A 122421-nucleotide genomic window follows, 5' to 3' on the forward strand; every position below is an offset into this window, starting at 1 on the left:
GGATTTATTAAATATATTTAATATTTACCTAGATCAATAAATGTTTTAAAATAATGGTGTACAGTACATAACTTGGTCATGCTACATAATGCATTGATACTAAAAATATTTTATTACCTTTCTGGACGTGGACAGTATACCGTACATACATTTTCAATGGAGGGACAGAAAGCTCTCGGACTTAATCTAAAATATCTTAAACAAATTTCCAAAAAATAAAATAGTAAAAATCAACGTATTATACTGATCAAGCCTCAGTTTAAATAATATACTTATTAAGATTAACTTAGATCTATGAATGTTTTAAAATAATCTTAGATCTATGAATGTTTTAAAATAATGTTGTTCATTATTAGGTTACCATCATGACTGAAATGATGATAATACGCTGAACCTTATTACAAAGTGTTACCAGTGTTTCTTTTTTCCCCTCTTTTTTTCAGAAGTCAGGCTGGTTGGAGGTTCTCGCTGCTCTGGGAGATTAGAGATACTTCATGATCAGACGTGGATGTCAGTGTGTGACGCTGTGTTTGACCAGCAGGATGCAGAGGTTGTGTGTAGAGAGCTGGACTGTGGGGCTCCTGTACAGGGTGCTGGGAGCAGCTGCTTTTGACAAAGGAGACACTCAGATGTGGACACAAGAGATTCAGTGCAGAGGAAATGAATCTCAGATTCACCACTGTCCAACATCAACATCACATAAAAACAAATGTTCACATGATGGTGATTTTGGACTGCTGTGTGCAGGTTGGAATGAATTTCCTTTAAGGAAAATACTTTTTTTTTTAAATGTACTTCTCTGTGTTTCTTCGTATTTCTTTGTGTCATTCTCTTTATTCTCAATATGCAGACCATGTGAAAGTAAGGTTGGTTGGTGGTAACAGTCGCTGTGCTGGTAGAGTGGAGGTTCATCACAGACGTCAGTGGGGAACAGTTTGTGTGTGGGTCAGTTCTGGGATATGGCTGATGCTGCAGTGGTGTGTAGAGAGCTTGGCTGTGGAGAACCTGTAGATACTCTAAATGATGCTCAGTTTGGACAAGGAGCAGGACCAATCTGGTTGAGTGCTGTCAAGTGTACTGGATCAGAATTGACACTGAAGAACTGTGTGTCATCAGGACGGGGAAGACAAAAGCTGTTATTCTAGTGGAAATGCTGGAGTCCATCTGTTCAGGGTAAACTTATTCAAACCTTTCCTCAGCTAACTACCTTAAATCAACCTCTCATATTTTTTTATTAACTGTTTTATTTCCAAATTTTAAATGTGGTTTTCTTTTTAACATTAAAGGGGTCATATGATGCTGCTAAAAAGAACATTATTTTGTGTATTTGGTGTAATGCAATGTGTTTATGCGGTTTAAGGTTAAAAAAAACTGTACATTATTGTTTCTCTTCTATGCCCCGCCTTTCTGAAACGCGTTGATTTTTAGAAGGCTCATCGCTCTGAAAAGAGAGGTGTGTTGAGATTGGCCTGCTATCCAGTGCGTTGTGATTGGCCGCATGACTTAAGCATGTGACGGAAATGTTATGCCCCTCAACATATTGGGATGCCTTGTCCAGCCGGAGAGATGAGACATAAGCATTAAAATCCATTATAAACATGATATAAACATGATTTCTAGTCATGTCTTCTTTTGGAAGGCCAAACAAAGTAGTTCCCTTTCGATTCGGTCACTCTACATTGCTATGGGAATTACCCTTTTCTCCAAACAGTACTGAAGCCTTATTGAATCACGCCAGTGAAACTGGCCAATGGCGTTCAAGCGCGCGAAATATGAGCGGCCCCCCACTCTATATAAAACCGCGCTTGTACGTCATCCATTCAGAATTTTTTTTCTTCAGCCAACCTTCTACGAGAAGTAAGAAGCCTATCAACAAGACTACTCACCGTGATCTACACGCTGCAGTGGACATGCCTTCTCTTCCCCTGCTGTGTTCTGGTGAGCATCACGCCCACGCAAAAGCGGCGCTTGGGGGGTCGGACTGCCCCCACCACTGTGGAGATATGAGCCTCCAGACTCTCAAGCTCCATGTGCCCATCATCCAAGGGGATGAACTCGCCCAACAAGACCTGCTGCACTCTTCCTCTGCAGCCTCTTGGAGCCAAGGAGGAAAGTGACGTGAGCTTCTGATGCAGATTTTTTCAAGGTCAGGTGACGAACCCATGCCGGCTCAGTGCCCACACGCTCCTCACCCCACTGCTGCAGGTCCCCTTCAAAGGAGCTTAATAGACTGCTGTTCTCCGCCCCTCCCCCATCGCTCAAGATGTGGTGTCCTTCGGTGCCATGCAGGGTGCTGAAGAAGAGGATGATGCCATTTCGGTGGCAGCATCTGTGAGAGAGGAGTGGTCTAACAGTCCGCTGGATTACACTGAGCCCCACGGCAGCGTCGCGGGGGACCTCCATTATAGTGATGTCGAGCTCCTTAGCGTCCTGTCCAAGGCAATTGATGAGCTCGGTTTGGAGTGGGCGCCTCCTACTGAACCAGCCAGAAGCCATTAGAAGATAATGAAGGGAGACGTGAAAAACGGACATCGCATTGTTTTCATATGGATTACTTTATCACAGAATATTTGTTTTCAGCAGCACTTGTTTAGTTTAAAAGTAGACATGTCAGGCTTTCTATAGATATCTCTCTCATGTCTCTGTGTTGAGTATTCACTGAGTTACAGTTCATTTTAGTGACGCGATTGTAAATGAAGATCAGCGCAGACAAAGGCTGCAGACAGCACTCCTTGTTTGTTATCTTTATTTTATAAGTGCACAAAGTTTTGTTGTTATTATGTCTGTATACAAAAAGAAGTAGACCCTTTACTGATTCGATTGATGTATTGCTCTTATCTGTACGATCAAAACTGAAAGTGTACTTTAAGTTCTTTTCGGGGTTATCAGGAGAAAATACCCCAAAACGCGTATACGCATTAATCAACTCCAGAGGGTTAAACTCCCCCCATTGCCGCTCATCTCTGTCCTTCAGCCGCAGTGAACTGGAGAGTGAACAACGCGCCTCTCCCCTCTGAACCTTGCCGCGGCGCGCCACTGCAAACTTCACTCACCGGCAAGGCTTTCTCCACGGCGGGCCAAGCAGCTTAAAGCACTGCACATGATGGCGATACTCCAGGTGTATCAGGTCAAGCTGCTCAAGTCTCTGGATGAGAACGGGCCGGACCCTGAAGTGTTCAGAGGACTCGGGGAAAAAAACAACAACAAAAAACGGCCCTTCTGGATGCTCCCGTGAATCCCTCAGGTCTCTTCGGAGCAGCGGTAGAGACGTTCATGGAGCGCTTCGTTGAAGCGCAGAAACAGTCGAAGACTATTAGTCACTTCCTGCCAAAACGCGCCGGTGCAAACCTTCCTGCACGTTCCAGCTCATCCTCAGAGCAGCGCGAACATAAGCCGGCGGTGAGACCAAGACAGCCTTGGCCGACATGCGGTCAGGTCCAGAGACCCCGCCCTAACAGAGACAGCAGGCCACAGGCACAAGAATCAAAGCCGGGATCCTGATGCTGTCTCTCGGAGGAGGAAATCTGCACCCAGCGCTGAAGACGAGTCACTGAAAAAGTCTGCTCGTTCACCACGCCCCTGCCTGTTGCAGGCGGCGAGAGCAATTGTTATGTTTGTGTTTGACTGTTCCACTATGCAGTGCAATAAAGTCGAAAGTATACAAAACTCACCTCAATATCAGAGCAATTCTCCTCCTCTCACTCCCCTCTCCCCCATCACTTACTCTCACAGTCGTGTGGTATTAAACTCCCCGCCCCCCAAACGGTGAGTTATCCCTCATGGTGTGCAGCTCGCTTCGCCCGCTGTCACAGTTCACAGAAGCATGGCAGGCACTGCCAGGGGTATCAAGAGCGGGTTATGAAATCAATAAAGAACGGCTAAACACTTCAGTTCTTCCGCAGGCCACCCCGTTTCAATGGTGTGTTAATGACCACTGTACGGGAGTGAAAAGCCTCAGTTCCGCTAGAGGAAATATACAACCTCCTTGCAAAACGCGCTGTAAAGACAGTGCCCCTAGCAGACTGCGAGAGCAGCTTCTACAGTCGCTATTTTCTGGTACCAAAGAAAGACACTGGACTCTGAACTGAAGACTGCTGAACCACGCGCTTTCAAAGTGCTCGTTCAAAATGATTACGCTTAGACAAATCATTTTACGCATCAGACCGAGAGATTGGTTTATCTCTGTGGATTTAAAGTATGCTTATTTTCACATTCAGGTAGCCCCTCGCCACGGACATTTCCTGAGATTTGCATTCGAGGGGATAACGTACCAATTCACGGCCCTACCCTGAGCGCGCTGCTCAGCAACAAGCTCAGACACCTCGCTCATCTTCAGCGCTTTTAGGGCTGACTGAATATGCAAAAGAGTATGCTGGTACCAAGCCAGGACGTCTCCCTTTTAGGAGTGGAGCTGAATTCAATCAATATGCAAGCGTGTCTGTCGGAGGAGCGCTCACAAAAATTGATCAGCTCTCTTGCAGTCTTAAAGTGAGGGCACTCTCCCCTGCGGACATGCTTTCAGAGGACGCTCGGCCAGATGGCTGCCGCCTCGACAGTGTGCAAACTAGGGCTCCTACATATGCGAGCGCTTCAGCTCTGGCTAAAGTGCTGGGTGCCACAGAGTGCATGGCGCACGGCGCACGGGCACCTTGTGTATCAAAGTGACACGCGAGTGCTGGGTTGCGCTGACCCCTTTCCGCAATATGACTCTGTATCGCCAGGGAGTTCTTATTGGCCAAGTGATCAGGAGAAAGACTGTTACAACAGATGCATGGCGCACGGGCTGGGAAGCCATATGCAACGGCAGACCAGCCTTCGGGATGTGGTCAGAAACAGAGAAGTTGTGGCACATAAACTGTCTGGAGCTCCGTGCTGTACACCTAGCGATCAAGTGCTTTTTCCCGGACATTCTCCACCATCACATTCTCATCAGGACGGACAGCATGACAGTGGTAGCATCTATAAATCACCAAGGGGACTTGAGCTCGGTGCCACTGCTGCAGCTGGCAAGAGACCTTCTTCTGTGGGCAGATTGACACCTCGCCATCCGGGCAGTGCATGCCCCCAGACGCCTGAATCATGGCGCGGATTTACTGTTGAGGGGCGGGGTAATCCATGGAGAGTGGAGATTACACCCAAGTCAATATGATTTGGAGTGTATTCGGCAGGGCAGAGGTGGATCTCTTGGCATCAGCGGAAAACACTAACCGCCCACTGTTTTATTCACTGACACACTGTCCACTGGGAGTGGATGCACTAGCTCACAGCTGGCCGAAAGTAAGCAAGTATGCTTTTCCTCCAGGGAAACTTCTGCCTCTCGTGCTTTGCAAAATAAGAGAGGAAAGTAAATCTGTTCTGTTAGTGGCACCGAAATGGCCCAGTCAGCCGTGGTACCCAGAACTGGTGGAGATGCTGGGAGTCCCCCCTCGTCTATCCCACTGAAGAGAGACCTCCTCTCTCAAGCACAGTTAACCATATTGCATCCAAATCCGGAGTCATGGAGCCTTCTTCATGTCTGGCCGCTCGACGGAGCTTGCTTGTAACGGATGCACTTCCTCAGTGCATGTTGAACACTATGTCTGAGGGTAGGTCTCCTTCCACTAGATGTCTTTATGCACATTAATGGAGAGTTTTCACAAATTGGTGCGGGTTGCGGGGTGAAGGCCCATTCAACTACCCAATACCAATAATTCTTGCCTTCCTTCAAAAAGAAAAGAAGGGCCCGTTCGAGCCTATACAATCAGTGAGCTTGCATGCTCTGTCTTTCATGACAGCAATCCTGCTTGCGCTGTCCTCTGTTAAGCTAGCTGGGGACCTGCAGGCACTGTCAATTGACAACTCGTGTATTGAGTTCGGGACAGGTGATTGCAGACTCAACATAAAGCCTAGGAAAGGTTTATGTGCCTAAAGTGCTTTCGACTCCATTTAAAGCACAGGTCATAACACTATCTGCTTTCCGCCCAGAAACACTGGCCAGGCCGGAGGCCGCTCAATACACTCTTGCTTTGCCCTGTAAGTGCAGTGCGCATTTATAACCGAGCGCTCTATATAGTTCAGGCTCTTGGAGCAGCTAGTTATATGTATGCTTTGGAGGGCACACAAAAGGCCTGCCTGTGTCCAAGCAAAGGCTGTCACACTGGATCGTCAACGCAATTGCTTTGGCTTTTGGCTCTAACTGTGCGTTCACACCGCCGGCGTCGAGAGCGTCAAAAATCACTCTGGCCGCTCTGCTCACAATGCTGCAGAAAGATTTGTGAGCGCTCTGACGCTCTGACGTAGATCAAATGCTTATCTTGTATTTAAAGCGGCCGCAAAGCAAACAAGCTTGTTGATCTTGTGCAGACTAACCACAATGAGAGTAACGTTATAAGTTAACCTCATTAAATATTGTTGTGGACGAAGTATTAAGGTCCTTTACCTAATAATGTATAAAGCACTCTAAAAATACTCTTATGCAAGTAAAAGTCCTGCATTGAAAATGTTACTTAAGTAAATATAATCAAGTATAAACATTACTTAATGTAGATTATTTTTGTAGATTAGATTATTATTCTTATATCGTTGCTGCACATCAGCAACTCACCAGAAACATGAACAATCTCAGACACCTTGGTCCACGTATCATTTTTAATTATTTTTTTTATGTCCCTGTACGCAAACAGGGACACATAATAGATTACTGCAAACCTGCCACAGCAATAATCAACCTTTTGTTTTTGAGAACTAATGTGGTCGGAGCTGCGTTCTCTGGAATCCTTTCAAGTGGTGGACTTCTCTACGTTCTGATTGGTTGCTGCCCAACCGCGTCATAGCTCATTACCATAAAGTTGCCCTGATTTCAACTCTCCTCGATGCTCTCAACGGCCAAGTCGCACTGCGCCGCTCCTCGCCGCCGGCTCACATTGAAAATGAATAACTTCCGGCCACTTTGACGCTCTCAACGCTGGCGGTGTGAACAGTAAGGGCGTGAAATGTCCTATAGGGGTTCGGGCCCACTTAACCCGCAGACTCGCATCCTTGTGGGCCTGGGCAAATGGCATTTCTATTCAGTACATTTGCATGGCGGCAGGCTGGTCATCACCTACTCAGCCTCAGTTATGATCTGAGCTGCTTGCCTCAGTGGTTTCTACTAGGTTGTATACACCCCTGTATTGACGTACCACAAATTCAATGCTGTCCCTATCAGCTGATCACATTGTTATGATATTATTCATGACGTCTTTAAGGACATGATCACCATCATACTCTACTTATTTGAGCACCGGTACGGCCATTGCATCATAACACATAACTTCATTGAAATTAAACAAACTTCAACTAATCTATGTGATGGCGCCAGAGACGCCGCCATTTCACATTTGTTTCACTGGCGTTAACTCCGCCCCTGGTGTGACGAGGCATCATCTAGTTGCTGCGCCCCCCTTGACTTTACATGGTTTCGACTAGGTCCTGTAGACTTGAGCTATGTTTAATGTGGGCGGCAATATCATTGCCGTGTCACCTAGCTCAGGATCTTAGAATGCCAAGTGCTTCAGTCAAGATTCTGAATGGATGACGTACAAGCGCTGCTTTATATAGAGTGGGGGGCCCCTCATATTTTGCGCGCTTGAACGCCATTGGCCAGTTTCACTGGCGTGATTCAATAAGGCTTCAGTAGTATTTGGAGAAAAGGGTAATTCCCATAGCAATGTCTCATTCCCTCATCTCAGGGAACCGAGGTTACGTTAGTAACCGAGAGCGCTTTCCTTTTTTTTAATGAAACAGCGTCACACACCGTGGCTTTGAGTGAGTGAAGGCCGGAGGCCTAGAGTGAGCCGCGGCTGGCTTGAGTGAGCAGAGGCGAGCGCTTGTGAACGACGCGGCAGGAGGATTCTATGAAGGAGCGTACCTTGTGCTCACGGCAACCACATGTGACGACCCCGGGCTGGACTCCGCTTCATCCACGGTGAAAGCCGATTCGTCGATCCACAGTGCAAAGTTGATGTATTTCCTCAGTGACCAGCACGGATCAGCTCCAGGCATGACGAAGCAGATATCGTCCTCTTTTGGAAGGCCAAAGAAAGTAGTTACGCTTTCACAGTGAAACACACAGTGTCTATGCTACATGGCGGCGGCGGCAACAACAATACTACAATGAGAATAAAAGGTACGCCTTCTTTCTTTGCGTGAACGCCGTTATGCAAATCTTTCCACATAGTTAGGTAGAGATGTGTGGGCGTGTTAGAATGAGCCGTTTTAGGGGGGCGGGGACGAGGCTTAACTTTTATAAAAAATATCTCTTTGGATTTGAGACTTTGGTGTTTGCAACTTTACATATCTTCTTTATGCACCAAGAGCTTGTAACACTCCAAAGAGAAAGGACAATTTGAAATCGCATCATATGACCCCTTTAAAGAATAATGCTAATAGCATAAATTATGATAAAAATTAACATAAGAAAAATAATGTACAGATTTGGGCTGTCAGTTTAGCACTTTAACTTAAATAATTAGTTATGGAAAAAATAACTCGATTAAAATATTTTAACGCAGTTAACGCACTGGCCCCGCTCCCATACCTGTACCTCATCTTATATTTCATATAGTTGACTGTTGACAAATATGATGCAGGGCAACAACTTCATAAATGCAGTTATGCCCCTTAATTCAAGATATTGTGGCAAAAAAATGCCCCTGAATGAGTTTTTGTCTCATATTTATGTCATATGATAAGCGATATCACACGGGCAGTGAAAGCTATATCACACAAGTGCTGATTTTAATCTATCATGAGTTTAAATGTGATTTTATATGACAGTTCAGTAAATAAGAAGTTAATATTGTTTTATATTTAATTTTAAATACAATATTGTCTGCTTTTGATCAAATTTGCAGAGAAAATATTACCTTTAAAGCCATAGCAGAATTGTTGCGTGTCTCCGAGCAACAGAGCATGATTTGTTTCTGAATGAATCTGCATTTTGAACAAAACGTGTTTATTTGAAAGAATGAATAACTAATAAAGACATTTACTACCTGCTGGTAGTTTTTAGTTTTCTTATTTAGAGTATAATTTTTTTTTTAAAAACATTCAAGGTATCCACCTTTTTCCTCAATGCGGAAGTAAGCCTATGGGTGAGACTTCAGTTTCATTAGCTGCTATAGGTAAATAACGAGGAAAATAACAACATGTAATAAATGGTAAAACTGTTTGCAGTACAAACCAGTGTGTTCTTAATTAAGAGAACAGATTAAAATAATATGATAGGACACATCAATTGTCATTATCAAGCAGCAAAACGTTTTGTACAGCTAAAAATAGCTGGACGCAAATGAGGAAGCTAGACCCATAGAATTTACTAATGGTGGCGCCCATTTTTACTTCAGGAAAAAGGTGGATAGTTCACCTAAAAATTTTGTTTCAAACCTGTATGACTTTCTTCTTTTGCACAAAATAAAAGAAGGTATTTTGAAGACTGTTGGTAATTAAGCTGTTTTGATTACCAATGACTTTCATTGTATGAAAAAAAATGCTGAGATGTTTCTCCAATTATCTTCTTTTATGTTCCATAGTTAGGCCGTTGTAGCCTAAACGTTTGTGTAATAAATTTTATGTTGAATCAAATAAAAGATTTACTTCCAAATTCACAATTAACAAAATAAACTCTATAAATTACTTTCTCATTTAACACAATAATGGCTTTAAATTATCTTTTGTGGGTAATTTCACAGCCAAATTTAATTTGCAATTAATTAGATTAATTAATCAACATATCATGTAATTAGATTAGATTAAAAATTTTAATCGACTGACAGCCCTGGTTGGTAAAATGAGTAATGCTCATTTTGGACAAAGATCAGGTTCAAATCAGGAACCAGCCAAAATGGGGTATGTCACATGTACTGGATTAGAGTCCACACTGAAGAACTGTGGGTCAGAAGGATGGAGTAAATCTGTCTGCCATGCAGATGCTGGAGTCATTTGTTCAGGTGAATAAGACTGATCTTCAAAACATTTTGGAGAAAGTTCACTAGTCTTAAAACTGTGGGTACAATTCAAATTAAAACTTTAAATTTGTTGGGAATGTAAATATTTAACTTAAGTGAACTAAAGTTAACTAAACATAATTTTAAGTCAAGCATGAACATGTACTTTTGAAAGATCACATTATAACTTATTCTGATGTTGAATTTTAAGTTGTGATAACTAATCACAGCAATCTTTTTTTAAATATATATATATATATATAGTCCATGTGCTTTAAGTGCAAAAAGGTGTTTTAATTATTAACTATTTATAAACTAATTTAAACAGGGACATTTAGCGCTGAAATAGCACTTCATCTTGAGTTATAAATCGGGTCATTTCATTTTTTCCCCCACACAAACAGACCTCCTTTCTATTTAAATAAGTCTTACGTAAATTAAGATGTAAATAAAGGTTTATATGAAAAAGGGATATTTGTGGTGTCTGGATCCCGGTAATTGGAGCGATGCTGTACCAGCAGATCAGGTTCCGGTGGTCCACTGCATCCTCCACTCAGAACTGGCCCGACTGTGCTGTGCAAACTGAATTCAGCACAGATTTGTGTGCATGTTTGTGCGGGCATGTAAATGCCACTTTGGGAGGGAGCAATTGTTCAGTGAATTTTTCTTATTTTGGTGACTAAATGTAATGGAATGATCAGTGTTGGGGAGTAACTAGTTACATGTAACGTGTTACGTAATTTAATTACAAAATAAATGTAATCAGTTACAGTTACCAAGAAAAAATGTGTAATTAAATTAGTAACTTGTGTTAACGATTACAAAAGAGGTTACATTTGAATATTTACACGCGTCCACATTCAGATTTAATTGATTTCTTTCCCAAATTGCACTGACTGCTCTAAAATAAGAGACATACGGCCGCGATGCAGAAATCACGGAGTGGTTTGTAGAACCCAGTCATTAAAACGCGGCATGTCAAGAAATATGCCACATTTGGGATGAATTAATCAAAAGTAAATATAATAAATATATAAAAAAAAAAAAAAAGAACAGCGGCGTGCACAGACCTTCAGAGGGGCAGGGGCTAAGCAACGTTGCTAGGGCACAATCGCAGTCTGTAAATATATTATTGTAGTTTTGTCTTTGTTCTAACTTAAGCAGTAGCAGCCCATTGCTAAATAGTCATCACTTAAAATACTGTATACTAGCCTAAAAGGACATCATTATCTATTGTAAAGTTACACTAGTAATTTAGCAGACAAATAATCAAATAACGATAAATATATATTTTATAATAGGTTTAGAGGGGAGCTAGGGCAGACAACAACACAACCCTTACGAAAAGAAACAATGATTTTACTGTAAATCCAAAGACAATGGACCATGGTAACCATAGATTAACCATGGTTTTTATTACACTAACCATAGTTTAACTATGGAATGTGTAGTAAAAATAAACAGAAATGGTAATCCATTTGCAAAAAAAAAACGACAACAAAAAAAAAACATGATTACTGTACTTTTACTATAATAAAATCATAGTTACTTTTTGTAAGTGAAAAATATAACTCATGTTCAGTATTATGATTTTTCTATACATTTATTGTAATGATGTAGTTATTATTGTGTTGATTTTGACATGTAGGCAATTTAGAAAGTATAGTTTTGTTAAATCTTGAGTATTAAAGTCATGTGAGAGACAGAGATATCAGGGCAAAATAAAGAGACTGAAAATTAAAACGGAAGTGAAGGTGCAGTTCAGGAAAGAACTTTTAATTATTTTGAATGTCCCCAGCCTAAGGATTTTTTGTGATGTTCATATAAAAAATAGGGTTGTCCATGTTTTAGAATTTGTTTGGGTGTATGGGATGGCCTGGATGAGTGTGAGATTTCCCAGCCTGAAATATTTTCCCAGTCCGCACCTCGTGAAAATGAACGGCACAGACACACGTTTTCATTTAAGCGTGCGTGCGTATCACTTGTGGTGTTTTTAGCCTCTGCCACCTCAATATATATAAGTACCTGAACACATAAACATAATCTCTAGAACTGCTCTAAGTCACTTCATGAGCATTTTACAATTTATTTTGAGAAAATTATCATCATATCATATACAAACAGACATCAATATTCCAAAAAGACACCAAACGTTTCAGGAGTTTAGTACAAAGAATTATTTTTTTTCTAAATAAACTATATATATTCCCAAAAATTTTTTTTTTTTTTAATTAACTGGATTTTTTCCCCAAAGCATTGTTAGATGCAGTGTTTCCTGTAGTTATACGAAGATTTGGTTTCAAAAACAGTATCAGTAAACTATTTCTTATGATTAAATCTGCAATGAACTTCAGATCAATCTCAAAGTAAAAGGCGGTACTAAAGTCTGATTTTGTGGTGGATGTGTTCAATTATTATCATCTTAATTCAAGTGATGAAGGATTTTGAAAGTCTGACATCAATCAGTGTTGAGCGCTACAGTAAGGTTAACCCTGCATGGTGTAAATGTTTAAAAATGATTAACAGTTGAAAACATTCATTAGAAATTTAGAAAAGTAATCCAAAAGTAATCAGTTACATTACTTTAATAAAGTAAAGAAAGTAAAAAGTTACACTACTATTTCATTTTAAATAGGTTAACTTGCAATCTGTAACCTATTATATTTTCAAAGTAACCTTCCCAACACTGGGAATGATGGAATGGAATGTTTTGGACTGAAAATCTAACCTGATGTGATGTGCATGATGTGTCTTTTTTTCTACAAATTGGTTAGTATTGAATAAACTCTTAAACTTGCCATTCTGCATAAATCTGTTTTGTGTGGTTTAAACAGATCATAAACATTCCAGGCTTATTAATGGATCTCACCTGTGCTCTGGGAGATTAGAGGTGATTCATGGCAACACATGGCACACAGTGTGTGACGCTGTCTTTGACCAGCAGGATGCAGAGGTTGTGTGTAGAGAGCTGGACTGTGGGGCTCCTGTACAGGTGCTGGGAGCAGCTGCTTTTGGAAAAGGAGACGCTCAGATGTGGACACAAGAGATTCAGTGCAGAGGAAATGAGTCTCAAATATATTTCTGCCCACATCAGTCTTCAAGCAAAAACAACTGTTCACATGACAGTGATGTCGGAGTGTTATGTTCTGGTTGAGTATAAATATTTTCTATATATTTGCAGTATATATATGAGCAATATCACACTCGTAGATGTGAGATATGGCTGCATATTAGCACGGCTGTGATTTGGCTGTAGGTAATCACAGCCTGCCAATATACAGATAAATCTCACGTCTACCAGTGTGATATTGCCTTTGTTCAACAGTTCGATGGCACGATTGTGTAAATACATTAGGAACAACAACGATTGTCTTTAAAAATCCTCTTTTGTGCAGAACTACTTCTTTCTGCCACGGATTCAAATCTCAGTTTGACAATTTAACAGCTGAGCCTAAGCCTTTGTTATTCAAAAACACCACTTTAGAACTAGTAAAGGCTGATTTATACTTCTGTGTCGGACCTACGCCGTAGCCCGACGTGCACCTCTCCAAAAGCGTGTCAATTCTACGCGGGCCGCAAACGTTGTGATTGGTCTGCTAAAGCTTCTTCCTCTGTATGTAGTTGAGTTTGGTGTTTGTTTATAATCTGCACTTTAATATATTTTAATGTTACACCTTCTTATATAAAATAAAACAAAGCAAAGAACAAGTGTCTTATCATTTAGGCTATTAAACAACATAGCATTATACATCAGTAGTTGTCCGCGACAAACAATGTTGATCTGCCGTGGTACAAGTCCTTGTGGAGGTTGAAAGAATGCCATATCTTCTCCTGGTCAATTGTTGTCTCCTTTTTGTAGTTTTAAATAATGATTTAATGATTTGATATTTATTTGCCGCTGTCATGGTTATAATGCTTCCCCGACAAGCCACTTCTTCTTCGGCTTTTGTCATGGTACTGCGCGTTACAACAGCAACATGCCCGTGGTCACTGCAGACTAGCGGTTTGCATGTGTACTGCACGTCGACGCGTACAACGACGCAGAAGTACAAATAAAAAACTGACGCATAGCCTACGGCGTAGGTCTGATGCAGAAGTATAAATCAGCCTTAACGAAGGAACTTTGAATTGCCTCATTAAAAGCTTATTGTATTACTGTATTAAAAGCTATTAAAATATTATGTGGAGTGGAGTATTATGAGAGAGATGGACTGAGCAAGGTGGCAGGCAGGCAATAGGTCCAAACACAGATATCAGTCCAATCAGGCAGCCAAATCAGAAGGCATAATCCAGACAATCAAAGACAAACAGGCAGAATCATACACGTGGTCAGCAAAAAGGAAAACAAGGAAACCGCTCAGTAAGGCAGTGTAACTGGCAATACTTCGCAAAGCATGGATGTAGCTTCTCTGGCTAAATAGGTAGAAGCAGCAGAGGGAGTAGATCTCAGTCAGTATTCAGGGGATGGCTCCTTCTGCTGGCGTGGCGTTACAATATATTATATATGTGTCTATATATTTGTATAAAATACTTAAATGGATGTTCGCACAGAGGTTACTGATCGCGCTGTGCACACAGAAAAATTCAGTAACAGAGAAAATTGTCACTGCTGCCCTGTGACTTTTATTTGATACTGCTTCAATACTGAATTATATTTCTCAGTAAAAAGGGGGTATAATTGCTGTTTTTGTAGTAACTTAACTCACAGCTTTATTGTTTGAGAGACAGAGATGCACAGACTGTAAACGGTTACCAAAATGAATCGTGGTTTTACTATCGTAAAAGTTTAGTAATGTTTTTTGGCATATTGACTTCCATTTGTATAACCACAGTTTTACTACAAATAACATGGTTAATGTAACAAAACTATAGCTAATTTATGGTTACCATGGTTTAACTATAGTTTGGTTTTTGGTTTTATTTGTAGTAAAATGTCTCTGTTTAATCAACGGAACCATGGTTTCTGAAAGGAGGGAATGAGAACGAGAAAGGGGCTGCTTACATTGTGTGAGTGAGTGAGTGACTGGAAGTTCTTGAGCTCTGCACACGGCTGACAATTGCTCTGAGGGGGCTGCTGCTATCGTCTGAATGAGTAAGCGACTTTGACTTCTCTGTGCTCTGCACACAGCTTGCCTCTGCTTTGATTCAAGTCGGGGCTGCTGATGGGGAAATTTTTTGGTGCCCCATACATGACCGGCCATTGTCCTGAGGCAAAGGGCTGTTGATATTGTTTGGATGAACTTCTCTGTGCCCTGCACATGGCAGTCCACTGTTCTGAGGTAGGGTGCTACTTGAATCGTGCAAATGAGGGTCTGTAAACCCCTGTAAACCTCCTCTCATAGACAGCTCTGTCCCCGACAAGGCTATTTTCCTGCCAAGCTTGCTACTCAAGGCCTTCACTTACTGAAGGGTAGACAAACACTGACAGCACTGCATCTGCATGCGGGCCACCCAGGTAAAGAGGAAGTGAATATTCATTCTGAAGGAGACATGGGAGGTTTAGGTGAACAAGGAGGATGCAAGAATGGATATGTCACAGGCCCATCACCTAAACTTTCTATCCAAAACCTTCCATTTCCATATCTTCCATTTCCACACCTCAACTGTGGCGGTGAAGAAGTGAGTGGACAGCTCATCCATAAAATATTACAGATCTTATACTCACTGGAACGCTGAAGGGTATGGCAATCCAGGTATCGTCCTCTGAAGAGCGCACATTCAAGGGCAAGAAATAAGAGGCTTCTTAAAGACAGCAAAGCTGCTTAAAGGAAAAAGATTCTGAGATAAATGGTGCTTGGGGCAAAGCTACAGTATGTACTGCTTGAATGCCTGAACACCATTGGCTATTGCAGGTGAAATACCTGGATTTGATAAGCCTTTGGCATTTCAGAGAAAAGTGGCTATCACCCGCAATGTCAAGAGAACGAATTGAAAGAGAGCCATATTTAATTTTCGTAAGGGATTTTATGCATGCAACTCCCTCTCTCTCTCTCTCTCTCTCTCTCTCTCTCTCTCTCTCAAAACAGCCATATTTGAAAAAAAAGAAAAGAAAAAAGTTTGAGTAATTTGTGTCACTGGATATAGCTGTCGGTTATTTCTATAGTAAAACAGTTGACTATGATTTGCAACTTCCATCTTACCTTACTATCTTTCAATGTTAAACTGACACTTCATGCTGGAATTCGCAATCTGTAAACAGTAAACCTCGCCTACTTAGATTTGAGTTGTGTTGTTGGCTTACTACTTCCACCACTGGTGATTTGTCGAGATGAATGGTAATTCATGGTGCCCCTTCCTGGGTAGTGTGATTTTATATAAGCTGTGTTCAAACTGAGGCTGCATCCTCCGAAGGATTACATCCTTCGAAGGCCGCGAAGTTTGGACTGAGTATTTTTTTAAATGGGATGATCTGTGAAGGACTGTTCTTGTCACCTAGCAACTGTGACATCTGATTTTTCATGAATTTGGAATGTGTGCAAAGGATTGTGGTTGACTGAAAGGTTGTGAAGTATACAGGTCCTTCTCAAAAAATTAGCATATTGTGAAAAAGTTCATTATTTTCCATAATGTAATGATAAAAATTAAACTTTCATATATTTAGATTCATTGCAAACCAACTGAAATATTTCAGGTCTTTTATTCTTTTAATACTGATGATTTTGGCATACAGCTCATGAAAACCCAAAATTCCTATCTCAAAAAATTAGCATATTTCATCCGACCAATAAAGAAAAGTGTTTTAATACAAAAAAAGTCAACCTTCAAATAATTATGTTCAGTTATGCACTCAATACTTGGTCGGGAATCCTTTTGCAGAAATGACTGCTTCAATGCGGCGTGGCATGGAGGCAATCACCCTGTGGCACTGCTGAGGTGTTATGGAGGCCCAGGATGCTTCGATAGCGGCCTTAAGCTCATCCAAAGATTCAAAACTTAAAACAAACAACTTAAACTTCAAAACAAACCACACAAAAACTCAAAATGGGATTATTATCCTGCCATGATTCAAAACTGAAAATAAAGTTCTGAAAGGTTGAAACTAAGTGTTCGAAAACTCAAAATCTTACAAAAAAAAGTTTTGCAAGATCGAAAAATAAGATTTGCAAGCTTGCATAATATAAAATAAAATAAAAATATCTCTGCAAACATTATGTTGTTTTTGAAATTTCCTTCTTCAGAACTGCAACATTTTTTTACGATGTTGCGCAAAGAATTTTTCAGAGTTTCAAATTTGTCAGTGTTCTCCCACTGTATTAGTTTGTTTTCCAGGTTTGAAACCTTGTAAATGGTGATCTGAAAAAAGGAGTGCGAATGTGTGAAAAAAAGTTTTGAAACTCTGAAAACAGAGTTTTGCAGGCTTGCAAAGTGGTAAAAAAAAAAAAAAATCTCTGCAAACATAATTTTGTTTTTGAGTTTTCCTTCTTCAGAAGTGCAACACACTTTTTACGGTGTTGTGCAATCATTTTTTCAGAGTTTCGAATTTGTCACTGTTCTCCCAGTGTACAGTTTGTTTTCCAGATTTGAAACCTTGTAAATAGTGATCTGAAAACTGGTGTGAAAATAGGTGAAAAAAAGTTTTGAAACTCTGAAAACTGAGGTTCGAAAGGGCAAAACTTATTACATTACATTATATTTGCACTCCTATTGCAGACTATTTTTTCAGAGCCGAGTTTACAACACCCACTTTGCGGAGATACGCCCACACAGTTGCGAGCTTGCGACTCACGTGATTTGTGGCAGCGTTGTCACGCAGCTCCGCTCTGAAACTCTGAAACTCAGACTGAGCGAAAACGAAGCTTCGCAACCTCGCAACTAAAAAAAAAGCCTGGTGGGAGGGCCTTCTGCTCTTGGCCAATGCTTTGCTGTCTGCTGACGTAAAGTCCAATCACAAGTCGTATTTACTGGAAAGGTGGGATTGACCGACTGCTCCGCCAATGACGAAAGCGCACAGGATGCGCAAACAGAGGATGCACGGATCTCTGGCCACAAGGCCCGTGTCCATGGCTGGTATAGCGTGCGGTCCGGGCCAAAAATAAGGCTACCAACTTGTCGCGGGAATTCACTATACAATTGCCAGTAGCCACTGAGTTTACCACTGATATGCCGGCAGTGCATCAATATACACACTCACCTCACGACTCACGACTCACTTTCTGTTTTGACCCAGTGTTGCCAAACTTAGCACCTTTGCAGACCCCTTTAGCAAGTTTTTTTCTCCATCAAAAAAGCACATAGCGACAAATCTTTAGGGTTTGCCAAAACCTGCTTTCCAATCATTCACACACACTTGCCGTTATTGCTGCGCGAGGTCTTTGCTTTCTCTCTCTGTGGGTCTGCTGTGTTCAGACGCACAAAGACGCATATGATGTTGCTTCTCTAATTTTACATGCAAGTGTAGCCGAAATCACAGCACAGTTGTTGTTTTTATCTTACTGTATGTGTATTTGATTTCATCAGACGACGGCTCGATTATCTGGATTTTTGTGCAGATTAATGTTTTGGAAGGGAGAGCTGGTCACTATTTCATATTCATTCTGTTGTCTGACAACAGAAACAGTAAAATATATAAATGAAAACAGTTTTTTTTTTTTTTATAGAATTTAGCTGCATCCAAATACAGTATGTGGGCAGAGAGAGGCAAAAAAAATGTAATAATAAATGTGCATTTTCAGAAGAAGTGAGCTGAAAGTGAGTCGTTCGCTGCGTGAGGTGAGTGTGATGCACAGCCGGCCTAACAGTGGTAAACTCAGTGGCTACTGGCAATTGTATAGTGAATTCCCGCGACAAGTTGGTATTTTTGGACCGTACCGTACGCTATACCAGCCATGGACGCGGTTCTTGCAGCTCTAGACGGGACCGCCTTGTGGCCAGAGATCCGTGCATCCTCTGTTTGCGCATCCTGTGCGCTTTCGTCATTGGCGGAGCAGTCGGTCAATCCCACCTTTCCAGTAAATACGACTTGTGATTGGACTTTACGTCAGCAGACAGCAAAGCATTGGCCAAGAGCAGAAGGCCCTCCCACCAGGCTTTTTTTTTTAGTTGCGAGGTTACGAAGCTTCGTTTTCGCTCAGTCTGAGTTTCAGAGTTTCAGAGCGAAGCTGCGTGACAACGCTGCCACAAATCACGTGAGTCGCAAGCTCGCAACTGTGTGGGCGTATCTCCGCAAAGTCGGTGTTGTAAACTCGGCTCTGAAAAAATAGTCTGCAATAGGAGTGCAAATGTAATGTAATGTAATGTAATAAGTTTCGCCCTTTCGAACCTCAGTTTTCAGAGTTTCAAAACTTTTTTTCACCTATTCGCACACCAGTTTTCAGATCACTATTTACAAGGTTTCAAATCTGGAAAACAAACGGTTACACTGGGAGAACAGTGACAAATTCGAAACTCTGAAAAAATGATTGCACAACACCGTAAAAAGAGTGTTGCACTTCTGAAGAAGGAAAAACTCTCAAAAACAAAATTATGTTTGCAGAGATTATATATTTTTTTTTACCACTTTGCAAGCCTGCAAAACTCTGTTTTCAGAGTTTCAAACCTTTTTTTCACACATTCGCACACCAGTTTTCAGATCACCATTTACAAGGTTTCAAACCTGGAAAACAAACTAATACAGCGGGAGAACACTGACAAATTTGAAACTCTGAAAAATTCTTTGCGCAACATCGTAAAAAAAATGTTGCAGTTCTGAAGAAGGAAATCTCCAAAAACAACATAATGTTTGCAGAGATATTTTTATTTTTTTTACATTTTGCAAGCTTGCAAATCTTATTTTCGATCTTGCAAAACTTTTTTTTTTGTGTAAGATTTTGAGTTTCGAACAATCTATGGGGTTCAGGTCAGGAGAGTTGGCAGGCCAATTGAGCACAGTAATACCATGGTCAGTAAATCTATGGGGTTCAGGTCAGGAGAGTTGGCAGGCCAATTGAGCACAGTAATACCATGGTCAGTAAACCATTTACCAGTGGTTTTGGCACTGTGAGCAGGTGCCAGGTCGTGCTGAAAAACGAAATCTTCATCTCCATAAAGCTTTTCAGCAGATGGAAGCATGAAGTGCTCCAAAATCTCCTGATAGCTAGCTGCATTGAACCTGCCCTTGATAAAACACAGTGGACCAACACCAGCAGCTGACATGGCACCCCAGACCATGACTGACTGTGGGTACTTGACACTGGACTTCAGGCATTTTGGCATTTCCTTCTCCCCAGTCTTCCTCCAGACTCTGGCACCTTGATTTCCGAATGACATGCAAAAATTTGCTTTCATCCGAAAAAAGTACTTTGGACCACTGAGCAACAGTCCAGTGCTGCTTCTCTGTAGCCCAGGTCAGGCGCTTCTGCCACTGTTTCTGGTTCAAAAGCACACGCCTGTGCACGGTGGCTCTGGATGTTTCTACTCCAGACTCAGTCCACTGCTTCCGCGGTCCCCCACAGGTCTGGAATCGGTCCTTCTCCACAATCTTCCTCAGGGTCCGGACACCTCTTCTCGTTGTGCAGCGTTTTTTGCCACACTTTTTCCCACAGACTTCCCACTGACTTCCCACTGAGGTGCCTTGATACAGCACTCTGGGAACAGCCTATTCATTCAGAAATTTCTTTCTGTGTCTTACCCTCTTGCTTGAGGGTGTCAATGATGGCCTTCTGGACAGCAGTCAGGTCGGCAGTCTTACCCATGATTGCGGTTTTGAGTAATGAACCAGGCTGGGAGTTTTTAAAAAGCCTCAGGAATCTTTTGCAGGTGTTTAGAGTTAATTAGTTGATTCAGATGATTAGGTTAATAGCTCGTTTAGAGAACCTTTTCATGATATGCTAATTTTTTGAGATAGGAATTTTGGGTTTTCATGAGCTCCATGCCAAAATCATCAGTATTAAAACAATAAAAGAGCTGAAATATTTCAGTTGGTGTGCAATGAATCTAAAATATATGAAAGTTTAATTTTTATCATTACATTATGGAAAATAATGACTTTTTCACAATTCCTTTAAATTAAGCTGAACAAAGGACACATCCCATGCATCCTTTAAATTAAGCTGAACAAAGGACATGAAACGAAGGCTGCCTTCCATGGGTCCTTTGGATTGAGATGTCCTTAAACTACATTTGATGGTACAGCAGCTGAGATTTTAGACCGGTGTGAAATCATGCTTCACTCCCAAAACTATAGAACATACAACAAAATAATGTTTATGTACAGTGTTGGAAAGTAAAATGACAAATATTGCAGTTTATGTAATCAGATCTTTTTAAACTTACAAGTATGCTTTACTATTTTTATTCACTATTATGCCTGAGTTTTTTTTAAATTGAGTAGAATTATATTTGTTTAATTTAAGAAATTGAAATTCTCTCTCTTCATGTCGTCATTCAAATGTTAAGTGAAACGTGTAAAAGCACACTAGGCAGAACATGTAGTTTATTCTGTAGTACTACTTTATACTATTAAAAATTTAAAATGACTTTGGATTAATTCTGTTTAAGTAACATGTCAGTTGTTTGTCCAGGTTACACTGATCTCAGGCTGGTAAACGGTTCAGACTCTTGTTCTGGAAGAGTGGAGCTTCAGTTCCTCAAAGAGTGGGGCACAGTGTGTGATGCATGCTGGGATATGAGAGCTGCCAGTGTCCTCTGTAGACAGTTGAATTGTGGGATTGCTGTGTCTGTTGTGGGATCAGACTGGTTTGGAGAGGGAAGGAATGAAACCCGGGCTGATGTGTTTGATTGTGACGGGAATGAAAAAAAACTCTCAGAATGTTCCATCTCTTCATGGAGTCGAGCTGAATGTTCTCACAGACGAGATGTTGGAGTCATCTGCTCTGGTGAATTCTTTCATTTATTTCTGAATTTACATTAATATTACAATTTTATGATAATAAAGCGTATTCTCAAACTTGTAATATTTTAGTAATTAGTTTGATGTTTCACTCAGATTCCTCTCTGGCTCTTCATGATGGTCTGGTGCGGTTGTCTGGAGAGAGACAGTGTGAGGGGGAGCTGGAAGTTTTCATCCATCAGGTCTGGAGGAGAGTTCTGCTGGACTCCTGGAGTTTCACTGAATCATCTGTGGTCTGCAGACAGCTGGGCTGTGGCTCTGTGCTGAACTTCTACGGCTCCTCTTCATCCAGTCCTGAACACAGTCATGAGTGTGTGACGGGCTTCCAGTGCTCTGGGAGTGAAGCTCATCTGGGGAACTGCAGCTCTCCTCAAACTCTCAACTGCAGCTCCACACAACAGCTGTACATCACCTGCCTTGGTGAGAACTGAAAACATCTGGACAGATTCTTCAGTTGTTCGTGAGCAATAATGTGTTTTTCTTTCTCTGAATATCAGGTCGCGGGTCCATCAGGCTGGTGTGGGTTCTGGGGGAGACTGTGCAGGGAGGCTGGAGGTTTTTCACAGCGGCTCATGGGGGACAGTGTGTGATGACTCCTGGGATATTAAAGATGCCCATGTGGTGTGCAGACAGCTGCAGTGTGGAGTGGCCCTCAGTAACCAGCAGGTACCAGCCTGGTTTGGTCCTGGTTCTGGACCCATATGGCTGGATGAAGTGGAGTGTGAGGGGAACGAGACGTCCCTGTGGAGCTGCTCTTCTCCAGGCTGGGGAAAACATGACTGTCAACACAAGGAGGATGTAGGAGTCGTGTGCTCAGGTAAACAGTACACTAGTCAAAATATTTTCTATAGATGTATTTGTTGTTTTTTCATTAAAATTTTCTCTATATTTAAATAACATATTATTAGGCTGATGTAAAATTTTACATTTTATCATTGCTTGGATAACCCTTGTATTAACCACTTATTTTCACACAACCTGAATTCCATTTGTTTTAATGCACATGCTTTTCATTTAGAGTTTAAAGAGATCAGGTTAACTGAGGGCTGTGAAGGGAATTTGGAGGCTTTCTACAATGGATCCTGGGGTAATGTGTGCTGGAACCAGATGGACAGAGACACAGCAAGTCTGATCTGTCAAGAGCTGAACTGTGGAAGATCTGGATTTGAATCCTCTTCTACAGCAAGAGTGGAATCAGCTCATAACTGGCTGGATAAAGTAACATGTCGACCACATGACTCCACTTTTTGGCAGTGTCCATCTTTACCCTGGGAACAAAATTACTGTAATAAAGATGAAGTGGTCAAGATCACCTGCTCAAGTGAGATGACTTTAATGATGTAATTTAATGATATAAGATGGTGTCAGTAGTCATATTTATTTAAATACAATATTTTTATCTAATGTGGTGAGTAAACTAACATTTCTGAAAATCTAAATTGAGGTGATGGAAAATGGCATTGTTGATATATTTAACTGACATTATGACTTTTGTTTTCTAATGTTAATTTCTCTACATTTTATCATGTAATTTCAGCGGAGGAAAGTGATGAGTCTCCTCAGAGTCGCCTGTCATGTTCTACTTCACCATCTCCTCACCAGAGACAGTGTTCAAGTAAGTTTTTTGACACATTTGCTAGATTTTTGTTAACGTAAACCTGTATTTTCTTAACAAATTATTAAAATATGAGCGTTTTAAAAGAAATTATTAGCATTTAGCCTTACAACAAGAAGGTCCCTAGTTCACGTCCCAGCTGTGCCAGGCAGCCTTTCTGTTTGATGTCTGCATAGATTTCCCCCACAATCAAAAGACATGCAGCGATTGTGAACTGGAAAAAAATTAATTGCCCATAAGTGTGAGCGAGTATGTGAATGTTGCCATCTGTCCAGGGTGTTCCCCATTTGTGCTCTGAAATGCTGAGATAAGCTCCAGTATCCCTGTGACCCTATATGGAGGAAAAGTAGTTTGGAGGGTGGATGGAGCAATTTCTTAAATCTGATCACAGATCTCTTGGTTCAGTTTTAGAGTTTATTATGTTGTAAATGTTGTGCTAAAGCTGGTCAGTGCTGGTTAATGTGTGTGTTTTAGATCATCTTCCTCTCAGACTGAGTGGAGGGGAGGGCCGGTGCTCTGGGAGGCTGGAGGTGTATCATAACGCTGTGTGGGGCTCAGTCTGTGATGATCAGTGGGACATCAGTGATGCTCAGGTGGTCTGCAGGCAGCTGGGTTGTGGAGCAGCACTGAGGGCTGATGGGAATTCAGTCTTTGGTGCTGGTGAAGGTGTTGTGTGGATGAACAAAGTTGACTGCAGAGGGAATGAGATTCACCTGTGGGACTGTCCTCTCTCCTTGAACAACACCAACTGTGCGCGCAAGAAGCTTGTTATACTCAACTGTGTAGGTCTGTCAAAATCTCTGTCAAAAATATTCTAATAATATTTGTGTTTAAATCAATCATTTGCATTATTGTTAATGTGTTTGTGTCTATTTTGACAGATTTGTCCATGTCCACCACTACTCCTGCCACAACAGCATCAGCTTCTCGTCCAGTTTCTCCTCCAGTGCGCTCAACATCAGTCTCTCCTCCACAAACTCTCTCCATTCCCCCAGTCCTTGTGATTGTTCTGGGGGTTGTGCTCTTACTGCTCTTAGTGCCACTGCTTATACTGATTCAGCAGAACAGAGTGATGAGGAGAGGTAGGAGAGATCCAGAGACTGTCATATTGTGTCTTATTCAGTGTGTGATCAGTCATGTGTTGTGAACTGACAGCAGGTTTGTCTGTCTACACTCACAGCTCTCTCTAAGAGGAGACACAGGACGATGTCTGAGGCTGTTTATGAGGAGATTCAACACAGACACAATCACTTCACTCAGAGGGGTGAGACATGAGCCATCAATCTCATTTAATAGCATTAATAAGAGTCTGTCAGACAGTTGATGTTCATCTCCTGCCTCAAACCACAGAATTCCTGACAGAAAACCACAGATCTGCAGGTGTATGTTTACGTGTGTGTGTGAGTGTGTGTGCATGCATCTATCTCTGAATCCTTTCGCAGATCTTACAGTATATTCTTGTCTTGTATACTGGTCACATAATTTATTACTTAAAGGGATAGTTCACCCAAAAAAAAAAATAATGTGATTAATCACTTAATATGGTAATGGCCGGCAAGAGTATTATTTTTTTTCTAAAACTATTTTGTTTTGATGTTGAAGAGAGGGTGAATGAAATCACGAGGGAATACTATGATGATGTCATCACTGATGGACTGAATCCAGATCGTGAAACAGGTGCAGTTCTGTACTATAGTTGTAGTTCTGTATCTCCTATTTTGTAGTCTATATATAAAAAATTACCCATAAGAATATATTAAGAAAATATACAGTAAGGTTTGTTTTTAGTGTAATGGTATCTGTTAAATCTGTAAATTGGTAAATCTGGTAAATTTGTAGAAGACACACCATGGAGCTATGATGATGTTATCACTAGCGGACAGAACTCTGATATTAAAAGGGCCTTTATGTTAATTTTTTTACTATTTTTTTAAGTGCATTATTTAACACAGTCACTTTAAAGTAATTCTCACAGCCAAAAAAAAAAAATAAAAAATGAATAAATAAAAAATAAAACACACCAGAGAATTAAACGTTTGTTATGTCTTTTTGTATGTAGTGGACACACCAGAGAATTATGATGATGTCATCGTTAATGGACAGGACTCTCAAAGTGTAAAGGGTGAGTCACACAGAACCAGATTGTTTCTGTGATAAACTGAACCTGCTTTTCCACCATCAATGAATCATCATGGCTTTATCAGGTTTAATCGAATAGTCTCAGACAGTCATGAGGAGAAAGAGATCAGTGACACAAGCTGTGTTACACATTACAATGTGAGGTTTTATTTCACATGTGTATCAGAGGGAGATCAGGAGGAGTATGATGTGAAGAACAGCAATGAAGATGAGAGAAGCCTGTTGGGTATGTTTTTGTCTCCTTTTTAATCTTTATTAGATTAGCATTTCCTGAATTAAATGGCTCAGTTTGAAACATTTAACATGGTATATTTGCTTTTGTTTTTTAATAACAGACTATGATGATGTGGGGAAGGAATCAAAATTAGGACAGGACTTTATGACTTAAAAGACACACCTACTGCTTTGGTTCATGAAATCACAATTTTACAGCTAGAGTTGGGTTTAAATGATCTTACAGCTACTTCAGGTTTTTCAGTGAGTTCTTGTTGATGGGTTAAATTGCTTGCATTTAAAAAAGTTTTAAATTGCTTTACCATTTCTATGATTCTCTTTTTGTTTTTCTTTAACACACTTTTTAACGGTCATAAACACACACACACACACACACACACACAACACAACACAACACACACACACACACACACACACACACACACAAACACAAAAAATAATGACTGCATAAAAAAATACTACTAATAACTAATAATAACAATAAAATTAACATCATTAGACAAAAAAAAAATTATAATCTGTTTTATATAATTAAAACAAATAAAAAAGATCAGATGCTTATTTAATGTTTAATGTTTTTTTTTTCTCCTAGTCCTTATTCATTTATGATTATTAGAGAATAAAAATATTATAACCAAGCTTAAACAGGATAGTTGCCAACTTTATGGACAATTAAGATCCTAGACTATTAAAGATGGATTGAATTATTCTGAGAGCACTGGATGAATTTCAGTGATGACAACTATTTTTCCTGCCCTGTACAAATTCATAAAGCTAAACATGTTAAAATTGTTCTCTTAATTTATCATTGATAAATCAAAGGTTTGTCACCTACAGTGGTTGTTTATAGAACTTAAATTTTCCCATCACTCAGCCTATTATGTCTATTATGAAACACTATTGTTGCTTTGTTTAATTTTCAAAACATTTTAACACAATAAAAATGTCAGTTTGACCAAAAAAAAAAAAAAAAAAAAAAGAATTATGAGAAATAACCGAACAATTTCTCTTCCAGTAAGCGTTCAACATTGCTCTCACCTCCAGTACTAGTGACACAAGCACAAGACGCTTAGCATCCCGTTTCTACAATAAGTTTGCAGGAAGAATAACGCATTGCAGTAAGAAATACGTAACTTCTTACCTGTCATTAGCATAAATGCTGTTTTCTGCCATCTTGTGGGTGAGTAACGCATTGCTACGTTTAACGAAAGTGGCTACTAATTTCTTTGTGCCTTAGTTGTTGCCACAGTGAATTAAACCTTTTTGATTAGTTTAAAACTGATTTGTGATCTGGTGTGTAAACATCTTAAAACTTCTATAAATTTATAAAAATAAATAAAATAAAAAAATATACAAAAAAAAAAAAAATCTTAAAACTTCTAAAAATTATTAAAAATAAAAAAATAAAAAAAAAATATAAAACAAAAATAAAAAAAAAAACAATTAAAAACATACAATTATATATTCCAGTAATTTGATATATATATTTATAAAATATATTTAGCATAAAAAAAAAAATATACAAAAAAAAAAAAAAATAAATATACAGTTAAATCTATTTTTGTTTGTGTTATGATGTTTGAAGTGAGCATTTATCAGTCTCTGTATCTCAGCAGGTGTTGATTCTGTAAATATCTTGGAGTGCTTCCTCTCTTTAATGTCTCCTGTATGATGTGTGACTATTTTTGCCTCTGGCACTCTGTGTGTGTGTGTATGTCTCTATATGGAGGAGGAGGAGTCCTTTTCAGCGCTGACGTTCTTTTGAAATATATGGTAAAAATTAGAAATGCCTCCTCTGATTTGTCACTGAAGTTGTTTGATGATTTCCTCTGTTCTGTCTAATAAGGTAATGATGAGCATGATTGGAAAGTTTTAGGGCTCTTCTATTTTGGGGGCTCTTTAGAGGAGAAACGTCTGAGCTTATGAAATAGTGTGTGTTGTGCTGCATAAAGGAGATGATGAGGAGTCTGAAGATGATGTTACTGCTAAAACTCATCACCGCTGGTAGGTTTATACTTTCAGATGAGAAGGAAAACCATCTAAATTGCCACATGTTATTTATATTTTGTGAAATTTTAAAGTTATTTCTTAAAGTTTTATTTTTTTCATTTCCCTCTGTCATTCTCTTGTTTTCCAATCATGCTTTCCTTTTTTCTCTCAGTCTGTCATGCATCTGTTGCACAAAAAGACAGTGTAAATGTGAAGTTAGTCGGTGGTCACAGTCCATAGAGGTCAGTGGGGAACAGTATGTGATGATTACTGGGATTATTACTGGGATTTGTTGGTTGGGATATGGTGATGCTGCGCAGTGGTGTTAGAAGAGAGCTGGACTGTGGAGAACCTGTAGATGCTCTGAGTGATGCTCATTTTGGACCAGGATCAGGACCAGTCTGGATGAATTATGTTGTGTGTACTGGATCAGAATCTACACTGAAGAACTGTGGCTCATCGGGATGGGGTAAAACGAGCTGTGATCATTCTAAAGACGCTGGAGTCAGATGCTCAGGTTAATTTAATTTTTACATTTTTTTTTATTTATATATAAAGATTCTTGTTGGATTTTAAAATACAAATATGAAATGTTTAGTGTTTATGTTTCCTATAAATCATTTAAAATGTCTGTGTTCTTTCAGGCTTTTCATTTTTTTAATGTTGTTTATAGGTTTAAGGTTCTAGTTGGTGGTTGTTAAAAAAACAAATAGGATAGTGGATATATTACTTTTATACATCAAGTGTACAAAAGGGATTTTCAGTAAATTATTTAAATTTAAATTTTTGTCTGTGTTCTTAGATGTCAGGCTGGTTGGAGGTTCTCGTTGCTCTGGGAGGTTAGAGATACTTCATGATCAGATGTGGATGTCAGTGTGTGACGCTGTCTTTGACCAGCAGGATGCAGAGGTTGTGTGTAGAGAGCGGGACTGTGGGGCTCCTGTACAGGTGCTGGGAGCAGCTGCTTTTGACAAAGGAGACACACAGATGTGGACACAACAGATTCAGTGCAGAAGAAATGAATCTCAGATTCACCTCTGTCCAACTAACTCCTCACACAAACACAACTATTCACATGAAAACAGTGTTGAACTGGTCTGTGCAGGTTGGAACTAATTTCTTCTTCAGATTTAAATGTCGCTGTGCTGGGAGAGTCATTTTTCCATCTCATGATGATGTGATTTGTTCACATTATGAGATTCTTTTTTTGTTCTCTCTGTTCAATATACAGACAGTGTGAATGTGAGGTTGGTTGATGGTCACAGTCGCTGTGCTGGGAGAGTGGAGATTCTTCATAGAGGTCAGTGGGGAACAGTGTGTGATGAAGACTGGGATTTGGTTGATGCTGCAGTGGTGTGTAGAGAGCTGGACTGTGGAGAACCTGTAGATGCTCTGGGTGATGCTCATTTTGGACAAGGATCAGGACCAATCTGGATGAGTTTTGTCTTGTGTACTGGAACAGAGTCCACATTGAAGAACTGTGGCTCAACAGGATGGGATAAAAACAACTGTGATCATAATGGTGAAGCCATATTCACATGCAAACTTAAAAAGTCCTCAACATAATAACATAATGTATATAATAAGGCAAGGCAAGGCAAGGCCTTTATTTATATAGCACATTTCATACACAATGGTAATTCAAAGTGCTTTACATTAAATAAAATAATAATAATAAAAAAATCACAACAATAAAACAATGAATTTAAAAACTGATAAAAAAAATTTATTTAAAAGGTTTAAAATGAATTTAAAACAGTTAAGAATAGAAAATGACTATACATAAAAAATAGTGCAATCAGTTTGGACATTGCAGAATGCTCATTCAATAAATGCACAGCTAAACAGATGAGTTTTGAGCCTGCATTTAAATATGACTAATGTTTTAGCACATCTGATCTCTTCTGGAAGCTGATTTCAACTGTGAACGCCATACTAACTAAAAGCGGATTCCCCTTGTTTCGTGTGAACCCTTGGTATTTCTAACTGACTCGATCCTAATGATCTGAGTGGTCTGTTAGGTTTATATTCAATGAGCATATCTGCTACTGTATGTATTTAGGTCCTAGGCCATTGAGTGATTTATAAACGAGTAAAAGTACTTTAAAATCAATCCTAAACATAGCTGGAAGCCAGTGTAAGGACCTGAGGACTGGTGTGATATGCTCAGATTTTCTGGTTCTAGTCAGAATTCTGGCAGCAGCGTTCTGAATGAGCTGCAGCTGTCTAATGGTCTTTTTGGGAAGGCCAGCGAGGAGACCATTACAGTAGTCCACCCTGCTGGTGATAAAGACATGAACAAGTTCCTCCAAGTCTTGACTGGAAACAAAACATCTAATTCTTGCAATGTTTTTTAGATGATAGTATGCTGATTTAGTTACTGTTTTGACATGACTACTGAAACTAAGATTTGTCTCCAGAATCACACCAAGATTCCTGACTTGATTTTAAGTTGTTTGTCCCCTAGAGTCAAGGTATGCATTCACCTTGAGAACCTCATCTTTGTTTCCAAATGCAGTGACTTCAGTTTTTTACGGAAGTTCTAAGCGGCCATGAATTATTTATTTTTTTCCTTCTTGTTTTCTCGTTATAATGACTTAATTTTCTCGTGATCTCGACATAACAAGTTGTTTTCTCGTTATAACGACTTAATTTTCTCGTTATCTCGACATAACGAGTTGTTTTCTCGTTATAACGACTTCATTTTCTCGTTATCTCGACATAACAAAGGTTGTTTTCTCGTTATCACGACTTAATTTTCTCGTTATCACGACTTAATTTTCTCGTGATCTCGACACAATGGAAATCATTTTAACAATGATTGTTTGATCTAGCTGATCTAGCTGTTGCTATAGTAACGAACTTAACTTTGACAGGCATCTGATGGACAACCAGGCGCTCTTACTGTAGCCTATATTTCAGCAAATTTTGCTTCGCCTAGGTAATAACTACCTCAAAGAAGAACAAATAAAGATATAGGTGCAAACAGAATACAGTGATGTCAACCTTAGTTTTGATAAGCAGTTATTTTATGACACAGAACACGTTGGTGAAACTCATGCATCTAGCAAGAACTTAATACACAAAATAGTCATATTGATTCAAGCATTTAACATTTATGAATTAATTAAATGTCAATAATGAACAATACTGCACAAATTATAGCGATCACGAGGAAGGTCCTATTCTATACCAAATGCGTTCAGTACAGTACACAACACCCCATCAGTTATATTCAGGTCTGTAGTGCCACCTGTAGGCGCAGTTTTGTAACTTCTTAGAGAACAACTTTTGTTATGTCGAGATAACGAGAAAATTAAGTCGTTATAACGAGAAAACAACTTTCGTTATGTCGAGATAATGAGAAAATGTAGTCGTTATAACGAGAAAACAACTCTCGTAATGTCGAGATAACAAAATTAAGTCGTTATAACAAGAAAACAACTTTCGTTATGTCAAGATAATGAGAAAATTAAGTCGATGATTTTAAGTAAATTATAGCGAGAAAACAAGAAGGAAAAAAATGATAATGCATGGCAGCTTAGAACTTCCGTAGTTTTTTCCTTGTTTAACTGAAGAAAGTTCTGGCACATCTAACTGTTAATTTCATCAGTGCATTGGCAGAGGGAGTCAATGGGGCTGTAGTCATTTGGTGATAAGGCTAGGTAAATCTGGGTATCTGTGATAGGCAATTTGGTTCTTTCTCATTATTTGACTTAGTGGGAGCATATACAGGCTAAACAAGAGCGGTACAAGAATTGAGCCTTGTGGGACACAGTATGTCATAGATGTCCACTTAGACTTATGCTCTCCTATACTCGCATACTGTAAGTCTGTTGTAACATCATAAGTATCATTTTTGTAATTTTTGTTAAATTTGCTGAAAAAAAAAAAAATTGTGACCACAAACTTTTGAGTAGTATACACAAAAATCACAAACATATCTCATTCAAGTGTATGCTAACTAAATCAATAAATAAGAATATACCTACAGTATGCAAGAAACCTTTGTTGATCATTTATGTCTACTGTTTTTTTTTCCAATCTGTTTTTTTTTTCATATATTCTGAATACAATACAAATATATAAAATGTGTAGTGTTTTCCATGTGAAATGTGATCTGAGGAATATATAAAATACTGTTTTTATACACCAAGGTTTTTTGTATGTCTGTTTGTTTTCTGTTATACTTTTATTGGTATATATATATATATATCTAATATATATATATATATATATATATATATATATATATACAGTCTATATATATCTATATATATATATATATATATATATAAATTCATTGTTTTTGCTTTCAGATGTCAGGCTACTTGGAGGTTCTCGCTGCTCTGGGAGGTTAGAGATACTTCATGATCAGACGTGGATGTCAGTGTGTGACGCTGTCTTTGACCAGCAGGATGCAGAGGTTGTGTGTAGAGAGCTGGACTGTGGGGCTCCTGTACAGGTGCTGGGAGCAGCTGCTTTTGACAAAGGAGACACTCAGATGTGGACACAAGAGATTCAGTGCAGAGGAAATGAATCTCAGATTCCCCTCTGTGAAGCATCACCATCACATGAAAACAACTGTTCTCATGAATACAGTGTTGAGCTGTTGTGTGCAGGTTGGAGCTAATTTATTTTCTAGATTCAAATCCCTTGACTGAAAATTTAATGTTACCAAAATACCCAAATGTTTTTCCCTCTCATAATGTGTATTATAATAATTTCTATTTTCCGCACTGTCTCTTCATTTCTCATTCTCTCTGTTCAATATCCAGACCATGTGAATGTGAGGTTGGTTGGTGGTCACAGTCGCTGTGGCGCAGATGGTAGAGTAGAGGTCTTCATAGAACAGTCAGTGGGGAACCGTTGTGTGATGATTATTGGGATATGGCTGATGCTGCAGTGGTGGGTGTAGAGAGGGACTGTGGAGAAACCTGTTGTAGATGCTCTGAGTGATGCTCATTTTGGACCAGGAACAGGACCAATCTGGATAAGTTATGTTGTGTGCACTGGGTCAGAGTCTACACTGAAAAACTGTGGCACAACAGGATGGAGTAAAAGTGACTGTGATCATAATGAAGATGCTGGAGTCAGATGCTCAGGTAAACTGCTCCACACAGTACTGTAACTCACCTTAATCACTAAAATGGTCTCTACTAAAATAATTTAGTTTGATATACACACAAAACCAAAATATTTGGCAAAAACATGGTCTCTGTTAGTTGAATAAACCTGCTAAATTTCTCTATGGTTCTCAACTTCGGTTTTGGGGACTCAAGTGGTAGAGCATTGCGTTAACAAGCGCAAGGTTGGGGGTTTGATTCCCCGGGAGCACATGACAGATAAAAATTGATAGCCTGAATGCACTGTAAGTTGCTTTGGATAAAAGCATATTTAATTTAATTTTAATTTAATGTGTCTCACTTATCTGACACACTCACACCAATCTAACAAACTCACAACAATCTAATGATCTTATCAATCAGCTGATGATCTGAATTAGATGCATTAAATAAGGAAGAGATTTAAAATGTGCAGAGCAGTGGGTCCCCAGGACCAGTGTTGAGAACCAATGCTCTACACCTTCCAATTTTTTTTCTCAATATTGTTTATAGGTTTCAGATTCTAGTTGGTGGTTGTTAAAAAACAAATAGGCTATTGGATATATTACTTTTATACATCAAGTGTACAAAAGGGATTTTATCTTCCCCAGTAAATTATTTAAATAATCTGTGTTCTTTCAGAAGTCAGACTGGTTGGAGGTTCTCGTTGCTCTGGGAGGTTAGAGATACTTCATGATCAGACGTGGATGTCAGTGTGTGACACTGCCTTTGACCAGCAGGATGCAGAGGTTGTGTGTGTAGAGAGCTGGACTGTGGGGCTCCTGTACAGGTGCTGGGAGCAGCTGCTTTGACAAAGGAGACACCTCAGATGTGGACACAAGAGATTCAGTGCAGAGGAAAGAATCTCAGATTCACTATGTATACAACACAGTGGTCAATTTTTAAAACAACTGTTCACAGGAAAACAATGTTAGACTGGTGTGTGCTGGTAAGAGCTGGATTAAGAGAGAGAGAAAGAGAGAGACACTTATGTATGTATACAACACAGTGGTCAATTTTTTTAAATATGACAAATTTGCACGCTTTCTCTCTCTCTTTCTGTTACTCTTTCTCAGTTGCAATGAATGTGCGGGTTGTTGGTGGTAACAGTCGCTGTGCTGGTAGAGTGGAGGTTCTTCATAGAGGTCAGTGGGGAACAGTGTGTGATGAAGACTGGGATTTGGTTGATGCTGCAGTGGTGTGTAGAGAGCTGGACTGTGGAGAACCTGTAGATGCTCTGGGTGATGCTCACTTTGGACCAGGATCAGGACCAATCTGGATGAGTGCTTTATGTTCTGGAATAGAATCTACATTGAAGAACTGTAGATCAGCAGGATGGGGTGTGCACACATGTACTCATAATGATGATGCTGGAGTCATCTGCTCAGGTGAACAACATTGTATACCATTTACTGTGAAAAATGTCACAAATGACATAAAATGACTGTAAATCTGATGTGATATTCATGTTGTATTTTTCATTTGGTCAACAGATAAACTCCAAATAACTGTGATATGTCTCTTTTGTATCATTTATTAAATATAATATAAACAGATCATAAACATTCCAGACTTATTGATGGACCTCACCTGTGCTCTGGGAGATTAGAGTTGAATCATGGGAACACATGGTACACAGTGTGTGACACTGTCTTTGACCACCAGGATGCAGAGGGGTTGTGGTGATGTACGGTTAGAGAGCTGGACTGTGGGGCTCCTGTACAGGTGATGGGAGCAGCGCTTTTACCAAAGGAGGACACTCAGATGTGGACACAAGAGATTCAGTGCAGAGGAAATGAATCTTAGATTTCTTTCTGTCCAACATCATCTTTCAAACACAACTGTACGTACCATGATAATGCCATTGGGCTGTTATGTTCTGGTAATGGAGCTGTATTTTTCCACTTACTGTGATAATCACAAAGTTTGTTTCTTTTTTGTAAAAAAATTAAAATAAAATAAATTAATTAAATTAATGAATAAATACATTTTTGTTCTTCATTAGGCCACACTGATCTCAGACTGGTAAACGGACCAGACTCCTGTTCTGGTCGAGTTGAACATCAGTATCTCAGTAAATGGGGGCACAGTGTGTGATGCATGCTGGGATATGAGAGAGCTGGCAGTGTCTCTGTAGACAGCTGAATTGTGGGATTGCCGTGTCTGTTGTGGGATTCAGGAATGGTTTGGAGAGGGAGAGTGGTGAAATATGGGCTGATGTGTTGATTGTGACTGGGAATGAAACAATAACTACTCTCGAATGTTCTTCCATCTCTTCATGGAAGTCGCGACTGAATGTTCTCACAGACGAGATGTTGGAGTCATCTGTTCTGGTAAAGTTATCTAATCAAGAGAGTTATTATGCTAATAGTGGGGGGAAAAGAACTATTTAATTGTTCTTTAATTACAATATTTTGTTCTACCAGTTCAAAAACACATCACATCTTCTCTTCAGATTCATCTCTGGCGCTTCATGATGGTCTGGTGCGGATGTTGGAGAGAGACAGTGTGAGGGGGAGCTGGAAGTTTTCATCCATTCAGGTCTGGAGGAGAGTTCTGCTGGACTCTGGAGTCCATGAATCCTCTGTGGTCTGCAGACAGCTGGGACTGTGGCTCTGTGCTGAACTTCTATGGCTCCTCTGTCACATCCAGTCCTGAACACAGTCATGATGTGTGTGACGGGTTCCAGCTGCTCGGGGAGTGAAGCTCATACTGGGGAAACTGCGCAGCCTCTCCACAAAACTCTCAAACTGCAGCTCACACAACAGCTGTACATCACCTGCCTTGCGTGAGAAGACAAACATCTGGACCAGATCTTATTTGTTAGTGGTCAAATAATGCAGCGCGCGCTCAGTTTCTCTTCTCGCAATATGTCACGGCTCCACTGCAGCGCGAACTCGCTAGACCCTGTCAGACGCACGCGTGGGAACTATCTTCTGGGGAGACTGTGCAGGGAGGCTGGAGGTTTTTTACAGCGGGCTCATGCTGGGGACACGGTGTGATGACGTCTGGGATACTTACCCACGATGCCCATCGCTGTAGTGTGCAGACAGCTGCAGTTGTGGAGTGGCCCACAGTTAACCAGCTAGCAGTACCAGCCCTGGTTTGGTCAATGGTTCTGGAACCCATATGGACTGGATGAGGGGTTGAAAACGTGTGAGGGGAATGAGATCGTCCCTGTGTGACTGCTGCTGTTCTCCAGCGCGGGAACACACATGGACTGTGTCAACACTATACACATTAAGAACAGGCATTAATCGTGTGCTCAGGTAAACTGTTAACAATAATTTAAATAATAACAATTTAATAACCCATAAATTGCACTCATGATTAGCAATATCCATTGTGTTTGCATTATACACATTAAGAACAGGGTTGAAAAATGTTTGTATGCATTTTTAAAAGAATTCCGAAAGAAGTTTGAGGGTTCATGCACATGCATTTTCTAGTGTAGCTGGGACTACAGTACTGAAACACGTCGACAAAGTTCTCCCTTATTCCCGAGATCCAACACTGCTACTAACTATTCATATCGGAACACATATTTTAATCCCATTCTCAAATGAAATGACCTCTGAGTCTGTTCTTTTTAGTTAATAAAAGATCTTACAATTGCAAATTGTAAAATTTAGATCTATTTGTTATTGAAATTTAAATATCTTCTATCATCTGAAATACAAATAAATTTTACCCCAAACACAAATATCTAAAAATCAAAATTATATAACATAAACCAGTTCATATACATATAATTAGAATATCATCAAAAAGTTGATTTATTTCACTAATTCCATTCAAAAAAGTGGAAAATTGTTGTATTTATTCATTCATTACAAACAGACTGATATATTTCAAATGTTTATTTCTTTTTAAATTTTGATGATTATAACTGTACAACTAAGGAAATCCCAAATTCAGTATCTCAGTAAAATTAGAATATAAACACTTAAGACCAATACAAAGAAAGGATTTTTAGAAATCTTGGGGGGGCCAACGTGAAAAGTATGACCATGAAAAGTATGAGCATGCACAGCCACTCAATACTTAGTTGGGTGCTCCTTTTACCTGAAATTACTGCAGCCAATGCGGCGTGGCATGGGATGTCGATCAGTCGTGTGTGGCACTGCTCAGGTGTGTATGAGAGCCCAGGTTGCTCTGATAGTGGCCTTCCAGCTCTTCTGCATTCTTGGGTCTGGAATATCTGGCATGCTTCCTCTTCACAATACCGCAGAGATTTCTTGGGGTGTTTAGGTCATGGCAAGTTTGGCTGGCCAATTAAGAACAGGGATACCATGGTCCTAAAACCAGGTACTGGTTAGCTTTTGGCACTGTGTGCTAGGTGCCAAGGTGCTGTTGGAAAATGGAAATCTCACTCCATTTAAAGTTGGTCAGCAGCAGGAAGCATGAAGTTGCTCTAAAACTTCCTGGTATAAAATGGCTGTCTTGAGCCTTGTGACCTCAGAAAAACAGCAGTGGACCAACACCAGCATATGACCATGGCACCGCAAACCATCATCTTGACTGGTGGAAACTTACACACTGGACCTAAAGCAATGTAGATGGTGTGTGTGCCCCTCCTCTCTTCCTCCAGACTCTGGGACCCTGATTTCCAAAGGAACATGCAAATTTACTTTCATCAGAAGCACATGGAAACTTTGGACCACTCAGCAGCAGTCCAGGCCTTTTTTGAAGCAAGACGCTTCTGACGCTGTCTGTTGTTCAACAAGTGGCTTGACACAAGGAATGAGGAGCTGAAACCCATGTCTTGCATACGTCTGTGCGTAGTGTGTTTCTTGCAAGCACTGACCCCAGCTGCAGTCCACTTCTTTGTGAATCTCCCCCCACATTTTTGAAATGGGTTTTGTTTTACAATCCTCTCCAGGGTGCAGTTATCGCCTATGGCTTGTACTCTTTTTTATTTTTTATTTTTTTTTCCTACCACATCTTTTCCTTCCCTTCGCCTCTCTATTAATGTGCTTGGACCACAGAGGCTCTGTGAAACAGCCAGCCTTCTTTTTGCAATTGAAAACCCTTTTGGTCCTTGCCCTCCTTATGCAAGGTGTCCAGTGGTGTCGTTCTTTTGGACAACTGGTCAAGTCAGCAGTCTTCCCCCATAGATTGTGTAGCCTACAGAACTAGACTGAGAGACCATTTAAAGGCCTTTGCAGGTGGTGTTTTGATTTAAATTAGCTGATTAGAGTTGTTGGCAACCTAGGTGTCTTCAATAATTGAACCTTTTCACAATATTTCTAATTTTCCCTGAGATACTGAATTTGAAATATATCAGTCTGTGTGTAATGAAATGAATATAATATACAAGTTTTCACTTTTTGAATGGAATTAGTGACATAAATCAACTTTTTGATGATATTCTAATTAGTATGACCAGCACCTGTGTCGTGTGTGTTGTGTGGTGTGTGTGTATATATATATATATATATATATATATATATATATATTAATTAATTCCCTTTCTTTCTCCATCTAGAATTTAAAGAGATCAGGTTTTAACTGAGGGCTGTGAAGGAATGTGGTAGGTTTTCTACAATGGAATCCTGGGGAAATGTGTGTTTACAACCGAGATGGTACAGAGGACAACAGCGAGTCTGATCTGCCAAGAGCTGAACTGTGGAAGATCTGTGCAGTGAACCCAGATATTCAGTGGGGACCTGAAGCCTCATAACTGGCTGGATTATTTTTAAATGTCGACCCGACATGATTCCACTTTATGGCAGTGTCCATCATCACCCTGGGGGCAGAATAATGTGATAACGAGGTGTCCAAGATCACTTGCTCAGGTTAAAATTTAAACCATTTAAAACTCAGTGAGATTTCGTAAATATAAAGAAACAAACTGAAACACTGGAAATGAATTATTAATTTAAAAATATTTTCATGAAATTTGATCAGTTAATAATCACAGAGGAGGAAAGTCAAGGAGTCTCTGCGGAGTCATCGGACATGTTCAGCATCATCTGGACCAGAAGAAGGAAGAAAGTGTTACAAGTAAGTTTATTTGACAACAAATTGGTTGAAATAATTTTTACTTTTTACCACATATAAACACTGACTATCTTACATATCTTTGAAAAATAAGAATAATGAATTTCCATTATTCGTACTTTACAGCCCTTGACCAAAGACTATAGAATACCTTTGACTCTGGTAACAACAAAGAAATACACTTCACCAATAAGAAAAAATAGGAGGTGCTTTTCTGCGCAGTCATTTGTTTTGGCATTTTTAGATTGGCTAACATTGCTTACAGTATTTCTTACTATATGTGGCAGTTAAACTTCCTTCTCTGTGTGTTATTGTGTTGTAAAATACAATGGCTGTAAAATATTTATTTTATATAGTAACATTTCAAAAACAAACCGATGGGTTGACCAAGGTAGGTGTGTGCTGTACGAATAGAGTAAAAACTTAAATAACTAAATAAATAAAATCAAACACAAGTATCTACCAATTTTAAATTGTTGAGGGATTTATAAACAAATAATATATTGACAGGCAAAATTGTTTAATAAACAAAAAATAAAATATATAAAACCAATTCAGTGAACCATTCAGTATTTTGATCTGGGGAATGGTGAAGTGTAGATAAAATAGGACAGTCACTGGCTCAATTCCTTCTCAAAACTTTCCAAAGGTTGTCCACAGTAGAAGAAGGCAGACGGGCTTCTAGAATAGAATGACACAGCAGGGGATAGGTAAAAACATTAATAATACAGAAAATAACATGAGGTTTATGACAATGTTGTGCTGAATCTGGTCCGTGCTGTTTGATATGTGTTTTAGATCATGTTCCTCTCAGACTGAGTGGAGGGGACGGCCGGTGCTCTGGGAGGCTGGAGGTGTATCATAAAGCTGTGTGGGGATCAGTCTGTGATGATCAGTGGGACATCAGCGATGCTCAGGTGGGTCTGCAGGGAACTGGGTGTGGGAGTCAGCACTGATTGCTGATAGGAATTCAGTCTTTGGTGCTGGTGCAGGTGTTGTGTGGATGAACAAAGTCGAGTGCAGAGGGAATGAGATTCACCTGTGGACTGTCCTCTCTCACCTGAAAAACCACACGGACTGCTCCCACCAAAGGGCAGGTTAGAACATCACCTGTGCAGGTTACAGCAAAACACTGAGGAATATATTCAGTTCTTCACTTTTAAAGTGAAAACATTTGTATATTCAAGACATTTGCATGAACACTGATTAACTTTCAGCATTTTAGTTTTTCTTGTCAGATTTGTCAGTGTCCACTCGCTCCTGCCACAACAAACATCAGTTTCTCCTCCAGGCGCTTAACATCAGTCTCTCCTCCACAAACTCCTCCAGCAGCGTCTCTCTCTCGCCCCCCCAGTGCTGTGTGATTGTTGGTGGTAGTTGTGCTCTTACTGCCTTAGTGCCAACTGCTTATACTGATTCAGGCAGAACAGAGTAGTGATGAGGAGAGGTAGAGGAGAGATATCCAGAGACTTGTCATCTAATTTGTGTCGTATTCAGTGTGTGATCAGTCATGTGTTGTGAACTGACAGCAGGTTTGGTCTGGTCTACACTCACAGCTCTCTCTGGACTGGTACACATACTACACAGGGACTCAGTCTCCAGAATGATGCCAGTAATATGAGGAAATTATCACAGACACAATCAATTAACTCATTAGAGTAGGTTGAGGCATCATGAGAGAATGTAACTCTGTAAAAGTGTAACTGCTTTCAAAGGGAATTTACAGTGTTTACTTCTCCTCGATTGCCTAGCAACATAATCATTACCCTTACAAGAGTTGAAATCAGCTTGGCACCTCATGTTGTATAAAGATCAAGTTGTTGATTTTAACTTTCAAAACATCCTTGACAAAGCGGAATCCCTACCAAGATTGAAATAATAACAAAAAAACATTCTTCTGATTGTTCTGCTCTGCCTTAACAGGGAGTCTCATCTCCTGAAGACCACTATGAGCTTCTCACAGGTTAGAGAGGTGATGTTAACAATTTCATTAAATAACTGTACTCGTGTGAACATTCAGAAATTTCAGGAAATTTATTGACTGTTGTGGGTGTGGGTTATATATCTATATATATATATATAATCGATATATAAGAGTTTTTATGTTTGTTTTTTTATTTTCGTATTTATTCACCATTTGAAAGATAGGGACTGAAGATCACCCCGGGATTTTATATATATATATATCTATCTATCTAGTAGATATATAATATATAGGGGCATCTTAAAAAAAGGTTACATTACATTTAAAGTAAAAAATGTAAATTTTTTTTTTTTTTTTTTTTTTTTGTTATTTTTTTTTTTTTGCTAAATAGAGAGGTGCTCAAAGTCAAAAATCCAGTATCTCAAAATATTGGAATATTTGCTAAGATAATAATAACAATAATAATAATAAAAAGGATTTGCAAAACAGAGGTGCTCAAGGATTTGGTGGGGGATCCTTAAAGGCACACCATGTAATTTTTCACCGCTAGAGGACTATTCAAAACAAACAAAAAATCACCCGCCTAGAGGGACGATTCAAAACACAAACAAAAAAGTTTGATTATTGCCATGACTGAGTATGGAATCACTGGGAGTTGTCATCTTCATTCCCCACACAGCCCGATGCAATCTGACTGAGGGGACTCGGGCAGAAAGAACTCATGTTCATGGATGACATAATGATTTATTAACATAGTAGAATGAAGCAGGGTGAGGCTAAAAGCCGTCGAAGCAAAACGAAGCTGCTGAACGAGTGTGACACATGGCTCGAAAGGAGCAGAGCTTTTATTATGCCACAGTCGACCGCTTCAGCAGCACTGTTTTATCATACTAGATACATTTGAAAGTTCTTTTATAACACTACACGGACATGGACACGGTCCGTGTCACTAGTTAAAATTGCTTATTTTTCTGTATTTAAACATTCTACACCAAAACATTGGGATAAAGGTTAAGTACACAAGTCTCAAAATATATAACACTGTTCTAGTGGGTTTTGGATATGTTAATAAAAAATCTTGCATAGTGTGCCTTTAAGCACAAATTACAGCATCAGTGTGTTTGGTATTATGGAAAGCGATCAGCCTGTGGGCACTGCTGAGGCACTATTGAAAGCCCAGGTTTATTTAATAGCAGCCTTCAGCCTATTCTGTATTGTTCAGGCATCGTTGGCTTCGCCACATCAAACACCAAGTGATTTATCATGGTCAGCCAACCCACTGAGAAGTGGTTACTTGGCATTGTGGGCAGGTGCTAAGTGCCACTGGAAAAGGAAATCAGCATGCTCATAACGTTGGGTAGCAGATGGAACGCATTAAACGTGCTCCAAAATCTCCCTGGGTGAGATGGCTGTATTTACTTTGGACTGTGAAAAACACAATGGACCAACACGAGCAGATGTCACGGCTCTCCAAATGCCATCCACTGACTTTGGAAACTTTCACATTGGAGTTCAAGACAGCTTGGCTTCTATGTGCCTCTCCAGTCTTCCTAGCAGACCTTGATTTCCTTTATCGGAAAAGAGGATTTGGACCATGAGCAACAGTCCAGTTCTTTCAGTTCTTCCTCAGACCAGGTTAAGATACTTCTGACAGTTGTTTCTGTTTCAGGAATTGGCTTGATAGCCCTTTTCTGAAGACATCTGAAGGCCGTCAGGTGACGCTTGAGCTCCGGAGTGCACTGACCTTCAGCTGTCAGTCCACCCCTTGTGAAGCTCTCCCAAGCGTTTTGAATCGGCTTTGCCTGGACAGTGGATTCAAGGTTGCAGTCATCCCTGTGCGTGTGCCTTATTCTACCAATTGTTCCTTCCAGTCAACTTTACATTTAAAGGGGTCATAGGATGCAATTTAAAATTTTCTTTTCTCTTTGGAGTGTTACAAGCTGTTTGTGCATATATTAGTTGCAAAGACTAAAGTCTCAAACCCAAAGAGATATTCTTTATAAAAGTACGACTAATACATCAGCTTCTCCCTATAAAGCCTCATTTTACAGGTGAACACAGCAAATTGTTCTACGCCTGTGGGGAAGAACGTTGGAACGTACTTTGATTCTCGCTGTTGCTGCCGCACCTTGTCGTGGATACGCTGTTTGCTGTTAAGGCGAAAAATACTTGTGTTTTGGCCTTCCAAAGAGAACACAGAACCAGAAATCAGTGGTTAAGTTCTATTTACAACACATGTTCCAGGAACAGTGAACCTACATTCAGATGTGTGCAGACCATTTATGTCGAGGATGAACATGGGAGAGCAAAAAACCTACAATGTGTCAATGTACAAAGGCTACTTATATAAAGTGGAAACGTGAGGTCCAGAATTCCCTGCAAGGACCGTCTGGTGCATTCTCGACTCAGACTAGCTAGACTGTAAAGTATGTTTTCATATTTAAAGAACTTTGCCACTGATGATTACAAACACCCGTTTTGAGCAGTAGAGTAGGCTTTTAGGTTGTGTGTTTCTCCGATCAAAAAATGAGCAAGACACATGAGTTTTATGTTTACGCTGGGCTAAACAAGCTAACGCGAACACACCATAAAAAAAGACAGTTAAAGCCATTATAATCCAGTAATTATGCCCACACTGGATTGCCACAAATGCCCTTGCATTTGTTAATGGGTTTAAACTGGGGATTTCAGCTCACCCATGAGCAGCTGTAGCGTACTGCGGAGATCGTAAGAGGCAGCACAAGGATATATAGTGTAAGCGATGGTTGTCTGTACGCTGTCGGTCACAAATCGCTTGAGGTATTCAGCCAATCACAATGCCACTGATAGCTGGCTAATCAGCAATAACACCTCACTTTTCAGAATGATGAGCTTTGTAAAATCGTATGCATATCAGAAAGTCAGGGACATTTAGGCCGCAACAAATAATGTATCATTATGTGGCAAATACTGGGTTTTTGTAACCTTAAACCACTGAATATAAAACACATTGCATTACAGCAATAACACAACATAATGTTCTTTACGCAAACGTCACTATAACCCATTTACTATGCCTTTGATACAGCACTCTGTGAACAGCCACCTTTCTCAGTAAATGACTTTCTGTAACTTACCCTCTTTGTGGAGGGGTGAATAATTGTCTTCTGGACTACAGTGCCAAGTCAGCAGTCAGTCCCCATTATTGTGGTTTCCAAAGAAAAAAGGGATACAGAGAATTTACTGTAGAGATGGTCATTTAATGAAACTTAAATTTAAATATTATAATATTTTGAGATACTGGATCATCAAAATTAAAACAAAAACAAACAAACAAACAAAAAAACTTTACATGTAATGAATCTAGAATATATGAAAGTTTCACTTTTATAAATGTTAAAAAAAAAAAAAAAACTTTTTAACCAATATTTCTCCTAATTTCTTTTTTGAGATGCAACCTGTATATCGATTCTATATCTATATAGAATTATTATTTTGATTTTGGTAGAGAGGGTGAAATGAACTCATAACCAGGATTGTTAATGTAGGATCTTCTTTACTGGTGGACCAAGACCGCATCGTGGAACTAGGTGCTGGGCCTTCTTCTGTACTTTTAGTTGTATTTAGCATCTATATCCTGTAATTTCTGCATGGTACATAATTGATATATACAATAAATTCGAAGTCTTTGTATTGAAAAAGGAAATGGACAATTTATGGTTTTTGTGTTAGAATTTGGAGCCCACCCCACCACAGAGGGATATGTATGATGTCAGCATTACTGGACAGAAACTGTGGTACTGAACAGGATGCTTTTATTTGTTGGATTTATTGTCTTATGGATTTGTTACACCCTACTTCTCTTTATGGTGAAGGGGGCCAGTTCAGATAAAATCAAATACTGTCATTTTAAATAGCGTATGCTTTTACATTAACGAGCTTAAACTGTTATGTGCTGTGTCTGTGCCTGTGTGTGTTGGGGTGTGTCGTGTGTGTGTTTGTCGTGGGGGGGGGGGTGGGCCCACCAGCGAACTTCTGATGATGATGTAGCATATTAATGGACAATGCTCTCAATGTGCAACAGGTGAGTCACAAAGAACTTTAAGAGAAACTCAATTTATTTCTATGATATGACTGTGTTCCTACCCTATAATTATTATTGCTCTATCCGGGAAAAGTAATCTATACAATACTGTCATGAGGAGACACGGGACCGCCAGGTACCTGAGTTACTAACACCAGTTCAAGTTATTAAAAATTAAATTATCTTTTTTGTACCTGTGTAAATAGGGAGATCAGGAGGAGTATGATTGATCCTGTGGGAGGATCACTGAACGATGTGATTACCTTATAGGTAACCTTATTGGCTATTTATGATTTCAACATCACTTTTTGTAAGAAATTTTAAAACCTAATTTTACGAGACAAATACTTTATCATTATAAATAATTATATTAAGTAATTGCCTGATTTCAAATGAAATTAACTCTGTGCAATCCATAACCATTAAACTTTTTTTTTAATGCAGCACTATGATGATGTAGGGGGGAGTCAAATGATGCGGAGGAGAGCACGTTAATATGACTCAATGGCCACACATACTACCACTGATGGATCTCATGTACAACAAATTTCATCAACCAAAAAAATGCTTTAGGAGTCTCATAATATTCTGCTTTATATGCTTAAAATGTTCATGAACACACATGTAGATGAACAGAACTACTGTTAACATTATAAATTCTAGTTAAAATATGAAGGTTAGGGATCAGGATTAGGGTTAAGTCTTTATATGCTTAATCATATCTGTGGTTCTGATTTACTCTTTCTCTTGAAGTTTTTGTTCCTTTCAAATAGTTACAGTTACAATGGCTTTTGCACAAATCTGTTTCTGAACATTTTGTTGAATGTCTGTTGGAAAGCATCTGATCAATCCTAAAAAGAGTTTGCATACATGTTATTCTTGCTGTGTTGTAGTGTAAAACAATTGTCATAAGAATACAGTTGCATGGTGGGATGCAAGAACTACACGTCTCGCCCAAAAAAATGTCTGCTATATGACAAAAATATGTGGAAGTAATACTTAATTAAACAGGATTTTTAGTGATCATTCTACTCCTGATTCCTGAATTATTCTGAATACAGAAAACATTAATTAAGAATGAGAAATTAATAACCAAAACAATTATAAATAAATAAATAATAATAATAATAATAAAAATATGAAATCTGAATAATCTTGGATTAATTATTTTGATCATTCCATGGTTGTAATTTAGAATATTTTTTTAATATTGTTGACTGACTGATGATTTTTTTTTCTTTTTTTCTGTTAACTCAAAATTGTTAAACAGAAAAAAAGAAGTTCAAACTTTAGTATGTAGTCTAAAGTACTAAAGACTGACACGATAGATGAAATATGATGCATTAGGTTACTGGCTATTCACGCTGATTTTTATTTGACTATTGACTTGGACATTACGATTTGCTTTATTTTTGGTTATGCAGACAGGCACACAGACAGAAAATAAAAATAAAAAATCAGATTAATCCAGCACTTTCAGTGGTGTGATTCAGTCCCCTGCTGGTGTCAAAGTGAACAACAGGTAATCGCTTTTTATGGTCTTTTACTGCCATCTCGCGGATTACAGATGAAATGCATTGAAAAAGTGTAAATAGTGTAAAGTTGGGAGTGGCCCCCCCCCCCCCAAAGGTTAAGTGTTGAATGAGTTAAAAAGGTACACAACAAAATGACAGGCCATAAAAACCGGAGCAAAATTTTGAGCCTCTTGTTTTTGCTATCAGAGTATCTTAACACTGACAAGCCGAATTCCAAGCTACTTGGTGCGTGAAGATTGTTATATGGTCATCCTCGTGATCTTCATCAAAGTAACCTGTGTAGTCCATGTCAACCTGAACAACACTGTCAGTAAACAAAGTAGTGTGACTCTGCTCGATGTCATCAAAAACCTCATCAAGAATTCTTATTATTTCCTTTGCATGTTCCAGTTTGAATACAGGGAGATTATGTGTAACGTAGTTCAGGTCAAATATGTGTGTGTGCAGTGTTCTAAAACCGCATTGATGAGCTCATCTCCAAATCCAGTACAGGCTGTGCCAACCGTGTAAAGATGCGTATGGTCCGGAAGTAAACTAGCCCTGTAATTATGTAACAGGTCCCTGATCAAACGTTTGTCCTCATTTGTGACCAGTCTACATTTGTCAGGCGAAGAAATAACCCTTTTAAAATGTTCATATTTTGGGGTTGGCTCCCCACAACCTTCAGGTTCACAAGAACAAACAGAATGGCAGTAGGTGCAGCACAGATGTCCAGGATTGACAGATGTGGTGTTTTCCTCAAGATGGCAGCACAAAGCTTTCCTAAGACAACTACTGACTCCAGTCTCAAGTACTGTCTTAACTACTGGGTCTGCAACCCACTTCTGCCTGCCCTCCCGACCTGCTGAACCATGGCTTCCACACCGTCTGGTAACCCATACATCACAATGTGTGATATGTTTGGAACATTTAAGCCCATCCCAAGAGCTGTTGTAGCCACAACAACTCTACAGCTACCCTGTCCGCTCAGAGATGACCGCACTCTGTTCTTCTTGTGAGGGAGTGTCTGGCTGTGGAACATGCCTAGGTTTTCAATCTTTTTCTCAGGATCTCTGTCAACCCAGGAATCTTCACCGAGTTCCCCCATTCAAATGGCAGAACACTCTCCCAACCTGTTTGACAGTTTTGCAGTAAATAATAACTGGCAACATGGAGAAACCTTTTTTCTTTTACATCCCTCACAATCCAGTCTAGGCAGTCATGGAATGAGCAGGGACTTTGATCAGATCCAGTCTGATGTTTGTTCTGTTAGGGCTCATAGCCAAAGTAGTTGGATTGTCCATCTGCAGCTGCTTCATTACCCTGCTCTGGATTCCCGATCAGCAGATGCAGTCAATGCAAGTATAGGTGTACCTGGAATATATAGAAGGACAATAAGCAAACATTAAGTAATCATTAAATACAAAATGATGAGTAGCATCTTCTATTCATTTGTAATGGCCGTACATACATTTACTAAAAAAAGATACATTGTTACGTACGCCGCGCTTCGTAATTTTTGTTTGTGCGTATGTTGTTGCATAGGCTTGTCATGTATGTTTGTGTACTTTATTTGTTTCAGGTGTGAAGCTCGATTGGAGCGTCCGCCTGTCAATCAGCTGACCTAGGATGCTGACGTCTGGGATCGCGCCACCAATCGCCTGTCGCCGGGTAGTTTATGAATGGCTCTAACTTCAATGGCGGGGGAATGAAGACAGACTCTGGGTTGGGAAAAGAGTTTGCACACTCTGTGAAGACGGTTCTCTTGTTCGAGAGACCAGTCTGAGCGACTGACTATTGTTCGGGGCTCGCTGCTTTTGTGATCTTGCAGTTAGATCAGTTCTCTTTGTTTGTGCTTGAAGGCGTATTGTGTTACCCTTGGTAGCTTACGTGTTTGCAGTGCCTGCAAAATGTTTGTTGCTGTCATGAAATCTTCATCTCAGTTCATCGTTTAACATTGTGTAGACTGACGGGAGAGGTTGTGAGCCAGGGTAAGCAGGTCGCGACTTACATTTGCACACGTAGTTACGGAGATGTATTAGATGCACTAGTGTTAGGAGTGGTGCTAATTATGTATGTTTTTGTTTTAGTTAGTATAGTTTAGTTATAGCGTCTTGTACGCTGAAGATGTTTCTTTCTACCTTTTTGTTGATATAGTTAGTTTAGTTCTTTAACTTTAGTTAAAGGGGCTTTTTGTTATATTCAGTTTTTTGATTTAAGCACCACTCTTTTGCTCCTTCCTCTTCCCCAGATTGTCTGTTGCTCTGGTTACTCTTGCTACGTTGTACTAATTGTAAATATTCATTGCTTTATTATTCTTCATTATTATTTTTCCCTTTGTTACTACTTCACTTTATTGTAGTGGAAGAATTAAAACTCTTTCAACTCAGTTATGGATGGTTGTCTGTTCCTTTCCAATAACAGATTCTCGTCACTATATTGACACACATGCAAAACTTTTGTTACGTCTAATAATATTCCTAGACAATAACATCTAAATAACGAGGGACGTAAGTACATCAATTATAAGGGGTACAGAGACTTCCAGTATGGGTATGGTGTGTGAGTATAACAAAGCGTCAGACTTGTTTGAAGCTAACTCAGCGACGGCTTTGACCTTCTGGTCACACTATTAAAAATACATGTAGAAATTCACACACCTGCTGTATGCAACTGGTTTAACATAAACAGGTGTGTTAGACTTAGTGTAGAAAACATCGAACAATGCACATACAGGAAGGGTACTGTTGTGTACACACATACCAGCTTTAACTAGGATCTAAGTCCTCCCAACTTGGCGAAGCTCTCACGAAATGTCGTCCACCCTTTTGCAGCTTGACCCCTGTTATAAATAATATAGTAAATGAGAATGTTTGAACTTTTTGTTATTTCACTACACCGAGACTCTCGTTATGATTGCACAAAACTGACTTTACAGACGTAACTTACATCGGGACTAAGTTAGGTACAATATATTTTTTACAACATTTGCTTCATGTCACTATGTTATGAGATATTTTCTAAGTCAGACAGTCAGATTAATCTTAACCATTTGTAAATGAGATGAACTTCATCCACGACGATAGCCATTATGTTGGCTTGAAAAAACATCGGAGCCTAGCATGTCCCTCCAGTTCTTGTTCAGCAGCCAGGATTCGGGGCTTCCGAAAAGGAGCTGACAACGACCGCTGGTTATGTCCACCTCGCTGTGCACGCCGAGTTGCATCGCCGTGATGCCCATTTCGGTTGCTTCTTTTACTTGGTCCTCCATGAGTGCGACCAAAGGAGAAACCACAATGACCACAGGGTTTCATTGCGTCCTATCTTCTTAGCGACCATCGGAACTCAACAAATCAGCATGTTTAGCGCGCAAGTCCTGCCCGGACCTTTGAAAAAAGTACTACCTCACCAGCAGGAACTTTCTGAGGGGCATTTTTCTTTCCGGAACTTTATTTAGATCCTGTTTGCTGCGGTGGAAAAACACCGAGTACCAGCCCAAAGTCCCTAGTTTCTGGGTAAAGGAGTTGTGGTGGAAACGCATCTTATGTCCTAGTATTCTTTCAGTGGTTAAGAGCCAGTATTTTTTTTTTATGATGGACACAAGTTCCGGAGGCATTGTGTAAACGTGATTGACACAACATGAGGTCGAATTTATTTTTTAATGTGCAAAAATATCTGACTATAGTGTGCAGTGACCTTAAGGGTTAAGGGTACAAACACTTGACCAGAATCATGTCAAGTAACAACTGACTAATCCAAATATCTTCTTTATCTTTCTTTTTTTTTTTTTTTTTTTGGCAGATTCTGTCATGAAACGCCATGAAAAGGCAACTACTGGACACCTGGGACAGGCCATCAATTCTAAGTCGGCGGAACTGAGGTTTCAACTGAAGAAAAAGGAGACTAAGTTGTCTAATAGATAGGGTGAAGGAGAACATCAAACCCTGCCCCTGCTTCCTTCAAGATTTTTTATGGATTTATATAACGGTGTTTTTTTCGTAAAGGCAGTGGCAAAATTAACATGACAATACTTTGATATTTTTGTTCTACAAATTAAACTACACACACACACACACACACTCCAAAAACACCAATTTTGATACAGTTTGCATTTGCAAGAAAAAAAAATTGTAAAGTATTGTCATGTTAATTTTGCCACTGCCTTTACTTTACGAAAAAACACCATTATATAAATCCATAAAAAATCTTGAAGGAATCAGGGGCAGGGTGGATGTTCTTCTTTCACCCTCTCTATTAGACAACTCTAATTTTTTTACTTTATTTCATTAATTAAAAAAAAAACTTCTCTTCAAGAATTACTTTTCAGGTTTTAGCATCATCCTTTAGTATTCATAATAGCAATTTCAGTAAAGTTGCTGGTTTGATTTATGTTTTAATTGTGCAGTTTATGTGCACTCTGTTCTTTTGTCAATGTCAATAAAATTCTTATTTTTCTGAAGTAGGTGTTATGTCATCTGAATATACTGCTCATTTTTGCAAGTGAATTTATACTGTCACAGTTTTTAAGTTGCATTGATTTTTACATTTTTCAGTCTCCAATTTCTGTTCAGTATTTGAATGTTTAAAAATTCAAATATATATATATAAATATATATGTACTGAATGTAATATGTTTACAAATATTAGAAATTAATACATAATTATATTATTAATTTTTCATTTTGAAACTGTAACACCAAAGAAAATAAACAACAAAGTAAGTTGATCCACATATGGCAGCCTCTGAACTTGGTCAGTACTAATCTTATTAATAGCTTACATTTCTTCCCCACTGCAGAAACCACCACAGGTTCATCAATGCCGTCAAACTTATTCCCTTTTTTTAGGGCTGCATGATAAGTCTCATGTGATTGTTATGCTCATCTCGTCAGTAAAGCTGGTTCTGTGACTAGTAATAAATCTCCATCACATGCTTTCAGAGTGGACCTGCATTTACACAAAGCTGTAGATCACTGACAAGCTACACAATACTGAGTTTATAATTGAAGGTGATTCATCTGCGATTAATATGAACGCGATATTGCGTAGCTTGTCAGTTACTGTTTACAAATGCGTGGAATGATGCGCTGTGATTGGTTGAGCGGATATATCGCATTCTTCAGAGAAGGGAGACTGGTGTTTGTCGCGGTTTGGAAAGACAGGGAGAAAACATGACAGAATAGCACGCTGGATATTGCATTTGGCATAAAATTAAAAATGGACTTTTCAATACCGACCAGGTACAATACTGATTTTGGCAGGAACTCAATTTTTAAAAAAAATGGCGTTTATCGTGTTTTGGAACCAAACTCTTATATATATATATATATATATATATATATATATATATATATAAATAAATATATATATATATATATATATATATATATATATATATATATATATATATAAATATATATATAAATATATATATATATATATATATATACATACACACACATACACACACATTTAATCTGGTTCTCTTTTAAAAAAAGGACACCCATACACACACACACACACACACACTAGACACTGAGGAATTGAGATAATAATACATCATGCTTGACATACTTCAGTTTGTCCAATGAGCAGTTTGAGTCCTCCAGTTTTTCAGAGAGAAACTTGACTCCTGAATCTCCGGGGTGATTGTAGCTCAGATCCAGTTCTCTTAGGTGGGAGGGGTTTGAACTCAGAGCTGAAGACACATAATGACAGCCTTTCTCTGTCACCATACAGCCAGACAATCTACAAATACAGCAATAATCCATGTGACATCTCTTATGTGGTCATGTGTGAATGTTTACTTTATTAAAAATAAACATCCCTCATTAGAAATGCAATAATGTCACTATCAGTATATGATGTCAATGATATAAAAACAAAACAAAACAAAAAAGCTAAAACACCATGTAAACATAAATAAAATGATGGAAATGGCTGTCCAGTGGAGTTGTTTCACTGTTGTTACCGTTGAAACAACACTTGTTAAGAAAAAAATCTAGACTTTTGACATCACTTTCTATTTACATCTATTTGACATCACTTTCTACTGTCCTTTCACCTTGGGAGAATACATATCGTCATTGTCATGTTGAAAAAATGCCCACCAATGCAAGCACATGAGGAGCGGGTAGCATGTTCTGTTTCAAGTTGTGTGAATTCATGATAGCATTGATTAAAAAAAAAAAACATTCAGCACTCATACATTCCTGTATAAGAGCTTTACTGCCACCAATCTCCACTGTGGGAACCAGGCACTCTCACTGTACTCCTCCTCTAGCCGCACATGTTAGATCTGAAATGATTGATTTGATCTCATGAGACCTGAGTATGGATTCCTAGAGGTCTATATTTTGTAAATATGGGCCTTGGAAAAGGCTAAATGAGTTTATTGTGCTTTGGCTACAGTAGGTAGTTCTTGCATAAAATGGAGTTTGTGTGGAGCAGAATTTACTGTGAACCAAGCCACTTAGAGACCCTAGCTGGGTTTTTCATCCACATCACCCTGTTTTTATGCACATTTTGAAGTATCGCATCAGAATTGAGTGATGGAAATGCTGAATTTCAAATAAAAATGCCTTATTTCGCAAAAAAGTTTTTACGCTCCCTTGAGGTAGTTTTTGACTTGTGCAAAAAAGGGTTAATGTGAATAATGGGAGCTGGAAATTCATTTTGAGAATAAATTCCTCCAAGCGCATCAAAAAAGTCATGTGACTGCGCTATGGGACGGTAAATCCTGACTAAACAGCGGACCGATCTCATTTCACAGCATCTAAAATGTTGTTATGGTCATTCGGAAATGCCTGAGCAAAGTCTGTCATCAAAGTATTTCTGTATTTTTGCCTCTCAGAACTGTTAAACGACTGAAGCTGCGATCCCAAAACAGTAGCATCCACCTCCGAAAGCAATAACCGCATTCATTGTTTCGTCTGCTTGTTCTGAGGTGCAAGTAAATTATTATATATGAAAATAATTATATTCAGTAGCTTCTTCTACTTTTCTTAGTGATGTATAGTGCCAGTTTATCAGGAAATGACGATTTTGTTCGCTTTGACTCATTGGACTAATTTGTGATCGGTTCAGTCCCCTTTAAAAACTCATTTGAAATGGCGGCAAGCTGCGTCAAGTTTCGGCTCCTCCCCTCATCTGAGTCAGCATGGATTCAGCGCGTTTTTCAATCCGCAGGGCGCCGAGCAGAGCGAACATCAGAGAGTACAAGGTGTGTGTGTGCATTTATTGATAGATTGCTATGATATGACATCTGCATTCTGCATCGGTGCAGTTCTTGTAATTGCAGTTTACATAATGTTACTGGACCAATACACGGTTCTGTTTCTCATCCAATACCAATACGTCTTCACTGCGTTCACCTTCAGCCCTTATCACAGTGTGATAGTTGTTTTTTCTTCCAACAAAAATGAAGCGATTAACACCCATGAAAACATACTTTAGAAAACGATCATGATATATTTTAATTTAACTTTTTAAAATTGAAAACATATTATTGTGTATTTCAGCATTACATTATGCAGCCATGCACAGAAATGATTAAAGACACACATTGTCTGAAAGCACTAAATGGCACAGAGAGAGAAACATCATGTGGAGTTATTTTGTTTTGTATTATTAAATATATTTTTGTATTAAGTAATAATGAATCATAGTGTATCATGATACATATATTAGAGTAAGAGTAGATTAAAGGATTTGTGATTTTTTTTTAGTAGTTGATTTATAGAAGTTTTCAAATTGATAATTCATGTTTTTATTTTGCCAATAGCCAATTACATTAATACATGTTTTGTCTATATTCTTAATGAATATTAGCTGGTTAGTTAAATGATTTGAAATGAAACAGTCAAGTGAGAATAGAACGTAGACAGCCCTCTCACACACAATACCTCTGTGTTCCCAAGATTCATTGCAGTCATTGAACCCTTATGTTGTTTTAATTGTCCGCTGTCAGGACACAGACGAGAGACAGAGGTAAGTGAATCCACGTACAGTTCTTTATTTGCAAGACAAGTGCAGGCAGACAGTGATTTCAGGTGCCGATTCGGTGCAGATCACTCAGTGCGGGGTTAAAGGCGGGTGAGTACATCCCTTGCAGATATGTCAAAGCCACACAGTCACAGTTTGCTGATAATTGTTTTCCTTCACCTTCAGACACGGAAGTTATCAAACCAGCTCGAAGAACATACAGAAGACTCGGAAGATCGCTGGATTATAGACCACGGGGTAATGCTTAGGAATCCTGGGGGCAGTAGCACAATGACACAGAGGTTAGTGTTACAAAGGTGAGTATATGTTACGTTTCAAGATCTGTGGGGGCTTCGGTCGATCAGGAGACAAGACTTTAGGATCCGTTCCTGTTGGAGGCTTGACACCGAACTGGGGCTGTGGTGAGTGTTTTATACTGTTCCTGTGATGAGGTTTGCTGTTGGTGAACAGGTGTGGGTGATTAGTATTCAGGTGAACGTGATCGTTGTGAGATGGATGGGACCGGGCTTGACTGGTCCCTGACATTACCCCCCCCCTCCAGGCTCCGCGTCAGCGGACCTTGCCCTCCGATGTCGTGGGGGTCTGCCACGGGGTCTAGGAGCTGGTTTTCCTGGGTATTGAGCATGGAATTCGGTGAGCATATTAGGATCAAGGATATCATGACGAGGTACCCAACACCTTTCTTCTGGACCATAATCATCCCAGTCTACCAGATATTTAAGTCTAGCACCACGACGTCGGTAGTCCAGTATCTCCTTTACTGTGTAGATGAGCTTGGTTTCTACGGGTGTTACCGGGGGGGTTTCGTCAGGGACCAGGTCTACAGAGGGAACAGAAACAGGTGAGTGATGAGGTTTCAATAGGGAGACATGAAAGGTGGGGTGTATCCGATACTGGGCAGGTAAGCGAAGTCGGTAAGTGACTGGGTTGTTTTGTTTTTCCACTGGGAAGGGACCGATGTACTTGGGGCTTAGCTTAGGTTGCTTCAATCGAATGTCACGAGTGGAGAGCCATATTAGTTGCCCAGGCTGGTTGGTGGGGAGTTTGGCGACGGTGAGTATCAGCAAAGAGTCGGTGGTGGTTTATTGCCTGTTGAAGGTGGTGATGTGCCGGATCCCAAACTCTTTCACTGTCTTGCATCCAGGTATTTACGGCGGGGACTTCGGAGGGTTCACCGGACCAGGGAAACAGTGGGGGCTGATAGCCTAAGATGCACTGGAATGGAGTCATGTTTGTGTATGCTTGCCGGAGGGAATTTTGAACGTATTCTGCCCAGACTAAGTAGCGGCTCCAGAGATGTTGGTTGGAGTGGCAGAACGTTCTGAGGAAACGGCTGATGTCCTGAATCTTTCGCTCCATTTGCCAGTTTGTCTGTGGATGGTAACCGGAAATTAAGCTAATGGTGACATTAAGGAGGGTGAAGAATGCCCGCCATACCCAAGAGATAAACTGGGGCCCTCTATCTGACACAATGTCTTCAGGGATGCCAAAATTGCGGAATACATGCTCGAAGAGTAACTCAGCTGTGTCAAAGGCGGTAGGCAGGGATTTCAGAGGGATCAGTTTGCACGCTTTGGAGAATCGGTTGATGGCTACTAGGATGCATGTGTTTCCGTCTGAGACTGGAAGGTCAGTGACAAAGTCAATTCCAATGTGGGACCAGGGCGATGAGGGATGGGTAAAGGGACTAGTTTTCCGGAGGGTAACTGGCGTGGTACCTTGCTTATGGCGCAGAGTGTGCACCCTTGAACAAACGTCTTGATATCGATCAGCATTCCTGGCCACCAGTACTTTTGTTGAAGTGTGGAGCATGTTTTGTTGATGCCGGGGTGACCTGTTCCACTGGAGGAGTGGAGCGGAGGAGATGAGGAAAGTGCGGAGATGTTCAGGTACATAGATCTTATTTGCGGGACATTCTGGAGGAACGGGCAGGTCTTGTGATAGCTCACGGATCTGTTCGTCGAGGTTCCACTGGATGGGATTGACAAATAACTTGGTGGGTAAAATGGGCTCAGGTTCTTCTCTGGTTTCCTCGAGAGCGTGGAGGCGGGACAGAGTATCTGCCCTCGTGTTCTTTGATCCTGGATGGTAGGCTATCTGGAAATGAAACCGGGTAAAAAACAGAGCCCATCGTGTTTGGCAATGGTTAAGTCTCTTGGCTTCCTTCAGGTACTGGAGATTCTTGTGTTTCGGTAAGGACGAGAAATGGATGCCTGGCCCCTTCCAACCAGTGTCTCCATTCTTCCAGGGCGAGTTTCACAGCTAAGAGTTCCCGGTTGCCAATGTCGTAGTTTCTTTCAGCTGATGATAACTTTCGGGAAAAGAAGGCACAAGGCATAGGTTTGGATGAGTTTTCGGGGTATTGTGACAGGATAGCCCCAACGCCTGTCGTTGAAGCGTCCACTTCCACAATGAATTTCTTCTCAGAATCTGGGTGCTGGAGCAGCGGAGCAGTGGTAAAGGCGGTTTTTAAGCATTTGGAAAGCGTGTTCAGCTTTGGGGGTTCAGTGAATGGTCTTTGGCTTTCCTTTCTGGTGTGATGTTAATGGCGTTGTGATCATGCTGTACTTGTTTATGAATTGACGGTAAAAGTTTGCAAAACCCAGGAATCTCTGTAAGTGCTTGGTTGACTTGGGAGTGGGCCAGGAGGTAATGGCTTGGGTTTTACAGTCATCCATCTTGACTCCTTCCGCACTGAAGTGGTAACCTAAGAACTCGAATGGAAGTCTGATGAAATATGCACTTTTCCGCCTTCAGGAACAGGGAGAATTCTCGGAGTCGTTGGAGCACTTGCGAGACATGATGTTGATGTTCCGTTTGGTTATTGGAGAAGATGAGAATATCATCAATGTATACAAGAATGAAGCGGTTTCAGGAACTCTCGGAGGATTTCATCCATGAAACTCTGGAATACAGCAGGGGCGTTTACTAGGCCGTACGGCATTACCAGATATTCATAATGACTTGCAGGGGTGATGAACGCCATCTTCCATTCATCTCATTCACGAATTCTGATCAAATTGTATGCACTCCTGAGGTCCAGTTTGGTGAACAGGCAGGCGTTACCGAGTTGTTCAAGGGAGGATGGCACTAGCGGGAGTGGGTAGCTAAATTTTACAGTGATTTTATTCAGGGCCCGATAGTCTATGCAGGGCCGTAAACCCCCATCCTTCTTTGGGACAAAGAAAAAACTGGCGGCAGCTGGGGAGGTGGACGGTCTGATGTATCCTTGTCTCAGAGCCTCTTCAGTGTATTCACGCATGGCCATGTTTTCTGGGATGGACAACAAGTAGATCCGACCCTTGGGAATGGTTTCATCTGGGATCAAGTCAATTGCACAATCCCAAGGTCGGTGTGGCGGTAACTTGGAGGCTGCTGTAGGACTGAACACGTCTGCATAGGATGAATAACATGGAGGAATGGTAACAGACAGATTTTCTTGGGGGCTTTCAATGGATGTTGAATTTACGGACACAGGTTCGGGTTGGGGGGAGGGTGTGAGGCTAGTAGTTATGCAGGTGCAACCCCAGTTAAAAATTTTCCTAGTTTTCCAGTCTATCGTGGGTTGGTGTTGAATGAGCCAGTGAGGTCCCTTAATTACCTCGGCTTGGCTATTTTCAAGAACGAACGGGGCAAACAACTCCTGATGAATATTTTCAACACAGAGGGTGATTGGTGTTATTTGAAAAGTCACATACCCCTTGTTGATTGTTTCACCAGTCACTGCATGGATGGAGTACAGCTTGGAGGTACGGGTTCTTTGGAGTTTGAGTGTTTTGACAAGGTTTCCTGAGATAAAGCTGCCTGCTGACCCAGAGTCCACGATGGCTGTGACTGCAACATCGAAATCTCCAGACCTGAGAGTGACACCTATGGTTAACAGGGTTGAAACGGAAGGGTGATAAAGGACTGAGCTCACCATTAATTGGGGAGGACAAGACGGGCACATTCGTAACACATGTCCCTCGCTTTTGCAGTAGAGGCATAGGTCCAGTTCTCGTCGGCGGTTGCGCTCTGCTTGGGACAGCTTACGGGTTTCCACCTGCATTTTCCCCGACTCGGGTTCTGGGGATTCGTTGGATATCCTCTGGTGTGGAACGGGGACTGGGGCGTGAACCTCTCGGTAGCAGGATTGCGATCTTAGATGGACTCGGAGAGCTTGTTGCATGAACTTTTCTAATCCCAAACTGTCATCATAAATGGCGAGCTGGAGACGAAGCGTGGGATTTAATCCTCTTCGGTAGACCGTAATGAGGGCTTTTTCATTCCACCCACTTGCCGCTGCTAGGGTTCGAAATTCCAGGGAGTACTCAGATACCGATCTTTTGCCTTGACGTAACTGTAATAGTTGATTGCTGACAGAGGAATCGCCTACAGGGCGTCCAAACACTTCCTTGAAATGATTTATGAAAATGCACAGACGAGGTAATCTCTGTCTCCTGGAACCACAGCACCTCTGCCCATCGCAACGCTGCCCCGGAAAGCTGCTGGATGATGAATGAGATCTTGGATCTTTCTGTGGGATATTGATGAGCATGTTGTTCAAGAGCGAGCGAACATTGCAGCAGAAACCCGTTGCAATCCTCCGCCCGGCCAGCGTGGGAACGGGGTTTGCGGAAGCACTGTCTTCGCGCTGTGCCGGATTCATTGCTGTGTTGGTCAAGCCTTCTGTCAGGACACAGACGACAGTCAGAGGTAAGTGAATCCACGTACAGTTCTTTATTTGCAAGATAGTGCAGGCAGGGTAAGCAGACAGTGATTTCAGGTGCCGATTCGGTGCAGATCACTAAGTGCAGGGTTAAAGGCGGGTGAGTACGTCCCTTGCAGATATGTCAAAGCAACACAGTCACAGTTCGCTGATACTTGTTTCCTTCACCTTCAGACATGGAAGTTATCAAACCAGCTCGGAGAAACATACAGAAGACTCAGAAGATAGCTGGATTTCAGACCACGGTGTAATGCTCAGGAATCCTGGGGGCAGTAGCACAATGACACAGAGGTTAGTGTTACAAAGGTGAGTAAACGTTACATTTCAAGATCTGCGGGGCTTCAGTCGATCAGGAGACAACACTTTAGGATCCGTTCCTGTTGGAGGCTTGACACCGAACTGGGGCTGTGGTGAGTGTTTTATACTGTTTCCTGTGATGAGGTTGCTGATGATGAACAGATGTGGGTGATTAGTATTCAGGTGAACGTGATCGTTGTGAGATGGATGGGACCGGGCTTGACTGGTCACTGACATCCGCCAATTTCCACGTACATTTCATAAGAAAAAGCAGTGATATCGTCAAAGGATAAACATGAATGTCCTAATAATTAATCAGGAAGTCTTTATTGTAAGAAAATATCCAAACAAACAACCCAAAATTTTCTAGTGACTGGTCACATCTAAATTTTTAAATTTTTTTACAGTGTTGTATATGGTTCAGTCAGTACTACTGCTCCCATATATGAAATACAGGGAATACAATGGAATAGTGGATTGCAATAGGTTAGCAGTATACAACCCTATTCTAATAGTCAAATAATATTTTTTTTAATCATACCCTTATTGGGGGCTGAGCCCCCCTAAAATGGAAATCCTAGAAACGCCCCTGGTTGAATGTAAATGGTGCTTGTTTACAAATGTTTTGTGTGTTATTCCAATATTGTGCATAAGTTACATTTGCAGGTTTGGATGGAAATCCAGCTACTGAAAACACTGGATCAAGAGCTGCTTGCGTGTAAATGAACATACTGCCATGCTGTGTTTTTATATCTAATTACATCACAAGCTTTACAATTTGATAAACACTCTAAATATTTTATTAATTTATTTGATTGAGAACCATTTACTTCAGTATCTCCAGCTGACAGTTTGGGCTCTTCAGCCCATCAGAAAGAAGCTTCACTCCAGAATCCTTCAGGTCATTGTTACTCAGGTCCAGCTCTCTCAGGATGTTTGATTTTGAGGATTGTAGAGCTGAAGACAAACTTCCACAGGACTGAGCAGTGAGATTACATCCACATAGCCTGTGTAAAGAACAAAACAAACAAATATAATGTATATGAATATATGTATATTTATGTATTTAAAAAAAATATAATGTTTACTTATTGTATTTATTTATCCGGTAGGGTTTATAATCTGGAGCATATAAGACTTCCAAAAAGTTTTGACTGTGGTAATACAGTTGAAGTAAACTCAATGAATTGACGATTTTGTTCGCTTCTGCCCAGCCCCCCTAAAAAATTATTTGATTAATTAATTTGTGATTGCATCAGTCCCCTTTAAAAACTCATTTGAAATGGCGGCAAGCTGCGTCAAGTTTCGGCTCCTCCCCTCATCTGAGTCAGCATGGATTCAGCGCGTTTTTAAATCCGCAAGGCGCCGAGCAGAGCGAACATCAGAGAGTACAAGGTGTGTGTGTGTGTGCATTTATTGACAGATTGCAATGATATGACATCTGCATCGGTGCAGTTTCTTGTAATTGCAGTTTACATAATGTTACTGGACCAATACACGGTTCGGTTTCTCATCCAATACCAATACGTCTTCGCTGTGTTCACCTTCAGCCCTTATCACAGTGTGATAGTTGTTTTTTCTTCCAACAAAAATGAAGCGATTAACACCCATGAAAACATGCTTTAGAAAACGATCATGATTTATTTTAATTTACTTTTTAAAATTCAAAACATATTATTGTGTATTTCGGCATTACATTATGCAGCCATGCACAGAAATGATTAAAGACACACGTCTGAGAGCACTAAATGGCACAGAGAGAGAAACATCATGTGGAGTTATTTTGTTTTGTATTTTTAAATATATTTTTGTATTAAGTAATAATGAATCATAGTGTATCATGATACATATATTAGAGTAAGAGTAGAGTAAAGGGATTTGTGATTTTTTTAAGTAATTGATTTATAGAAGTGGCAAATTGATAATTCATGTTGTTATTTTGCCAATAGACAATTACATTAATACATGTTTTGTCTATATTCTTAATGAATATTAGCTGGTTAGTTAAATGATTTGAAATTAAATAATTTTCAGGCACTGACTCGATGTATAACCAACCGTATTGTTGATTATAAAGGATAAAAGCTAAAAAAAAATACAAATAATTTATATTTCATTGTAGATGGATATACAACATTTTTTCTTGTCGTGCGGGAGAGTTGGTCTGCAATGAGCAACAGTCAGGTGAGAATAGAACGTAGACAACCCTCTACACACAATACCACTGTGTTCCCAAGATTCATTGCAGTCATTGAACCCTTATGTTGTGTTTTAATTGTCCGCCAATTTCCACGTACATTTCATAAGAAAAACGCGCGCAGTGGTATCGTCAAAGGATGAACATGACTGTCCTAATAATGAATCAGGAGGTCTTCAGTGTAAAAAAAAAAAATCTACATTCCCAACTCAAAATGTTCTAGTGACTGGTCACGTCTAAGTTTTTCAATTTTTTTTACAGTGTTGTATATGGTTCAGTCAGTACTACTACTCCCATATATGAAATACAGGGAATACAATGGAATAGTGGATTGCAATAAGGTTAGCAGTATACAACCCTATTCTAATAGTCAAATAATATTTTTTTAATCATACCCTTATTGGGGGCTGAGCCCCCTAAAATGGAAATCCTAGAAACGCCCCTGGTTGGATGTAAATGGTGCTTGTTTACAAATGTTTTGTGTGATATTCCAATTTTGCGCATAAGTTAAATTTGCAGCTTTGGATGGAAACCCAGCTACTGAAAACACTCGATCAAGAGCTGCTTGCGTGTAAATTAACATACTGCCATGCTGTGTTTTTATATCAAATTACATCACAAGCTTTACAATTTGATAAACACACTGAATATTTTATTAATTTATTTGATTGAGAAACCATTTACTTCAGTATCTCCAGCTGAGAGTTTGGGCTCTTCAGTCCTTCAGAAAGCAGCTTCACTCCTGAATCCTGCAGGTCATTGTTACTCAGGTCCAGCTCTCTCGCAGAGTTTGAGGATTGTAGCACTGAAGACAAACTTCCACAAGACTGAGCAGTGAGATTACATCCACATAGCCTGTGTAAAGAACAAAACAAACAAATATAATGTATATGAATATATGTATATTTATATGTATATAAAAACTATAATGTTTACTTATTGTATTTATTTATCCGGTAGGGTTTATAATCTGGAGCATATAAGACTTGCTAAAAGTTTTGACTGTGGTAATACAGTTGAAGTAAACTCAATGAATTGACGATTTTGTTCGCTTGACTCGTAGGCCCTTTTTAGGGGGGCTTCAGCGCAACCCCTAAACTTCTGCCCAGCCCCCCTAAAAAATTATTTGAATAATTAATTTGTGATTGCATCAGTCCCCTTTAAAAACTCATTTGAAACGGCGGCAAGCTGCGTCAAGTTTCGGCTCCTCCCTCATCTGAGTCAGCATGGATTCAGCGCGTTTTTCAATCCGCAGTGCGCCGTGCAGAGCGAACATCAGAGAGTACAAGGTGTGTGTGTGTGCATTTATTAAAAGATTGCTATGATATGACATCTGCATCGGTGCAGTTCTTGTAATTGCAGTTTACATAATGTTACTGGACTAATACATGGTTCGGTTTTTCATCCAATACCAATATGTCTTCGCTGCGTTCACCTTCAGCACTTATCACAGTGTGATAGTTGTTTTTTCTTCCAACAAAAATGAAGCAATTAACACCCATGAAAACATACTTTAGAAAACGATCATGATTTATTTTTATTTACTTTTTAAAATTGAAAACATATTATTGTGTATTTCGGCATTACATTATGCAGCCATGCACAGAAATGATTAAAGACACACATCATTGTCTGAAAGCACTAAATGGCACAGAGAGAGAAACATCATGTGGAGTATTTTATTTTGTATTATTAAAATATAATTTTGTATTAAGTAATAATGAATCATTAGTGTATCATGATACATATATTAGAGTAAGAGTAGAGTAAAGGGATTTGTGATTTTTTTTAAGTAATTGATTTATAGAAGTGGCAAATTGATAATTCATGTTGTTATTTTGCCAATAGACAATTACATTAATACATGTTTTGTCTATATTCTTAATGAATATTAGCTGGTTAGTTAAATGATTTGAAATTAAATAAATTTTCAGGCAGTGACTCGATGTATAACCAACCGTATTGTTGATTATAAAGGATAAAAAGCTTAAAAAAAAATACAAATAATTTATATTTCATTGTAGATGGATATACAACATTTTTTCTTGTCGTGCGGGAGTTGGTCTGCAAATGAGCAACAGTCAGGTGAGAATAGAACGTAGACAACCCTCTACACACAATACCACTGTGTTCCCAAGATCATTGCAGTCATTGAACCCTTATGTTGTTTTAATTGTCCGCCAATTTCCACGTACATTTCATAAGAAAACGCAGTGGTATCGTCAAAGGATGAACATGACTGTCCTAATAATGAATCAGGAAGTCTTCATTGTAAAAAAAAAAATCTACATTCCCAACTCAAAATTTTCTAGTGACTGGTCACCTCTAACTTTTTCTTTTTTTACAGTGTTGTAAATGGTTCAGTCAGTACTACTACTCCCATATATGAAATACAGGGAATACAATGGAATAGTGGATTGCAATAAGGTTAGCAATATACAACCCTATTCTAATAGTCAAATAATATTTTTTTAATCATACCCTTATTGGGGGGCTGAGCCCCCTTAAACTGGAAATCCTAGAAACGCCCCTGGTTGGATGTAAATGGTGCTTGTTTACAAATGTTTTGTGTGATATTCCAATTTTGTGCATAAGTTAAATTTGCAGCTTTGGATGGAAACCCAGCTACTGAAAACACTCGATCAAGAGCTGCTTGCGTGTAAATTAACATACTGCCATGCTGTGTTTTTATATCTAATTACATCACAAGCTTTACAATTTGATAAACACACTGAATATTTTATTAATTTATTTGATTGAGAACCATTTACTTTCAGTATCTCCAGCTGAGAGTTTGGGCTCTTCAGGCCTTCAGAAAGCAGCTTCACTCCTGAATCCTGCAGGTCATTGTTACTCAGGTCCAGCTAACTCAGGACAGAGTTTGAGGATTGTAGCACTGAAGACAAACTTCCACAAGACTGAGCAGTGAGATTACATCCACATAGCCTGTGTAAAGAACAAAACAAACAAAGATAATGTATATGAATATATGTATATTTATGTATATATAAAAAATATAATGTTTACTTATTGTATTTATTTATCCGGTAGGGTTTATAATCTGGAGCATATAAGACTTGCTAAAAGTTTTGACTGTGGTAATACAGTTGAAGTAAACTCAATGAATTGACGATTTTGTTCGCTTTGACTCGTTGGATGCAGGGGCGTCACTAGGCTCTTTTTAGGGGGGCTTCAGAGCAACCCCTAAACTTCTGCCCAGCCCCCCTAAAAAAATTATTTGATTAATTAATTTGTGATCGCATCAGTCCCCTTTAAATACTCATTTGAAACGGCGGCAAGCTGCGTCAAGTTTCGGCTCCTCCCCTCATCTGAGTCAGCATGGATTCAGCGGGTTTTTTCAATCCGCAGTGCGCCGTGCAGAGCGAACATCAGAGAGTACAAGGTGTGTGTGTGTGTGCATTTATTAAAAGATTGCTATGATATGACATCTGCATCACTGCAGTTCTTGTAATTGCAGTTTACATAATGTTACTGGACCAATACACAGTTCGGTTTATCATCCAATACCAATATGTCTTCGCTGCGTTCACCTTCAGCCCTTATCACAGTGTGATAGTTGTTTTTTCTTCCAACAAAAATGAAGCAATTAACACCCATGAAAACATACTTTAGAAAACGATCATGATTTATTTTAATTTACTTTTTAAAATTGAAAAAATATTATTGTGTATTTCCGCATTACATTATGCAGCCATGCACAGAAATGATTAAAGACACACATCATTGTCTGAAAGCACTAAATGGCACAGAGAGAGAAACATCATGTGGAGTTATATTTTTTATTATTAAATATATTTTTGTATTAAGTAATAATGAATCATAGTGTATCATGATACATATATTAGAGTAAGAGTAGATTAAAGGATTTGTGATTTTTTTTTAAGTAATTGATTTATAGAAGTGGCAAATTGATAATTCATGTTGTTATTTTTAATAGACAATTACATTAATACATGTTTTGTCTATATTCTTAATGAATATTAGCTGGTTAGTTAAATGATTTGAAATTAAATAAATTTTCAGGCAGTGACTCGATGTATAACCAACCGTATTGTTGATTATAAAGGATAAAAAGCTAAAAAAAATAGAAATAATATATATTTCATTGTAGATGGATATACACCCATTTTTTCTTGTCGTGCGGGAGTTGGTCTGCAAATGAGCAACAGTCAGGTGAGAATAGAACGTAGACAACCCTCTACACACAATACCACTGTGTTCCCAAGATTCACTGCAGTCATTGAACCCTTATGTTGTTTTAATTGTCCGCCAATTTCCATGTACATTTCATAAGAAAAAGCAGTGGTATCGTCAAAGGATAAACATGAATGTCCTAATAATGAATCAGGAAGTCTTCAGTGTAAAAAAAAAATCTACATTCCCAACTCAAAATTTTCTAGTGACTGGTCACATCTAAATTTTTCAATTTTTTTACAGTGTTGTATATGGTTCAGTCAGTACTACTACTCCCATATATGAAATACAGGGAATACAATGGAATAGTGGATTGCAATAAGGTTAGCAGTATACAACCCTATTCTAATAGTCAAATAATATTTTTTTTTAATCATACCCTTATTGGGGGCTGATCCCCCTAAAAATGGAAATCCTAGAAACGCCCCTGGTTGGATGTAAATGGTGCTTGTTTACAAATGTTTTTGTGTTATATTCCAATTTTGTGCATAAGTTAAATTTGCAGCTTTGGATGGAAACCCAGCTACTGAAAACACTCGATCAAGAGCTGCTTGCGTGTAAATTAACATACTGCCATGCTGTGTTTTTATATCTAATTACATCACAAGCTTTACAATTTGACAAACACACTGAATATTTTATTAATTTATTTGATTGAGAACCATTTACTTCAGTATCTCCAGCTGAGAGTTTGGGCTATTCAGTCCTTCAGAAAGCAGCTTCACTCTTGAATCCTGCAGGTCATTGTTACTCAGGTCCAGCTCTCTCAGGACAGAGTTTGATGATTGTATCACTGAAGACAAACTTCCACAAGACTGAGCAGTGAGATTACATCCACATAGCCTGTGTAAAGAACAAAACAAACAAATATAATGTATATGAATATATGTATATTTATATGTATATAAAAAAATTGTTACTTATTGTGTTTATCTGGTAGGGTTTATAATCTGGAGCACATATGACTTCCAAAAAGTTTTGACTGTGGTGATACAGTTGAAGTAAACTCAGTGATCAGTGAATAAATCTGATGGTTTTAACTTAAAAAAAAGAATTTAAGGCGATTATACAAAATTAAAGGCTTCCATTAGATTTTAAATGTATGTTCAATTCTTCATAAAACACCTGTCAATGCAAGGCAGAGAAGGGACAGTGGATCCAGTTGCAGCAAGTTTGTATGTTAAAATATTTAAAAAAAAAAAAAGTCCCCAAAGGGTACAAAGACGAAGGGAAAAAAAACAGCGGGCATACATGCATAGACAAGATAAATATATTTACATTTAGTAAATTAGCAGACACTTTTATCCAAAGTGACTTACAAATGAGGGCAAAAGAAGCAATCAAAACAATCAAAAGGCCAATAATATATGTATTGTGACAGCTCTCGGTTACCTTTTTATTTATTTATTTTTTATAATAAATTAAAAGAAAAAACTACATAGAATAGAAAAGGAATAGGGAACACTAGTGTTAGATGTTTTTTCTTTTTAATTTATTTCTATTTTCTTTTTTTAATTAAGAACCAAACTAGACACAGGTAAGAAACTAATCAGCAACTATGGAAACAAATGAGAACATATTTAGGAACCAAGGAAACAAAAGACACAGGAAATAAACACAGGAAACTAGAAACAAGATACAACAGGATGAAAAGAACATTAAAATAAGAGTCCCGGAACATAAACAGAACATCATCATGATAACACTTGGACATGTACCAATCATTTTCCTTAACTTATGACACAATTTAGAATAATAAACTGGTTAAAATGTGAGTACAACAAAGCAAAATCTCTAGTGATTTGACATATTGTCCCAATCTTCAGATCAGTGATTTACAGTTATTCATGATTTAGATACTATCAATGATTCAGATTACCAAATCCGGAAAAAAAACAAACTGACTGAAACCACATTTGACAACGTAGGCTACAGATACATGATAAACAAATGGTAAAACAGTCATCATGGGGTGTTTTTCCATAATTTAAGTGTTTTTATTTGAAAAGACAGTGAACATCTCAAATTATGACTGTAACCACGGTTCCCAGAGAGGAGGAACGGGACACTACATCTTGGATTGACACTATGGGGAAGATCATCAGTGTTACCGGTGTCTGAAGTATGTGTGCAAAAACACAACAATTCTATTGGCCTGCAATGTACATCATCAGCTTTTTTGTCTCCAGGAGCTGCTTGTTTGCATGCACATGTAAGATAAACACTGAATGCACTCATTATGTTGCATTTGTGGTAAATTCTAGCTTTATTCTATCCAGTGCAATGAAATAATAACAATGGTAATAATAATAATAATTACTGCTGAAATAACAAATGGCAGCTTTTGGGCTTCTAGGTGGGCAGAGTAGAGGCAGATATTATCTATTAATTTTCCTCCTCTGCTGAACACCTTGTGACTTTTGGCAAGACATATGCAAAGCAAAACAGGCCTGGGAGTCCCTTCACAGCATGGAATCTGCCCAGATGCTGCTCAGCAGTGTTACTGGAGGATGGTGTTCACTCCTCTCTGAAGAGGGTGTTAAAGGGGTGCTCTGTAGCGCCTGACCTGGGCTACAGAGAAGCAGCACTGGACTGTTGCTCAGTGGTCCAAAGTACTTTTTTTCGGATGAAAGCAAATTTTGCATGTCATTCGGAAATCAAGGTGCCAGAGTCTGGAGGAAGACTGGGGAGAAGGAAATGCCAAAATGCCTGAAGTCCAGTGTCAAGTACCCACAGTCAGTGATGCTCTGGGGTGCCATGTCAGCTGCTGTTTTGGTCCACTGTGTTTTAACAAGGGGCAGGGTCAATACAGCTAGCTATCAGGAGATTTTGGAGCACTTCATGCTTCCATCTGCTGAAAAGCTTTATGGAGATGAAGATTTCGTTTTTCAGCACGACCTGGCACCTGCTCACAGTGCCAAAACCACTGGTAAATGGTTTACTGACCATGGTATTACTGTGCTCAATTGGCCTGCCAACTCTCCTGACCTGAACCCCATAGAGAATCTGTGGGATATTGTGAAGAGAAAGTTGAGAGACGCAAGACCCAACACTCTGGATGAGCTTAAGGCCGCTATCGAAGCATCCTGGGCCTCCATAACACCTCAGCAGTGCCACAGGCTGATTGCCTCCATGCCACGCCGCATTGAAGCAGTCATTTCTGCAAAAGGATTCCCGACCAAGTATTGAGTGCATAACTGAACACAATTATTTGAAGGTGACTTTTTTTGTATTAAAAAAACTTTTCTTTTATTGGTCGGATGAAATATGCTAATTTTTTGAGATAGGAATTTTGGGTTTTCATGAGCTGTATGCCAAAATCATCAGTATTAAAACAATAAAAGACCTGAAATATTTCAGTTGGTGTGCAATGAATCTAAAATATATGAAAGTTTAATTTTTATCATTACATTATGGAAAATAATGAACTTTTATCACAATATGCTAATTTTTTGAGAAGGACCTGTAGATCTTGAACTTACAAAGCTCAAAGTCCACTTCAAAAGGAGATTTTTTTTTTTTAAAAAAACTACTAACGAATGACTCGTTTGGACTACAACACATATTTTCCGAGATTTGTGATATCACAAAGATCGACGAATGGGACGAGACCTGGTTGAGCTACACTAGAAAAGGTAGCAAGTTTTATCACTATGTCGGAGACGGGCTAGTGTTCCCAAGCCAAACAAGCTTAGAGTGGTTACAATCATCTGGGTTTAAATCTTGCTCAAATTGATTTGATTTTGAGGCAATATTTAAACTGAAGCTGACAGCAGGCGGCTATAGTAAGAGGCAGGACATTTCCCGACCAGGCACCGAGTGCTGTCAATCACAACACACACTCGCCCAGCTAACCAATCACAGCACATTTCATATTTCAGAAGGCGGGCCTTCATTTCATACAGGAACTATTCGAGCCGTTCATGCCAGACTGGGGAGAGAGGTGTTGTTATAGTGTAAAATATGTGAAAAAACAAAAAATCAAGACCTTGTAATAATAGGACCCCTTTCAGAAAATAGGATTGCAAGGGCTCTTTCTGTCACTTGTTTCAGAGAATATGCAAAGTAGTGTTCCTTTATACTAGCATTCATTTTATAATAAAATAACATTTTATTTCTAATCTGTTTACTTGTTTTCTTCTATTTATAATATATAAAAAACTTGAACCTCTAACAGTAGCATTCTCTATTCTATATTTCTATTCTATCTACTTTTCATTCTTTTTTATTTATTATTAAAAAAATAATAATACTTGCTACATGTGCTGCATATTGTAATATCACTGCTCTTTTGTTGGTTTGATTGCTTCTTTTGTCCTTATTTGTAAGTCACTTTTGATAAAAGCATCTGTTAATGCAAAATGTAAATGTTTCCTCCCTTTAGGCTTACACAGTAAAATCAGCAGCGTAATATTTGCAGTGGTAAAAGTTATTAGTTTCCTGTTGACGCTGTTTCCATGCTTTGAAATGGTAATAGTGGACTGGTAAACATTACCGCGCAAACAATTTAGTTTTTGTGACGCATAACACCGTGTTGAAGTGTCGTGTTGCACCCGCTGCAAACGAGCAATCCAGTCTTTCTGCAGACGGAGGTTGTGTAATGTGGAACATTTACCAGTCAATTGATGTTATCTAATGCAAAAGCAGAAATTAGAGCATGTTTAAAAACTTATATTCACCCTAGGCTTAAGTTTGAATTGCATTATCTGTATGATGCTTGTTCTCAGCGCTCAGTATCATGTCCGTCATGTCGTCATTATCTGCGTCAAGACACAAATGCACTTCCATCATGTTTTTCTAATTACGTTTATGTAAGCATGGTGAAAGTGAGTTAAAGGTAAGTTAAACCTGTAAATCCGTCAGTCTTTCTGTTGATAGATTTCACGTGACGTCACACACTCATAGAAACACCCACCTGGAGGACAAAACCAAGCTTTGCTCCACTGACCGCCAGTTATTTTTACACAGTTTGCATTTAGTAGTAATGTAGTAAAACTCAGATATTAAACGGTGAAATTAAGTAAACACTTTATTGATGATGTATATTTTGTACAGGCAAGCATATGAACCCAGAATATAAACACAAATTGCAGCAAAGTTTCACATTAAATGGTTTCCCATAGAAAACCATTAGAAGGAAAACACTGATTGCGTTCATATTCCAGCCTCATCTGCTTGCCTATGTAAACTATGCATGATTAATATAGTGATTACTGAATTTGATCTTTTAATATTACCGGTTTAAATATATTAATGCACTTTAAGTGATTTTACAATGTTTGTCGCACTGTTTAATGATTGAAATATTGCCGCGGCTGCTTTATATGGATTGCAAATGGCCAAAACTTGCATTTTGTTCACATACCTTTGTTTTATTCTTGTGAGATGTGATTTAAATATTTGCGGCTGTGAAACAGATGGAAAAATGATAGGCTTGTGCTGCAGTTCTATGGATGTTTTGCCCTCCAGGTCTTCGAGCCGATCACGTGACTGAAAGCTATGAATAGGGGATATGTCGAAAATTACCTGACCAAACCCGGAAAACAGGGCTATATTCGAAATCGCCCCTATACCCTTATATAGGGCACTATTTGAGGGGACAGCAATTTTTAATGGTGTCTGAAACCATAGTGGACGTTCTCAAGCGCAATCATTAAATCCCACAATGCACCACAAAAATGAGTCTACAACCGGTGCACATTCAATGGCTAGAGAATACCCATAATGCACTGTGAGAGTCACGTGCTGAATGCATTCCTGCATCTCACCAGAAGATGGTGCCCGCAGCTGAATAATCATTATGTTCATATTACAAAGTGCTCATCCATGGCATACAGCATAATACAACACAGGTATAAATTTATTGTAAATTGATTATTAAATTGTTTCATTAGGGCTTATTCATAATTTCTGTGACAGAGTTCAAGATAAATCCTTTAATCTCACTACTGGAGCTGCTAGTTTGCCAGTTTTAAATGATTAATAAACAGGAAACACAAACTATGCAAAAGAGGCAGTCCTTCCGGTGCACTCGGTGTCCAAATTCACGCACTCATTTTCATTCACTCCTTCTTAGTGTACTGAATTAGTGACCTAATGTAGGGAATAGCGAATGAGGGTATAGGGGGAGATTTCTGATTCAGCCCAGGTCTCATCGCTTCCGCTTGTCGGAGAACATGCTAAAAGCTTAATGAAAAATACCAATATCTATGCTAGTGGACTAGCTAGCTGTTTTATTGTCATTTTTTTAGCTAAATGTTAGTGAAAAGAATAAAAATTTTAGATATCATTCCGCATATGTGATGGACATTGGTTATGACAATCTTTGGTATAACTTTGAAGGCATCTTGAGTAATTCTGCTTCATATTTAGCATATGCAAAACGCTTGAACCGGAAGAGACGAGACCAGGTTAACAGAATACAGAAGTCTGTGCATAACCCCTATTTCCTTCAATGCCCACTCGCAGAGCATGCAGGTACTTTAGCTTGAAACCAGTCTTTATCAATTCATATGGAATGCTATTTTGGGTTAAATAATGTTCTAAATATTTCCAGATATATAAAGTTAAGTTTTAATGGAGAAAGATATGTCTGAATCTATCTGTATTTTCTTTTCACATTATAAATAATAAATTAATAGTAAGATATGTTAAATTTAAGATGCCTTATTACTCACTCATCTCATTAAAATGATACAAATGTATTTAATAATCAGATTAAATAAATACTTAAATTGTTTTAGGCCTTCATGTGAATATTGCACAGTATTTAATTGACCCTTAGAATTATTTTACCATATTTACACGATTTGACACCCGTATTATAGACAGCTCTCAGCATACTCAAAATTAGGAGTAATCACAATTATTTTACCATATTTACAGTCCTAATGTAAATTTAAATTAATGAAATGTGTTTTTTTTTTTAATCCTTTTTCAATAGAATTGGCCCAGACTTCTGCAGTGTCAAGTGAAGGAAGCTCCTCTCATAAGATTGCAAACTGTGAGTCTGATGTGTGAGTGATGGAAGCCCTTCAAGAAAGGAGCAGAATGCTGAAGATGATGCCAGAATTGTGATTCTGTGTCATTTATATGTTATTCTATGTGCAATACAAATTTAAAATGCACAAATGAGTATGAACAATTTAAGTTTAATTGGGCAGGCACACAATATCTGCTTATGTTCACACCTAGGATTTACTAATTATTAATTTAAGATATCAAACTGCCAAAAGATAAATGGTTAGTTGTCCCAAAAATGAAAAATTGTCATTATTTCTCACTCTCTGTCATTCCAAACCTGCAAGACTTCCATTCATTTTCAAAACACAAATGAAGATATTTTAAACTGAACCTGAGAGATTTCTGTCCTTCCATCACAGTCTACACAACTAATACTTTGATACTCCAAGAAGTATAAAGAGATCATAAATCTAATGCAAATGAATTGAGTGGTTTAGTCCAAAAAAGAGATTGCTTTACAATGAACAGATTAATAAAAATTTATTAAATAAAAATATAACGTAATTAAATAATGAAATGGTGCAATCAATAAATATTTAGTGACATATGTGACCCTGGACCACAAAACCTCTTAAGTGTGAGGGGTCATATGATGCTGCTGAAAAGAATTATTTGGTGTATTTGGTGTAATGAAATGTGTTTATGCGGTTTAAGGTTAAAAAAGCACATTATTTTCTACATACTGTACATTATTGTTTCTCCTCTATGCCCTGCCTTCTGAAATGCATCAATTTTTACAAGGCTCATCGGTCTGAACAGTGTGGTGTGCTGTGATTGGCCAGCTATCCAGTGCATTGTGATTGGCCGAATGCCTCAAGCTTATGACGGAAATGTAACGCCCCTTAACTTACTGTGATGTTAAAAAGCAGATATGTGTGTGTGATTGCTGCACTGTCAACGGAAATAAGCGAAACAAAGGAGCTGAGTTCGAACAGCGGAAACAGCCGAAAAGCCGGAGCGTGACGGAGAGGGGCGGAGAGTGCCGAGCGAACACGGTAAGAGAGTGAAAATCACATGGCAGATGCATGCACGCAGAACTAGGGTGCAGAAAAGTCGCAGATGCGATTGTTTTCAGTGAGATAACAACGCGGATTAGATGCACGAGCACTTTCTGTGTCAGCATGAAGATGATGCGTGCTGGAGAGTTAAAAGATTGTGAGTGACGCACAAAACGGGAAACGCATCAGCTGTCGGTCATCTCAGGGACACTGATGGCATGGAAATATCTCTCTTTAATTATGAGAAGGACTGATTGTCACGTGAATCTGTGGTATTTGATTATTATAATGTATAATATGAAGGAAAACAGTAATTTGTATTATGCTAGAATTATTACTAAGTGTATGACGCACAACTTTCGTGTATTCATAAGTGCATAAATGCAGTAAAATGCCATAGATCTCATGTTTGCTTACTGTTCATGTAAAATGTTATAAATGTTATGCTTGCATAAGAAAAGAAAATAAGCTAATAAATAAATGAACAAACAAGAGACAATGTAAATTGTAAATTTTATTTAAATTGTATTTGTTCACAGTTTGTTAACATTTCATCAGAAGTAATGATGTATCCTTTTCTTTGTTTTTTTTTTTTTTTTTTTTCATTTAAACTAATTGAATATCAACCTAAACTTGAAACCCAGTCTACTTGAGCCAAACGCGAAAATAAAAAAAAAAATATAGGCCCATATTTTTTGTTGCAATTAACCTGCCAAACTACCACCGGTGTGATCAAATACATCACACCGAGCTGAAAAGTGATTCTGGCTGGCGCTGAGTTGTGTCATCACAACTTTTCCCCACATAATGTATATTTTTTGGTTTCTGTAGTAAAAAAAACAATACATTTAGAGTTTGTAAAATACTGATGCTTTATTATAATTAGACACGAGTTAGAAGCAGATGTTGAAAACCACAATTCCCAGATAACTCGACACACATTCTCTCTGACATAATCGCGCATACAGAACAGAAAAAAAGGTAGACAAATAAACACAACATATTTGAAAATAAAAATAAAATAAAAATATTACTAAAAAAGACTTAGCAGATCATTATTATAGATTTGTGTGGTGTGTCACTTTTAACCATCTATATATAACTGCAAAAAACTAAATATTTAAACTTAGATATGCATATGTTAATTTACATATACAAATAAAAAAAATATAAGATAATATATAGGCATATATAATTACAGATGTAGAATGATTTAATTTTGTCCCGGAAAAGCGTCAATCACAATTTACAGAACACAGCTGTTTTGCTAAAGTAATGATTCATATGTTAGTTGCTGTGTTGTGTAGCTGGAGATGGCAGCAGCGCATGGGGAGTTTTGTACAAACCTCCTGAAGACTGGGCAGGTGCACACCAATGATCCTTAGTTGGCTGATGCTGCTGTCCTAACAGTCCGTTGCAGTCTGACTTAAATCTGATTTGAAAAATGGCTGACCCAAAATAAAATAAATAAGTAAGACTTAGCAATAAATAATTATAGAAGAGCACAGAAACTGACTCAATAATCCGTTGCAGAGTGTCATCTGTGCCTGTGGCAGGCACAGAACTTTTTAATAGCAGCTGACGAAGGTTGAAGGAAGTACAACCTCTGCTGGGCCTTTTTCACAATGGAATCAATGTGAATGTCCCACTTCAGGTCCTGAGAGATTGTTTGAGCGTGTGTAGCTCAAGGTTATTGTGACTGCACCAGACATCCATCAACCCAACCTTCTCCTGAAGTCCACAATCATCTCCACGGTTTTGAGCGTGTGTAGCTCAAGGTTATTGTGACTGCACCAGACATCCAGCTGCTCAACCTTTTGTCTGTAAGCAGACTCATCACCGTCCTGGATGAAACCGATGACTGTGGTGTCGTCTGCAAACTTCAGGAGCTTGACAGAGGGGTCCTTAGATGTGCAGTTATTTGTGTAGAGGGAGAAGAGCAGTAGGGAGAGAACGCAGCCCTGAGGAGCTCCAGTGCGGATGGTGCGGGTGTTGGATGTGAGTTTTCCCAGCCTTACTAACATATAAACATGATTTCTAGTCGTGTCTTCTTTTGAAAGGCCAAACAAAGTAGTTTTGCTTTCTCAACGAAACAGCGTCACACAACGCGGCTTTGAGTGAGACGCGGCCTAGAGTGAGCAGAGGCGGGCGGCTTGAGAATGGCACGGCAGGCGGATTCTACGAAGGAGCGTACCTTGGGGCTTGCAGCAACCACATGTGACAACCCCGGGCTGGACTCCGTGTCGTCCATGGTGAAAGCCGATTCAGCAAGCCACAGTGCAAAGTTGATGTATTTCCTCAGCAACCAGCACGGTTTAGCTCCAGGCATGACAAAGTGGATATCGTCCTCTTTTGGAAGGCTAAACAACGTAGTTTCGCTTTCACGGTGAAACACACAGCATCTATATTACAAACCCGATTCCAAAAAAGTTGGGACACTGTACAAATTTTGAGTAAAAAAGGAATGGAATAATTTACAAATCTGATAAACTTATATTTTATTCACAATAGAATATAGATAACATATCAAGTGTTGAAAGTGAGACAATTTGAAATGTCATGCCAAATATTGGCTCATTTTGGATTTCATGAGAGCTACACATTCCAAAAAAGTTGGGACAGGTAGCAATAAGAGGCTGGAAAAGTTAAATGTACATATAAGGAGCAGCTGGAGGACCAATTTGCAACTTATTAGGTCAATTGGCAACATGATTGGGTATAAAAAGAGCCTCTCAGAGGGGCAGTGTCTCTCAGAAGTTAAGATGGGCAGAGGATCACCAATTCCCCCAATGCTGCGGTGAAAAATAGTGGAGAAATATCAGAAAGGAGTTTCACAGAGAAAAAAAATGCAAAGAGTTTGAAGTTATCATCATCTACAGTGCATGATATCATCCAAAGATTCAGAGAATCTGGAACAATCTCTGTGCGTAAGGGTCAAGGCCGGAAAACCAAACTGGATGCCCATGATCTTCGGGCCATTAGAAGGCACTGCATCACATACAGGAATGCTACTGTAATGGAAATCACAACATGGGCTCAGGAATACTTCCAGAAAACATTGTCGGTGAACACAATCCACCGTGCCATTCGCCGTTGCAGGCTAAAACTCTATAGGTCAAAAAAGAAGCCATATCTAAACATGATCCAGAAACGCAGGCGTTTTCTCTGGGACTAGGCTCATTTAAAATGGACTGTGGCAAAAGGGGAAAACTGTTCTGTGGTCAGACGAATCAAAATTTGAAGTTCTTTTTGGAAAACTGGGATGCCATGTCATCCGGACTAAAGAGGACAAGGACAACCCAAGTTGTTATCAGCGTTCAGTTCAGAAGCTTGCATCTCTGATGGTATGGGGTTGCATGAGTGCGTGTGGCATGGGCAGCTTACACATCTGGAAAGGCACCATCAATGCTGAAAGGCATATCCAAGTTCTAGAACAACATATGCTCCCATCCAGACATCGTCTCTTTCAGGGAAGACCTTGCATTTTCCAACATGACAATGCCAGACCACATACTGCATCAATTACAACATCATTGCTGCGTAGAAGAAGGATCCGGGTACTGAAATGGCCAGCCTGCAGTCCAGATATTTCACCCATAGAAAACATCAGGAGCATCATAAAGAAGAAGATGCGACAAAGAAGACCTAAGACAGTTGAGCAACTAGAAGCCTGTATTAGACAAGAATGGGACAACATTCCTATTCCTAAACTTGAGCAACTTTTCTCCTCAGTCTCCAGATGTTTGCAGACTGTTATAAAAAGAAGAGGGGATGCCACACAGTGGTAAACATGGCCTTGTCCCAACTTTTCTATGTTGTATTCTGAATAAAATATTGAAATTTGAAACTTCCACATCATTGCATTCTGTTTTTATTCACAATTTGTACAGTGTCCCAACTTTTTTGGAATTGGGTTTGTACATGGCGGTGGCAGCAACAACGATACTACATCGAGAATAAAAGGTATGCCTTATTTCTTTCCGTGAACATCTGGGCGGCATTATGCAAATCTTCCCACATAGTGACGTAGATGTGTGGGGGCGTGTTAGAACGAGCCGTTTCGAGGGGCGTGGACGAGGTTCATCTTTTATAAAGAATATCTCTTTGAATTTGAGACTTTAGTCTTTGCAACTTTACATATCTTTTTTATGCACCAAGAGCTTGAATCTGGAATCTGAGGGTGCAAAAAAATCTAAATACTGAGAAAATCGCCTTTAAAGTTGTCCAAATGAAGTTCTTAGCAATGCATATTACTAATCAAAAATTAAGTTTTGATATATTTACGATAGGAAATTTACAAAATATCTTCATGGACCATGATCTTTACTTAATTTCCTAATGATTTTGGGTGTAAACCCTCTCTCCAGGGTCCTCAACGCCACACCTCGTCCTTGCTCCCAGTGGGCCTCGAACCCAGGTCTCCGGCATGGGAGGCGGATGCACTAACAAGGAGGCTAAATGTCTCTAGTGTCAGTTGCTAGTGCATCTCTTGAGATCAGGGAAGTGAGGTTTACCTGCACAGCACCTACTCACTGGCCTCCATTACATTGGCATAAAAAAAAAATTGATAATTTTGACCCATAAAATTTTTTTTTTGGCTATTGCTACAAATATACCCCAGTGATTTAAGACTGGTTTTGTGGTCCAGGGTCACATATGGATTAGTTCTCTTTATGGATTAGATCTCTTTATGAAGTTTATGAAGTATTAAAGTGGTAGTTGCGTGGACTGTCAATCAAGGGACAGAAATCTTATATTCTATTAAAGTATCTTCAGTTTTGTTTCAAAGATAACAAAAGTCTTGGTTGAGTAAACGATGGAATTTTCATTTTTGAACTAATACTGTAATAAAAGAATGTGGTCATATGCGTCTTGCGTCTGTTCACTTGTGCATTATCCAAGATGATTGCTAATGCCAGGTGTGAACAGAGCCACTGTGTGACTACACAATCAACTTAAAAGAATGGTTCCTGTGAGAGATACAGTAGGTGGCCATCCAAAACGTTGGTTCTACCGCCGCTCGTACCGCCGCCGCGGCGTCTGCAAAGTGCATTTGCAGCTTTTGACCGCTGAGTGGCGCTTAAATCACAAGTTTACAAACAAGCGCATCAAAGCACATTTTCGCAAATAGATGTCAGCTTTGCCTCACCCGAAGTGTTATATTTGACTGCAGTCGTTGAAAATGAAAGAAAAAATATTTAATATTCACAGATGAAAGTTTAGTCCTTATGAAGATATGTGCGTTTCTTAGAACGAATTCAAGCAGGATACAAGCCTATGAGCCTGTGCTTATATTTTCTCTACACTATATTTTAGATTTGACACATTTAAATAGTGTGCAGTATTATTTATATAATATGAATTATGTGTTATATTATTAAAAAGAAATTGTGGTTTACTTTGCATCGGAGCATTAACAGAGGTAGCCTATTGTGAGCTAGGCTTGCTGTTTTATAAATTATTTTCTTTATTTTAGTAAAACGTGAGGCACTGTTTTAATTAGGCCTAAATAATGGGAGCGAAATTAAACAATGTAAAAAAGAGCTTCATTAATTGACAATTTCAGTCTTCTTTACTTGCTTTCATGTAATTTAAGTAAAAAAATAAAAATAAAAACATAAATAAAAAAATACACTGTAGCCGCATTAAATTCAGGTTTATAATATTCCGTAAAATATCAGTGCAAGATTTGCTCGGCGCTGAGCTGAGTCCTGAGCTGAGTGCTCAACTGAGTGCTCGCAGCATTTATTCTTATTTGTCTACATATTTTATCTTCATTATAAATCTTGTTTGGTTTTATTTTGGATAATTCCATGTTAAAAAATATATATATTTGCTTTGTAATGCATATGCAAAATGTGAATTATTATTCATATTCAAGTGTTTGTGTGAAAATTATTTATACGCATGCATGACAGGGAGGCGCCCTCTAGATCACTTGAATTTTTTCCTGATAATGAATTTATTTAAAATTGTGGTGTCTCACATACATGAAAAATATATCTAGGCCTACAGAAAGCTTGAAATGTCTTTTAAACGAATCAATTCAAAACGAAAGCATTATGTAATCTGAGAAGGTTGCATTTCTCTCTAAAGTCGCGTCCATGTGGAGAGAGCCAGCACTGTGAATTTCATCTTGCAGCCAACAAGAAAACATTTGTTTATTAATAAATAATTAAAAATTCTCCTTTTTCACAATTATTAGGCTACTTCTGCCTGTACTTTGTGGCAAACTTAATGCATGTGCTTGAGCGCGGAATATATTAATCCTCATTATGGATTATAGATGTAAATTTAATATAAACCTGCGATTAGTTGAATAATGACAAATGAACGACTAGTAAATAGAAAAATCTTACGTGGGAAGCAGACCTATTAAATACCCTCTAGACATCTCTGTTAAACTTTTTAAAGCATTTTATACGCATTTGCATAAATTCTTCTTTCAGAACGGTCTGTAATGGAGAGATGTCTTAACACTGATTTTTCCTCTGAAACACAAAAACGAAAATTGAAATAAAATTGATATTTTATGTTTTGAGAATGGTCAGCCCTTCTCTGCAGATATTGTGCTTCTGGTTTGTGCATTTTAAATCACATAAAGTCTACAAAATATATAAAAACTCTTGTGTTTTTTGTCATGTCTGTAAAAAAAAAAAAGCCTATAAAACATATTCATAAACGGATACTTTACTGATGTCTGGACTCTGTTTGGGATTTAGAAAAACTTCCATATATTGTTCATGAATAGGATACATTCTGTGAAAATGTATATTTCACACTCTAAAAAATATTGTATGGACGCAACAAAATAAAACGGCCGACCCTCCACTCAGTGCTTGTAGTTCTGATTGGGCTCAACCTCCCCCGCGCGTTTGAGACACGCTGCTGAGCAGAGTATGAGCGGAGCGGAGTGATTCTGACTGAAGAGGAGCGGATTTTTTAAAAGTCGGAGCGTCTGGTTTTCACTCGCTCCAGCACCGCTCCATCACGAATACAATTCATGCCAACAGCCCGTAATATAACTGCATATTTAGCAAGAATTCACATGATAAACATATTTAGCTATAGCTTGATACACATAATCTCTCCGAACAGAAGATTATAATGACGGCAATAGTCGAGCGTTACAGTCTAGTTCTCAAGGAGTTTGTCTTCCTTTTACTGATTATTTTCGGGTTAAAGCATGATTTAAACAGATACAGCACATTCACATGCAATGGCTGTCGCAATAATGCATTCAAACAAATGTAATCTTACAGTGCTGCTGTAACTGATTTTGAAATCTGTAAGAAATGTATCGATCTGTAGATAAAATAACTGACGAAAAAGTACTGTTATTTTCATCACAAACAAAATTTGCACAGCAGAAAGCAGCAATTATACCTTTTAATGCTGACAATGTTATTAGTTTGGCGTTTGTTAGGAAAAAAAAGTTTGCACACAATAGCCTAATCCCCTTTGAAACTCTCCTGTTATTTTTTTTTTTATTTTATTTTATTTTTTTTATAGGCTACGTTATGAACATAACATTTCAACTTTATCCACGGAGCAAGTGCGGAGCGGTGTTTCTGGTATCAGTGAGCGCAGATTTTATTTTATTTTTTATTTTTTATTAGTTAAGGCAACTTCCTCTGAAATTAAGTTATAATAACTAATAAACTTTATTGCGCTATACAGTAGTCAACATTTGAAGTGGATCAAACCTTTCTTTAAAGTTGTCCTAAAAACCTGTTCTGCTAGTTTGATACCCTCATAAGACACTGTCCATATGAAAGACCAAGAAATTCACACCTTTATCTCGACCCCCACAAGCTATACAGAACTACCCCCAGCCCCCTCCAGCTGAACTGAACTCGGTCTGTTTTTGGGCTGTGAGGAACGGTGTGTTGTCATGTTACTGGATTGAAACATGCCTGCACTCACAGCAGCCCTACTCTTTTTATTCATTATTTTCCCGCAGCCCATATTATTATAATCACTAGACCAAAAAATAACAAATTATCAATTGATAATTAAACATTATTTTTGAGAAAATCATTGTTATTTGTGAACGTAGGCGTTTGAGGAAGGCTTTAAGACCAAGCGGAGTCCTCCGTCAGCTGCTGCCGCTTCACAGTGAGCTCGAGCTCTTACTGACCCAGCTTCACCGTCCACGGTTTGATTTTATAAAATCAGTTTGAGCGAATACAACTCAGTGATCATGAGCCCAACATTTAGCAAGGCATGAAAACATTCCGTCTACCTGAAGGAAGATGTATTTCACTGAGCTAATGCTGTTAAATAGAGAGTAAAAAAATAAATAAAACAACTTTACCCTTTCTGAGGCTATTATATTGAAATGTGGAGCAAATAACACTCTCAGTGTTCTTTCATTGAAAAGTATGCATTTTATTTATTCACAGGCTATATGGTTGAAATAATATTTTAGTTGAAAACTTTAAGTGCCATTGTTTAAAAAATGCTTTATAGGCTAATGTTTCAAAGACTGTTTCAGTTGTTGCTTTAAAATCCAATGGACAGACATAGGCCTATATTATTGTACATTACAAATATTTGGATCGTCCCTTATTCTGTCCCTTATTTTCTTAAAGAGTAAATACTTATTTTCTTCAAGAATAAACATTATAAATAAAGAATAAAAGAAAGAACCTCTATTAGTCCTTATTTTCCATTTCTGAAGTTAATTTGCAACTGATGTGACTCCCCTGACAGTGGCACGTTCCTCAAAAAAAAAGAAAAAAAAAAATACAAATAAAATAAAACCTTGTTAGAGCTATGTGAGCGATTAATAGATTTAAAAAAGAAGAAAAGTGTGTGCTTGGTTTCCGAAATGGAAACCGAATACAGCTCGTAAAAATATGATGAAAAAGTCATGATAACATATTATTCATTCAAAGAAATAATTTAAGCAATTAAAACCTTTTTTTTTTTAAAAATACCATATTCAACTTGAATTTCAATACTATTAAACTGACTTTCAAATCTTAAGGAGTTTATAAGTTGAAACGGTAAAATGTCACAGTGCATGTTAAATAGCCTAAATGAACTTGTATCTTATATAGTATCTGAAGACCTTGATTGCATGTTACCATAAAAACTAACAATATAATTAGACTTTTTTTTTTTTTTAATGAACAATTCCTGTATATAATATGTGACACCAACCTTTATATCAAACATTTTGAAATCGTCCACAGCTGAGCATTGCGGGAGGCAGCTTGAGCGCGCGGAGTGAATGTGATGCACAGTCATTTTTAGATGCAATGGAAAAATAAAGCTGGATAAAATTATAGCTACACAAAACTTGTAAATAGTTAACATAGCCTAGATTAGGCCCATACTCTGTTCCTAAGTATATAATGTAAATTTGTTAACCCACAATAACACATTTTAACCGATTAATCGCCTATTTTCGTTTGCTGCATTTTTTTAAACACGTTAAAAAATAAATTAAATTTGTTAGAGTTGCATTTTATTACATTCAGAAATAATAACGGCAGGCCTAATAATGCTGTAGGCTAATGTACCAACAGGATATTTTTAGTTCCCTTCACTTTACAACAAATCCTTTAAATTCAACAAATTTATCAGAACAGAACAAGATTTACAAATATATAATTCTAATGGATAAATATAATTGCAGTATATAATTGGTGTGTGGAGATTCTAAGAAATCCACGTGGTGATACAGATTCTGAGAAGAAGTCCACGTATTTAAATTAAACCCAAGTGTTGTTGAGAGATTCTGAGAAGTCACGTACTCAGAATGTGTTCTATTCATAATGATAAGTTTCATTTCAAAAGTTAAAAATTAATATTTCATGGTAGTGATCGGTCTCATATATATATTAACAGGTTTCATTTTTATATTCAAAAATGTTTTTGGTAAACTTTATGGTATATTTCATATGTAATTTCACAGTATTTCTAACTGTTTTGCATATGAAGTTGAACTGCACGTATTGTTCTTTTGTATCAATATTTCTTAGAATTATCAGTATGATACTTTGAATCTAAAAGAGGAAGAAGTCCAAAATCGAGACATTGACTAGACTATTTTTAAAGGTCAGGTGTTATTAGTGATAGCCAGATGAAGACTTATGTCTGGAACAACAGTATATATGATAGACTCTGCAAAATAGAATGGGTTTTGACTTTCTGAGACTCTGGTCTCTCTACTTTTTCAGCTCACTTCCTCTTCTTTGGCTTCACTCGAGAACTCTTAGACTTAGAACTTAGAACTCTTACAGGTTTTTATTTAAATTCAGATACCTTGAAATTCAGATACTTTGATACTCTGATACTTTAATATTTTAGTATTTTAATACTTAATATTGTGGTACTTTTGATTTAAAACAAATAACTGTTTATGTTTTAATTACAATTGTATTAATGTTTTGATTAATACTGGTTGGGTTCAATCCATCATAAATGGATTGTTATTAAAAATGTACTAACATTGGATTTACATTTTCTACATTTGAAGGTTGTTATTATTATCCAGAACTTAATTTCCAAGTTATGATTTGTGGTTTCTGTTCTCTATATTCTTTTTAATAAATTTACATATTATTACACCTTGACCGTCTGAATTGGATTAAATTTTGCATCAATAATAATATAGGCTTATAAACAAAACAAAAATAGTAATTAAAAATAATTTAAAGCGATACATAAGGTAAGGTTGGGCTTCTCTCTCTCATTCGGGACAAATCCAAACATGTTGCCCATTTGAAGCTAAACTATTATTCATGAGGTAAAATAGGCTTTGGATTTCAAACCCAAATATCAACGAAAATAAAGCCACACATAATGAGTAAAAATATGCCAAAGTGGACCGCTGCTGGCGCCGCATGGCTCGGTGAATGATTGCTGTTTCCTAGGAATATGTGCGCGAGGCACCACGCGATCAAAGTCACAATTCACAATTTTTGGTCACACAGTAAAGGCATAATTCAAAAATGCAAAGTGTTACCAGTTTGAATAATCAAGAATAATTAATAAATTAATAAATAGTTAAAAAAATTTGTAAATTCTGGACCGTTCTCATTTCGCTCTGCAAATGGAACCTGAAGATTATTATTATTATTATTTTAACCAAGAATGAACCGAAATGAAAACATTTAGCTTTTAATCCGTGTATATATATATATATATATATAAATAAAAATATATATATATATATATATATATATAATGACTGTTTAATAACAATAGCATGCATAAGAGCCTTTGTGTCTTTCTTTAATTTTTTGATGAGTAGACTGTAGCCTAAGACTATCCTATTTTTTTTAATGGCTTTTAAGGATGTTATAATGTATATTATAACGTTATTGTTGTTTTACGTCTTCCTTTCATTTTACAATTCTGTTCGCAATCCGTCCCTTTGCACCACCTGGTGGTAGTTTCGCGAATGATTTTAACACGCGACTGACTTGCAGTTAACGCCGCGGCCCTGCGGCGGCGGTACGCACGGCGGTATTACCCATTTTGGTTGTCAACCTACTGTATTGTTGTCATTAATTTTTTTTTCTTTCTTTTCTTCTGATTACTTCAGAATCAGCTGTAAAGGAGAATGAAACCAATGTTTCAGGTTAGACTATATTTCAGAATAAGATTATCTATATTCATGCATTATATTCTGTGTTCATGCATTTTTTCCTGCAGTTGTCAAATCTGTTATTTAGAATAGGTCATTGATATTGCATCGATTTGTCTCCTACTTCATTTGATTCCACCATCAGCACAAGGCTGCAATGGACCTGGAAAAATGTCCTCCTATCAAGCTGAAAACCATCTTTAAAAAGTACATTTGGACATTTCTGTCACTACCTATTGTCTGTGTTAGGTAAGAACGATGGAAGACCAGGGCGGGATGCAGTTAACAGTCTTTAATGGATAAAGTAAATAGTCTTCACTGAGTAATTAGAACACAAATCACAGGCATTAATCAGAGCCAAAACAGAAACTGCCAGATGACTGGAACAAAGAAAATCTGCATAAACTTCCACGAAGACAGAGGCAGGGACCCCGAGATGCATTCAGCCAGTCAGAAATAGTGAAGACAGCAGACAGGGTGAACAGCCAAGGGCGAGCGCTGAACAGGTACTCTGCAAACAGGCACAGCTGGATAATACACAGTCCAATGGCAGTATAACTCACAGCAGAAATATTGATTTCACTTTCCACAGATAAGACAGGACGAGAGAGCAGACGTTTCTCACGAGAGGTCATTGAATAATCCTACAACAAGACAGGGCTAGGAAGAGGGAATAAGAAGAAGAGAAAATCAAGAGGAAAAAGGGGACAGGTGAGGAGAGGGGAACGAAAGGGTAACCAGCTGAAAGAGATAATGAGCAGAGGAGTGGATGTGTGTGCGTGATAGTGTGACCACAAGAGGGAGACAGAGAAAGAGGAGAAGAGCCAGGATCATGACAGTACCCCCCTCTCAACGAGCGCCTCCTGGCGCTCCTGAGGCCAACTGGCGAGACCGGAGGAAATCGTCGATGAGTGAAGGATCCAGGACATCCCGGGAGGGAACCCAGCTTCTCTCCTCAGGACCATACCCCTCCCAGTCGACAAGATACTGACGGCCACGTCCCCAACGACGCATGTCGAGAATCCGGCGAACCCTGTAAATAGGGGTATCATCGACAAGACTAGGGACGCGGACCGGACGAGAAGGGGGACGGATGACTGGTTTGATGCAAGAGACATGAAACACGGGATGAACCCGGCGTAAATTAGGCGGAAGGTGAAGCTTTACTGCGACAGGATTTATGACCTTTATAATGCGGAATGGTCCAACAAAGCGGGGAGACAATTTACGTGATTCGGACTGGAGCAGTAAATTTGAAGTGGATAACCACACCTTTTGACCGCAAACGTAGCGAGGACTTCTAATTCTGTGCCTATTGGCTGTAACTGTCATGCGTCTTCTAGCTCGACAGAGAGCAGATCGCACTCTCCTCCAGGTGCGCTTGCAACGGCTAATAAAAGCTTGCACTGACGGAACATTAGATTCAGAGTCATGGGACTCAAATAACGGATGTTGATAGCCGAGACAGCAATGGAAGGGCGAAAGACCGGTAGCAGAGGAGGGAAGCGAATTATGGGCGTATTCGGCCCAGGATAGTTGCTGTGACCAGGACGCGGGATTCTGATGGGTGAGACTGCGAAGCATACGGGCGACAATCTGATTTGTCCGTTCCGCTTGACCCGTTCGTTTGGGGATGAAACCCGGACGAAAGGCTAACGGATGCCCCAATCAGGCGACAAAACTCCTTCCAGAATTGAGAAAAATTGAGGGCCTCTATCAGACACAATATCAGTTGCTAAACCATGTAGCTTAAAAACATGATCAACTATGATCTGGGCGGTCTCCTTGGCAGAGGGGAGTTTAGTGAGTGGAATAAAATGGGCCGACTTAGAAAAACGTACTACCACGGTCAGAATAACGGTGTTACCCTCCGAGAGAGGAAGTCCGGTGATAAAGTCGAGAGCTAAGTGAGACCACGGTCGTGTAGGAACCGGTAACGGACAAAGTAGACCGGCCGGAGGGGAATTGCCAGCCTTAGTCTGCGCGCACGTATTGCAGGAGGCAATAAACCGTCGCACGTCTCGTTCCAAAGAAGACCACCAAAAGCGCTGACGGATAAAAGCGAGGGTGCCCCAGACGCCGGGATGGGCAGTCAATTTAGAGGTGTGTCCCCATTGAAGGACAGCTCGACGCGCGGATACAGGAACAAAAAGGAACCCCTTAGGACAGTTGCGCGGGACTATGACTCGAGAAAGAGAATGCTTAACCAGCTTCTCTATTCCCCAGACGGTCGTGCCAACAACATGACCCGGGGGAATAATCTCCTCAGGCTCAGAAGATGAAGAGGAGTCAAAAAGACGAGAAGGCTTGACGTTCTTGGTACCCGGGCGATACGAGATGGAAAAATCGAAACGGGTAAAGAATAGAGCCCAGCGGGCTTGACGAGCATTTAGTCTCTTGGCCTTGCGGATATATTCTAGGTTTCGGTGATCTGTCCAGACAATAAAAGGAACGGGAGCTCCCTCAAGCCACTGTCGCCATTCGCCTAACGCTAGACAGATGGCGAGCAGTTCGCGGTTGCCCACGTCGTAATTGCGCTCAGCAGGAGAAAGACAGTGAGAGAAAAAAGCACAGGGGTGTATCTTTCTGTCAGCGGCGGACCGCTGGGAAAGCACAGCCCCGACCCCCACTTCAGAGGCATCGACCTCGACTATAAATTGTTTAGTGAAGTCAGGAGTAAGAAGGATAGGCGCGGTAGTAAAAAGAGATTTTAGAACGTCGAACGCAGTCTGCGCAGATTCTGACCACCTAAACTGGGACTTGACTGAGGTCAGAGCCGTAAGAGGAGCGGCTACTTGACTGAAATTTCGTATAAAACGACGATAAAAATTAGCAAACCTGAGAAAACGTTGTAGTGCGAGGCGAGAGTCGGGCACGGGCCAATCAGTGACCACCTGGACCTTGGCCGGGTCCATACCGATCCCCTCTGCCGAGATGACTGAACCTAGAAACGTAACTGAGGGGGCGTGGAAAGAACACTTCTTGGCCTTTACATAAAGCCGATTCTCCAGTAGACGCTGGAGGACACGACGAACATGTTGGATGTGCACCTGGAGTGATGGCGAAAAGATCAAAATGTCGTCGAGGTAGACGAACACAAAGACGTTGAGCATGTCCCGTAGGACGTCATTGACTAAAGTTTGAAAGACCGCAGGGGCGTTTACCAATCCGAAAGGAAGAACCCGGTATTCAAAGTGCCCTAGGGGCATGTTAAACGCGGTCTTCCATTCATCCCCCTCCTTTATGCGCACTAGGTGATAGGCGTTGCGTAAATCGAGCTTTGTGAAAATCTGAGCTCCCTGCAAGACTTCGAAGGCAGATGACATCAGTGGTAATGGATAACGATTCTTGACAGTGATATCATTTAAACCCCGATAGTCTATGCAGGGACGCAGGGAGCCGTCTTTCTTTTTAACAAAGAAAAAACCGGCTCCCGCTGGAGACGAGGAAGGAACGATGGTACCGGCGTTGAGCGAATCAGAAAGGTATTTCTCGAGCGCCTCCCGTTCGGGAGCGGATAACGAGTATAGTCTTCCCCGGGGGGGCGTTGTACCTGGGAGAAGATCTATACTGCAGTCATACGGGCGATGAGGGGGGAGAGAAGTGGCCCGGGAACGACTGAAGACCTCCCGCAAATCGTGATACTCCTCCGGAACTCCAGACAAATCCCCTGGCTCTTCCTGAAAAACAGTTACAGACGAGACAGGGGGCACAGCAGAAGACAGACAATCAACATGACAAGACAATTTCCAAGATAGAATAGAGCCCTCCGCCCAGTTAATCTGGGGGTTGTGGAGAACTAACCACGGGTGGCCTAAAACTACTGGAGTAAAAGGGGAATGAAAAATAAAAAAATAAATAGTCTCTCTATGATTCCCCCAAACAGCGAGACCCAATGGAAAAAACCAATCCTCCACCCTGGGAAGGGAACTGCCATCTAGGGCGAACAGGGGGGTGGAGTCTTGTAAATCTAAGAGGGGAATACCTTGTTCCAAAGCCCAAGTCTCGTCAACGAAGTTCCCCTCCGCCCCCGAATCAAGCAATGCAGAGCAGGAAACTGACGATCCCGGCCAGCGGAGGTGTACGGGAAGGGAAGTGCAGGACTTAGACGGAGAGACCCATGATGTAGCGCTCGCCAGCAACCCTCCGCCTACTGACGAGCGCTGGCTTTTACTGGGCACCTAGAGACAAAATGATCAGCGGCAGCACAGTACATGCAAAGGCGATTCATAATCTGCGTTGGCATTCCTGTGTGGATATATGAAGCCCCCCTAGCTGCATCGGCTCGGGATCAGCAGCAGATGACAGTGGTGGCTGGGTCGCTGTGGAAGCGGGAAGTAACGAAGCCTCCATTCTGCGAGCCCTTCGTCGCATGTCAAAGCGCCTTTCGATGCGGAGAGCCAGCTCGACAAGGGAATCGAAACTGTCAGGAACCTCTCGGACAAAGACCTCATCCTTAATCTCGGAGTTCAGGCCTTCGAGAAAGCGGGTGATGAGTGCCGGACCGTTCCATCCACTCGTTGTGGCCAGGGTTCGGAACTCAACTGAAAAATCAGTGACTGACCTCTTTCCCTGGCGCAAGGTGGATAGGAGGCGGGATGCTTCGTGACCGTGTGTAGACCGGTCAAAGACTCGGATCATCTCCTCCTTAAAAAGAGAAAACTTGAGGATGCAGTCTACCTCTGCCTCCCAGTTCGCTGCCGCCCACTCTCAAGCTCGTCCATTGAGAAGAGAAATCACATAAGCCACCTTAGATCGATCCTTGGCATAGGTGAACGGCTGGAGGCAACCTCAAAAAAAAAAAACAACCTCGCATTGGGTGAGGAAGGCTCGGCACTGCAAAGGCTCGCCAGAGTAGCACGGCGGGTTGTTTCATACGTGGCTCAGAAGAGTCGCGCTGTCCAGCTGAAGCGGTGGTTTCATGACGGTAGTGATGGAACTGCTGGGTTAGTTCCGAGAGCTGGGCGGTCAGGGAATCAACGGCACGTCTCGCGGTGGATAAATCCTCCTCATGTTTACCCAGCAGAGCACCCTGGAGCTCTACAGCATTGTGAAGGGGGTTACCACTCGCCTGATCCATCTCTGTTAGGATTATTCTGATAGGTAAGAACGATGGAAGACCAGGGCGGGATGCAGTTAACAGTCTTTAATGGATAAAGTAAATAGTCTTCACTGAGTAATTAGAACACAAATCACAGGCATTAATCAGAGCCAGAACAGAAACTGCCAGATGACTGGAACAAATAAAATCTGCATAAACTTCCACGAAGACAGAGGCAGGGACCCCGAGATGCATTCAGCCAGTCAGAAATAGTGAAGACAGCAGACAGGGTGAACAGCCAAGGGCGAGCGCTGAACAGGTACTCTGCAAACAGGCACAGCTGGATAATACACAGTCCAATGGCAGTATAACTCACAGCAGAAATATTGATTTCACTTTCCACAGATATGACAGGACAGGACGAGAGAGCAGACATTTCTCACGAGAGGTCATTGAATAATCCTACAACAAGACAGGGCTAGGAAGAGGGAATAAGAAGCAGAGACAATCAAGAGGAAAAAGGGGACAGGTGAGGAGAAGGGAACGAAAGGGGAACCAGCTGAAAGAGATAATGAGCGGAGGAGTGGATGTGTGTGCGTGGTAGTGTGACCACAAGAGGGAGACAGAGAAAGAGGAGAAGAGCCAGGATCATGACAGTCTGCTCAAAATATTGCCAGATGTGTTGTATATGAAAGACTAATATAAATAAAATCAGTTGGAGAGCTGACCTTGAGTGTTTTTTTTTTCTTTGATCTGCAGGCACTAACAAGAATACCTTGAAGAGACCACACAGCCATAACTGCTCACTGATGGGACACAGAGGAACAGCATTCCTGGACGCTACACAACTGTCAACAAGTATCTTGCTGCAGTCTTGTTCAAATCTACCTGTCATATTTTTTCACGTCTAGGTAAATTTGATGATTTCGTGTTTTATTAAATATTTTATGTTTCTGTGCAACACATAATGAATGTGACTGACTAATTAACCTCTAAACATCTGATATATGCTTTAAAGTTGCTACTTTGCCCATTTGTTAAATAAATTTACATCTGTCTGAAGACTCTTGATTTTATGTCTAATCTTGTACATTAACACTATACAATAGAATTGTTTTGCCCTGAAAAGAATACTTTATAAATAACACTTTAATTAAATAACACTTGATTAAAACAACACCAGGGATGTTAAATACCCCATAGAGTAAAATTTAAACAGCAATAGCAAGTTTAACACTTTACACTATGAGTGTAATTTTTCTACACTGTAAGGTGCTATATTAACACTAAAAATTCAACACTACGAACGGTGTACTTTTTTAACACTAGATAGATTGGGACCATATATGATCTTCAGTAGTGTTAAAATTGACACATTAAAGAGCAGGTCATACAGTTTTTTTTTTAATATCTAATTTGCAGTTTATAATGTAGCTATCCTTAAATGAAAACAATCTGCAAAGTTTTTAATCAAAAAAGTGCATGATAAAGATGTCTCTCAAAAGAGAAAGTCTATTCTGAATCGCCTTAACGAGTCTTTTGCCTGTTATATGACATTGGCAACACATTTGCCCACAAACACTTCTGCTAGTTAGTGTGTTTAGATCATGTTTAAGAAGATGATGTGTTCAAGGATACCACAGAAATACAATTCAAATCTTTTGTTGTGTGCATGTCATTTTACCAAGGACTGCTTCTCTAAACTTGGCTTTTATCTTCGTCAGCTTCTAATCTTCTTAATTTGGACTAACAAGCTCTTCGAACCATAACCTGTAATTACGATTGATACGTTGTGTACATTTTCAATTGAGTGCTCAAAATATCAAGTTTTATTTATCAAATATTTGTGATGTCACAAATCCCTGAAAATATGCGTTGTAGTCCAAATGAGTTGTTCGTTGTAGTTTTTGAAAAGTGATTTCTGTTAAATAAAATATCTCTTTTTGAAGTGGACTTTGAGCTTTTAAACTTCACAGATGTTTTTTTTTTATGCTCAAACAGCAACATTACAACAAGCTGAGTGTTTTATCTCCTATATCTTCTTACTTAATAAGAAAATTAACATTTAAATCAATGTACAACTACACAGCCTTCATTTGTAACACCACAATAAGCAAACCTGAACAGATTAAAGAACATGAATGATGAACTGACTCCAGCTGTGATTAAAGAAACCAAATGTGAACATTTTACAAATTCAAATGTCATTCATACAGACAATAAAACAAACATATAAACAAAAGAATAAATCAGTTTGCTGTCAGTTTTGACCCCCTCACATTCATTCCTTCATCTTCATCCTCAGCTGCTTTAGTTTGTGTCTCACACACCTCTCCTGCTCACTGACTGAAATGTGATTCTCTGAGATTTTCCCCATTTTGTTGTTTTGGTAAAAAAGCACATGCTAAAATCATAAATGTGATCATGTTTTGAAAGTGCAGTGATTGTTTTCAGTGTTACTCACCGAACTGATCTGGATTCTTTAACCACAGGTAACAGATTCTGAAGAACTTTATCTCCTTTTGTTTGTGCTCTAATAAACTGTTTCAGATCAAACACATCCATCTTCTGCTCTGATGTCAGCAACACATAAACCAGAGCTGACCATTGTGAAGAGGAGAGTTTGGTTTCTCTTATTTCTCCAGATTTCAGATAATCTTGGATCTCCTGCATCAGTGAATCATCACCCAGTTCATTCAGACAGTGGAACAGATTGATGAATTTCTCTGGAGAGCGATTCTCTCTGATCTTCTGCTTGATGTACTGAACTGTTTCCTCTTTGTTGTAGAAGCAGCGTCCTGTCTGTGTCAGTAGTTTTCGTAAGAGAGTCTGATTGGACTCCACTGAGAGACCCAGAAGGAACCGCAGGAAAAGATCCAGATGTCCATTCTTACTCTTTAAAGCTTCTTTCACAGCTCTCTGATGCAGCTCAGATAATGAATTATATTTCTTCTGGTTAAAAATCTTAGACAAAAGACTCTGTTTGGTTTGGTCAAACACATTGATGTTGTTGATTGTAAAGGAGAGGTGCACATACAGAGCTGCTAGATGTTCCTGAAGGCTCAGATGAACAAAGCAGAAGATTTTCCCCTGATACAAGCCCAACTCCTCTCTGAAGATCTGAGTGCACAATCCTGAGTACACTGATGCTTCTGTCACATCAATGCCACACTCTCTCAAGTCCTTTTTATAGAAGATGAGGTTGCCTTTCAGAAGCTGCCGAAAGGCCAGTTTCCCCAGTTTGAGGATCATGTCTTCATCTGTCACCTTCTTCTCAAAGTCCTTCTGATGTTTGATGTTGGTCTGAAGGATCAGGAAGTGTGTGTACATCTGAGTGAGAGTCTTGGGAATCTCTCCACTCTCTGCTCGACTCAACATCTTCTCCAGAACAGCGGCTGAGATCCAGCAGAAGACTGGGATGTGGCACATGATGAAGAGGCTCCTCGATGACTTCAGATGTGAGATGATCCTGTCGGCCAGACTCTGATCACTGATTCTCTTCCTGAAGTATTCCTCCTTCTGTGGCTCATTGAAGCCTCGTACCTCTGTCACTCGATGGACACACTCAGAGGGGACGAGATCAGCTGCTGCTGGTCTGGAGGTGATCCAGATGAGAGCAGAGGGAAGCAGATTCCCCACAATGAGGTTCATCAGCAGCACATCCACTGAGGCTGATTCAGATATATTACACAGTTTCACTTTACTCTTAAAGTCCAGAGACAGACGACACTCATCCAGACCATCAAAGATGAACAACACTTTATATTCATCACTGGATATTTCCATTTCTTTAGTTTCAGGGAAAAAGAAATGAAGAAGATCTGAAAGACTGAGTGTTTTATCTTTCATCAAGTTGATTTCTCTGAAAGGAAGTGGAAATATGAGCTGGACGTCCTGATTATCTTTCCCTTCAGCCCAGTCCAGGATGAACTTCTGCACAGAGACTGTTTTTCCAATGCCAGCGACTCCCTTTGTCAGCACAGTTCTGATGGCTTTGTCTTGTCCAGGTAAAGCTCTAAAGATGTCACTGCATTTGATGGCTGTGTCCTCTGTTGCTGCTCTCCTGGATTGTGTCTCAATCTGTCTCACCTCATGCTCATTACTGATCTCTCCACTCTCACTCTCTGTGATGTAGAGCTCTGTGTAGATCTCATTCAGCAGTGTTGGGTTTCTCTGCATCGCTGTTCCCTCACACAGACATGCAAACTTCTTCAGCAGATTTGATCTAAACCTGTTGAGGACTTCTTTGCTGTAAAATAGAAATTCAACATTATTAGATGAGTTAAAAAGCACAATGTCTTATGTTGTAACACATGTTCAGATCATATCTCTTACAGAAATATTATACCTGAGATCAGGCCGTGTATCTCCACTGTTAAAGATTATTGGTTGAATCATAGATGCATCAGTTTTCATAGACACACAGCTGGACTCTGCTTCTGATCTCTTCTGATGAACTGAACTAAAACAGGGAAACACTGAAGTTCATTATTTAACACTACAGCCGTCACGGAGTAAATTTTACCCATGTCTGTTTTTCAAATGTACATGATAGATTTAACACTAGAACCACCAGAGGTTACTGTATACCTAAAACTGCCAGCGGGTAGATTTTACCCACGCACATGACTACTGTTTTGGTATGGCTAAAGAACATATTATTTCACTGTATTATGCCACTGACTTCACAAAGAAGTGTCTAGAGTCATGAAATGATTATGTCTAGTCATCAGCTATATTTTTATAGTACAAACAAACGATATGGCAAGACAAAAATTAAATAATTAAACCAAAGTTTGACCAATTAGAGTAACATTAGGCTAAAACATGTAAATGTGATATCTGGATCACTGTCAGATGCTGAGCCGACCCAGCACACATCAGACTCTCCATCACTCATGGCATTTAGTGTTTCTAATACCTCTTCGCCATCCAGAAATCATCTTATTTACTTTATTTATGAAACTGATAACCGCTAATTCAGTGAGTGAAAGGTGTTGGCTATCAATGTACAATGTTAAAACATAAGCAGCAAGAAAATGACGGCGCCAAAATACATGTATTATATAGCGGGTAAATTTGACATGCTGGCGCTTATAGGTATAAATGCTCCGTTTTTTATTTTTATTTGGTTTTATCGAAATAATTTTTAAAATAAAAAAATTGTTTCGATAAAACCAGATCAAAAAACAGGGCATTTATATCTATAAGCACCAGCGGGTCAAATTTACCCACCTATATAATGCATGTGTTTTTGCTCTGCTTGTTTTAACATTGTACATTGATAGCCAACACCTTTCACTCACTGAATTAGCGGTTATCAGTTTCATAAATAAAGTAAATAAGATGATTTCTGGATGCTGAAGAGGTATTAGAAACACTTAATAGCATGAGTGATGGAGAGTCTGATGCGTCGGTCGGCTCAGCATCTGACAGTGATTCAGATATCACATTTACATGTTTTAGCCAACTCAGAAATGTTCAAACTTTGGATTAATTCATTTTTGTTTTCCCATTTCTATCGTTTATTGTTCGCTACTGTGTTGCTATTTATTCTAGTCTGCCTGTTTCCTGAAAAAAAAAATCTGATCTGATGTAATGAATATAAAAAAAAAATTGATTACCCGAAGCTTATTGATGTTCTGTTGTTCAAATTATAAATGACATAACTAAACAAATTAATAATTAATTAGGTGAAGCTGTGCACTTGAATATGTCATTGCATCATGCAGTGTGGTGAATTATTATTGCTCATTAATGTCTATAGGCTATTTTAGTAATTTAAATAACATGGGTTATCTTAATATATTGATTAATGACATTGTATTATAATTTTTCACCACCCAAATATGTATTTACTTCTAATTCTCGTTGTCAGTGCAGGCTTGTTTAGCTTATATTGACCGTTATTAAAAGTGATTAGTGGAACCTGCATAAAAATCGTCTTGAACATAAAACAACAGAATAAAATAATAAATATAATATATGACAATATTAAAAGTCATGTTATAATCATATTTTCATCCAAAGTTATACCTGAGATCAGGATGTGTATCTCCACTGTTAAACTTCATTGGTTCAATCATAGACACGTCACTCTTCACAGACACACAGCTGAACTCTGCTTCTGATCTCTTCTGATGAACTGAGCTAAAACAGAGAAACATTGAAGTTCTTTATTTAAATGACTGTATGCAACAAATCAACTATACATTTATTACCAACATTCACTTTAAAGAGCACTTTATAGTCATTTCATGTACTGTGTTTATACAAAACCTGTCAACTCAACTCTGATGATATGTGACAATATTAAAAGTCATGTTATAATCATATTTTCATACAAATGTTACCTGAGATCAGGCTGTGAATCTCCACTGTTAAACTTCATTGGTTCAATCATAGACACATCACTCTTCACAGACACACAGCTGAACTCTGCTTCTGATCTCTTCTGATAAATTGAGCTAAAACACAACAGATTTAACCCTTTATTATGAGAATCATCAGTAACACTTTATAATAACTTTCATTAATAAATCATTAACAAACATTATGTAATGCTTAACTGATCTTGAATTAATGCTTACTATTAATGCTTATTTATACTATAGTGCACTTTTCAAAATCTACAAATAATTTTAACAGAAATTATACAATGATGACAAGCTTATTTGTTAAGTAATTCAATGCTAACAAATATCATGGAAATTACAAATTTTGTGAAAAATTAGCTTAAATTTACAGATTAAGCTTAGTTTTTCACAAAATTTGTAAATATAAAAAGAGCATTAATATGTGAACTGAATTTCACTGAATAATACATCAGCAGGAGAAATCTTTTTTTTTCAAGAAAATACTTGTTTATTTATCAAAAGAATGTAATATAACCATACACTTTTGACCCCTTAACCAACTCTTAAACCTACCCACATACCAAACCTGCCCCTAACCCTTAAACTTACCCATATCACAGCTCAATAACAGCAGTGTTGTGCATTAACACAAGCTTTTAATCATTCTATACCATCTGTTAAAATCATTTGTAGATTTTCAAGACGTGCATGAGCTTATGAATTTAAAGTTTAATGTCATTTGTAAGCATTGTAATTTACATTAATTATCTGTTGATCATTAGTGTAGTAAACACTAACAAGCACATTAGCTGTGTGAATATATATTAACTAATGATCCGTTAAGCATTATATAATGTTTGTTAATGATTTATGAATGAATCTATTATAAAGTGTTGTCGAATCATCATAATATAAAATCTTCATGAAGTATTAGCCATTTATTAAAAACAGTCATGGGGGCATTCCCTGCTGAAAAAAAAAAAACAACCTAAGCTGGTCAGGCTGGTTTTAGCTGGTCTTCCAGCCTGGTCATAGCTGGTTTATCAAGCTGGTTTTAGAGGGGTTTTGTCCACTTTTTTAGCTGGTCAGGCTGGTCTTAGCTGGTTTTAGCTGGTCAGGCTGGTTTTAGCTGGTCTTAGCTGGTTTAAGCTGGTCAGACTGGCTGGTCAGGCTGGTCTTGGCTGCTTTTAGCTGGTCAGGCTGGCTGGTCTTAGCTGGTCAGGCTGGGAGACCACCCAGATAGCAAACTGACATAGAAACAACATAGAATCGATGTTTCTCGTGGCACTGAAACAATGTTGATTTTCTGCTTGTTTTAAAAATCTCACATACTTAATAATATATACATTAGTAATAATTTATTAATTAGTAATAATTAACATAATAGATACATTAGTAATAATTTATTAATTAGTAATAATTAATAGATACAGTAATAATAATTTATAATTTATTAATAATTTATACAGCAAATATGTTTAGAGCATACAAACCTTCTGTATACAAAGCTTCTATAAGACTAATATAGAAAATGCATTTACACTCAAATACACAAAGAGGTCTAATGTAAATTATAGTCTAATATAAATAGTCTCAAGTTACAAATTAAAAGAATTTACTTAAGAATGAAACTATTATGTTATTTTGTACCAAATATGTTTGATTTTTTTTTTTTGTCAGTGGGGCACAAAAGGAGATGTAAGGCAGAACATTAAGAGACTGACATCGTCAGTCACCATTCACTATCACGGCTTCTTTTCTATAAAATAAATGAATGGTGACTAAGGCCCCGTTTACAGTAGTGCATTTTCGTTTTAAAACAGCGTTTTAGAATTAAAACGATCCACGTTTAGACTGGCGTTTCAGCTGCATTTCAGAAACGATCTCCGTCTACACTACATAACAGAAAACACATGTCACGTGACCAATCATGCACACTGGGCATGCGCGTAAAAGTGTAAATAAGAAGTCGGTTGCTAGTCACTGGCAGGTTCAACAATGAGCATGATAGCAAGGAAAAGCAAGGACGTCTTTGTGTGGACAGATGATGAGGTGGAATTGTTACTCAAAGTAACTAATGATTACAAGGTGGCCATGGCTGCTGAAAATGTCTATTGGGAGTCATGCCAGAACAAATACAGCGACATACTGACAGAGACAAGATACGGTTACATGGTCATCAAGGATAGGCAGAGATCACATGGGCAGCCACACCTTCATTTTTAAAAGACTCCGTTTGGGTCCGTTTACACTGAAATGCAACCCTGGAGTTTTCAAACTAAAACGGGGTCAGAAGCGTTTTCAAAAGTTTGAAACGAAAACGCACTAGTGTAAACGGGGCCTGAGGCTATACCACTCTCCTTTTGTGTTCCACAAAATAAAGACATTTGGGTAAGATGATTTTTAAAGAATTCTTACCCTTGAAAATAGAAGACAGAGTTACATAGTTTAAATGCCAAAGAAAAACCGACTGATCTACTAAGTTCTTTGTATTATCAGGGATGTAAACAAATCAAGTCAGGTTTGAAAAAGGTGATGAACATGTAACTCACATTTTTAAAGGGATACTCCACCCCAAAATAAAAATTTTGTCCTTAATCACTTACCCCCATGTTGTTCCAAACCCGTAAAAGCTTTGTTTGTACTTCGGAAAACAATTTAAGATATTTTGGATGAAAACAGGGAAGCTTGTGACTGTCCCATTGACTGCCAAATAAAATACACTGTCAAGCTACATACACTCTTTGGATCTACATAAATCACGCAAATTATCTATTTTGGAGTCGAAATGACAATTTTCACTTAAATATGATAAGTTTGCATCCCTGCATATTCAGTTGTTTATGTTCCTTTGTTGTATTTGCATACAGTACGTCTATTGTATCTATAATTATTGTAGCAAAAGTGAGAACCTATGACAGTAGAATTTGTAGAGAATATTTCACTTATTTCACAATCACATATCATGAAGAAAATGCTTTAGGAGTTGCAATCTTGTATTTTGTTTCCTTCTCTCTCTCACAAAAACAACAAAAGTTACACCTTCTCAAAATATTTATTGCAGGTGTATAAATCCCATTCTACAAATTACAAATTAAGAACTTCACAGGCTGTTATACCACATTTATGAAGGGATATATTTCTTTTTATCCAGAATATTCTGTAATATTAATTTCAATATAATTTTTAATTGTTTTTTCCACATTTTTACAGACTTTCTTAAAATTGAACTGTGGTATTTGTGTATCCGATCATGGACAGGTAAAACTCATCATTACCATGGCCATATCCTTCTAAAAAAAAGAAAAAATTTTGAAGTTTGTTAAGAAATATTCATAAAAGTGACCTATATCCCTCTAATTTACCCTAGAATTTTGAATGTGAAATAGTAGCACTCATCAAAAAATATTTAGCCACTGTACATTTCTTGCCAAAACCATATTTCTACAGTGCAAAGTTATTTCAGGGTGATGTTGTGTCGACTGATTAATAATGACATGATCATGTCATTATTCTGTGTCAAATAAAATGGGTCAAGGGCCACGTGCTGTGTTTATCACTGGATAAAGCGCAAGAATGCATGTGGGGTCTCACATATCAGTTCTCATTCTTACAGTTGTAGTCAGACTCAGAATTATTGGCACCCTTAGTAAATATGATCAAAGAAATCTGTAAAACATAAATCTGTATTGTTTATATTTTGATATTTCATTAAAAAATAAATAAAATAAGTGATAATAATCACAAAAATCTAACCTTTCAATAAGTAAAAAAATAATGAAACAGGTATGTGATCAGCTAGAGAAAAAAAGCAGGAAAATATGACAACTCCCTAAGCCACGGCACTTATTATTAAAAAAATATATATTTTAACACATTAAAAGATATATCTTATATTGTAATAATACATACTATTATCATGTAAAAAAAAAAAAAACGGCATTTCATAATCATGAAAGTAAAATAACGATAATAAAATATGAATAGAATTATTACTAAAGTACCTGCCAAAAGTTTGGAAACATTACAATTATTAATTATTTTGAAATAAATCTTTTCTGCTCATCAAGGTGTTACGGAATACCCAGGAGGCTGAGGATAACAGAAAGACAGTTTTATTCAGGCACAAGCAGAGAAGTGGGTAGTGCTGATAAAAGTGATATGTAGACTAGCAGTGATGAATGGATCCGTAGTAGAGGGGTGGAGACGTCAAGGTAGGGAGGTGTACCACACACACGCAAGGAGATGGCTGGGAACTTCTGGAGATCGCTGGAGAGAGGTAAGTAGAGATAGAGTTAGTCCTTAGAGTTAGCATAAAGGTAAGACCTTGTTGCGAATGAGACCGGACGCTGACTGAGTGCGTGTGTGTGGTATTTGTAGTGCAGAGGGGATTGACTGTTGATGAGGGTCAGGTGGAAGTGCTCAGTACTCAGGTGAGGGCGTGCGCTGTGATTGAATGGAGGTGGAACCTGGCGTGTCTGTATCAGTACCCCCCTCCCCACGGCCCGCTCCTGAGGGCCGAGGACCCCGACGACGTGGTGGACGTCCTCTTTCTCTGGGAGCTGGCCTGTTAGGATGACTGGAGTGGAAGGTGTTTAGTAAGTTCGGATCCAGGATGTCGTTGCGTGGGACCCATGAACGTTCCTCTGGACCATATCCCTCCCGGTCCACTAGGGATTCAAGTTGTCCACCAAGCCGCCGGGAGTCCGGGATGTCTCTTACTTCGTAGGCACCACCGTCTTCAAGGAGGAGTGGAGGGGGGGCTTCGACTTCGCCAGGTTCTGTGGAGGGAGAAACAGAGGGATGGTGAGGCTTAAGGAGAGACACATGAAAAGTGGGGTGAATCCGGTACTCAGGTGGTAATTGGAGTTTGTAAGTGACCGGATTGATCTGCTCAAGGATGGTGAATGGCCAATGAATCTGGGACTTAGCTTGCGGCAGGGCAGGCGCAGGCGGATGTCCCGGGTGGACAGCCAGACCTTCTGACCGGGTTGGTATGCCAGAGCCTCGGATCGGCGAAGGTCGGCTGTCATCCTGCGCCTGCGTAGGGCCCGTTGGAGTTGGTGGTGGGCCGCGTCCCAGACCCTCTCGCTCTCCCGGAACCAGTAGTCGATGGCGGGGACATCCGAGGGTTCTCCTGACCAGGGGAAGAGTGGAGGTTGGTAGCCGAGCATGCACTGGAATGGAGTGAGTCCAGTGGTAGGTTGTCGCAGGGAGTTCTGTGCGTACTCGGCCCACCGTAGGAACTGGTTCCAGGAGTTCTGGTGGCCGTGACAGAAGGTACGGAGGAAGCGTCCAATCTCCTGAACCTTCCTCTCCGTCTGCCCGTTAGATTGTGGATGGTATCCGGAGGACAGAGTGATGGCCACACCTAGGAGCGAATGGAATGCTTTCCATACCCAGGAGATGAACTGAGGACCTCTGTCTGAGACAATGTCTTCTGGGATGCCGAAGTACCTGAAGACGTGGTTAAATAGTAACTCGGCCATTTCCATGGCCGTGGGCAGACCTTTCAGGAGGAGAAGACGACATGACTTAGAAAATCTGTCCGCTATGACAAGAATGCAGGTATTATTATCAGAAGGAGGAAGATCAGTAATAAAATCCACCCCTAGGTGTGACCACGGGAGATTAGGGACGGGCAGAGGATGGAGCTTGCCTGATGGTAGATGGCGTGGGCTTTTAGAGACGGCGCAGTCTGTACATCCGTTCACGTACCTTCTGACGTCAGAGGCCATGTTGGGCCACCAGAAGCGTTCCCTTAGCAACGAGAGGGTTTCATTGACCCCCTGGTGACCAGTGCCAAGAGATGTGTGAGCGGAGTGAATGAGTGGAGTGCGCCGTGTCCTGGGGATGTACTGGTGTCCCGGTGGGCAACCCGGCGGGGTGTTGGTAGCAGGATCGGATGGAGGAAGGGTCTCGGCAGACCAGGTAATGGGGCTGATGATGACTTTTTCTGGGAGTATGGTTTCTGGTTCTTCTAGCTTTTCTTCGGGGGTGTGACACCGGGACAGGGCGTCAGCCTTCACGTTCTTAGCCCCTGGGCGATACGAGATGGTAAAATGGCAGCAGGTGAAGAATAGCGCCCAGCGGGCCTGTCTTGGATTTAACCTCTTGGCGACCCGAAGATACTCAAGGTTCTTGTGGTCAGTGAGAACCAGAAAGGGGTGTTTGGCTCCCTCCAGCCAATGCCTCCATTCTTCCAGGGCCAACTTGATGGCCAACAGCTCACGGTTGCCGATGTCATAATTTACCTCCGCCGGGTTGAGCTCCCGGGAGAAGAAGGCGCATGGGTGGAGGCGACTGGGATTCCCCTGCTGCTGAGATAAGACCGCTCCCACTCCGGTTGTAGAGGCGTCGACTTCAACGACGAAGAGTCGGTTGGGGTCAGGATGGACCAGGAGTGGAGCGGTCGTAAATGCCTTCTTGAGGGAGTTGAAGTCCTCTGTGGTGGCTGGAGTCCAAGAGAGTGATTTTGGCTTATTCCGGAGGAGGCTAGTGAGAGGGCTGGTGATGGCACTGTAGTTTTGGATGAAACGTCTGTAGAAATTGGCAAAGCCAAGGAATCGTTGGAGTTCCTTGATGGTGGTAGGTATGGGCCAATTCCTTACAGCATTTACCTTCCCCTCGTCCATCCGGATGCCACTTCTGTTGATGTTGTAACCAAGGAACTGCACTGAGGGCTGATGGAAGGAGCATTTCTCGGCCTTGAGGTAGAGCTGAAAGGCCCTCAGGCTTTGCAGGACCTCTGCAACGTGGCGACGATGTTCCGCTAGGCTCCGGGAGTAAATGAGGATATCATCAATGTAGACGAAGACGAACTTATGGAGGAACTCCCGGAGCACCTCATGGATGAAATCCTGGAAGACGGAGGGGGTGTTAACAAGTCCATACGGCAACATGCAGTACTCATAGTGGCCAGTAGGGGTGATGAAGGCAGTTTTCCACTCGTCCCCCTCTCGTATCCGGATGAGGTTGTAGGCGCTGCGGAGGTCCAACTTGGTGAAGACAGTGGCACCACGGAGATGTTCCAGGGCAGCTGGGACGAGGGGAAGTGGATATCGGAACTTGACAGTTATGTTGTTAAGAGCGCGATAATCGATACAGGGTCGTAAGCCTCCGTCCTTCTTTTCAACGAAGAAGAAACTCGAAGCAGCAGGGGAGGTAGATGGACGAATTGTAACCCTGGGCCAGCGCCTCCTTGATGTACTCCTCCATGGTTTTCTCCTCCGGAATGGAAAGGAGGTAGATCCTTCCTTTAGGCACTGGTTCACCCGGAAGCAGATCGATGGCACAGTCCCACGGCCGATGTGGAGGCAGCTTGGAAGCCCGTTTGGGGCAGAATACGTCTCTGAAGGGGGCGTAGCATGTTGGGATGGAGATGGATTGGTTCTCTACCGGGCTCTCAATTGAGGTGGTACAAACTGCAAGAGGTGCAGGGGTAGGTTTGGCTGGGACAGGACAACCGGTGATGCAGCTCTGGAAACAGGAGTCGCCCCACTTCAGGACTTCGCCCGTCTTCCACGAGATGACAGGGTTATGCTGCTCCAACCATGGGCGCCCTAGAATGACGTCAGCGGTGGATTCCTCCAGAACCAGCAGGTGGATCTCCTCTTGGTGGAGTAGTCCGGTTTGGAGGGTAATGGGACCCACACTATGACGCACACATCTTCTACTCAATGGCCTTCCGGTTATTGTGTGGACCTGGTAGGCTGACGGAGTTGCCGTGGTAGCGAGTTTGAGGTGACGGCAGAGGGCGCCTGAGATAAAGTTGCCAGGCTGACCCAGAATCGAGGAGGGCGGAAACTGGAAGAGAGATGTCAGTGGCAGTAAGTGTCACAACAGTGGTGAGTGGTTTCATTTGATACCTCGAAGGGAGAATGGCACTCACCATGGGATGAGGAGGACGGACGGGGCATACAGAGATGATATGCCCCGGGGATGCACAGTAGAGGCATAGATTCTGGGCCAGCCGTCTTTGTCTTTCAGCCGCAGTGAGTCGATAGGAGTCGACTAGCATGGGTTTGTTGGCTGGTTCTCGGGAGCTGACGGCCTCTGGTCGGCAGAGTGGCGAGTTGGGATACGCCTGGTCCTGGTGCTCTTCTAGGCACGACTGCATACGGGTGGCGAAGCGGATGGAGAGTTGAATGAACCGTTCAAGCCCGATGGTATCCTCGTATGCAGCGAGATGCAACCGCACTCGAGGTTCCAATCCCTGACGGTAGGTAGTCAGCAAGGCCTGTTCGTTCCATCCACTGGTGGCTGCTAGAGTCCTGAACTGAAGAGCATATTCATTGACAGACATTTTTCCCTGATTAAGGTTATACAGCATCTCACCAACAGACGAGTCCCAAGCTGGTCTGCCAAAAACTTCTCGGAAATGGTTGATGAAGCTGGAATAAGACTGGATAACTGGGTTATTCTGAGTCCAAATTGAATCTGCCCACAGAAGTGCTTTACCTTGCAGTTGTGAAATCACGAATGCTACCTTGGATCTCTCGGTTGGGTACAAGTGCGGTTGCATCTCCAGGACCAGCGAGCATTGAAGAAGAAAACCGCTGCAATCCTCCGCCAAACCAGAGTAGGGCGCCGGCCTGGCCATGGGACTGGCGTGCAAGGCAGGTGAGGAAGTGCTGGCGTTGTTGGCGGAAGTGCTTGCTGGTGTCGGGGATGCTGGTAGAGTGGTGAGTGTCCGACGTAATGCATCGACCAGGTCTTGGAAGGGATCCTTGAGGCTCATGCTTGTGCCGATCGGTGTTGGTCCGGTCTTCTGTTACGGAATACCCAGGAGGCTGAGGATAACAGAAAGACAGTTTTATTCAGGCACAAGCAGAGGAGCGGGTAGTGCTGGGAAAAGTGATATGGAGACTGGCAGTGATGAATGGATCCGTAGTAGAGGGGTAGAGACGTCAAGATAGGGAGGTGTACCACACACACACGGAGATGGCTGGGAACTTCTGGAGATCACTGGAGAGAGGTAAGTAGAGATAAAGTTAGTCCTTAGAGTTAGCATAAAGGTAAGACCTTGTTGATGACTGTTGATGAGGGTCAGGTGGAAGTGCTCAGTACTCAGGTGAGGGCGTGCGCTGTGATTGAATGGAGGTGGAACCTGGCGTGTCTGTAACACAAGGCTGCATTTATTTGATCAAAATATTGTAAACTATTACTACAAATAAAAATAAAAAAGTGGAAATGTGTTTAAAAAAAAGTTTTCAATTTTAATACATTATAAAATGTAATGTTATTCCTGTGATGCAAAGCAGAATTTTCTGCATCATTATGCTAGTTTTCAGTGTCACATGGTCTTTTAGAAGCCATTACAATTTGATTTGATGCTCAAGATATATTTCTGATAATTATCAATGTTAAAAACAGTTTTGCTGCTTCATATTTTGTGTGGAAATGGTGATACATTTTATTTTTCAGGATTCTTTGATAAATAGAAAGTTCATTGAACAACATTTATTAAATATAAATCTTTTGAAACATTTTAAATGTCTTCACTCGTCACTCACTTTTCAGCACTTTAATGTATGATGAATAAAACTATTAATTTCTCTTTCTTTTTTAAATCTTACCACAAATATTTGAGTGGTATCATTGTTTCCACAAAAAAGTTAAGCAGCAAAAACTGTTTTTAAAATTGCTAATAATAAATAGTTAATGCTTCTTAAGCAGGAAATCAGCATATTGACTTGTTCGGTGTCGTGTCATAGCTGTGTGGGCGGATTCAGTGTGGGGAAAACAGTCCTTTCCCCCTCCTTGGAAAAGCATGGTGTTGACTCAGAATGGCTTACATAAAACCATTTCTGCCGCTTGACAGATCAACATACGAATAAAAACTGAGCCGTATTGGGTCGGACTGTCCGTACGGTATCTGTGACTGGACAAATGACCCAACGGAATGGCCAGAGGTGTAGTTTCCTGACATTTTCTGTTACCTAATGGAGCAAGAGACTGCTTACTACAAGCCTATACGAGAACGAGACAGCTTGCGAAAAGTAAACATTTGTCGTTTTGATTTGCTTCATTTTAATAAAGTGATAAAGACTTGAGTAAAAGCCTGTCGTACTTTATAATTGATATATTACAAAGGATTTTTAACAATGACAAAACAGGTAACATTAAGGTCCACTGAAGTGCCTTGAAATGCGAGCGTTATTCTATGTGATGTGTGCTGCGGCTACCTAATCATTTTCAAAAATACATGCCGTAAAATAAAAATATAACATGAAAATTTGTATATAAAATACTAAAAAAAAACATGGTTATTGGTTACTAGTTAAACCATGGTAAAAACGTTTTGCTACACTAACCAAAGTTTAACCATTGTATTTGTACAATAGCCTGTATTTATATAATTACATCACAACCGTTGCAAATTTTATGATAGTATTAAGCAATCTCAAATTATCCCCACCATTCATAAAAGTTACCAGGCGAGTAACACGCTTCAGCATTTAATCGCATTTGGCAGTTTGAAGCATTTGAATGCTTTTAACGGTCCTGCAGGTGGCGCTGCAAGCTTGTACAGCGCTCTCAGGAATATTCTGTCCATGATGTTTTAGAAAACAATATTTTCACAGTTTATTTAGTTGCTTAACCCTTGTGCATTGTTCAAATTCACTACCCTTTCATTATGTTCGGGATGAAAACATCCACTCAATTAAACTGCTATAAAAATGTATCAGATAAAATTTTTTTTTTTTTTTTTTTTTTTTTTGCATAAATCTATTAATCAACCTCAGTCCTGATCAAAACTACCAAATGTTTTTTTAAAAATCCAAGATTTTAACTCTTTAATTGCCAAGTTCATAAATGATGCCACTGATTTGGGGGGGAAAACAAACAAAATGACTTTTTTTTTTTTTTTTTTTTACTTTTTATCACAGTCTTGGGCATGTCAAAGATTAGTAACAACATTGGCTTTGATGCATTTTTAGTTTTTGTGCAGCATTAGATTTAATTTTTTTTCCACCTCATTTATTGTTCGTGGCTGTTTTTGCTCCATTGACTTCCATTATAACAACATTTTTTGATTGCAAAGCCATGACACCATAAAATCATGCATTCTTGATGGTTGGTGGTTTTCCCTGTTGGGAAGAGGTAAAATTAGTTATTTTTACAGTTGATCACTAGGTGGGAGCATTAACCCTTTAGATAGGCCTGTGCAAAAAAAGGCTTAGTTTCTGGCTTGTATATGGAGTTATATGGAGTATAACAGCAAGTTATAGTGTTTGTGTGTGTGTGAGATTCTTTATTGTTGGTGGTTTTCCCTGTTGGGAAGAGGTAAAATTTGTTATTTTTACAGTTGATCACTAGGTGGGACCATAAACCATTTATTGACCATTTATTGTGCAAAAAAGCTTAGTTTCTGACTTGTATATGGAGCTATATGGATTTTTGAAAATTTTCAAAGCATTTTCCCAAAATATGTGTCAAAACAGGATTTGTCACCAAAAATCATTCCATTTGCTGAAACACAGAGAAAGTTGTGGCCAAAATAAGACTCAACTTTACCCCCTAGTGGACGAAAACGTCCCCAACAACGCATAAGGGTTAAGGCAGGGGTGTCTAAACTCAGTCCTGGAGGGCCACTGTCCTGCAGAGTTTAGCTCCAAATCTAATTAAACACACCTGAACTAGCTAATCAAGGTCTTGCTAGGCAACTTCCTCTAGAAACTTCCAGGCAGGTGTGTTGAGGCAAATTGGAGCTAAACTCTGCAGGACACCGGCCCTCCTGCTGGCAGACAATCAGCTTGCATTCAAGTCCGTCTCCACTCTCCTGTGATGGCAAAGCTGAATTTTCAGCATCATTATGCTGTCTTCATACCAAACGCGAATAGAGCGTCAAATTCGCGTCTACCGCGTCTAGTTTGCCGCTTGAACATTTTGAATGCATTCGCGCGTCTAGAGCGAAATAGACGCACGTAGAAAGCATTGTTTGAAACGAAATTGACGCGCGTCCGAGGCGAAATCCGCTTCTTGTGGGAGGGGCAAGTGCTAGGCGGTTGTCTGTTTGCATGATGGCTGATTCCACGGCTCGGGGAGTCCGCGGGTCGATAAAGATGTACGTGACTCAAAAGTTAAATGTGTATTTACAACACACTCTTCCAAGCAAGGTCCTTTTTATTCCTGTCTCTATAGAAATATGAACTTGTGTCATATAGCTCCGGACTGCTTACTGACAGTCGTTCCTCCATGTTGAATGAGTTACTCCTGAGCAGGCTCCTGATTGGTTAACGCAGCGCGAATTGACGCCAAAGTTAAAATTTTTCAACTCGGGCGTCAGACGCGAATTCGCGTCAAACGCGAAAATGCACAAAAAGCACATTCGCTCAATTCGCATCATTCGCGCGAACTAGACGCGCAAAATGAGGCGAATTCGCGTCTACCACGCCGCGCTAAACGCCTCATTCGCGCCGCGAGACCTCCAGACGCGCGTAAACGCGTCTTTACATTGACTTAACATTGAAATCATTCGCGCCAGACGCTCTATTCGCACAACATTACTCCAGTCTTCAGTGTCACATGATCCAGAAATCAATCTAATATGCCAGTTTGCTGATTATCAATATTTAAGAGAGTTTTTTTCAGGATTCTTTGATGAATAGAAAGATCCAAAAATCAGCATTTATCTGAAACACAAAGCTTTTGCAACATTATACACTATTCCATTCAAAAGCTTTGAGTCAGTATGATTTCTTTCTTTCTTTCTTTTTTGGAAAGAAATTATAGATATTTTTATTTAGCAAAGATGCTTTAAATTGATCAAAAGTGATGATAAAGACATTTATAATGTTACAAAAGATTTCTATTTCAAATAAATATTGTTCTTCTCAACTTTCTGTTCATCACGAAACCTGAAAAAATTCTTCTCAGCTGTTTTCAACATAATAATAAATTATTTTTAAGCAAAACAGAATATAAGAATGATTACTGAAAGGATCATGTAATCAGAGTAATGATGCTAAAATATAGCTTTGATGTGAATTTAAACTAAATAAAGAGAAATAATGGAGATCTGCAGAAAGTTGATTTTTTTTTTCAAACTATGAAGTGTTGCTAACACAACGTCGTTGTACTTCCTAGACATTTTACATTAAATAGCATATTTTCATATTGTGTTTGGGTCTTTGAAAAAGGTCTTTAATTTACCTGCAGAACACCTGTGTAGTAAAACTAGTGCTCACTGACTCTCTTTTGGGCCTTTTTCACAGATGAAGATTGGTTAAAAAAGGTGAAGTGTTTTGTGTTTTTCTGGGTTAGCCTTTTTAAAACTTCACCTTTTTTAAACATCATCCTGGCTTATCTTGTTCCTTTGCTTTCCCACCCACTGTTTATACCTTCCCCTGGGTTTAAACGTCAGTTTCCTGGCTCGGCAGGTTTTTGAGTTTTTCACACTGTACAACCGTTGTTGGTTAAGCGTTCTTTATTTTCACATCTGCATTCGAGGAAATTGAATTGATTGGACAAGTTCAGCATGCAACAACCACACAATCACATTTACATTTGTTGAAGTATCTTTTTATCACTTCAGTTAATGTGCTTGTTCTCAGTCACTGGTTCCGCAGTTTAATAGTTTGTCTGGAAAACACAAGTGTGAAAGTTTCTGCAACTAGAAAGATCAGAAACTATTTCATGAAATGCAATTATAGTTTTAATAATGCTGTTTTGCTTCTAAACAACTCGCGCGTAACATTTTTTGTATCTGTACACTTTTTTCGGTCAGGGGGCCAGCCCTAGCATGTCTGGGCCCTAACTAATTTTTCAGGCAAAGATTTCAAAAGTTGGGCCCCGCTTTTTTGTGTTTTCTTAGGAATTTTATTTTAATTATTTCATTTTTTGCAATATTGTTTTTCTTTTCTTTTTTTTTATTTTTTTTTTTTTTTTTGTCGCTGTCACATTTTTATCTGTACAACTTTCGTCAGTGCCATTTTTTTTTTTTTTTTTTTTTTTTTTTTTTTTTTTTTTGTTTTTTTTTTTTATTTTTTTTTTTTTTCAAAGAGGGCCTTTCTCGTTCTTTTTTTTTTTTTTTTTTTTTTTTTTAGTTTTTCTATTTTTTTTTTTTTTTTTTTTTTTTTTTTTTTTTTTTTTTTCAAAAAACAAACTCTCGGGGGCTTTTGGGGCCCTTAACATGCTCGAACAACTCTTGAAAATTGGCACACACATTGGAACCTGCGGCCATTAGGGCCGGGGAGCAGAGAACTGATACACGGGCGTGGCACAGGGGCTCTACAGCGAGCGCCCCCATGGAATAGGAGGGCCATATATCATACTACATGCACGTAGACGTATGAAACTCGGTACCAACATATAAGGGATCTCATCTAGCCAAACAACTTTCGTACTGCATGTCATAGACTCTGCCCAACAGGAAGTTGGCTATTAAGAGTTTAGTATTCTTATTTTTCGTCAAAGTTTTGGGGGGGGCTTTTGGGGCCCTTAAAACATGCTCAAAAACTCTTGAAAATTTGCACACACCTTAGAATCTGTGGCCATTAGGAGCCTGCAGAGAGGCTGAGACACGGGCATGGCACAGGGGGCTCTACGGCGCCCCCTGGAACACAGTCAGAAATGTTGATGTATAGTTCAAACATACTTGCACGTATTCATATGAAACTCAAACATAGTACACATATAGATCTCATTGTGCTGAACAACTTTCGTATTGCATGTCATAGGCTCCGCCCAACAGGAAGTCAGACTATTTAGAGCTATGTAAAAAGCGCATGCTCTGGAATTTGATATACTTGTCATAGGTTTTTTTACCCGATTGCCACTAAACTTGGTCAACATGATCACCAAACTTATTTAAAGCCTAAAACATAAAGGAAATTACTAAGGCAATTCAGGTAATAATTTATTCATGCCACAGTGCATCATTGGATCCATGGACGAATTTTGATAGGTGGCACCCAGAATGCACTGCAACACAAGCTCTCCTGCAACATGCTTTTTTGATTGTCAACCGTCGTTAAGGTTTCACAGGTTGGATTTGATGTCTTGATGTTTGCAATGTCTAAATGAAAGACACTCTTTTGAAAGATTTTTGAACAACAACTTTAAGAAATTCCACAGATTGTATTAAAATGCTGGTAATCCTATGCTGAAGAATCATTCGGCCGCAATAATCAACAATGAAAGTTTAACTCTGTGATTCAGAAAAAACAATATTTTTTGTTTGCCCGTCTGTTTTTATAACTCCATTACAACAGCCAAGCAAAATCTGGGACTTTAAAATATTAAGGGTCAAGAGACCCAACTAAAGCAAACACTGACCACTATAATGGTGACATTAAAATAGTGATTTTCGTCTTTGTTGGATTCTGCTCGTTAACATCAGGTTTCGTCAATAAATATTCAATCATCACTCAATAAATCACTTAATTATCTCATTAACTTTAACTCTGATTCAGTGTTAATTTAACACTCATATTTTAAACACTTTCACACTCTTGAGTGTGGTCTCACATGTACTCCCAGCAGAGTTAATTTCACTCTGGATTTTTTGCTGTGTATGTGTGCTGAGACTTCCATTGTCTGAGAGAAATTGCGCCTCTACAGGAGCAATTCCCGGACTGAGAGGGAGGAGTCTCCCTTAGTTTTCACTTTTAAATCGGGTTAAAAAATACAATAAATAAATAAATTTAATTCACACTGACAAGCTAAACCAACATATCTTATTATTAGCGGGTCAGGGCTTATTAGTAATTGATGTCTGGCCAAAGAAAAGAGAGAGAGACGAGAGAGAAATCAACGCTCCGATCGGCACGTTCAGTCTCAACGAGCTCACAACAAACGAATTTATTCTTGTTTAAGACCGACCTTTTAAAAAAAAAAATATAAAATATACGGCGATTGCACACAACTCCGCCAATTAGAACACACAACAAGAGCTAAATTTAGATGTTTGTGAGTGTTAAAATGAAATATTTGCTGCAGCCTACCTTACAGCGCGAGACTTCTGGAACACTTGAAGGGAAAAAAGTCTACATACAGAAACTACAGCCTTTTTACATTACAACAATCACTGCGGTGAATCAACACCAAACAATTAGAAGAACATATTATAGAGATGAAAATGAGTGTTTATGAGTGCTTTCTGAGATTTTCTTTGTCTAAGGGCTGAACATCACATCGATTGCTCTGCGCTCCAGAACACGGTGATGGTTTTTCGGCGAGAACGGACAAATAAATACACATTTCATTCACACTGACAAGCTAAACAAACATATGTTATTATTACCGGGTCATATCTCATTAATAATTGATGTCTGGCCAGAGATCAGTGAGAAAGACCAGAGAGAAATCACCACTGCATCAGCGTGCGCAGTCTCACAACGAGCTCACAATTAAAGCATTTTCATAGTTTTAAGAGCTTTTTAAAATAAAATATTACCGCGAATGCACACAATCCACCCATTACAACACAACAAGAGCTAAATTCAGGTGTTTGAGAGCTGTTTAAGTATGGAAATTAAAGACTATTTGACAGAGCGAGACTGTTTAAGGGCAGAATAACATCGATCTCTCGAGCTCCAGAGGACGCTGATTCAGGCTTTTCGTCGCAAGAACGAAACAAATCAAGTAAAAGATTATTTAAAAATACATAATAGCTTAGCGAATATAAAAGAAAACAGCCACGTGAACATAAACTGTTGAGAAATAAATCTAAAAAAAAATTTTTTTGAGAAAAAAAAAGTGGATCATGATACTGGATTTGAATATTAAAGTGACTGCATTTACCAGCTGCTTTCTGTTTTCAATTTTAATCTATAAAAAACAGAAAATCATTCGTCTTGGGCTGCTTTTTTTTGTATGTGTGTATGTATTGTCATTCATTTACTATTATTATTATTATTATTAAGTATTATTATTATTATTATTATTTTGCTCTTACAAAAATTAATCTATATTTAAACTAAATCGATGACGTTATTTTACATTTGATTTGTCCATTTCTGCATCTAAACACCTATCCAAAACTTAAAACATGCACTATTAAACTATTGTTAGCAATTTCTTTATCGTCCAATTTAACTGGTGTACACACTTTTATTTTCATAATAAATTTGTTTTTTTAGATTATAGACAGTTTGCAGTGTTCTAAAAATAAATATTAACAGGTTTTGCTCAAGCTGCTTAAAATGTTTGAAGTAGGCTAATTTTTTAAAATGTAAATCCTAAAAAAAAAAAAAAAAAAGTTTTTTTCTTTCGGAAACAGCCGCCATTTTACGAAAAGGTGCTTAACCTATAGAAAAAAGAAAACTATGAATTAAATTAGCATTTAATTTTTTAGTAATGACCATATATTTTGTTGTCATAAAAAAACCTTCTTCTTTACAATACAAAATAACAATTGTCAATAGTAAAATATTATGAAACAATAACTGTTGATATTTTTTTCATCATTATATAGTTTATGTATTATAATTGTAAAAACAAAAACAAATTTAGCAACTCACATAGTAATCATTCGATACTGCTTAAAAATGTAAGCTGAAAATTAAACTCATGATTAAGCATGAAATAAGATACAGAAGGGCAGTAAATTAGATAATAATTTAAAACATATTGGCCCCTTTCATAATGTTGTTCAAAATGAAGGCCACCAATGCTAATGTGATTTCCACACGATGGCGCCACGGATAGCAATAATCCTTCAAGATCTGTTCAAAGACTTGATAAATGTTTCATTTATGTGCATTAATAAAAAATGCATAAACATTCTTTTTTCAATAAACTTTAATAAAAGCCAATTATAGTAATTATGCAAAAGCTATCATCTCCTAAATACCATTACTTTTTGTTATTTTTATGTGTATTGACATACATATTTCTCAAAGTTATCACACATTACTAAAAAAGTGTAGAAGGGACACTATATTAGTTATCTATTTTCATGTTGTACATATAATAGTACTCACATAAGGACTCATAATTTACTTGAAAAAAGACACGTCGATTGTGTAACTTCATCATCTACACAAACCAATGTGCTTGGACCCCTAATGATCACCTTGACTTAAACCACATTGTTTCAGTTGCCTTCTGTGTCTTTGCCCACAACGCTTCAGTGACAGGAATGTGAAATAGCAAACAGGGGAAAAAAATAAAAGGCATGACTTTATTTAGCATCCAGCTAGCTAACTCTATTACAGATGTTCCACAGCCAGGACTTTTATTAAATAGAAAAATAGCGAGGGTTCGAATAAATAGTTTATTAATCATTTAATTTCACTTTCTTAATGAATATTGTTCTGTGTATGGGATTTCAAAATACTTGATGCTTCGGATTAACCCTTTAATTGCCGTATCCCTTAAAACCTGAGTGCCAGAGGGTTACTGTAAATACATGTGCCCCCTGGGCACAGTTTACCTGATGCCACCGGGGTGGCGTTTGCGCTGATGGCTTGAGCCCGCCATCGCTGCTTGCAGCTATATTTCAGTTTTAGTCATTTTAGAAAATCAACAAAAGAAATTAAATTAAAATTAAAAATCATGCACTGTCAGCTGGCTAAAATAAAACAAGTTTTTACATCTATTTTTAGTTTTAGTTAACCCTGTTTTAAAAATTTACCAAAGTGTTTTTTGTATTTTATTATCAGTTAACATTTATTTTATTTTCAAGTAACATTTTTTTCTACATCTCTATTTTTAGTTTTTAGTTTAACCCTGTTGTAAAAATTTACCAAATTGTCTTAATCAATATCTACTTTGTGAATTTTAATACATAAATATGAAGATATATTTACTTATGAAACATTTATACAAACTTTTTAAAACTTTTTTATTCTATTTAATAAACAAAGTTAAAACCATTGCTTTCAGAAAACATGTTATAAAAATGTGGTGAGAATAATGCTTTAAAAAAGCAAGAACACCTGAGTTATGAAGAGATTTCTGCTGTTCCTAAAGCGCCACCTGCTGTCAGAGAACATGCATTTTATATTCAGTCCGCTGCTTTTGTCCAGATCAACTTTTACGCAGCAAATTCACAATACTGTAAAAATGAACTGGTCGATAGAAAAGAAGCTCCGGATTATTAAACAGATAAGACACGATCCAGCAACTGCCATTTCAGCAATATATTTTCAAAAGCCATTACTTTACTTTTTTTCTCTTTTTCACACGTTCTCTGCACCAGATTGCTAGTGCCACCTATTTTGTTTTCAAATATTAACACACAACGTGACTACACCACAGATATTATTACCGAAGCGACTTACTGTCTGAACCCTGTACATGGGGCCCTTTGCAAAGCGCTTATTAGGTAGTGGCCGGCACTGTTTTCAGAACTACATATTTTTAAATATTTAACTGAAATAAAATTACTGAAAGTATTGTGCTTGTGATTAAATGCTTTAAATAATTTTTTTTTTTCAAATAAAAACAACACCTTTCATCAGATTCAAGCAGAGTGAATACAGAGCATTTGCGTGGGACATTTTGCTTTAATAGCATTTTGTGTAATGTTAATATCATTATAAGCAGCATTAGACAGATATTTGTAAAATCATTTTAAAGATTAATCATAATTGTTTGGCCTCTCTCTCAGAATGAGCGTCTCGTAGCAGAAAGCACCGAGCTCAAGCTGCGAGCTGAGAGGACTTTGTGGAGCAGGAAGTAGTTCATTCGCAGGCCATAAAGGACCGCGATGATGCCTCCAATCATTTAAGTAAAATATTGAACATTATGATTCTAATACAAGCATGTTAATGAGAAAGTAAATGCATTATCAGTTATGCGAGTGACATTTATCTTTTGGAAACAGATACTTAAATAGTTTTGGTCTGTTAGAAAAGCAGGCATTTTAACGTCTTGGTGTCTGGTTTTCTCTCCTGCAGGACAGACAGCGATGGAGGCAATAGCTGCTGAGAACAAAGGCATGGTATATGGATGTGTGTTTAAACACCAAACTCCTGGAAGCCATTTCAGCGCAAAACTTGAGGACTGTCCACAGGAACTGGAGGCCTGTCAGGTAAGACACTTGTGTTTGATCATCTCCGTCCTCTACTTATGTTCATTTGTAAGTGAATGTGTCCTCAAAATATAATGTTATGGATACTCTTTCGCCCCCTGCTGTTCACAGTGGATGCTTGTATTTAATAATAATCAAACTTTTTTGTGTTTAATGTTCATTTGTAAGTGAATGTGTCCTCAAAATATATTTCCTGTTCTTATCCAGCAGCCAACAGAAGTTAAAATAAAAAGAAATCAAAACCCTACAACACCCTATCAAAATAACATTAATATAAATAATATCAAATCACAAAAAAAAAAAAGTAAAATAAAGACTAACAAAAAAAAAACATACACACATTTCTCCCCAAATTAAAAAAAACAAGAAGAAGAAGAAGAAATAATAATTCCTATAAATGGCAAAATATGATTTCAGTTATCTTCTTTTCTGTCATCTTTGGAGGGAAATTAATCTCACCAAAAACCTTTTTTTCAAAAACCCTTGTATATTCTAACTATTTATACTAGCATGTAAATAATGGAAAGAATTTGAATACAGTGGCATCATGCTGGTCTCATGATCTTGTTGATTGTAATGGCATTTAACATAATAATATTGTTATGTACAAACATTAACCAGAACAAACACCATTACCTGAACTGCACATGAAGGAATGTCTCAGTAGAGGGAAATAAACCGATGATGCTTGAGTTTCAAAATCTGACATTGTTCAGTTCACTAATGCATCATTATGAAGGATCTGTAGTGCTCCAGACTCAGACCATCGTCATGGATTTACCCGAATAATTCACTGATTCAGATGTTCATGGCTGAAACACATTAAGTATCTTCTGTGTTATCGAGCACTAAATGCAGTTGTTGTTTTCGAATGTATTTATATCTTTTGTCAATGCAACATTTTGTACCATACAGTTTTTTAGCATATCACCTGTCTTAGGATATTTATTAAGAAAGGCATTTGCACTTCATGCTTCAGTAAACGTGAAACATTTGTGTGAAGATATGGACCGTTTACACAGTGTTCTGTTCATCTGCGCAGCTCTGTTCAGAACGTGAGGTTACACACTGATACCAGATCAGGCGAGTGATTGCATCAAACACACTGGGCCGCGTTATTCCGGACCTTCTGTTCAAGGCAAGCAGCCAGTTTCTTCTTAAGGAAGCAAATTGAGGAGAGCTGTGCTGTTTCTTTAAAGTTTCTTTACATTTGGATTCATCAAATAGTTTTATAGAATCTTCTATAAAAAAAAAATTAATATAAAAAAATCTTCCAAGTTTTATGTTATCTTTCCAAGTTTCCATGTAATTTTATGCTGGTGGTACTAACATTAATTTTGAAAATACCAGCCTTTTATCTATCCTCTTCATATGAAGGCTTGTTGTAACACTAATATTTTCCTCCAGAGGGCGCACAGGATAACCATCCTTTTAGTAGTTCGCATAATTGAACTTCTTCCGGCTGTAAACACAGGGCCTCCTTCATGATAAAAATGACAATAAACACAGGTTTGTTTAATCAAAGAAGTGACGACAATAACTGAGTAGATTATTATTATTTCTTCCACTATTTATTGAGTTTTGCAAAACCAAACAGTGAACAAATATTTTGGTATGCTGATATTCTAAAATAATAATAATACCGAAGTAATTTGATGAAGAGCATTTGTTAGTTTAAATATGTTTAAATTCCAAGTTCAGTTTGTCGAGATGCTGTTTGTTTATCAGTAAACAGCACCTCAAGCCGTGTCTATGATGACGACCAACTCTTCACACCTCACACTGCACCTAGTGCAGACTAAAAACACTACATCTGGTCTGCTCATGAAAACCATACATTTGGAAAATAATAATAATACATAACTGAGAAATATTCAGGATGTTTGATATTGTTTATCTTAACAAAGAATATTTAAGTAAAATTACAAAAATAACAGTTTATAGCCATCTTCAAAAACTTTGGGGGTCAGTAGATTTTTTTTTTCTTAGTCTCTCCTGCCCTCACCAAAGCTGTATTATTTTACCAAACACCAGGTAAAAACAGTAATATGGATAATACGTACTATAATTTTTAATAACGGTTTTCTATTGCATCATTATTCTAAATGTACTTTACGCATGAATTTTCAGTCTTCAGTGTCACCTGATTCCTTCAGAATTATTTTAGTATGCTGAACTATCCTTCTAATATTTCTAAATCATTCTAATATTGTCCATGTGAAAACCAGTCGTGCTGCTTCATATTTCTTGTGGAAAACCCTGATACTTTTATTTATTATTGATTTTTTAGGATCTTAGACGTGTTTAATTTGAAAACTTAAAGGTCACGTTTGATCAATTAAGGCTTCCTTCCTGACCAAAAAAGTATTAGTTCTTTCAAAATATAATAAAATAAATAATCATAGTAATAATAATAATACTAATAATAATAATAATAATAATAATTTTTAAGAAAAATTCTACTACCCCAAACTTTTGAAAGGAATTTATATAAACAGTTCTACACACCTTTTTTTCTGAAAAAACATAACTAGGAATAAGACAACACAAGCAAGCTATAAACGTTTGATTAATGTATCTCCATGTCTTACAAGGTACTTTTTTTATGCTGGATAAGGCTTTTTTTAAGAGACTGCAAATCAACGGCTATGTTTTTTATTCAATAAAATATTTAGCAGTTTCCAAAATACAATGTAAAAATACATTGTCACTATATCCATGTTACATTGAAAGACACATTTTCCGACCGATAATCATAATTTTTTAAAAAATCTACTGACCCTCAAATAACTTTGAAAGGAATTTTATGATAAAACAGTATTCTACACAACCTTCATTTTTTCTAAAACATAATATAATAATATTTTCTATTTATTTTATTTTTTTTATTGCTGGATAAGGCTTTTTTTAAGAGACTTTTTTTTATTGCTGGATAAGGCTTTTTTTAAGAGACTGCAACTAAAAGAGCTATGTTTTTTATTCAATAATATATTTAGCAGTTTCAAAATAAAAATGTAAAAATACATTTTCACTATATACATTTACATTTAAAGACAACATTTTCAGACTGAGAATCAAAATTTTATAAAATTCCTTAATATTCCAGGAAATGAAAAACTTGTTCCGGTACTCAACAGGTCAGAAAATAATATCAGTTGCTCAGTTTTAATAATAATCTACTGCCTTTGCTAGTATTGGTATCAGAAAACACACTGCACTACTTTTTTTTTTTTTTCAAGTATACTCAACGATTCGCATGCCATATTTATGAAGCAGATTACAGTTTGAATAACAGAATATGAAATATGCTACTCTATTCCATCAAGTGATCATATCACAAAATTTTGATCATTGATGATCTGGTTCATTCCACTCTTCTCAACAGAAAACCCCCCCCTATCAGCATCCTGGGACTGAACGTTTCTCTTCTGGCCATTTTTATTTAACCTGAGCATAAGCGCTTCACAAGATCCAGCCACCTAAAATATATACAAATTATATTCAAAATGCATGTTTTATCATTGTTATATTACAGTATTTATTCTATTCTTCAATTCTATTTGAGTCTTGTATAAGCAGTTTGTGTGTACTGTGATTGATTGATTTAGTTTGACTCACCTCCGATCTGGTTCAGTGTTGTGAGTCAGAGTAAAAGCTCTCAGAACTCTCAGGTTTATTCTCTAAAAGATGCCAACAGTTAATATCATTAGCTGTATGTCCAACAGTGGTATGAAATATATTAGCAGTAGAGATTTTATAAATATATTGATATGCTAGTCAGTGGTCTATTTTAATTCTACAGAGAGAACAATTATTTTATTTTAAAACGATAACATGATCAAATGATCTCAAAATAAATGAATTGTAATAAGCATGCACTGAGCTTATCTCATATCAGATTCACTTTCCGTTCACTGCCACAAACTGACATGTAGGAAAATGCATGTGGTGATTTTTGCTTAACTACGTTATGATCATAAAATCATAATAGCAGAGGTACTTAATTTCAGGTTACACTTTGTTTTTTTTCTTTTTTCTCGTTCGGTTTCTTGTTAGATTTCAGTTCAGTCTCAGCATAGGTGAGTTTGGTTCAGAAGGTGCACTTACACCGTCTACAATGAGGAAAAAACACTGGGTTTAACTTGATTTTGCTCTGCAAATATCACAGTGATAAAAAGATGGATTTAATTTCCAAATTTCTGTTAGGAAATAAAACTATAGTGCTTGTCACTAGGACATACTTAAAATGTTATTTACCTGTGCTTATGTCATTATCAACAGTTCATAATAGCGGCATCAGTAGAGTCATAAATATGAGCAGTTCCTGAATAACTTAATTTACATTAATGCACCAATTTATTACTTTCCAATCGCTCTCTCTCTCACCCACACACCCCCACACACATATATATTATTTTAGAAAAAATGTGATATTTATCTTAATTGTCAGATCCGGGTGATTCTGTCCATGTTAAAAGGTTACCAGTAAGTGTCTAATATCTCCGCTTGTAAAGATGTAGGGTATTTGATTTACTGGGTAAAGGGTAAAGGGACTGACCCAGACAGGCAGTGTCTTGTCTCCACGCCTCACTTCTGGTTCTGCTCTGAGGTCTGACTCTGGTTCTGCTTGTTGCACTGACACTAGAGGGAGACTGAGATCTTCACACTACACAAAACATAACATAGTGTCGGTATTGTCATTTTGGTCCCGGAATAACCTCCTAACTTCCCACACAGAGTCCCTTGTTTCATGACCACAAATACACCGCTCGTACCATAGATTGGAAGATCAAAGGTATTGGATTTTTTTGTACATGTTCGTCAGGTCTAAAAGAGATATGAAAAACCGTTATCTTCTCTGGCATCCGCGCTGCTGAGAACAACCGTTGGGAAACCTGTGTCTTTTTAACCGCTGCCGTATGAAAAATGCTCAGAACAAACTTTCTATATAATCCGCCCGACCGTCCAAAGGCTTGAGATATGCGCCATAACCCAGCCGGTACCAGGCTGAGGAGAGACGTTAAGATCGCAGAAAAACTATCTTAGGCTCGTTGTGGGGCTAGAAAGCTCACAGCGAATTAGAAGACTGAGAGCTAGCTATCTTAGCGCAAATGTGTTACTGAGAAATATTAATCTAACCTTTGTTTCTGCACGAGCCAGCGCCACAGCAGACAAAGACGCACCAAAGTAAGACACTGCATCGAAAATACAACATTGAGTGGACAAGTCAGTCTGCGCGCGCTATCAAATCTATGGGTTCTATAAGACTTGAGCTGATGCGAAGCTGAGAATTATGTTTACATTTAGATTAGTGCTTTAAAGTCTACAAAGAAATATTTTCGAATAGTGTGTTAAGCGTCTCTTACTCTTATCTGTGACTGAGTCCAGCCTCTTGGGTGACTCCTCCTCTCCGAAGGCTTAGGGTTGTTGTTGCGCACTAGATATCGTAGCAAACCCTAGTGACTTTGAGACCAGTGGGATGTCGGTTCTCTGTAGTTTGATCGGTATGAGTGATCCATCTTTATAGAAATGCAGCGATTGAGGTTTTGATGGGGTTGTAGCTGTTGAGTATAAACAGGCAGAACGTCACAGTGTACAGTGATATTAACAGGATGATG

The 122421-nt window shown here is 39.0% G+C and overlaps 2 protein-coding genes and 1 long non-coding RNA gene across 3 annotated transcripts in view; 1 reads left to right on the top strand and 2 right to left on the bottom strand.

Annotated features, from left to right (window-relative positions):
* The window catches only part of LOC122137105 (deleted in malignant brain tumors 1 protein-like), a 130088-nt gene extending 108178 nt beyond the window's left edge, over positions 1–21910 (top strand). The window contains exons 6-7 of the mRNA XM_042722588.1: positions 21464–21674; positions 21889–21910. Coding sequence (XP_042578522.1) covers positions 21464–21674; positions 21889–21910 — 233 coding nt within the window. The remainder of the gene's footprint in view (positions 1–21463; positions 21675–21888) is intronic.
* Positions 21911–47292: 25382 nt separating this feature from the next.
* Positions 47293–50070, bottom strand: LOC122136953. Its single transcript, XR_006154431.1, has 3 exons — positions 49428–50070; positions 49142–49220; positions 47293–47752 (listed from the first exon to the last, which is right to left on the bottom strand). It is a non-coding gene; the product is annotated as an uncharacterized LOC122136953 (long non-coding RNA).
* Positions 50071–51906: 1836 nt separating this feature from the next.
* Positions 51907–96926, bottom strand: LOC109109199 (NACHT, LRR and PYD domains-containing protein 12-like). Its single transcript, XM_042722590.1, has 8 exons — positions 96817–96926; positions 96500–96613; positions 94812–94925; positions 92928–94712; positions 66469–66642; positions 62269–62439; positions 60218–60394; positions 51907–52126 (listed from the first exon to the last, which is right to left on the bottom strand). The coding sequence occupies exons 1-8, from the start codon at positions 96864–96866 to the stop codon at positions 51907–51909; spliced, it is 2805 nt and encodes a 934-aa protein (XP_042578524.1). The 5' UTR covers positions 96867–96926.
* Between the last annotated feature and the right edge of the window lie 25495 nt (positions 96927–122421).

The sequence above is a fragment of the Cyprinus carpio genome, chromosome B4 (assembly GCF_018340385.1).
Source record: "Cyprinus carpio isolate SPL01 chromosome B4, ASM1834038v1, whole genome shotgun sequence".
Taxonomy (NCBI): domain Eukaryota; kingdom Metazoa; phylum Chordata; class Actinopteri; order Cypriniformes; family Cyprinidae; genus Cyprinus; species Cyprinus carpio.

Bases quoted from the DNA above. Each gene is read 5' to 3' on its own strand.
- LOC109109199 (XM_042722590.1), bottom strand. From the start codon at position 96,866: ATGATTGAACCAATGAAGTTTAACAGTGGAGATTCACAGCCTGATCTC. The intron at 94,926-96,499 runs GTATAACTTTGG...TCCCTGTTTTAG, and splicing joins GATACACATCCTGATCTCAG to TTCAGTTCATCAGAAGAGAT. The intron at 94,713-94,811 runs GTATAATATTTC...TCTATTTTACAG, and splicing joins GATACACGGCCTGATCTCAG to CAAAGAAGTCCTCAACAGGT.